General features: G+C 40.6%; 1 long non-coding RNA gene, 1 other non-coding gene and 1 pseudogene across 2 annotated transcripts; 2 read left to right on the top strand and 1 right to left on the bottom strand.

The window, feature by feature from the left end:
- Positions 1 to 45,663: 45,663 nt before the first annotated feature.
- LOC115487655 lies at positions 45,664 to 45,807 on the bottom strand. The gene has a single exon (XR_003949256.1). It is a non-coding gene; the product is annotated as a small nucleolar RNA SNORA48 (small nucleolar RNA).
- An 18,894-nt stretch (positions 45,808 to 64,701) lies between these two features.
- On the top strand, positions 64,702 to 131,566 carry Gm39615. The gene is made up of 3 exons (XR_865312.1): positions 64,702 to 64,815; positions 114,538 to 114,649; positions 131,149 to 131,566. It is a non-coding gene; the product is annotated as a predicted gene, 39615 (long non-coding RNA).
- On the top strand, positions 122,888 to 123,160 carry Gm46086 (annotated as a pseudogene).
- Positions 131,567 to 144,179: the final 12,613 nt, after the last annotated feature.

Genomic DNA, 144,179 nt, shown 5'->3' with positions numbered 1-144,179 from the left:
TTGAAAATGCTGTCTTTCTTCCACTGGATGGTTTTAGCTCCCTTGTCGAAGATCAAGTGACCATAGGTGTGTGGGTTCATTTCTGGGTCTTCAATTCTATTCCATTGGTCTACTTGTCTGTCTCTATACCAGTACCATGCAGTTTTTACTACAATTGCTCTGTAGTAAAGCTTCAGGTCAGGCATGGTGATTCCACCAGAGGTTCTTTTATCCTTGAGAAGAGTTTTTGCTATCCTAGGTTTTTTGTTATTCCAGATGAATTTGCAAATTGCTCCTTCTAATTCGTTGAAGAATTGAGTTGGAATTTTGATGGGGATTGCATTGAATCTGTAGATTGCTTTTGGCAAGATAGCCATTTTTACAATGTTGATCCTGCCAATCCATGAGTATAGGAGATCTTTCCATCTTCTGAGATCTTCTTTAATTTCTTTCTTCAGAGATTTGAAGTTTTTATCATACAGATCTTTCACTTCCTTAGTTAGAGTCACGCCGAGATATTTTATATTATTTGTGACTATTGAGAAGGGTGTTGTTTCCCTAATTTCTTTCTCAGCCTGTTTATTCTTTGTATAGAGAAAGGCCATTGACTTGTTTGAGTTTATTTTATATCCAGCTACTTCACCGAAGCTGTTTATCAGGTTTAGGAGTTCTCTGGTTGAATTTTTGGGGTCACTTATATATACTATCATATCATCTGCAAAAAGTGATATTTTGACTTCCTCTTTTCCAATTTGTATCCCCTTGATCTCCTTTTGTTGTCGAATTGCTCTGGCTAATACTTCAAGTACTATGTTGAAAAGGTAGGGAGAAAGTGGGCAGCCTTGTCTAGTCCCTGATTTTAGTGGGATTGCTTCCAGCTTCTCTCCATTTACTTTGATGTTGGCTACTGGTTTGCTGTAGATTGCTTTTATCATGGTTAGGTATGGGCCTTGAATTCCTGATCTTTCCAGAACTTTTATCACGAATGGGTGTTGGATCTTGTCAAATGCTTTTTCTGCATCTAACGAGATGATCATGTGGTTTTTGTCTTTGAGTTTGTTTATATAATGGATTACATTGATGGATTTTCGTATATTAAACCATCCCTGCACCCCTGGAATAAAACCTACTTGGTCAGGATGGATGATTGCTTTAATGTGTTCTTGGATTCGGTTAGCGAGAATTTTATTGAGGATTTTTGCATCGATATTCATAAGAGAAATTGGTCTGAAGTTCTCTATCTTTGTTGGATCTTTCTGTGGTTTAGGTATCAGAGTAATAGTGGCTTCATAAAATGAGTTGGGTAGAGTACCTTCTACTTCTATCTTGTGAAAAAGTTTGTGCAGAACTGGAATTAGATCTTCTTTGAAGGTCTGATAGAACTCTGCACTAAACCCGTCTGGTCCTGGGCTTTTTTTGGCTGGGAGACTATTTATAACTGCTTCTATTTCTTTAGGGGATATGGGACTGTTTAGAAGGTCAACTTGATCCTGATTCAACTTTGGTACCTGGTATCTGTCCAGAAATTTGTCCATTTCGTCCAGGTTTTCCAGTTTTGTTGAGTATAGCCTTTTGTAGAAGGATCTGATGGTGTTTTGGATTTCTTCAGGATCTGTTGTTATGTCTCCCTTTTCAGTTCTGATTTTGTTAATTAGGATTTTGTCCCTGTGCCCTCTAGTGAGTCTAGCTAAGGGTTTATCTATCTTGTTGATTTTCTCAAAGAACCAACTCCTCGTTTGGTTAATTCTTTGAATAGCTCTTCTTGTTTCCACTTGGTTGATTTCACCCCTGAGTTTGATTATTTCCTGCCGTCTACTCCTCTTGGGTGAATTTGCTTCCTTTTTTTCTAGAGCTTTTAGATGTGTTGTCAAGCTGCTAGTATGTGCTCTCTCCCGTTTCTTCTTGGAGGCACTCAGAGCTATGAGTTTCCCTCTTAGAAATGCTTTCATTGTGTCCCAAAGGTTTGGGTACGTTGTGGCTTCATTTTCATTAAACTCTAAAAAGTCTTTAATTTCTTTCTTTATTTTTTCCTTGACCAAGGTATCATTGAGAAGAGTGTTGTTCAGTTTCCACGTGAGTGTTGGCTTTCTGTTATTTTTTTTGTTATTGAAGATCAGCCTTAGTGCATGGTGATCTGATAGGATACATGGGACAATTTCAATATTTTTGAATCTGTTGAGGCCTGTTTTGTGACCTATTATGTGGTCAATTTTGGAGAAGGTACCATGAGGTGCTGAGAAGAAGGTATATCCTTTTGTTTTAGGATAAAATGTTCTGTAGATATCTGTCAGATCCATTTGTTTCATCACTTCTGTTAGTTTCAGTGTGTCCCTGTTTAGTTTCTGTTTCCATGATCTGTCCATTGGTGAAAGTGGTATGTTCAAGTCTCCCACTATTATTGTGTGAGGTGCAATGTGTGCTTTGAGCTTTACTAAAGTGTCTTTAATGAATGTGGCTGCCCTTGCATTTGGAGCATAGATATTCAGAATTGAGAGTTCCTCTTGGAGGATTTTACCGTTGATGAGAACGAAGTGCCCCTCCTTGTCTTTTTTGATGACTTTGGGTTGGAAGTCAATCTTATCAGATATTAGGATGGCTACTCCAGATTGTTTCTTCATACCATTTGCTTGGAAAATTGTTTTCCAGCCTTTCATTCTGAGGTAGTGTCTATCTTTTTCTCTGAGATGTGTTTCCTGTAAGCAGCAAAATGTTGGGTCTTGTTTGTGTAGCCAGTTTGTTAGTCTATGTCTTTTTATTGGGGAGTTGAGACCATTGATGTTAAGAGATATTAAGGAAAAGTAACTGTTGCTTCCTGTTATTTTTGTTGTTAAAGTTGGCATTCTGTTCTTGTGGCTGTATTCTTTTAGGTTTGTTGAGGGATTACCTTCCTGTTTTTTTCTAGGGCGTTGTTCCCGTTCTTGTATTGGTTTTTTTCTGTTGTTATCCTTTGAAGGGCTGGAGAGATAATGTGTGAATTTGGTTTTGTCGTGGAATACTTTGGTTTCTCCATCTATGGTAATTGAGAGTTTGGCTGGGTATAGTAGCCTGGGCTGGAATTTGTGTTCTCTTAGTGTCTGTATAACATCTGTCCAGGCTCTTCTGGCTTTCATAGTCTCTGGTGAAAAATCTGGTGTAATTCTGATAGGCTTGCCTTTATATGTTACTTGACCTTTTTCCCTTACTGCTTTTAGTATTCTATCTTTATTTAGTGCATTTGTTGTTCTGATTATTATGTGTCGGGAGGAATTTCTTTTCTGGTCCAGTCTATTTGGAGTTCTGTAGGCTTCTTGTATGTTCATAGGCATCTCTTTCTTTAGATTTGGGAAGTTTTCTTCAATAATTTTGTTGAAGATGTTTGCTGGTCCTTTGAGTTGAAAATCTTCATTCTCATCCACTCATATTATCCGTAGGTTTGGTCTTCTCATTGTGTCCTGGATTTCCTGGATATTTTGAGTTAGGATCTTTTTGCATTTTCCATTTTCTTTGATTGTTGTGCCGATGTTCTCTATGGAATCTTCTGCACCTGAGATTCTCTCTTCCATCTCTTGTATTCTGTTGCTGATGCTCAAATCTATGGTTCCAGATTTCTTTCCTAGGGTTTCTATCTCCAGTGTTGCCTCACTTTGAGTTTTCTTTACTGTGTCTACTTCCCTTTTTAGGTCTAGTATGGTTTTGTTCATTTCCATCACCTGTTTGTATGTTTTTTCCTCTTTTTCTGTAAGGACTTCTACCTGTTTGATTGTGTTTTCCTGTTTTTCTTTAAGGACTTGTAACTCTTTAGCAGTGTTCTCCTGTATTTCTTTAAGTGATTTATTAAAGTCCTTCTTGATGTCCTCTACCATCATCATGAGATATGCTTTTAAATCTAGGTCTAGGTTTTCGGGTGTGTTGGGGTGTCCTGGTCTGGACGAAGTGGGAGTGCTGGGTTCTGATGATGGTGAGTGGTCTTGGTTCCTGTTAGTAAGATTCCTACGTTTACCTTTCGCCATCTGGTAATCTCTGGAGTTAGTAGTTATAGTTGACTCTGTTTAGAGATTGTTCTTCTGGTGATTCTGTTACCGTCTATCAGCCTACCTGGGAGACAGATTCTCTCCTCTGAGTTTCAGTGCTCAGAGCACTCTCTGCTGGCAAGCTCTCTTACAGGGAAGGTGTGCGGAAGAAGAAGGCCCAAAACAGGGCCTTTCTCAGAAGCTGTGTTGCTTTGGCAGTTCCCAGAAGCTGTCAGCTTCTGTGGTGCAGACTCTCACCTGTGCAGACTAAATTCCTAAGTTCCAGGGAGTCCCGGAACCAAGATGGCGACCGCTGCTGCTGAGGCTGAGGCTGCCTCCCGAGCCAGGCAGACACCTGTCCTCTGGTCCAGACGGTGGCCGGCTGTCTGCGGCCCGCCAAGGGTGCTGCCTCAGCGGCTCTGTGCTTCCGCCTGTCCCAGAACCTGTCTGGTTCTCTGGCACACCCTCTCACCTGTTCAGACAAATTTCCTAAGTTCTGCTGAGTCCCGGAACCAGGATGGTGACCGCTGCTGCTGAGGCTGAGGCCGCCTCCCAAGCGAGGTGGACACCTGTCCTCTGGTCCGGACGGTGGCCGGCTGTCTGCGGCCCGCCAAGGGTGCTGCCTCAGCGGCTCTGTGCTTCCGCCTGTCTCAGAAGCTGTCCGGTTCTCTGGCACACCCTCTCACCTGTTCAGACTAATTTTCCCCTTCAATGTTTTTACTGCTTTGTTGAATTCTGTTTTTAAATCTGGCTTATACCGCATCACCTTTATCAGCTTTATGTTTGTTTTTTTCTCGGAGCATCCTGGTGTGTATTCTCCTTACATTAATTGAACTGTTTTGTGTTGTTTTTAAATTCCTGTGATCCTTTGATGTGTTTTATGATTGTTCCTTTACATTATTCACCATGGGGTTCAAATGGACACTGGGGTTGGACTGGAATACAGGCTGTGCTACCTTTCCAAAGCCTGGGGTTGGGGCTGGTACGTCCAGAGCTGTTCAGACTAGGCTGTGGACTTGGATGCGGGATCCAGGATCTTGGGATTGGGTTGAAGGGAAGGGAAAGGTCTCATAGACTCACTAAAATGAATTGAATCTCAGCCCAAGATGCACAGGCCCAGACTGAGCCTGGAAGTTGAATGTGGTGTGAGAGGGGTGAAGGGAGGTTGTGGGAGTAGGGTCTGTGTTGGTGCATAGGAGTGCTTCTTAGTCCAACTTGTGGGTTGGGAGTAGTGTGGGCAGGAATGGCCAGATTAGGCTGTAGCATTGGATCATGGTACTTGTACTAAATGTAGGGGTTGAGGATGGTACATGGACGAGAGGACCAAGGGGACCTACTTGGCAGAGCCCTACCTGGCAGAGCCTATGTGCAGAAATGCGTTGGGTGGAGAGATTCTTATTGTAATTCTCAGCTGTTAACCTTCTATACAGGTGAGGCTCCATCTCCCAAGTGTTAGAATTAGTGGCATGTATGGAGGTGTTTACATATTTATTTTAAATGATCAATATTAGTAGCTATAAGAAGCTGATGCTTCCCTCTGAAAGTAGTGATGGTTTAGAAAACCTGCATGATCAAGGAAGGAGACTTGATTGATTTCTTTCTCATTCTGGCCACTTCTTTGTATTATATAATTACTTGTTACTTTAGGGCTAACCCTCTGGGAAGTGGCTGCACTACCAGCCCCAACCTAGCTTCCCTTGAATCGTGGCTAAAAGACACATACACACAAACACACACACACACACACACACACACACAGTTGTTCCTTTTCCACTTGCCTTCTTGGTACAATTGCTGTACACTACTATCTTCTGCCTGGAAAAGCATGCCCTTGTCAATACTCTTTGCTCCATATCTCCCACCTGTCCTAAACTTCAGTGGCTAGTCCCATCTAGCCCCTACCAAACATCCATGACCTGGAGTAGTGGCCATAGGCCCCAGCTCCTTCCAAGACATCACATGGCTGCTTGTCCCATCCAGCAGGACTCAGTTATTTGTGGGTGCGAGGGGGACCTCAAACCTGGGAGAAAGTGGGATGGGAGAGAAAAAAGGAGTGGAGACCAAGTGAAACATTCCTATCAAGGTCTCAGTTTATTAGGCATAAACACCAGGTTTTAAAGCATACATCGAGGGGAATAGGAAGGGGTTGAGGGGGGAATTAACAAAGAACAAAGAACAAAGAAGTGGGCATCAGGGGACACGAGGGCTGAAGTCAGGCTCCAGGCGGCAAGCACTCTGAGTCCTATCTCTGGAACATAGATCCTCCTTAACACCCTTGGGTATCAGGCTGGGCTCAGCGCATAACTCATGTCCTTGGAAGTCATGGGAGTCAGGAAGAGATGAGGAAGAGGGGACTATAATTCAGGTTTTATAGCCTCTGGTGCCGGGAAGGGAACAGGGAGAAGGGAGTGACGACCTGCTCCTTAGCACAAGGCCATTTGACTTGTCAGGGTAGGAGACAGTGAAAAGCTCGCTTTCTCATGGTGTGGTCTCTAACAGCTGCTGGGTTCTTCTCCCACCAAAGCATGTCAAAACTCCTCCTCTCCTTTCCTTGTGTCTGCCTTAGTTGGTCCATGGCTTTCTTTACTGACAGATCAAGAACCAACTGGGAAAAGCATTCAAAACCACCCCTACAATTACACATAGTGAAATGATGGCACATGGGAAAAAGAGAGTTGTAAAATATTTTTTTCCCAATGACTTCCTTAACCATCGACTAAAAAGGCAGAGATGACTGTGCACAGTGAAAGAAGGTTGGCTGAATTTTCTGCCATGTCTTTCCTGGTAGGTAGGAAATGCAGCTATGTGAACTCTGTAGTACCAATTCCATAAAATTGGTGACCCTACCTTTAAACTGGCATTGTACAATATAAATGACCGATAGGGTTCACATTGCTAACTTAATATTTTAACTTTTCTTAGTTGACAGTGATATATAACAACTAAAATTTGGAGAAACTAGTAAAGAAACAAAAGTGGAGTTTTACACCTTTACTGGAAGCATCCCTAGATTTTGCACAGAAGAGCTCACATGTTTATTTTCTAGTTGACTGTAAGTACTATGGAGCTGGAACTGAAGGGAACCTATTGGTGCCTTCATAAGTCGTATCAGGAAACATCAAAAAATAACTAGCCTCTGGTCATGTAACTGGGAGTCTGTGGGTGAGTGAGAGGTAATGCAGGACCATGTAGGTAAGGGAGATATGCCTATGGCTTACATTCAACCTGTGGTTTACAGGTAGTGCTGGGGTGCATATTGGTCACATTAGTGTAGGTGGGAGAGTCTGCATCTACAGAGAGATGGAATTGCTTGAAGGAAGCCAGCTGGGGAAGACAGTGAGGTATTATGGTCATATAGCCCTATAATACATGGCGAGCACATACCCAGGAATAAAATGCTATCTCAGCCAGGAAGAGGAATGTCGATTAAAACTGGAACAATTATGAGGGTGCCTATGCCTTACCTACTCCCAAGTATTTATTTCAGCAGAACAAGGAGAGAAATGTCTCTTAAGTTTTTCCTTTTCTTTTTCTTGTTTTGTTTTTTTTTTTGAGACAGGGTTTCTCTGTGTAGCCCTGGCTGTCCTGGAACTCACTCTGTAGACCAGGCTGGCCTCAAACTCAGAAATTGCCACAGACCCTTTGGGTCCCTTTGTCTGCGTGGACAGGGTCTCTAGTCGCAGGTGGGCAAAGCGTCAGCGGTTGACAGACAGACCAACATGCGAGATTGTGTAGAATCTGAATGTAGTGTCACAAAGTGCACACCAATCTTACATAGTGCAGAAGACACAAGGGGTCAGAAGTCACAGCAGGCAAGGCACATTGAAGTTACCCGATACAAAACGAAGGAATGACTTTGAAAGGATTCACAGGAACCAGGTAGATGTTTACAGCAAAGATAAGGCAGTCTTACCCAAGGTCAGCTTAGTGACAGGTAAGGACACTCTAGTGCTATTCCTTTGAACCTTGTGAAGGCTAGCACCAGGGGGTTCTGCTCTTGGCAGGTCTCATGAATAATACAATATTACAACCCTCCTAATTCCTAGGCCTTGCTAAATTCTTATATGAGTGTAACTTTTAAGTATCTAGAAAATCTCCACTTGTCAGGAGAATCCACCAACTTGCTTCTGTTATGTAATATAGCCTGTAATAAAGATTTCTATTTCCATGGGATTTCCTGGCTCTATCATTCCCCAGTTTTGGTGAAAATTGCTACTGCCCTTGGTAGACCAGCTCTGAGCTACTGGCTCTGTCTTTTGTAATGCTTAATTAGTTACTGAATAGGTAAACTTCCTTACTGCATTCCTGCCAGATTTCAAGCTAGAATTTAAAGCTTGCAGGCTTCTTTGACCTTAGAACAATGGGGAGACTTAACTATAACAAAATTTAATCTTAAAAGGCATTTATAATAAAATATTAAAAGAGAGCTCATAGATCCATACACCAGACTAACGCGGGAATAGAGTATGAGTATATGGGTAAATAAAAACGCCAAAACTCCAAAAGGTGAGCTTCCTTAAAACTCTTTTTCTCATTGAGTGCTTACAGACTTTTTCAGTCTGTCAAGCTGATCCAACCAGAGGGCATGACAAGAAATACACCTGCTTCTGCCTCCCGAGTGCTGGGATTAAAGGCATATGCCACCACCACCCAGCTCTTAAGATTTTTCTAAGGGTTAACTGAGATGACACGTGAACAGAATAGCTATGCAGATGTTTATCATAGTAGGTACTCAATAAGTGCTTTCTTTTTTCTTTCTGTCAGCTATGGTCTGGCCTGAGCTCAGTGTGTCCCCTTTCCTTCTCCTAACCCCTATGCTAAAGCTCATAATTTGGCTCCATGTAAGCCATGGAGGGAGCATGTATGGCCCCTGGCTTTGATCACCAGCACTAAAACTAAGCCAGTCCCAAAGCAAACAACATTATAGATTGAAGACTTTACTTTGATCCAGATTAAAGATTGGCCATGTATGCGTCTCGTTAGTGTGGCTTGTGGGTGCCTATTTCTCTCTGTTTTATGTCACTTTTGTGGTATTTTTAATTTTTGAAATAATATTTTCTATTTTTACTTACATTCTTTTGACAGTTTCATAGATGTATATAATGTGCTGGTCATTTTCACCCCCATTTCCTTCTCTGATCCTCCTCCCACACCTGTGAAATCTGTTTCTTTGGGACACATAACATACCAAGTGACTACTGTCACTGAGAACATACCCACTCCCACTCCTCTCCTCTTCCACACCCAGCAACCATCTGGCATTTTCTATAATGGGAATTTCTTTAACAGACATCATAAGCAATGCCACTGAAACAACCTCTAATGTCTTTTAATTGTTCTATTAGAAAATTATTTAATGGGTAACTTTGGGGGAATTGGTGAAGCTTCCTGTTTTCACATTTGTCAATTCACAAAGCAAGAAGTGCTATTCCACGTCTTTATTGCTTGAGAGAGATGTTTGGAGATTTCCAGACAAGAGCTTTTTCATAAAAAGACTTGGAACTAAGCTCATTAGGGATACAGAACACAAATTCACAGTGAATCCTAATGAAACCCGGCTTAGGAAGATTTCCAGGCAAGGCAAGAATCCTTGTTAGTCATTAACTCTAAGTGAGAGCTAAGAAGGAAGACTTTAGAGAGATTATGGTGTGCAAGTGGCAGAAGGGGAAGAGGAAACAACAGGGGGATGACTCTGTGTGAGTTAGGAGTAGCGAGATCTAGGTAGTGACTAATTCCACTTAGAATGAGCAGAGAAAGCATTGAGCCTGGGAAGAAAATCATAACTCAATTCAACAGAAACCGGTAAGTAGAGACTTGCAAGTGTGTGTTCTGTGATAAAGTATGTTCAATTAGTGTTAAGACAGTGATTCCTAATAGAATTGCTTGAGCAAAGCCTATGGGGAAAGAAGTTGAGATATTGTGTCTTCTAGCATTGTAGTGGGCAGAGAGCAGATTCATGAATGAATCTTTATCTAGGATATCTGCTTTCTCCAGAAATCATATCTGTTTGGCAAAAGGGCATCTTATATGCTCCCATAAAGGATCAAAATAGTTGAGGGGGCTGGGGCTATTCCTTCGATAGTTCTGAGGGTCATACCAGGGCTGGGAATATTTATGTAGCCAATGTTGTGGAGTTCATGTGTATTTCAATTCCCTCTATTTCTTCCAATGGTTAATGCTATGACTTTTAAAATCACAGAAACATGATTTTTATTCAGCTGATTAAGATTGTTTCAGTTATAACCAAAATTAAGCAGAACTGGGTGTGGTGGTATTGAGAAGGCTAAGCTGATTCCATGACAGGCTTCAAATTGGCAGTCTAGGAGCCTAGGTCTAAATCTGGGTTTCCAAGAACTGGGTAATTCCAGGCCTGTCCAGGCCTCAGAAGCTGTCTGCCACCTGGCCTGAGGCAAGGACAATGGGTTAGCAGCAGTTTCCAGACCCATCCCCTCCCCTGACCTCGGCAAGCCAAATTTCCAGCCCCCACAGCCTGGTAATGGACTGTCCATAGAGATGGACCCAACAGATTAACATAGAGGCCACCAACCCCAGAATTCCCTAATGTGCTTTAAACGCAGACCACTTGAAGCTCAAGAAGAAGGAAGACCAAAGTGTGGATGCTTTGGTCCTTCTTAGAAAGGGGAACAAAATACTGACAGGAGCAAAAATGGAGACAAAGTATGGAGCAGAGACTGAAGGAAAGGCCATCCAGAGACTGCCCCATCTAGGAATCCATCCCATATACAGTCACCAAACACAGACACTATTGTGGATGCCAAGAAGTGCTTGCTGAAAGGAGCCTGATATAGCTGTCTCTTGAGAGGCTCTGCCAGTGCCTGACAAATACAGAGGAGGATGCTTTCAGCCATTGGACAGAGCACAGGGTCACCAATGAAGGAGTTAGAGAAAGGACTGAATTTGCTGAAGGGGTTTGCAACTTCATAGGAAGAACAACAATATCAACCAACCAGAACCATCCTTCCCCTCCCCTGTCCCCCCCCCCCCCCAGCTCCAAGGAATACACATGGAGAGACCCATGGCTCCAGCTGCATATGTAGCAGAGGATGGCCTTGCTACAATGGCTTGCTCCCAGGCTTCATTGGGTGGAGAGGTCCTTGGTCCTATGATGGCTAGATAGATGCCCCAGTATAGGGGAATTCGAGGGTGAGGAGGTGGGGTGGATGGATGGGGGTAGAGGAACATCCTCGTAGAAGCAGGGGGATGGGGATGGGGTAGAGTGTTTCTTGGAGGTGGGGACCGAGAAAGGGGATAACATTTGAAATATATTTTTGGCTGTGAGCCCAGCCTTTAATGGCTGAGCCATCTCTCCAGCCCACATTTGAAATATAAATAAAGAAAATATCTGATAAAAAATAATCAGGCTTGCAAGCTCACTTGGTTGTCTCTCTATTCTGGTAATGGGAGATCCCAGCATGCTGAACTTCTTTAGAATAAAACATTCTTTGCATTTATGTACTATTTGAGTCTTGGGTATCATGCTTCTGTGAATCAGGAACCCTTACAGTGTATGTATGTACGACCAGTTCTTGGGAGGTAGAAGAGGCAGGAGAATCAGGAATTCAAGGTCATTCTTGGATACATATTTTGTTTGAAGCTAACCTGGGCTACACAAGACCATATTTCAAAACAATATCCAACCAGCCAACTCCTCCAAACCTCCCAACCAAAAAAATCACCACCACCACCATCACCAACAAAAAACAAGCAAATAAGCAATTATCTAGGTATTAGAGTTCATGCCTATTCTTCTAGCATATAAGAGTACGAGGCAAAAGGATTTCTGTTAGTGTGAGGCCAAGTTTGTGCTATATAGTAAGTTTGAGTTAGCCTGGGATAGAGAGTGAGAGGCTAGCTCAAAGACAAACAAACAAACAAAAAGTCACCAAACAAACAAAAGACTGAATATGATTTGCTTCATTGTTCTCAAGCTATGCTGCTGATGGGGTAAACATGTTCATGCAACAAATTGAATTTATTGTCCCTGTAAATAGATGTTGATGGTGTTTTCTGAATTCAGTAAACCCCCAGGTAGCACAAGGATGGGCATAGTTGATCTCTACTTCCTTGCTAATTTAATTTCTGGCTTATCGATTGCTTCTTTTTAGTTTCCTCCTTTAAAAAAATCAACAATGACAACAACTTATTATCAGAGGAGGTGTCCAAAAGAATTTAAAGAGACATTACCAAATGGACCTAGAGAACATAAGGGACAAATATCCCACCCCATCCCCTTCCTCCTTTTGTGCTGTAGACTGAAGGGGAGGAGTTACTAAAGCTGCCGTGGGAGCTTCATAATTGAGCGGACATTTATTGCTAGCACGCCAACCCTTTGTGTCCATATTTGAGATAGTATGGATGATTGTGAAGCGTTTATGTTTTTGAAAGAACAAAACTAAATTTCCATCCAATTTTCCTGCTATTACAATACAAAGACACAGAACGAAGGCATTGTGATGGTTGAAGTAAGTGTGTATTGACGGTTCCACTGGCAAGGACCCAGTGTGATAAGGTCTGAGGGAGAAAGCTGAAGGAGCTATGGATGAACAGTTAAGTAAGTGGGAATATTAGTAAAGTGACAGAAGAAATTTATGGACTTGGAGTCAAAGCAGAGGTGTTGCAGGTTGGTGAACAAGATCCCAATGGATGACCATCTTACATATCCTGAAGTATGGTGGTGTTACATATCAGAACAATATGAATTGAGTAATGTAGGATTACAGAAATATCAACTGCTTTTATAGCATATTCAGTGTTTCTATGTTACAGGATGCCTAGAAATCTGAGATAAACTTTTAAGGGACAGTCTTTTGTTATCTTAAGGTTTGTGTAGACTCTGATAAAACTACCTGTTTTGTGATCTCACCCTTATGTTCTGAACCTCCAAAGCTTTGCAAAGCATTTAGAGCTGGACACAGTCTTAGCCAGGATGTTCCTCCATTTGACTCTGCACGCAAATGGTACCACAGAACATTTGCCTTACAGAATTAAATTATTAAAATGTATGCAATGCAAACTGGCTGTTGCTATGGTGAAACCAAGATGCTGACCTGATTTATAGCCATGCTAAAGAATTGAAGGTGTGGCAAGGTTGACAGTAACAGCAAAGAAAATGCTGAGCTCAGAGCATCCAAGAATGGGGGAGGATGCCTTTCCTATGGCTACACGTAGCATAATTTTTTTTTTATCTCTTGGGCAACAGGCAAATCTGGATCTTTTGTGTAGTCAGAGAGGGGGCCATGAGATAAAGGGTTGGAAATGCCTGCTTGTGAATGCACTTGAATTTGCACAGGACAGGACCACTTGTGCTTTCTGGCAGTGTAGCAACAATGCAGGAAGTGTGTGTGTACAGGATTTCCTCTCCACCTTTCCTTTTAGTCTCAAATCAGCCTCTATGAGATGGAGTTCAGCCCCAAGGCATGATTGCCTGTGCATTTCTTGTATAGATGTGAAAAATGGGAAAGAGGACTGCAAGGATACACACACACACACACACACACACACACACACACACACACACACATCATGTGTATGTATATCATGCACACACATAAACATGTATATATTTGCCATTTCTAACTATGAGCACTGGTTAAATGTGACAGACAGGTTTATCTGTTGGTAAGGTGAGTTACCTTATCTTAAAACAGATGAAACTTAGATGACTTATAGTCCAGGCTGTTTAATTCCACAAAAAATAAGCTTTGATCAACTTGAAATCAGAAGCAGGAAAATCTTCATGATTTCCAGACATTCTGCTATGAATATAGAAGAAATAATGAACATTTATTTATGGGAAAATTGGAAAACGGCCATGTGCTGTCAGTTATGTTTATAAAATGTGGAGTTGAGAGATGCATTGCATTGTAGTCATGGTTACCATCTCAGAGATGCATTGCATTGTAGTCATAGCTACCATCTGAGAGATGCATTACATTGTAGTCATGACTACCATCTGAGAGATGCACTGCATCGTGGTCCTGTCTACCATTTGACAAATCATCTATCAAGAACCTTCTTTCTGACCACTTTGTAGCGGAGTTCTTGAAGTGATAGGCTTGGCTAATTCCTTTCTGTGATACTCCCCTGCCCCATTTCATTTTTCTTTCTTTTTATTACTATTGTTGCACTGTGGATGACATTTATCTCATTTTTCTCATAGAAGAACATCAAGCTGTATTTATGTACCCTTATTTCTATTACAGTTAATAACTGAAGGCTTGTAGCAAACAAGAACTTATTCAGCATGAAATATGAGACAACCTATCATAATTATTGCAGCATGGAACATGCTGGTGACTGATGGAAAACAATGAGCATAAACTACAATGTACATAGATCAGATTTACAGAAAGTTGTGCTTTTTTTTTTTCTGAAAAATTCCATCACAGTATTGAATTTTTAAATGCAGATTACAGGTGAAAATTTTAACTTACTTTCCAAAGAAGTAAACAAGGCTAGCCACCTGCATTCTGTCTAACTTCACTATGATCCAGATAAATCTATGCCCACAGAGTCTTATTAGCTAACCAGGGTTGTCTCTGTACAGAGCACTTTCCAGTTGTGGAAGAATCAATAAACATGTAATATTGATTTCTTTTATAGTACATAGCATCTGGGTAGCGCAGATAGGGATATGAAAGAAATTGAAACATGGCTTGTCTTGATGCAAGTTAAAATTATTCTTTCTGCGAGACAACACCATGAAATTACCACTCCAGTGGGACCTTTATTTCTATGATTCAAAGCAGTGATTATGAATGATCTCAAACTATAGTGTGAAGACTGCAATTGGCATACAGCTTTATGGATGTGCAGTGTATGAAGAAAGGCTGAATTCACCATCTTGTGTGGTGTTGTGTTGGGAGAGAGGAGGTCCAGAGCAGGCACTGCAGGCAAGAGAAAGCTGCAAAAGTGAGCTAGGTCTCAGAACTCACTGCACTGACTCATTACAGACACAATTATACTGAGGATGAGCTGAGTCTGAGGTGGGAGAGAATGTAGGATGGAAAACACACTAAAGGGGACATTTCTCTGGCTGCAGTCATTGCATGAGATTTATGCTTTATGTGTTTTAGATTTTCTATCGTTTGTGCGTTTATTTTAATTCAGTGATATATATATATATATATATATATATATATATATATATATATATATGCTCGTTTCTGATATGTGCCACTTGCTGCATACACAGAACATTGTTCCTGAACTGTGGCTCACTGTTGTTAGGTAACACAATTTAAAAACATGTATCTCCTCTTCCTAAATGTCTGACAAAAATTTTTACTATAACAAGGATCATGTATTTTTGCATTCATTATTTCAAAAATGGTTGGGTAGAGACTTGCTATTGACATTAAAATGAAAGACAGTGATTTTTTGTTCTCAAAGGGATTTAAATAGTAATAGTAAAATATGGTAATTTTTTTAAAACCAGCGAATCACACTGAGATTAATTAATACAAATTTTTGGAGGGACTAAAGATGTCAAGAAAGCATGGTAGTTTGAGCTGAGGCTTAAAGGATAGAAGTGCCTTGGAGCACTTCAGTGAAGTGAGGTCTAGGGGGCTGGAGCAGGCTGTTTAAGAGCAAAGCCATGGGGCACAGTGACATACCACAGGGTGTGCACAGCTGCCAGTATCAGCAAAGTAGGGTAAGCAAAGGAAAATGAGACTTCAGATGAACAGCGGCTGAACAGAGGTCTTTGTGCAAAGGGGATTAGGTGATCTGTTGTGGTGATTCAGGTTGGTTAGGTAAGAGGTGATTGGCCTTGGTTAAACCTGTTATTCTGTAGCACATCGGAAGCTAGAGTGGATGAAGGACCTGGCTGAGCAGGGATATAGGACCTAGTTGAGCAGGGATATTGCAACAACATGAGGCAGATGAGCCAGGAGCAACAAGGATGGAAAGAAGGTGCAAAAAGATCTGGGACTAAAATGGACAGACCACAGCATGAGATAGAAGGAGGTTTGTGTGTTGGGGGGGGGGGCGAGGGGAGAGGACAGTGGCTCCTTCTGTCCTATTCACAGCTCAGCTTGTCCCAGTGGATATCCATCAGAACAATCAAGATAGAGAATCCGAGTCACTTCTGGGTACCTGGAGGAAACAAAATAGTTACATGTCGTTTTGCTTTTTCTTTTCTTAATTAATTTATTTTTTTATATGAATACACTGTAACCGTTTTCAGACACACACCAGAAGAGTGCATCAGATCCCATTACAGATGGTTGTGAGTCACCATGTGGCTGCTGGGAATTGAATTCAGGACCCCTGGAAGAGCAGTCAGTGCTCTTAACCACTGAGCCATCTCTCCAGCCCTATTCAATATCAATCAACAATAGAAGTGGGCAATAGCCTTCCTTTCCAGTCTGCGCCAGCACCGGGGCACTTTGGGTGAGGAGTCTGAGGACAACCCCAAGGTCCCCACTGGACCCTCCACAGGATCTTAAGACCTCTGGTGAGTGGAACACAACTTCTGCTCCAATCCAATTGCACGGGACCTGAGACTGCATTAATTAGGAAAGCAGAAAACCCAGCCTGACCAGGGTCACAAGTCCCTTCCAGTCCGCACCAGCACCAGGGCACCTTGGATGTGGAGTCTGCGGACACCACCAAGGTCCCCACAGGACTCTCCATGGGATCTTAGGACCTCTGGTGAGTGGACCACAACTTCTGCCAGGAGGCAGGTTCGAACACCAGATATCTGGGCACCTTCCCTGCAAGAGGAGAGCTTGCCTGCAGAGAGTACTCTGACCACTGAAACTAAGCAGAGATCTAGTCTCCCAGGTCTGCTGATAGAGGCTAACTTAATCACCTAAGGAACAAGCTCTAGCCAGAGACAACTATAACAACTAACTCCAGAGATTACCAGATGGCAAAAGGCAAATGTAAGAATCTTACTAACAGAAACCAAGACCACTCACCATCATCAGAATGCAGCACTCCCACCCCACCCAGTTCTGGGCACCCCAACCCACCCAAAAAGATAGTCCCGGATTTAAAAGCATATCTCATGATGATGGTAGAGGACATTAAGAAGGGCTTTAATAACTCACTTAAAGAAATACAGGAGGACACTGCTAAACAGGTACAAGACCTTAAAGAGGAAGCACAAAAATTCCTTAAAGAATTGCAGGAAAAAATGACCAAACAGGTAATGGTATTGAATAAAACCATCCAAGACCTAAAAAGGGAAGTAGACACAATAAAGAAAACCCAAAGTGAGGCAAAAATGGAGATAGAAACCCTAGGAATGAAATCTGGAACCATAGATGCGAGCATCAGCAACAGAATACAAGAGATGGAAGAGAGAATATCAGGTGCAGAAGATTCCATAGAGAACATCGGCACAACAATCAAAGAAAATACAAAACGCAAAAAGATCCTAACTCAAAACATTAAGGAAATCCAGGACACAATGAGAAGCCAAACCTACGGGTAATAGGAGTTGATGAGAATGAAGATTTTCAACCTAAAGGGCCAGCAAATATCTTCAACAAAATTATAGAAGAAAACTTCCCAAACCTGAAGAAAGACATGCCCATGAACATACAAGAAGCCTACAGAACACCAAATAGACTGGACCAGAAAAGAAATTTCCCCAGACACATAATAATCAAAACAACAAATGCACTAAATAAAGATAGAATATTAAAAGCAGTAAGGGAAAAAAGTCAAGTAACATATAAAGGCAGGCCTATCAGAATTACACCAGACTTTTCACCAGAGACTATGAAAGCCAGAAGAGCCTGGACAGATGTTATACAGACAATAAGAGAACACAAATGCCGGCCCAGGCTACTATACCCAGCCAAACTCTCAATTAGCATAGATGGAGAAACCAAAGTATTCCACGACAAAACCAAATTCACACATTATCTCTCCACGAATCCAGCCCTTCAAAGGATAATAACAGAAAAAAGCCAATACAAAGACGGAAACCACGCCCTAGAAAAAGCAAGAAAGTAATCCTTTAACAAATCAAAAACAAGACAGCCACAGAACAGAATGCCAACTCTAACAACAAAAATAATAGGAAGCAACAATTACTTTTCCTTAAAACAATTTTCCAAGCAAATGGTCTGAAGAAACAAGCTGGAGTAGCCATTCTAATATCGGATAAAATCGACTTCCAACCCAAAGTTATCAAAAAAGACAAGGAGGGACACTTCATACTCATCAAAGGTAAAATCCTCCAAGAGGAACTCTCAATTCTGAATATCTATTCTCCAAATGCAAGGGCAGCCACATTCATTAAAGACACTTTAGTAAAGCTCAAAGCACACATTGCACCTCACACAATAATAGTGGGAGAATCAACACACCACTTTCATCAAAGGACAGATCGTGGAAACAGAAACTAAACAGGGACACAGTGAAACTAACAGAAGTTATGAAACAAATGGACTTAACAGATATCTACAGAACATTTTATTCTAAAACAAAAGGATATACCTTCTTCTCAGCACCTCACGGGACCTTCTCCAAAGTTGACCATATAATTGGTCACAAAACAAGCCTCAACATATACAAAAATATTGAAATTGTCCCATACATCCTATCAGACCACCATGGACTAAGGCTGATCTTCAATAACAACATAAATAATGGAAGCCAACATTCACATGGAAAATGAACAACACTCTTCTCAATGATACCTTGGTCAAGGAAGGAATAAATAAAGAAATTAAAGACTTTTTAGAGTTTAATGAAAATGAAGCCACAACATACCCAAACTTATGGGACACAATGAAAGCATTTCTAAGAGGGAAATTCATAGCTCTGAGTGCCTCCAAGAAGAAACGGGAGAGAGCACATACTAGCAGCTTGACAACACACATAAAAGCTCTAGAAAAAAAGGAAGCAAATTCACCCAAGAGGAGTAGACGGCCGGAAATAATCAAACTCAGGGGTGAAATCAACCAAGTGGAAACAAGAACTATTCAATGAATCAACCAAACGAGGAGCTGGTTCTTTGAGAAAATCAACAAGATAGATAAACCCTTAGCCAGACTCACTAGAGGGCACAGGGACAGCATCCTAATTAAAAATCAGAAATGAAAAGGGAGACATAACAACAGATCCTGAAGAAATCCAAAACACCATCAGATCCTTCTACAAAAGGCTATACTCAACAAAACTGGAAAACCTTGACGAAATGGACAAATTTCTAGACAGATACCAGGTACCAATATTTATTCAGGATCAAGTTAACATTCTAAACAGTCCCATATCTCCTAATGAAATAGAAGCAGTCACTAATAATCTCCCAACCAAAAAAAGCCGAGGACCAGATGGGTTTATTGCATAGTTCTGTCAGACCTTCAAAGAAGATCTAATTCCAGTTCTGCACAAAAAATTTCACAAAATAGAAGTAGAAGCTACTCTATCCAACTCATTCTATGAAGCCACAATTACTCTGTTACATAAACCACAGAAAGATCCAACAAAGATAGAGTACTTCAGACCAATTTCCCTTATGAATATCGGTGCAAAAATACTCAATGAAATTCTCGCTAACTGAATCCAAGAACACATTAAAACAATCATCCATCCTGACCAAGTAGGTTTCATTCCAGGGATGCAGGGATGGTTTAATATATGGAAATCCATCAACATTATCCATTATATAAACAAACTCAAAGACAAAAACCACATGATCATCTCATTAGATGGGGAGAAGGCATTTGACAAAATCCAACACCCATTCATGATAAAAGTCTTGGAAAGATCAGGAATTCAAGGCCCATACCTAAATATGATAAAAGCAATCTACTGCAAACCAGTAGCCAACATCAAAGTAAATGGTGAGAAGCTTGAAGCAATCCCACTAAAATCAGGGACTAGACAAGGCTGCCCACTTTCTCCCTACCTGTTCAACATTGTACTTGAAGTCCTAGCCAGAGCAATTCGACAACAAAAGGAGATCAAGGGGATACAAATTGGAAAGGAAGAAGTCAAAATATCACTTTTTGCAGATGATATGATAGTATATATAAGTGACCCTAAAAATTCCACCAGAGAACTCCTAAACCTGATAAACAGCTTCGGTGAAGTAGCTGGATATAAAATTAACTCAAACAAGTAAATGACTCTTCTCTACACCAATAATAAACAGACTGAGAATGAAATTAGGGAAACAACACCCTTCTCAATAGTCACAAATAATATAAAATACCTTGGCGTGACTCTAACTAAGGAAGTGAAAGATCTGTATGATAATAAGCACTTCAAGTCTCTGAAGAAAGAAATTAAAGAAGATCTCAGAAGATGGAAAGATCTCCCATGCTCATGGATTGGCAGGATCAACATTGTAAAAATGGCTATCTTTCCAAAAGCAATCTACAGATTCAATGCAATCCCCACCAAAATTCGAACTCAATTCTTCAACGAATTACAAAGAACAATCTGCAAATTCATCTGGAATAACAAAAAACCTAGGATAGCAAAAACTCTTCTCAATGATAAAAGAAACTCTGGAGGAATCACCATGCCTGACCTAAAGCTGTACTACAGAGCAATTGTGATAAAAACTGCATGGTACTGGTATAACAACAGACAAGTAGACCAATGGAATAGAATTGAAGACTCAGAAATGAACCCACACACCTATGGTCACTTGATCTTTCACAAGGGAGCTAAAACCATCCAGTGGAAGAAAGACAGCATTTTCAACAAATGGTGCTGGCACAACTGGTGGTTATCATGTAGAAGAATTCGAATTGATCCATTCCTATTTCCTTGTAGTAATGTCAAATCTAAGAGGAACAAGGAACTCCACATAAAACCAGAGACACTGAAACTTATAGAGGAATAAGTGGGGAAAAGCCTCGAAGATATTTGCACAGGGGAAAAATTCCTGAATAGAACAGCGATGGTTTGTGCTCTAAGATTGATAATTGACAAATGGGACCTCAAAAAACTGCAAAGCTTCTGTAAGGCAAAAGACACAGTCAATAAGACAAAAAGGCCACCAACATATTGGGAAAGGATCTTTACCTTTCCTAAATCAGATAGGAGACTAATATTCAATATATATAAAGAACTCAAGAAGGTGGACTTCAGAAAATCAAATAACCCCATTAAAAAAATGGGATTCACAGCTAAACAAAGATTTCTCACCTGAGAAATACCGAATGGCTGTGATGCACCTGAAAAAATGTCCAGCATCCTTAATCATCCGGGAAATGCAAATCAAAACAACCCTGAGATTCCATCTCAAACCAGTCAGAATGGCTAAGGTTAAACAATTCAGGTGACAGCAGATGCTGGCAAGGATGTGGAGAAAGAGGAATACTCCTCCATTGTTGGTGGGATTGCAAGCTTGTACAACCACTCTGGGAATCAGTCTGGTGGTTCCTCAGAAAATGGGACATAGTACTACTGGAGGATCCAGCAATACCTCTCCTGGGCATATATCCAGAAGATGTTCCAACTGGTGAGAAGGACACATGCTCCACTATGTTCATAGCAGCCTTATTTATAATAGCCAGAAGCTGGAAAGAACCCAGATGCCCCTCAACAGAGGAGTGGGTACAAAAAATGTGGTACATTTACACAATGGAGTACTATTCAGCTGTTAAAAAGAATGAATTTATGAAATTCCCAGGCAAATGGTTGGTCCTGGAGGGCATCATCCTGAGTGAGGTAACCCAATCACAAAAGAACTCAAATGATATGTACTCACTGTTAAGTGGATATTAGCCCAGAAACTTAGAATACCCAAGATATAAGATACAATTTGTGAAACACATGAAACTCAAGAAGAACGAAGACCAAAGTGTTGACACTTTGCCCCTTCTTAGAATTGGGAACAAAAAACCCATGGTAGAAGTTACAGAGACAAAGTTTGGAGCTGAGACAAAAGGATGGACCATATAGAGACTGCCATATCCGGGGATCCATCCCATAATCAGCTTCCAAACGCTGACACCATTGTACACACTAGCAAGATTTTGCTGAAAAGATCCAGATATAGCTGTCTCTTGTGAGACTATGCCGGGGCCTAGCAAACACAGAATTGGATGCTCATAGTCAGCTATTGGATGGATCACAGGGCCCCCAATGGAGGAGCTAGAGAAAATAACCAAGGAGCTAAAGGGAACTGCAACCCTATAGGTGGAACAACAATATGAACTAACCAGTACCCCGGAACTCTTGTCTCTAGCTGCATATGTATCAAAAGATGGCCTAGTTGACCATCACTGGACAGAGAGGCCCATTGGACTTGCAAACTTTATATGCCCCAGTACAGGGGAACGCCAGGGTCAAAAAGTGGGAGTGGGTGGGTAGGGGAGTGTGGGGCAGGGTATGGGGGACTTTTGGGATAGCATTGGAAATGTAAATGAGGAAAATACCTAATTAAAAATATTTAAAAAAAAAAGAAGTGGGCAATAGTGTGTTCACCTGCAGACCACACTGAAACACATGGTACTGGCTAGTTTTGCGTGTCAACTTGACAGAACTTACAGGAAGGTGTGTTGTTTGAGGAAATTCCTCCATGAGATTCAGCTATAAGGCATTTTCTCAATTAGTGGTTGATGGATAAGGACCAACCCGTGGTGGGTGGTACCGTCCCTCAGCTGGTAGTCCTGGGTTTTATAAGAAAGTAGGCTTAGTTTGCCATGTGAAGCAAGGCAGTAATAAGCACCCTCCATGGCCTTTGCATCAGCTCTTGTCTACATGTTGTAGTTTGAGTTCATGTCCTGACTTCCTCCAGTGATAGAAGTGTAAACCAAATAAATTATTTTCCCTGGAGCCTTACTTTGTGGTCCAGGTGTTTCACTGAAGCAATATAAACCCTAACTAAGACACACATATAAGAAGTTTCTAAAAGAGCCTAATTATTAGGTATAGAATATAAGAGAGTATGGTGGAGGTATAGAAGGGCCAAAAGATAGTGAAGGAAGAAAATGCCCAGAAAGCACACAGAGAGTACTAAACTAGGTGTGATAGTTTGTATATGCTCAGCCCAGGGAGTGGTACTATTAGATGGTGTGACCCTGTTGAAGTAGGTGTGGCCTTGTTGGCATAAGTGTGTCAGTGTGGGTTGGTCCTTAACATCCTCATCCTAGCTGCCTGCAAGTCAGTATTCTGCTAGCAGCCTTCAAATGAAGATGTAGAACTCTCAGTTCCTCCTGCAACCTCCTGCCTGGTTGCTGCCATGTTTCTGCCTTGATGATAATGGACTGAACCTCTGAACCTGTAAGCCAGCCTCAATTAAATGTTGTCCTGGTAAGAGTTGCCTTGGTTATGCTGTCTGCTCACAGCAGTAAAACCCTATGACACTAGGTTAACATGGAAGTTGCGAGAGAGATTTTTCAGTTGCGTCTGGAGCTAGTGAGAATGAAGCTGGACAAAATCAGTTCCCGGGGAACCCAGGAAAGAATGTCAGCCTGGGGAATGAAGATAGAGTGCTTTTATTTTTAAATCAGAAATTAGCAGTTGTTTATTATACTTCGAGTTATTGTACCGAATGTGGCTTTGTGCATCTCTACACATGGAAAAGGTGAATGCAGACTGTATAACTGTAATTTCATCAGGAACAATATTCGGGTGAGCCCACAGTCACCCTGTCCAGCGGGGAGCATCTCAGCATGGAGACCCGCAGCTCTGTAAGATGCAGACTTGCATGGGGGACTTTTGGTATAGCATTGGAAATGTAAATGAGTTAAATACCTAATAAAAAATGGAAAAAAAAAAGATGCAGACTTGCTCCAGCCTCGGATGTGGAATCAACAGCTGCAAGCTGCACTGTGAATGCTAATCTCATTATGTCTTAAAGCAATGGGATTTTCTAATTAATAGATTTATGTTGCATAAGCTGGTGAATCATCTCTGTATCAGAGATGATTCACCATAACTGTACTCCTTAGTAGATTCCCACAAGGGGGTTCCTGGAGGTTTTCAAACATTGGTTTCAAAAGAAGCACTGGGGGTGCTTGATATGACCCATTTATTTTATCTATCTATCTATCTATCTATCTATCTATCTATCTATCTATCTATCTATCTATCTATCTATCTATCTATCTATCTATCTAGATTCAGAAAGACCTTGGGATTAGTGTTTTGTCAAGCTCTGTTACCTAATTCTGGTGTGGGTGTGAAGAGGCGTCACCTGGAGGAAGAGCTCCAAAGCTTTTCAATGTAGATGTTTCTCTTAACTGGTGTTCTTGCACCCTCAGGTGGTGCAGTGTGGAACTGTGTGACTTGGAGTTCTCATTTTCAATGACTAGAAAGTGGTGTTTCCCCAGGTCTACCCATGATCTAGCCATTACTTAAACACATTATAAACCTACAAATATGAGAACAGATTTTGTTTGTTTCGAGAACTTTAAGGTCCCAAGGAGTCATTCTGGCTGGAGCATTTTCACGGTTAAGTAGTTATTTTTTGCTCAGGGTACTCCTGGCCCCCACTACAAACCTTTAAGAATCTGTGAGATCTCTTGTAAAATAAGACAGACTCAGAGGCTGAGATGCTATTTGGATTTTGTATTGACTAGTTTTTTTGGGTATTGAGAAGGGCATAATAAATTAGGAAATGTGTGTGGCCAAATGGTCAGTGGTAGAGAATTCCTCCTCCTTCCTTCCCTGCCTCTGGTACTGTCTAGGAGTCTAACGACAGACACAGCACTAGAACTGGAGGCTCTCGGGAATGGCCACTTTGTGACCTGCCATGCAGCTACATTGCCAACTCACACGTCACACAATTATTTATTCTTATTGTGGTTCTTTTATTCACACCTGTCATATTCATTACGCTGCAGGTGCTGTGCTAAAGTGGGGACACCATGATGAATAGAACTGACTAGGTTTCTGTCTGTATTGGGCTTCCATTCAGATAGTGAATACAGATAAGGATATAAAAATCACCAAAGGAGCTGGGCTGTGGTGGCGCATGCCTTTAATCCCAGCGCTTGGGAGGCAGAGGCAGGTGCAGTTCTGAGTTCAAAGCTAGCCTGGTCTACAAAGTGAGTTCCAGGACAGCTAGAGCTATACAGAGAAACCCTGTCTTGAAAAAAAAATGGATATATATATATATATAGATAGATAGATAGATAGATAGATAGAATCACCAAAGGAATTATAAATCGAGGTAAGGGCAATGAAGGAAAGAAAAAGAAGTTGAGGTATCCAGTTTGAAGGAATGGGACAAGACATATTGTAGTACGGTGGCTGGGGTAAACTGCTCAAAGAAGATTCAAGTTACATGTAGATTGGAGTCCATTTTAAGTGATTTTCATGTACTGATTCTGTTAACAGTCTCAAATCTCTATCTATCTATCTATCTATCTATCTATCTATCTATCTATCTATCTATCTATCTATCTATCATCTATTTACACCCCAAATGCTGCCCCTTCCTGGTCCCCCTCACAGAGTCCCTCCTCCCTCCCCTGAGAGGGTGGGGTCCACCCTGTGTATCCCCCTATCGTGTCATCAAGTCTCTGCAGGATTAGGTCCATCCTCCCTCACTGGGGCCAGACTAGGCAGCTCTGTTGGGGAATGGATTTCACAGTCAGACTACAGCTTTATAGAGGCCCCCACCCGTGTCATTGATATCCACCCATAGAGTGAAGCAGAACCCATGGACAAATAGGTTCCATGGGGCTCGGGTCCAGCTAGGAGTGCCGGAAGTGTTACAGCTCTGAGAAGAGGAAGATTTGGGCAGCATATGTTAGTGCAGGTGGCACCTGATCTTGACACTCCATCTCTCCGATCCCTCCCCCACTCACCCAGTTTTTTTACCTTCCTCTGCCTCCTATGATTATTTTATTCCCCCTTCTAAATGAGATTCAAGCATCCTCACTTGGGCCTTCCTCCTTGTTTAGCTCATTTAGGTCTGTGGCGTATATCATGTATATCCTGTACTTTATGGCTAATATCCACTTATTGGTGAGAGCATACCATGCTTGTCCTTGTGGATCTGGGTCTCCTCACTCAGAATGATATTTTCTAGTTACATCCACTTCCCTGAAAAATTCATGGTGTCCTTATTTTTAATAACTAAATAGTATTCCATTGTGTAAATGAACCTCATTTTCTGTATCCATTCTTTGGTTGGGGGACATTTGGGTTGTTTCTAGTTTCTGGCTATTATGAATAAAGCTGTTATGAACATAGTGGAACATGTGGCCTCACCTTTACCATTAAGCTCCTCAAAGAATCCATTCATGCCAAATTGCCAGTTTCTATTGGTCCCAACCCTGTTTTGTCCCCCAGGCACAGCCACCCATCAAACCTGATCCTCCATCTTTTACAGAAATTTCTCATGTTTTTACCTCAGAAACTTCCTTTGCTCCCATAACTGATTCTCCCTGCTTTATTTAGACCAAGAATCTTATCCTTATCTTAGTGAATCAAACCTTTCTTACCCTCAATGCCACCTCCCCTAACCTTGTTGATGATTGCTGGCCGTGTTACCATTCCCAACCAACTTTTTATGAAGGCATTGCTGTTCCTGGCTGTTTTACCCCTACAAATAACTCCCATCATTGTTGCTGGCAACCTGGAGAGTAGAATGGTTTTTCTCTCTCTCAGGTCTCAGGATTAGGCCTCTGTGTGACTTTTAATACACCCTGTTCACAGTATACCCACCTTTGTAACATTACCCTTGTACCTGATATTAGTAGTCAGTATTTAGTTCCCCCAAATGATACCTGGTGGGTTTGCCTTGATGGCCTTACCCCCTCCCTGCCTTTCATCCAATGCCTTTTCTGCAAAAAATTCTGAGTTTTGCATTCTTGTACAATTGGTTCCCCGAATGATTTATTATCATTCATAGGAGTTTTTTCATTTGTGGGATCAGTCCACTGATTCCTCCCCTTCACTGGTTCGACCACAAAGAGAGCCCCTAACTGCCATCACCATTTTAGTCCTCCTAAGCCTTGGTGCCATGGACACTGGGACTGGCATCTCTTCATATGTGCTCTCTAAGTCTAGGGATCAAGAACTCAGTGTCACCATTGACAGAGACGACCAGCACCTACAACAAGGCACCGATGACAACCTCTCCTCTCGGATTCCCTCTCCTCCTTAGTCCTCTTACAAAATCACAAAGGATTTGATTCTTTTTACAGCAGGGAGGGCTGTGCACAGCTCTTAGGGAAGAATGTTGCTTTTATGTAAATAAGACAGGGATGGTTAAGGAGACCATGAAGAAAGTAAGATAAGGCCTAGAAAAAAGACAGACAGAGAGAGAGAGAGAGAGAGAGAGAGAGAGAGAGAGAGAGAGAGAGAGAGAGAGAGAGAGAAGAGAGCTGGTATAAAAATTGGTTTTCAACCTCTCTGTGGTTGTCAGCCCTACTTCCTTCCATTTTGGGACCATTAGTTGGGTTGTTTTTGCTTATTTCTTTTGGTCCTTGGGCCTTTAACAGACTTACCAACTTTGTGAAATGTCAGATAGATGATTTGGCAGCAAAACCTATCCAGGTGCATTATCATAAGTTAGCTATGGAAGATCAAGAGACTCAAGACAGGGTTGATATCTCATCCAGGGTGTTCCCAAAAGTCATTTACACCCAACCTAAGAAAGGGACTCCTTTCCCAGGACCAAGTAGAGAGGGGCCGCCCAGAATCCTCTCTGACTGGAGAACTAAGTTCTTGCTTGGGCTGTGAGACAAAGCACTGCAAAGGAATATGAAGCAAAAACTAAAAATATCTTTCTGGGTTCCCTGAGGGACAGGCCTGACTGTATAGGGGTTGATGTCCAAACTATCCCCCTCCAGGAAAAAGATATCAGGATGGGTCCATGCCTCACTGGACAACACCAGGAGGACCGGAGTCATTACAAGGTCCCCTTTAGTCACTGGTTGTCAGGCCTCTATCCCTGCCTTAGCAAAGAATAAAATCACCATGGTCCTTCTATACTAAAAGAAAGGGGGAGATGTTGGGAGTGACCTTGTTTGAATATTAACTGTCTTGTCAGCCCTAAGTGCTTACTTACAAAGTCTTGGCCTTAGTGGAAAAGTATTAGCTTAGTTGAGATTTCTGTGGGAAAAGTTGAGACCTCTGTGGGAAAGTACTACCCCCAGTTAAGAACAAATAGCTATAGATCTTGTGGACAGGTACCTAGCAACCCACTCTGTTCTGTTCCTCCTGCTGAACTTTTTACCTCGTTAATATCCTGCTTTTGGGAACAGGTGCATTCCCCCAGAAACAAAGCGATTCTATGTCATCCCCCTCCCCATATCCTGCTTCTATGGGTATAAAACCTGCCTGGGAAAAATAAAATTTGTCAGCTTGATCAGAATTTTTTGACTCTCTTTCTGTTCTTTGCGTTTCTTGTTCCCCCATTTTCTTCCAGGTGATTCCCCAGTCCTCATTCACCTTCCTGTGGGTCGGGACACTTTTTTTTTCTTTCCATTTTTTATTAGGTATTTAGCTCATTTACATTTCCAATGCTATACCAAAAGTCCCCCATACCCACCCACCCCCACTCCCCTACCCGCCCACTCCCCCTTTTTGGCCCTGGCGTTCCCCTGTTCTGGGGCATATAAAGTTTGTGTGTCCAATGGGCCTCTCTTTCCAGTGATGGCCGACTATGCCATCTTTTGATACATATGCAGCTAGAGTCAAGAGCTCCGGGGTACTGGTTAGTTCATAATGTTGATCCACCTATAGGGTTGCAGATCCCTTTAGCTCCTTGGGTACTTTCTCTAGCTCCTCTATTGGGAGCCCTGTGATCCATCCATTAGCTGACTGTGGGCATCCACTTCTGTGTTTGGTAGGCCCCGGCATAGTCTCACAAGAGACAGCTACATCTGGGTCCTTTCGATAAAATCTTGCTAGTGTATGCAATGGTGTCAGCGTTTGGATGCTGATTATGGGGTGGATCCCTGGATAAGGCAGTCTCTACATGGTCCATCCTTTCATCTCAGCTCCAAACTTTGTCTCTGTAACTCCTTACAAGGGTGTTTTGTTCCCACTTCTAAGGAGGGGCATAGTGTCCACACTTCAGTCTTCATTTTTCTTGAGTTTCATGTGTTTAGGAAATTGTATCTTATATCTTGGGTATCCTAGGTTTTGGGCTAATATCCACTTATCAGTGAGTACATATTGTGTGAGTTCCTTTGTGAATGTGTTACCTCACTCAGGATGATGCCCTCCAGGTCCATCCATTTGGCTAGGAATTTCATAAATTCATTCTTTTTAATAGCTGAGTAGTACTCCATTGTGTAGATGTACCACATTTTCTGTATCCATTCCTCTGTTGAGGGGCATCTGGGTTCTTTCCAGCTTCTGGCTATTATAAATAAGGCTGCTATGAACATAGTGGAGCATGTGTCCTTCTCACCAGTTGGGGCATCTTCTGGATATATGCCCAGGAGAGGTATTGCTGGATCCTCCGGTAGTACTATGTCCAATTTTCTGAGGAACCGCCAGACGGATTTCCAGAGTGGTTGTACAAGCCTGCAATCCCACCAACAATGGAGGAGTGTTCCTCTTTCTCCACATCCTCGCCAGCATCTGCTGTCACCTGAATTTTTGATCTTAGCCATTCTGACTGGTGTGAGGTGGAATCTCAGGGTTGTTTTGATTTGCATTTCCCTGATGATTAAGGATGTTGAACATTTTTTTCAGGTGCTTCTCTGCCATTCGGTATTCCTCAGGTGAGAATTCTTTGTTCAGTTCTGAGCCCCATTTTTTAATGGGGTTGTTTGATTTTCTGAAGTCCACCTTCTTGAGTTCTTTATATATGTTGGATATTAGTCCCCTATCTGATTTAGGATAGGTAAAGATCCTTTCCCAATCTGTTGGTGGTCTCTTTGTCTTATTGACGGTGTCTTTTGCCTTGCAGAAACTTTGGAGTTTCATTAGGTCCCATTTGTCAATTCTCGATCTTACAGCACAAGCCATTGCTGTTCTGTTCAGGAATTTTTCCCCTGTGCCCATATCTTCAAGGCTTTTCCCCACTTTCTCCTCTATAAGTTTCAGTGTCTCTGGTTTTATGTGAAGTTCTTTGATCCATGTAGATTTGACCTTAGTACAAGGAGATAAGTATGGATCGATTCGCATTCTTCTACATGATAACAACCAGTTGTGCCAGCACCATTTGTTGAAAATGCTGTCTTTCTTCCACTGGATGGTTTTAGCTCCCTTGTCGAAGATCAAGTGACCATAGGTGTGTGGGTTCATTTCTGGGTCTTCAATTCTATTCCATTTGTCTACTTGTCTGTCTCTATACCAGTACCATGCAGTTTTTACTACAATTGCTCTGTAGTAAAGCTTCAGGTCAGGCATGGTGATTCCACCAGAGGTTCTTTTATCCTTGAGAAGAGTTTTTGCTATCCTAGGTTTTTTGTTATTCCAGATGAATTTGCAAATTGCTCCTTCTAATTCGTTGAAGAATTGAGTTGGAATTTTGATGGGGATTGCATTGAATCTGTAGATTGCGTTTGGCAAGATAGCCATTTTTACAATGTTGATCCTGCCAATCCATGAGCATGGGAGATCTTTCCATCTTCTGAGATCTTCTTTAATTTCTTTCTTCAGAGACTTGAAGTTTTTATCATACAGATCTTTCACTTCCTTAGTTAGAGTCACGCCGAGATATTTTATATTATTTGTGACTATTGAGAAGGGTGTTGTTTCCCTAATTTCTTTCTCAGCCTGTTTATTCTTTGTGTAGAGAAAGGCCATTGACTTGTTTGAGTTAATTTTATATCCAGCTACTTCACCGAAGCTGTTTATCAGGTTTAGGAGTTCTCTGGTGGAATTTTCAGGGTCACTTATATATACTATCATATCATCTGCAAAAAGTGATATTTTGACTTCCTCCTTTCCAATTTGTATCCCCTTGATCTCCTTTTGTTGTCGAATTGCTCTGGCTAATACTTCAAGTACTATGTTGAAAAGGTAGGGAGAAAGTGGGCAGCCTTGTCTAGTCCCTGATTTTAGTGGGATTGCTTCCAGCTTCTCTCCGTTTACTTTGATGTTGGCTACTGGTTTGCTGTAGATTGCTTTTATCATGTGTAGGTATGGGCCTTGAATTCCTGATGTTTCCAAGACTTTTATCATGAATGGGTGTTGGATCTTGTCAAATGCTTTTTCTGCATCCAACGAATTGATCATGTGGTTTTTGTCTTTGAGTTTGTTTATATAGTGGATTACATTGATGGATTTTCGTATATTAAACCATCCCTGCATTCCTGGAATGAAACCTACTTGGTCAGGATGGATGATTGCTTTAATGTGTTCTTGGATTCGGTTAGCGAGAATTTTATTGAGGATTTTTGCATCGATATTCATAAGAGAAATTGGTCTGAAGTTCTCTATCTTTGTTGGATCTTTCTGTGGTTTAGGTATCAGAGTAATAGTGGCTTCATAAAATTAGTTGGGTAGAGTACTTTCTACTTCTATCTTGTGAAAAAGTTTGTGCAGAACTGGAATTAGATCTTCTTTGAAGGTCTGATAGAACTCTGCACTAAACCCGTCTGGTCCTGGGCTTTTTTTGGCTGGGAGACTATTTATAACTGCTTCTATTTCTTTAGGGGATATGGGACTGTTTAGAAGGTCAACTTGATCCTGATTCAACTTTGGTACCTGGTATCTGTCCAGAAATTTGTCCATTTCGTCCAGGTTTTCCAGTTTTGTTGAGTATAGCCTTTTGTAGAAGGATCTGATGGTGTTTTGGATTTCTTCAGGATCTGTTGTTATGTCTCCTTTTCAGTTCTGATTTTGTTAATTAGGATTTTGTCCCTGTGCCCTCTAGTGAGTCTAGCTAAGGGTTTATCTATCTTGTTGATTTTCTCAAAGAACCAACTCCTCGTTTGGTTAATTCTTTGAATAGTTCTTCTTGTTTCCACTTGGTTGATTTCACCCCTGAGTTTGATTATTTCCTGCCGTCTACTCCTCTTGGGTGAATTTGCTTCCTTTTTTTCTAGAGCTTTTAGATGTGTTGTCAAGCTGCTAGTATGTGCTCTCTCCCGTTTCTTCTTGGAGGCACTCAGAGCTATGAGTTTCCCTCTTAGAACTGCTTTCATTGTGTCCCAAAGGTTTGGGTACGTTGTGGCTTCACTTTCATTAAACTCTAAAAAGTCTTTAATTTGTTTCTTTATTCCTTCCTTGACCAAGGTATCATTGAGAAGAGTGTTGTTCAGTTTCCACGTGAGTGTTGGCTTTCTGTTATTTTTTTTGTTATTGAAGATCAGCCTTAGTGCATGGTGATCTGATAGGATACATGGGACAATTTCAATATTTTTGAATCTGTTGAGGCCTGTTTTGTGACCTATTATGTGGTCAATTTTGGAGAAGGTACCATGAGGTGCTGAGAAGAAGGTATATCCTTTTGTTTTAGGATAAAATGTTCTGTAGATATCTGTCAGATCCATTTGTTTCATCACTTTTGTTAGTTTCAGTGTGTCCCTGTTTAGTTTCTGTTTCCATGATCTGTCCATTGGTGAGAGTGGTGTGTTGAAGTCTCCCACTATTATTGTGTGAGGTGCAATGTGTGCTTTGAGCTTTACTAAAGTTTCTTTAATGAATGTGGCTGCCCTTGTAATTGGCTCGTAGATATTCAGAATTGAGAGTTCCTCTTGGAGGATTTTACCTTTGATGAGAACAAAGTGCCCCTCCTTGTCTTTTTTGATGACTTTGGGTTGGAAGTCAATCTTATCAGATATTAGGATGGCTACTCCAGGTTGTTTCTTCATACCATTTGCTTGGAAAATTGTTTTCCAGCCTTTTATTCTGAGGTAGTGTCTATCTTTTTCTCTGAGATGTGTCTCCTGTAAACAGCAAAATGTTGGGTCTTGTTTGTGTAGCCAGTTTGTTAGTCTATGTCTTTTTATTGGGGAGTTGAGACCATTGATGTTAAGAGATATTAAGGAAAAGTAATTGTTGCTTCCTGTTATTTTTGTTGTTAAAGTTGGCATTCTGTTCTTGTGGCTGTCTTCTTTTAGGTTTGTTGAGGGATTACCTTCTTGTTTTTTCTAGGGCATTGTTCCCGTTCTTGTATTGGTTTTTTTCTGTTATTAACCTTTGAAGGGCTGGATTCGTGGAGAGATAATGTGTGAATTTGGTTTTGTCGTGGAATACTTTGGTTTCTCCATCTATGGTAATTGAGAGTTTGGCTGGGTATAGTAGCCTGGGCTGCAATTTGTGTTCTCTTAGTGTCTGTATAACATCTGTCCAGGCTCTTCTGGCTTTCATAGTCTCTGGTGAAAAATCTGGTGTAATTCTGATAGGCTTGCCTTTGTATGTTACTTGATCTTTTTCCCTTACCGCTTTTAGTATTCTATCTTTATTTAGTGCATTTGTTGTTCTGATTATTATGTGTCAGGAGGAATTTCTTTTCTGGTCCAGTCTATTTGGAGTTCTGTAGGCTTCTTGTATGTTCATAGGCATCTCTTTCTTTAGATTTGGGAAGTTTTCTTCAATAATTTTGTTGAAGATGTTTGCTGGTCCTTTGAGTTGAAAATCTTCATTCTCATCCACTCATATTATCCGTAGGTTTGGTCTTCTCATTGTGTCCTGGATTTCCTGGATATTTTGAGTTAGGATCTTTTTGCATTTTCCATTTTCTTTGATTGTTGTGCCGATGTTCTCTATGGAATCTTCTGCACCTGAGATTCTCTCTTCCATCTCTTGTATTCTGTTGCTGATGCTCAAATCTATGGTTCCAGATTTCTTTCCTAGGGTTTCTATCTCCAGTGTTGCCTCACTTTGAGTTTTCTTTATTGTTTCTACTTCCCTTTTTAGGTCTAGTATGGTTTTGTTCATTTCCATCACCTGTTTGTATGTTTTTTCCTCTTTTTCTGTAAGGACTTCTACCTGTTTGATTGTGTTTTCCTGTTTTTCTTTAAGGACTTGTAACTCTTTAGCAGTGTTCTCCTGTATTTCTTTAAGTGATTTATTAAAGTCCTTCTTGATGTCCTCTACCATCATCATGAGATATGGTTTTAAATCTAGGTCTAGGTTTTCGGGTGTGTTGGGGTGCCCTGGACTGGGCGAAGTGGGAGTGCTGGGTTCTGATGATGGTGAGTGGTCTTGGTTCCTGTTAGTAGGATTCCTACGTTTACCTTTCGCCATCTGGTAATCTCTGGAGTTAGTAGTTATAGTTGACTCTGTTTAGAGATTGTTCTTCTGGTGATTCTGTTACCGTCTATCAGCCTACCTGGGAGACAGATTCTCTCCTCTGAGTTTCAGTGCTCAGAGCCCTCTCTGCTGGCAAGCTCTCTTACAGGGAAGGTGCGCAGATATCTTGTTTTTGGACCTCCTCCTGGTCGAAGAAGAAGGCCCAAAACAGGGCCTCTCTCAGAAGCTGTGTTGCTTTGGCAGTTCCCAGAAGCTGTCAGCTTCTGTGGTGCAGACTCTCACCTGTGCAGACTAAAATCCTAAGTTCTAGGGAGTCCTGGAACCAAGATGGTGACCGCTGCTCCTGAGGCTGAGGCCGTCTCCCGAGCCAGGCGGACACCTGTCCTCTGGTCCGGATGGTGGCCGGTTGTCTGCGGCCCGCCCAAGCTGCTGCCTCAGCGGCTCTGTGCTTCTGCCCGTCCCAGAAGCTGTCCGGTTCTCTGGCGCACCCTCTAACCTGTTCAGACTAATTTCCTAAGTTCTGCTGAGTCCTGGAACCAAGATGGCGACCGCTGCTGCTGAGGCTGAGGCTGCCTCCCAAGCCAGGTGGACACCTGTCCTCTGGTCCGGATGGTGGCCGGCTGTCTGCGGCCCGCCAAGGGTGCTGCCTCAGCGGCTCTGTGCTTCTGCCCGTCCCAGAAGCTGTCCGGTTCTCTGGAGCACCCTCTAACCTGTTCAGACTAATTTCCTAAGTTCTGCTGAGTCCCGGAACCCAGATGGCGACCGCTGCTGCTGAGGCTGAGGCCACCTCCCAAGCCAGGCGGACACCTGTCCTCTGGTCCGGATGGTGGCCCGGGACACTTTTTTATTACCCTGTAGTTCATCTTGAGATTAGGGATGGTGATTCCTCTAGAAGTGATTTTATTATTCAGGATTGTTTAAGCTATACTGTTTTTTTTTTTTTCTATATGAAGTTGAGACTTGCTCTTTCAAGGTGTGTAAAAAATTGTGTTGACATTTTGATTGGGATTGCATTGAATCCGAAGATTGCTTTTTGGTAAGATGGCTGTTTTCACTATGGTAATCCTACTGATCCATGAGCCTGGGAGATATTTCCATCTTCTGATATCTTCTTTAATTTCTTCCCTCAGGGACTTGAAGTTCTTGTCATACAGGACTTTCACTTGCTTGGTCAGAGTTGCAGAAGATATTTTATATAATGTGTAGGTATTTTAAAGGTTGCTGTTTCCCTAATTTCTTCGTTTTGTGGCTTGTTTATCATTTGTAGAAAAGAGGGATATTGATTTCTTTGAGTTAATATTATATCCAGCTACTTTGCTGAAGTTGTTTATCCTGTGTAGAAAGGCTCTGACAGAATTTGGGGATTATTTATGTATACTATCATACCATACCCTTGATTTCCTTTTGTTGTCTTATTGATTTAGCTAGATTTTCAAGTACTCTATTGAATAGATAGGGACAGAGTGGGCAGCCTTGTCTTGTCCCTGATTTTAGTGGGATTGCTTTAAATTTCTTTCCATTTAACTTGATGTTGGCTATTGACTTGCTGTATATTGCTTTTATTTTGTTTAGGTGTGTGCCTTGAATCCCTGATCTCTCCAAGCCTTTTGACATGAAAAGGTGTTGGATGTTGTGGTGGTTTGTGTAAGCTCAGACCCGAGAGTGGCACTACTAGAATGTGTGTGGCTCTGTTAGAGTAGGTATGGTCTTGTTGGAGTAGGTGTGTCACTGTGGATGTGGGCTTTAAGACCCTCATCCTAGCTGCCTGGAAGTCAGTTTTCCATTAGCAGCCTTCAGATGAAGATGTAGAACTCTTAGCTCTGCCTGCACCATGCCTTCCTGGCTGATGCTGTGCCCCTACATTGATGATAATGGATTGAAACTCTGAACATGTAAGTCAGCCCCAATCAACTGTTGCCCTTATAAGACTCGTCTTGGTCATGGTGTCTGTTCACAGCAGTAAAATCATAACTAAGACAGATTTGGTTGAAGGATTTTTTAGAATCGCATGAGTTGACCATGTGATTTTTTTTCTTTCTGTTTGTTTACCCAGTGGATTACATTGATGGATCTTCATACATTGAATTATCCCTGCACCTCTGGGATGAAGCTTACTTGATCATGGTTAATGGTGTTTCTGATGTGTTCTTTGATTTAGTTTGCAAGAATTTTATATTTTAGGAGGCACTTGGTACTATGAAATTTCTTCTTGGTGCTGCTTTTATTGTGTTAATAAGTTTGGGTATGTTGTGTATTCATTTTCATTGAAGTCTAGAAAGTCTTTAATTCCTTTCCAGACCAGGTTATCATTGAGTAGACTTGTTCAATTTCTTTCTTTCTTTCTTTCTTTCTTTCTTTCTTTCTTTCTTTCTTTCTTTCTTTCTTTCTTTCTTTCTTTCTTTCCTTCCTTCCTTCCTTCCTTCCTTCCTTCCTTCCTTCCTTCTCTCTCTCTCTCTCTTTATTTTTATTACGTATTTTCCTCAATTACATTTCCAATGCTATCCCAAAACTCCCCCATACCCTCCCCTCCACTTCTCTACCCAACATTCCCATTTTTTTTTTCTTGGCCCTGGAGTTCCCCTGTACCGGGGCATATACAGTTTGAATGTCCAAAGGGCCTCTCTTTCCAGTGATGGCCGACTAGGCCATCTTTTGATACATATGCAGCTAGAGTCAAGAGCTCCGGGGTACTGGTTAGTTCATAATGTTGTTCCGCCTATAGGGTTGCAGATCCCTTTAGTTCCTTGGGTACTTTCTCTAGCTCCTCTATTGGGAGCCCTGTGATCCATCCATTCGCTGACTGTGAGCATCCACTTCTGTGTTTACTAGGCCCCGGCATAGTCTCAAAGAGACATCTACATCTGGGTCCTTTCGATAAAATCTTGCTAGTGTATGCAATGGTTTCAGCATTTGGAAGCTGATTATGGGGTGGATCCCTGGATATGGCAGTCTCTAGATGGTCCATCCTTTTGTCTCAGCTCCAAACTTTGTCTCTGTAACTCCTTCCATGGGTGATTTGTTCCCACTTCTAAGGAGGGGCATAGTGTCTATACTTCAGTCTTCATTCTTCTTGAGTTTCATGTGTTTAGCAAATTGTATCTTATATCTTGGGTATCCTAGGTTTTGGGCTAATATCCACTTATCAGTGAGTACATATTGTGTGAGTTCCTTTGTGAATGTGTTACCTCACTCAGGATGATGCCCTCCAGGTCCATCCATTTGGCTAGGAATTTCATAAATTCATTCTTTTTAATAGCTGAGTAGTACTCCATTGTGTAGACATACCACATTTTCTGTATCCATTTCTCTGTTGAGGGGCATCGGGGTTCTTTCCAGCTTCTGGCTATTATAAATAAGGCTGCTATGAACATAGTGGAGCATGTGTCCTTCTTACCGGTTGGGGCATTTTCTGGATATATGCCCAGGAGAGGTATTGCTGGATCCTCCAGTAGTACTATGTCCAATTTTCTGAGGAACCGCCAGACTGATTTCCAGAGTGGTTGTACAAGCCTGCAATCCCACCAACAATGCAGGAGTGTTCCTCTTTCTCCACATCCTCGCCAGCATCTGCTGTCACCTGAATTTTTGATCTTAGCCATTCTGACTGGTGTGAGGTGGAATCTCAGGGTTGTTTTGATTTGCATTTCCCTGATGATTAAGGATGTTGAACATTTTTTCATATGCTTCTCTGCCATTCGGTATTCCTCAGGTGAGAATTCTTTGTTCAGTTCTGAGCCCCATTTTTTAATGGGGTTATTTGATTTTCTGAAGTCCACCTTCTTGAGTTCTTTATATATGTTGCATATTAGTCCCCTATCTGATTTAGGATAGGTAAAGATCCTTTCCCAATCTGTTGGTGGCCTTTTTGTCTTATTGACGGTGTCTTTTGCCTTGCAGAAGCTTTGGAGTTTCATGAGGTCCCATTTGTCAATTCTCGATCTTACAGCACAAGCCATTGCTGTTCTATTCAGGAATTTTTCCCCTGTGCCCATATTTTCAAGGATTTTCCCCACGTTCTCCTCTATAAGTTTCAGTGTCTCTGGTTTTATGTGAAGTTCCTTGATCCACTTAGATTTGACCTTAGTACAAGGAGATAAGTATGGATCAATTTGCATTCTTCTACATGATAACAACCAGTTGTGCCAGCACCAATTGTTGAAAATGCAGTCTTTCTTCCACTGGATGGTTTTAGCTCCCTTGTCGAAGATCAAGTGACCATAGGTGTGTGGGTTCATTTCTGGGTCTTCAATTCTATTCCATTGGTCTACTTGTCTGTCATTATACCAGTACCATGCAGTTTTTATCACAATTGCTCTGTAGTAAAGCTTTAAGTCAGGCATGGTGATTCCACCAGAGGTTCTTTTATCCTTGAGAAGAGTTTTTGCTATCCTAGGTTTTTTGTTATTCCAGATGAATTTGGAGATTCCTCTTTCTAATTCGTTGAAGATTTGAGGTGGAATTTTGATGGGGATTGCATTGAATCTGTAGATTGCTTTTGGCAAGATAGCCATTTTTACAATGTTGATCCTGCCAATCCATGAACATGGGAGATCTTTCCATCTTCTGAGATCTTCTTTAATTTCTTTCTTCAGAGACTTGAAGTTTTTATCATACAGATCTTTCACTTCCTTAGTTAGAGTCACGCCGAGATATTTTATATTATTTGTGACTATTGAGAAGGGTGTTGTTTCCCTAATTTCTTTCTCAGCCTGTTTATTCTTTTTGTAGAGAAAGGTCATTGACTTGTTTGAGTTAATTTTATATCCAGCTACTTCACCGAAGCTGTTTATCAGGTTTAGGAGTTTTCTGGTGGAATTTTTAGGGCACTTATATATACTATCATATCATCTGCAAAAAGTGATATTTTGACTTCCTCTTTTCCAATTTGTATCCCCTTGATCTCCTTTTGTTGTCGATTTGCTCTGGCTAATACTTCAAGTACTATGTTGAAAAGGTAGGGAGAAAGTGGCCAACCTTATTTAGTCCCTGATTTTAGTGGGATTGCTTCCAGCTTCTCTCCATTTACTTTGATGTTGGCTACTGGTTTGCTGTAGATAACTTTTATCATGTTTAGGTATGGGCCTTGAATTCCTGATCTTTCCAAGACTTTTATCATGAATGGGTGTTGGATCTTGTCAAATGCTTTTTCTGCATCTAACGAGATGATCATGTGGTTTTTGTCTTTGAGTTTGTTTATATAATGGACTACATTGATGGATTTTCGTATATTAAACCATCCCTGCATTCCTGGAATAAAACCTACTTGGTCAGGATGGATGATTGCTTTAATGTGTTCTGGGATTCCGTTAGCGAGAATTTTATTGAGAATTTTTGCATTGATATCCATAAGAGAAATTGTTCTGAAGTTCTCTATCTTTGTTGGATCTTTCTGTGGTTTAGGTATCAGAGTAATTGTGGCTTCATAAAATTAGTTGGGTAGAGTACTTTCTACTTCTATCTTGTGAAAAAGTTTGTGCAGAACTGGAATTAGATCTTCTTTGAAGGTCTGATAGAACTCTGCACTAAACCTGTCTGGTCCTGGGCTTTTTTTGGCTGGGAGACTATTAATAACTGCTTCTATTTCTTTAGGGGATATGGGACTGTTTAGATGGTCAACTTGATCCTGATTCAACTTTGGTACCTGGTATCTGTCCAGAAATTTGTCCATTTCATCAAGGTTTTCCAGTTTTGTTGAGTATATCCTTTTGCAGAAGGATCTGATGGTGTTTTGGATTTCTTCAAGATCTGTTGTTATGTCTCCCTTTTCATTTCTGATTTTGTTAATTAGGATTTTGTCCCTTTGCTCTTTAGTGAGTCTAGCTAAGGGTTTATCTATCTTGTTGATTTTCTCAAAGAACCAAGTCTTCGTTTGGTTAATTCTTTGAATAGTTCTTCTTGTTTCCACTTGGTTGATTTCACCCCTGAGTTTGATTATTTCCTGCCGTCTACTCCTCTTGGGTGAATTTGCTTCCTTTTTTTCTAGAGATTTCAGATGTGTTGTCAAGCTGCTAGTATGTACTCTCTCCCATTTCTTCTTGGAGGCACTCAGAGCTATGAGTTTCCCTCTTAGAAATGCTTTCATTGTGTCCCATATGTTTGGGTATGTTGTGGCTTAAATTTCATTAAACTCTTAAAAGTCTTTAATTTCTTTATTTATTCCTTCCTTGACCAAGGTATCATTGAGAAGAGTGTTGTTCAGTTTCCACGTGAATGTTGGCTTTCCATTATTTATGTTGTTATTGAAGATCAGCCTTAGGCCATGGTGTTCTGATAGGATGTATGGGACAATTTCAATATTTTTGTATCTGTTGAGGCCTGTTTTGTGACCAATTATATGGTCAATTTTGGAGAAGGTCCCGTGAGGTGCTGAGAAGAAGGCATATCCTTTTGTTTTAAGATAAAATGTTCTGTAGATATCTGTCAGGTCCATTTGTTTCATAACTTTTGTTAGTTTCACTGTGTCCCTGTTTAGTTTCTGTTTCCATGATCTGTCCATTGATGAAAGTGGTGTGTTGAAGTCTCCCACTATTATTGTGTGAGGTGCAATGTGTGCCTTGAGCTTTACTAAAGTGTCTTTAATGAATGTGGCTGCCCTTGCATTTGGAGAATAGATATTCAGAATTGAGAGTTCCTCTTGGAGGATTTTACCTTTGATGAGTATGAAGTGTCCCTCCTTGTCTTTTTTGATAACTTTGGGTTGGAAGTCAATTTTATCCGATATTAGAATGGCTACTCCAGCTTATTTCTTCAGACCATTTGCTTGGAAAATTGTTTTCCAGCCTTTCACTCTGAGGTAGTGTCTGTCTTTTTCCTTGTGATGGGTTTCCTGTAAGCAGCAGAATGTTGGGTCCTGTTTGTGTAGCCAGTCTGTTAGTCTATGTCTTTTTATTGGGGAATTGAGTCCATTGATACTAAGAGATATTAAGGAAAAGTAATTGTTGCTTCCTGTTATTTTTGTTGTTAGAGTTGGCATTCTGTTCTTGTGACTGTCTTCTTTTTGGTTTGTTGAGGGATTACTTTCTTGCTTGTTTTAGGGCGTGATTTCCATCCTTGTATTGCTTCTTTTCTGTTATTATCCTTTGAAGGGCTGGATTCGTGGAAAGATAATGTGTGTATTTGGTTTTGTCGTGGAATACTTTGGTTTCTCCATCTATGGTAATTGAGAGTTTGGCCGGGTATAGTAGCCTGGGCTGGCATTTGAGTTCTCTTAGTGTCTGTATAACATCTGTTCAGGCTCTTCTGGCTTTCATAATCTCTGGTGAAAAGTCTGGTGTAATTCTGACAGGCCTGCCTTTATATGTTACTTGACCTTTTTCCCTTACTGCTTTTAATATTCCATCTTTATTTAGTGCATTTGTTGTTCTGATTATTATGTGTCGGGAGGAATTTCTTTTCTGGTCCAGTCTACTTGGAGTTCTGTAGGCTTCTTGTATGATCATGGGCATCTCTTTCTTTATGTTTGGGAAGTTTTCTTCTATAATTTTGTTGAAGATATTTGCTGGCCATTTAAGTTGAAAATCTTCATTCTCATCAACTCCTGTTATCTGTAGGTTTGGTCTTCTCATTGTGTCCTGGATTTCCTGGATATTTTGAGTTAGGATCCTTTTACATTTTGTATTTTCTTTGATTGTTGTGCCGATGTTCTCTATGGAATCTTTTGCACCTGAGATTCTCTCTTCCATCTCTTGTATTCTGTTGCTGATCCTCGCACCTATCGTTCCAGCTCTCTTTCCTAGGGTTTCTATCTCCAGCATTGCCTCACTTTGGGTTTTCTTTATTGTGTCTTCTTCCCTTTTTTAGGTATAGTATGGTTTTGTTCATTTCCATCACCTGTTTTGATGTGTTTTCTTGTTTTTCTATAAGGTCTTCTACCAGTTTGGTTGTGTTTTCCTGTTTTTCTTTAAGGACTTGGAACTCTTTAGCAGTGTTCTCCTGTATTTCTTTAAGTGAGTTATGAAAGTCCTTCCTGATGTCCTCTACCATCATCATGAGAAACGTTTTTAAATCTGGGTCTAGATTTTCGGTTGTGTTGGGGTGCCCAGGACTAGGTGGGGTGGGCGTGCTGCGTTCTGATGATGGTAAGTGGTTTTGATTTCTGTTAGTAGGATTATTATGTTTGCCTTTTGCCATCTGGTAATCTCTGAATCTAGCTGTTATAGTTGTCTCTGGTTAGAGCTTGTTCCTCAGGTGACTCTGTTAGACTCTATAAGCAGACCTGGGAGGCTAGCTCTCTCCTTAGTTTCAGTGGGCAGAGTATTCTCTGCAGGCAAGCTCTCTTCTTGCAGGGAAGGTACCCAGATAATCTGGTGTTCGAACCTGCCTCCTGGCAGAAGTTGTGTTCCACTCACCAGAGGTCTTAGGATCCCGTGGGGAATCCTGTGTGGGCCCTTGTGTGTGTCGGGCAACTCCGCTGGCAAGGCACCCTGGTGCTCGAGTGGAGCGGAAGGGACTTGTGCCCCAGGTCATGCCCGGGTCCACTGCTTTCCTAGTTACCACAGTCTCAGGTTCTGAGCGATTGGATTGGGGCAGACGCTGTGTTCCACTCACCAGAGGTCTTAGGATCCCGTGGGGAATCCTTTGTGGGCCCTTGCGGGTGTCGGGCGACTCCGCTGGCAAGGCACCCTGGTGCTCGAGACTTGTTCAGTTTCTACGAGTATGTGGGCTTTCTGCTATTTCTGTTGTCTAAGTTCAGCCTTAGTCCATGGTGACCTGATAAGATGCAAGGGGTAATTTCCTTGTATCTGTTGAAGCTTGCTCTGTGCCTGATTTTACAGTCAGTTTTGGAGAAGGTTCCATGAGTTGCTGCGAAATAGCTATCTTCAACAGTTTCAATTCTACTAGTGAATGCATAGTTCTTGGACTCATTCAATGGTTTAAGGGAGATCCAGAGCCACCAGGGTACCAGATATGAAATTTCTAAGTGGTGGAGACTAGACTCAAGTTTACAATACAAGGAGTGCTGCCTCCTTTCTTGAAAATGCTGATAATCATTTAGTGTTAAGGCAGAAGTGTAGAAGGGCACAGTCAAGACTCTAGTGAGGGATGCAGTGAATCTAACATGGAAAAGAGCACTACAGAAGAGAGGCACAGAGACAGATGGTCAGCTGGCTGCATTCAGAGCTACAGTCAGGTCTGATCCTGATTGCTTCAGGAATATTGTTGGCTTGGGTTTCATTCTAAGAACAATGAGAAACCACAGATGCATTTCTGACAAGGCTCAGACTTGCCCTCAAACTTAAGAGAAAAAAAAAAGAGTGTGTCAAAAGTAGGACAGTTAGCATGGAGGTCAGTTAGGAGGGGATGTAGGTTTTGGTGTAGACGTAAATTAGGAGATAGTTACTGAATAAATTAGGACCAAAACAAAAGGACTGAAAACCTTGGGGTGTCTTATTTCCCCAGCACAACAAAGCAGCTGGTGGGTAGTTGACAGTTTTCTGGCATAATCATCTCAGACGAGAACACAGAGTTCAGGGATGGATGGTAAGCAATTAGCTATGTTGCAGACACAGATGAACCTTTTCTTGACCCAACACATCCAAACCTGACATCTACTTAGGAAAGCCAAATTTGATAGCTAAGTCAATTTCCCATCAAGTCAAGTGTTTTCTTATTTTTTTAAACAAGTTTTTTTTTCTTTTTTTGCTTCTTTGTAAGTTTACCTTATCTACCTCAGTTCTGTTCATTTCTTCATCCCTTCATAGCCACTCCTTACCCTTGCAACCTCCCTCAGCCCAGTAACACACGCGCGCATGCGCGCACACACACACACACACACACACACACATACACACACACACGCACACGTATGCACACACACACACACACACACACACACACACACACACACACACACCACACACATGAACAATCAGCAGAAATGAAGCATAGAGAACATCTCATCATGGCAACTGTAGTGTGTCACAGTGTATCCTACAATAGATCCCCCTGCCCACATATCTCCACTTGCAAATGTTCATTTTAATGAACCAGTGGTCTGGTTTGAGATCTCTGGCATCTGTGATACCATCAATATTGGGTCCTCATGGGGCGCCTGGTTATTCTGTTGTTCCCCTGTGTCATGGTGATCCTGCAGCTTTGGAACAGCCAGACTGTCCCTTTGGCAGATGGTATTGATTTTGAGGTGAGCCAACTTAGAGCTCTGGATCTGAGCGTGGGTAGTAGCTAAGCTGCTCAGCATGCCAACTCTCCCTTATCTGAACCATTTAGGCAAGCTCTCCAGCACTGCTCCAGCTAGGCTGCCCAATGCTGAATGGGCAGGAGGCAGGGTCAGCTCTCTTGCTCTTACACTCTCAGGGCAGGCTCAACAGTACCCATACCTCCAGAGTCTGCCCCGTCAAGGTGCGGGCCTACTTTCCTAAGTACTGCAGTCTGTGTGGGGTGGGGACAGCTCTCTGGGCTCTCATGACCCCAAGGCCAGTTCTCAAGACTTCCCTTAGTGAGAGACAAAAGAGTGGGGAGGACATCGTCTTGGCACCCATGTTATCTCATGGCAGTTGAGTGGCAGGGCCAGCTCTTATATGCTCTCATCCTTGGGGCTGGCTCACTTGTGCCCTCTCAACCAGGGTGAGCTCTACTATGCTGCCCAGGTAAGGCACAGGGCCTGCTCTCCTGAGTGCTGCAGCTGGTGAGGGGCAGAGCTAGTTCTCACAAGCTTGTGACTTTGTGGGCAGCTTTCCCAGCTACCTGAGGTAGTGAGGGGTGGGAGAGGGGTTGTCACCTTTGTGCCCTTGCCACCCCATGGTAATTGAGTGGCAGGGTCAGGTTTCCTGCACTCACAACCTCAGGGCCGACTCACCCATACATCCTGCCTCCAGGGGCAGCTTCTCTATGCTGCCTGGTGAGTTGCAGGGGCAGCTCTCCTGAGTGCTTCCACTGGGGACAAATCTCCAGAGGGTCACATCTAGTGAGGAGTTGAGCCCAGTTACACGCAGTTGTTGGAAACCCACGTGCTCCCTGGCAGCTGTCTCAGCCAGAGACGTCAACATGTTCTTTAGTGGTAAGAAGAGCCACAAGCATCAACACTGATCCCTGTTGCTGCTGGGAAGCCTCAGACTCAGATTCAGACATGACCCTCCATGGCAGCTCAGTCGGGGACTTCACCGTGGGTGGCAGGGCTGGCCACTCACAACAGGCTACTCCTCTCCACCCTCAAGTTTCCAGTTCCATTTCTCTTCATACTGCTCAAGCTGCCCCACTTCTCTTTCTCTCCCATCTGACCAGCACATACTTGCACACTGTGGTGGCTCCCGCTGCAGGCTGGCCACGAGGCTGACAGGTCCCTGGTTGTCTATGGCCCTCCTGTACAGTGCACCGGATGGCAGGTCTGTGACATGGTGGTCAGAAGGCATGTGCCTGTTTTCTTTCTCCTGTGCTGCTCTGTGTGGTGGTAGGTATGGTTCTGTGTATCTAAGGTCTATTTGTGCTGTGGGGCAGAGGGCATGGCTGTGTCTTCCATCCATGTTGTGTGGCTTGGTGACAAGTTGGTGTCTATGGCTTGCCTGTGCTGTGTGCTGGAGAGGGCAGGTCTATGGGTGGCATGGCGATCTGCTGGTCTCTGTATGTCTTCTTCCTTTTGTGCTCCACTGCTTGGATTTGATTTGATTTGATTTAGGTTTTATGAGTCCTAGGCATAAGACAGCTTTGCACTACAAGCCAGGCGTCAAGCTAGGATGAACAAAGGACTGCCATCTGCTCTGTCTCTGACTGATGTAAGAACACCATCACCATCAAGGTGTCCCTTTGCTCATTGCCAGGGGGTTAATTTCTTGTTCCTTTAATTTGTACTGCTTTTCTATAGATATTCAAAACATCCTCACGTCAAAATATTTTTGAAGATGCTGTTCTCCTGGAGAGTGTCCCCCTTTCTCTTTGTAGACAGAAACAAAGGCAATGTCAGTAAATTCATTTCCCTATCAACAGATCACCTCTTAGTCTCCATGTTTGCCTGTAGGAATTTTTGCTGTTGATTGCAAGTTAGCTGCAGTGTGAACTACAGACTGAGAAAGAGTCAAGGAACTGCCGCCTACCTTGGACCACAGGAGGTGCTGTAAGGAGACACAAGCCCTTTAAAATGCACAATTAGAGTGTCCCTGAAGACTCTCAAGTTTTCCTTAAAGAGTCTGGCAAGTTGCAGAAGCTCAAGGCCCAGCTAATCTTACTTCGTTCCTGTTCTCTTCTGTTTAAAATACCAAATTATTTTGCAGTGCTGAGCTGGTGGTTGCCAGCTGAAACTTCAAGTAGAATTAATAACCAGAGCTGATGTCTGGAATCCACAAGTAGGCCAGGACTGCAGCACATCCAAGGGCATCCACGCCGCTGAACCCGGATGAGTAATGCTAATAGCTGTGGAAAAATCCAGAGCAAACAGAAAAAACCCTTGTGTGTAACTGTGAAAAGAGGACTCTTGTCGCTACAGCATCTGGGGAGACTATTTACCTTCGCAGTAATTATACTTGAGTGGCCTTCAACTGAACAACTGAAGTGACTCAACAGAGAATTGCAAAAGGGGGAACAAAGGAAGTGTGGTGTTTTGAGGTCAATTGTGTAATCTTTTTACTTACATACCATTTTTTTTACATAATAAATAATTTACTTTAAAAGTGAACCCTTGAATTTTGAGACTTAGTTAAATAAATAGATTTTATAAATCACTGGCAGTCGAAGGATTTGATCCTGAGTTTTGTAAACAGGAGCGGGTTTCAACGTTGCGCTCATCTTTGGAACAAACTGTGCTGCTCTCTGAATACTTACATGAGCCAAAGCCACAGGCAGGGGCTAGGACATTTAAGAAAGGGACAAAGAATTTGTTATTTTTCAAACGATATTGTCAATGGTCAATGCTTGAAGCTAAAATGAGTATCTAAAAGAAGTGCCTACTCTTATTGGGCTGGGATGCCTGCTATTGATAGCGAGCACAAATCTGGAACACCTGAAATAGTAGGGAGATCACTATAGGCTGGAAAGGGTGAAAGATAGATCCAAGGAGTAATATTTTTAAAACAGAGTCTAACTGAAGAGCTCTGTATCCTCTTTTTCCACCCTGCTTCAAATCTTATACCCCTTTCCCTTTTTATTTTATATGTATGTATGCATATGTGTATATGCATATTTTAAAGGCTGAATCAACTTTTATTTGTTTACCTTAAAGGCTCACAATAAACAGGAAGGGGGATGGGACAGAGAAGGGGGAGAGAGAGAGAGAGAGAGAGAGAGAGAGAGAGAGAGAGAGAGAAAGAGAGAGAGAGAGGGAAACAGAGACAGAGAGAGACAGAGAGAGGAGAGACACACACAAAGAGACAGAGAGAGACAGACACACAGAGAGACAAGAGAATCAGAGAGAGACAGAAAGACAGACAGAATTGCAGAGAGACAGAGAGGGAGGCAGAGAGGTAGAGAGAGAAAGGCAGAGAGACAGAGAGATGTTGGGAACAAAAAAGGGGGCAGGGGAAGAGGGAGGAGGGAGGATAGCCCATGTCCGGCCAGAGTTTCTCTTATTCTCTGGGCAGGCAGATGTGGGAAGGCTTTCCACTCGGCCTCAGGTGGGCATCTAAGCCACTGACCCCACTCGACAGGGAGTGGACAAGGGGGCCCCGGGGTGACACCCTGTAGCCCCAGGGTTATGGGAGAGAGGGCTGAGGGAGAGATGTTCCCACGCAGGTGAGAGTAAGCACAGTGGGCCTTGATGAACAGAGACAGTCTATGGTTTTAGAGCTTTATTGTAGAAAGGCCGGGGAAAAGGATAGAAGGTAGAAAGAGAGAGAGAGACTGGCCATGGTCAAGAGGAGAGAAAGGGGAAAAGGAGAGAGAGAAGAAAGGCTAGAGTAAGAGGGAGAGAGTAAGAGAGAATGAGAGGGGAGTAAGAGAGTGAGGTGGGGCCAAGCAGCCCCTCTTATGGTGTGCTGTTATTTTTACTGTTGCTAGGTAACTGGGAGGAGTCTAGCCTGAAGGTCAGAAGCTTGGGGCATTGTCTATATGACTACTAGCCACACTTCTCCTGTGGGGGCTGTGGGGGCGGTAACTTCGACTTGAGCCAGGGTTCCAGGAGACATGGTCGAATGCCTGCTGTCCCATGTAGGTGGAAATTACCACCCATTGGGTTCTGCCGTGGTTCAAGATCTAGCCTTGACTGGAAACCAGCCCATCTGTGTATAGCCCAATGCTCAACAGAGAGATAGAAATACAGAGAAAGAGAGAGAAAGTCAAAGACAGACACAGAGTGAGAGAGAGAATTTCAGAAAGATAGAATCAGAGAGAGAGAGAGAGAGAGGGAGGGAGGGAGGGAGAGAGAGAGAGAGAGGGAGAGAGAGAGAGAGAGGGGGAGGGAGAGAGAGAGAGAAGAGAATCAGAGAGAGACACGCATAGAGACAGAGACACACACAGAGAGAGAGAGAGAGTAAGAGAGAGGGAGACAGAAAGGCAGAAAGAGAAAGACAGAAAGACACAGAGAGAGATGAGACAGAGAGATACTAGAGAATCAGAGAGAGACAGAGAGTATCAGAGAGAGAGAGAGAGAGAGAGAGAGAGAGAGACGAGAAAGAGGGAGGGAGAGAGAGGGGGAGAGGGAGAGAGAGAATGAGAATAGTCCTTTTATAGCAAGCCAGGCTCCTGGCTGTTGCTAGGTAACTGTTGGGCAGAGTCTAGAAGAAATGCTAACTCTTTGGGTTTGCTTTTGTTAACTACAGAAGGAAGAGGCATCTTGATTACCTGTTACTTCTTTCTCAAGAGATGCTGGATCTTCTGGGATGCTTTAAAGCTTTAAGAAATAGCCACAGTATCTAATGTTTACAGCCAAAGAGCTTTTTATGTCTGGCTATTAATGGGTATGCCGCAGTGACAGCTATCCTATTAGAGGCTGTATTCCTCTTTGTTTCCCATGACTATTAAGCTTTGACATTTGTCTAGAATAAGCTGAATATTTCAGTTGGTATTTTACTCTGGATTCATAAGGTGGTGAAATGTTTTTCAAACCTGTCAGAATGTGAGGAAGTGGTCCTGAGGCATACTAAGAGTTCTGTTACTTTTTAATCTAACTTGTAGCTTGTGTCCTACCTGGAGAAATACTCTTCCGATAGGTACTCTGCTTTCTGTAGTGCTGTTGGTAGAGGTTTCCAAGGGAAGTGAGACCTTCTGGAATTAAAAGAGAATACAAATACTGACAGTTTTACCATGCTTGGTACTGGAAACAGTGAAAATAAACTAGGTTCAGAGTCTTAGTCCTATAATCCTAGCTACTCAGGATTATATGAAGTGTGTGTGTGTGTGTGTGTGTGTGTGTGTGTGTGTGTGTGTATGTGTGTTAACAGCCAAGTTGGTTAACGTGGCAAGATCCTGTCTAGCCAAAACCTACCACCACTACTAATAAAAACAAAACAAAACAAAACAAAACAAAAAAAAAGAAAACCAAAAAATCCAAAATACCCTAAAACAGGCATGGGTTTTAGCTCAGTGGTAAAGAACTTGTCTTCTATACATACATGAGGCACTAGCTTTCATCACTAGTGCTGTAAAAAACCAAAACACATGTCCAATGATAACCAAAACAACAAAGAGAAACCCAACCTCCATCCTCAATGCAGTGGAAACAGGTTTAATTAAATTCTGATACTAAAGTAGAACTGATTTTAGTTTTGGTGGTTGTTTTTTATCTTCTTCTAACATTTCTTCCTGTTAAGATGTAAAGATAATGCTACTTAAAGGTTTTATTACATTCAGGTGAAGTTGACATCTGGAGTTTTCCAGTTAGAGTCTCTGCTAGATCTAACTAGAGACATCAAGATAAGAAAGCCTGTTTAGTGTGAGGAGGGTATTTATTTATTATTTTCAGTTGAGCTGCTGAGCAAAAGGTCACCCAGATAAGTGGAGGGGAAAGACTGTTTTAGGGAGGAGGAATTGCTTGTTCTAAAGTGTCAAGAGTGAAACAGCATATACTCAAGGGAGTCATGAAATCTGTCAACTTGGCACTAGCCAGAGTCATTGGAGATGGGGGAGCTTCAGTTGAGAAAATACCTTCATAAGATCAGGCTGTACGCAAGCATGTAGGACATGTTCTTAATTGGTGATTGGTGAGGTAGGGTCCAGCCCATTGTGATTGGGTCCAGTGCTGGGCTGGTGCTCCTATGTTCTATAAGAAAGCAGGCTGTTCAGGCCACAGGGAGCAAGCCAGTAAGCAGCACTTTTCCATGGCCTGTGCATCAGCTCCTGCCTTCAGGTTCCTGCCTTGTTTGAGTTCTTGCCCTGACTTTCTTCAATGGTGGACTATGATATGGAAGTGCAAATTAAATAAATACCTTTCTCCTCAACTTGCTTTTGTTCATAGTGTTTCAGCACAGCAACAGTGATGCTAAATGGGACACTAGTATAGTCTGTACTACATACTACAGATTTGTTCTTATTTCCATAGATACATTCTTACTTCATCAAGGAGACTTCTTTTGGAACAGATGGACACCATTACAGAAACCCACAGTCGAAGTTCAGAGTTGGATGTCCCAGTCCCAACTGAAAAATCTGTTAGGGTCCAGGTTTCTGTCTGTGCCCAGAGCTGATCCTGTGTCACAGTGCTTCATACCCAAATATCATTGGGAGGGAGCTGGTCTCCCAGGAGTGCTGACACACAGGCTTGCAGGAGAGACAAGTTGTAGTCAGAGAAAGCAAGACTAGCTAACACAATAGATAACACAATAGATAACCAATAGGCAGGAGGCAAGGGCAAGAACATAAGCAACAGAAACAAAGGCTATTTGGCATCATCAGAACCCAGTTCTCTCACCAAACAAACCAGAAAAGCAAGACTCTGATTTAAAATCACATCTTATGATGATGATAAAGGAGTTTAAGAAGGACATAAATAACTCCCTTAAAGAAATACAGGAGAATACAGGTAAACAGGTAGAAGACCTTACAGAGGAAACACAAAAATTCCTTAAAGAATTACAGGAAAACAACTAAACTAAACTAAACTAAACTAAACTAAACTAAACTAAACTAAACTAAACAAAACAAAACAAAACAAAACAAAACAAAACAAAACAAAACAGGTAAAGGAACTGAACAAACCATCCGGATCTAAAAATAGAAATAGAAACAAAAAAGAACTCACAAAGGGAGACAACCCTGGAGATAGAAAACCTAGGAAAGAGATCAGGAGTCATAGATGCAAGCATCACAAACAGAATACAAGAGATAGAAGAGAGAATCTCAGGTGCAGAAGATACCATAGAAAACATTGACACAACAGTCAAAGAAATGCAAAATGCAAAAGGCTCATAACCCAAAACATCCAGGAAATCCAGGACACAATGAGAAGACCAAACCTAAATATAATAGGTGTAGAAGAGAGTGAAGCATCCCAACTTAAAGGGCCAGTAACAAAATTATAGAAGAAAATTTCCCTAACCTAAAGAAAGAGATGCCTATGAACATACAAGAGGCCTAGAGAACTCCAAATAGGTTGGACCAGAAAAGAAATTCCTCCTGTTACATAATAGTCAAAACAGCAAATGCACAAAACAAAGAAAAAATACTGAAAGCAGTAAGGAAAAAAGGTACATATATATATAAAGGTAGACCTATCAGAATTACACCAGACTTCTCAGCAGAGACTATGAAAGCTACAAGATACTGGGCAGAACTCATACAGACCCTAAGAGAACACAGATGGCAGCCCAGGCTACTTAAAAAAAAGATTTATTTATTATTATAAATAAGTATACTTTAGCTGTCCTCAGACATACCAGAAGAGGGTGTCAGATCTCATTATGGGTGGTTGTGAGCCACTATGTGATTGCTGGGATTTGAACTTAGGGCCTTTGGAAGAGCAGTCAGTGCTCTGACTCGCTGAGCCATCTTGCCAGCCCAGACTACTATACCCAGCAGAACTCTCAATTACTATAGGTGGAGAAACCAAGATATTACAATACAAAAACAATTTTACACAATATCCAGCCTTACAAAGGATAATAGATGGAAAATGCCAACACAAGGAGGGAAACCATACATTAGAAAAAGCAAGAAAGTAATCCTCTTTCAACAAATACAAAAGAAGATAGCTACACAAACATAAAAATAACATAAAAAATAACGGGAAGCAACAATCACTCTTCCTTAATATCTCTTAACATTAATGGACTCAATTCCCCAATAAAAGACATAGACTAACAGACTGGATACTTAAACAGGACCCGACATTTTGCTGCATACAGGAAATGCACCTCAGTGTCAAAGACAGACACTACCTCGGAGTAAAGGGCTGGAAAACAATTTTCCAAGCAAATGGTTCCAAGAAACAAGCTGGAGTAGCCATTCTAATATTGAATAAAAGCAATTTTCAATAAAAAGTTATCAAAAAGGATAAGAAAGTGCACTTCATACTCATCAAAGGAAAAATCGATCAAGAATAACTCTCAATTCTGAACATGTATGCTCCAAATGCAAGGGCACCTACATTTATAAAAGAAACTTTACTAAAGCTCAAAGCACACATTGTACCTTACACAATAATAGTGGGAGACTTCAATACCCCACTCTCATCAATGGACAGATCATAGAAATAGAGACTAAACAAAGACACAGTGAAAATAACAGAAGTTTTGGACCAAATGGATTTAACAGATATCTATAGAACATTTCATCCTAAACCAAAAGTATATAACTTCTTCTCAGCACCTCATGGTACCTTTTCCAAAACTGACCATATAACCGGTCACAAAACAGGCCCCAACAGATACAAGAAGTTTGAAATAATCCCATGCATCCTATCAGATCACCATGGACTTAGGTTGGTCTTTAATAGCAACAAAAACAACAGAAAGCCCACATACACATGGAAGCTGAACAATGCCCTACTCAATAATAACTTGGTCAAGGAAGAAATAAAGAAAGAAATTAATGTCTTTTTAGAATTTAATGAAAATGAAGGCACAACATACCCAAACTTATGGGAAACAATGAAAGCAGTGCTAAGAGGAAAACTCAGCTCTAAGTGCCTTCAAAAAGAAAATGGAGAGAGCATACACCAACAGTTTAATAGCACACCTGAAAGCTCTAGAAAAAAAAGAAGCAAATACACCCAAGATGAGTAGACAGCAGGAAATAATCCAACTTATGGTTGAAATCAACCAAATAGAAACAAAAAGAAACAAAGAATCAACAAAACCTGGAACTGGTTCTTTGAGAAAATCAAGAAGATGAATAAACACTTAGCGAAACCAACCAGAGTGCACAGAGACAGTACCCAAATTCACAAAATCAGAAATGAAAAGGGAGACATAACAACAGAAACCAAGGAAACTAGAAAAATCATCAGATCCTAGTACAAAAGCCTATACTCAACACAACTGGAAAATCTGGATGAAACGGATAATTTTCTAGACAGATACCAAATACCAAAGTTAAAGCAGGACCAGACAAACCATCTAAACAGTCCTATAAACCCCACAGAAATAGAAGCAGTCATTGATAGTCTCCTAACCACAAAAACCCAGGACCAGATGGGTTTAGTGCAGAATTCTACCAGACCTTCAAAGAAAACCGAATACCAATACTCTTCAAACTATTCCACAAAATAGAGACAGAAGGAACCCTACCCAAATCATTCTATGAAGCCACAGTTATGCTGAGTATTCTCCCTTGGAGATGGAATGGTTTCTGACTAATCAGGAACTTGTCACAATTTCCTTTCATAGAGGACTTCATAAGAGATTTTTTTTCTACTTTTATCATGTTTAATGTTTCAAATAGATTTTTTTTTTATTGTGTGGCTACTCCCACATGTTCTGTGCCACAGTTGCCCTAGTATATTTTTCTTCTTTTCTTTTCTTTTCTTTTCTTTTCTTTTCTTTTCTTTTCTTTTCTTTTCTTTTCTTTTCCTCTCTTTTCTTTTCTTTGATATTTTCTTTATTTACATTTCAAATGCTATCCCAAAAGTTCACTATACCCTCCTCCTGCCCTGCTCCCCTACCCACTCACTCCCACTTCTTGGCCATGGCGTTCCCCTGTACTGGGGCATATGAAGTTTGCAAGACCTAGGGGCCTCTCTTCCCAATGATGGCTGATTAGGCCATCTTCTGCTACATATGCAGCTAGATACACCAAATAAATTTTAAAAAATGGTTGAGTGCATATTACTTTTAGCTTCAGAAGACATCATGTATATTTAAGAGACATTTAAAATTATAAATTATTTTGATGACTTACAAAAATGTCAATACTGAGTTGTATATTTTAAAATAAAATTTATTAGTTTAATAAAAAAGAAAAAAGAAACTAAAGTGAATTAAACTTAAAAAGATCTGTAACTGTAAAAAAATTGCAGGTAACTCATTGAACAGTATTGTATTCTCTGTGAACAAGTAGAAATGAAGTTCTTGTCATCATGCAGAGTTGGGAATTAAATCCAAACACAATTGTGTACCATCAAGAATAAATACACCTTTGCCAGCTGTGGTGGGATACTCCACTGGAGGCAGAGGCAAGTGGATCTCTGAGTTCAAGGCTACCCTGATCTACATAGTGATTGCTAGGATAGCCAGGGCTATCTAGAGAGTGCCTGTCTTTAAAAAAAATACCTGAAGCTGGAGACCTTTTTCTTTTGGTAACTTTGAGCCCAAGAATGTAACATGGTCTGTATGGGAACACCAGGACAGTAGAATTGACCAAAGATGGTACAGCCCTCCACTAGGAGGCTTCTGAATTCCTCCATAGCATTATGGTAGATCATATAAAAATGCACACTGAATCCAGATTAGCAGGAAGGACCCCATGGGCATCCCAGACTGTACCACTATTTAAACTCTTTAGTGAACAAAATCAATTATTTTTGTTTTACTCAGATAATCTGGAGAGCAAATATCATAATGGGACCTTTAAATATACCTTTCTGCCACACCCATTCCAGTAAAGTCTGTGTGGCAAGTCCAAAAGCTTGGCTGCAGTCCTGAGGCAAAAAGTTTCATGGAAACTGGTCTCCTGGAGCCTTGGTATCCTGTAGCACAGATGCTCCAGATATGTCCTTGCGATAGTCTGTGAAGAGTTTAAAGTGCTTTCCTTTAGTATTGTTTTATTATAGGTGTCCCCAAGGAATGATTTGACAAAAAGCTAAGTTAGATTAAACATTGCTTCCTGGCCTTCACCAGTATCCTAGGCATTGAGCTGACCCTGGGCTTGGAATTTCGTAAGAATGTTACTCATTCAGAAGAAATGCCTCCAGTGTTGATAGTTAGAAATCAGGTATTGCAGTTTTCCAGATAGGAGCTAGAAAACTCAGGGCTAGTTCAAAATAGCAAACTTAGAATTCTCATTACAGACATGAATGGGAGCCTACATTATATAACTATAGAAAGAAGGTGGGTTGTGGTTTAAAGAGGAACTAGAGTATTGTATTATCCATGAAAAGGTTAGCAGAACAGAACTTCTCTGTGCATGTTTTTCACTAGGCCCAGAGGAATAGCATAATTAGGTATTTATTAAGGGGCCCCTGGGGGTGGTTTTAACAATAGACTAGTATTGCACCTGGATGTATTAGCCCTTTCACCTGGCTCCTGTGAATAGCTGACTTTAGAGAGGGTTGATCTTATCTCAGTTGTAAACACTGCCTTTTTCCTGTTAACTTTTATGTATGCATTTTCTCTGTTTTGCGTAAAGAGCCATTATGCATCTCGATGTATCTTGGCTGATGTATAGCCTAACTTCCTTGTTTTTCTTCTGTATTATAAGTTTGATGCTCGGTTTAAGAAATTACACTCAGATTCAACAGTCCCTTGTGTTCGTGTCTGTTTGTCACCCTGCTGACTCCTTGTCCACCTGAGTACCGGGATCCTGATTCTTCTGCAGGTTGAGGTACTGACTGAGTCCGGTCCGCAGCACTGTACTCCATGCCTCCTCTGTGAAATTTTATGCACTTTCTTTTTTTTTTTTTTTTTTTTTTTTAAAGAAAAGGTTTATTTACCAATATACATAAGTACATAGATATATAGCTGTCTTCAGATACACCAGAAGAGGGCATCAGATCTCATTACGAGTGGTTGTAAGCTACCATGTGGTTGCTGGGATTTGAATTCAGGACCTTTGGAAGAGCAGTCAGTGCTCTTACCCACTGAGCCATCTCGCCAGCCCTCCAGGTACCATTTAAAAGTCTTATAATGTAATTGGATTCAAGGAAGCACTCATTATAAACCCAGAGAAGATCCCTAAGGCTGAGAAGAAGCTAGGCTATGTGGAGTTCATTCTTTTACCTTTCTTTTTTGAGACAAGATGCACTATGTGACCCTGAACAGTCTACAATTTATTCTTTGTTCTTGTTAGATTTGGATTTATGTACTTATGAATTAGAGGAAAGATTTTGTGTAGTATGTAAAGATTATCCTTGTATTACTCAAATACTGATCTCTATATTAGGCAGAGTTGAGTACAGTACTGATTTTGATATTGTTATTATATGAAGCATCACTTGTCTCAGTGTTTTGTAAACAGTCTTCTCCAGCACCTTCTGATTGGACAATGAAATGCTGATCATCCAATTAGCTGGGCCAGGGAAATAGGAAGGCTGGACTTCCAATGTCAGCAGAGTTCCTATGGAGAAGGAGGTAGGAGAAGGACCACAGGGGAAAGAAAGTAGAGAGACCATGTGGGAAGATGGAAAGATGGCAGCGAGGCAGAGGGTCCAGGAGGAGTTGTGATTAGCAGGTTGTCAAGGAATGCACCATGAGGACACACATGAAACAGATCAAACAGGGCAAGACTCAGATTGAAGGTAAAGGACCACATGGCTGAGAAACAGACAGTGTAGAGGGTTAGAATAGACGAATATCTCCCCAGCCTAGGCTTTTAGCTTATTAATAAACTTAATAGGTCCTTGTATCAATTACTTGGAGCTTACAGAAACAGATAAGGATTATATGTTTAAAATACAGTTTATGCACTTTCTTTACTTCATTTAAAGTTATAGCCATGAGTTAGGGATAAGAGGAAGAGAGGCAGCAGATCCTGGGATTTGAAGTGAACATTAATTTGTATCTGGGACAAAGCAGCAAAATCACTGACAATGTTTCAGACAGAGACATAGTAACAAGTATCTTGATATCAGCTGAGGCTATTTAAGAGTTGGGTGAGGGAAAACACGACATACTATTACTGGGCTACATTCTAGCTTCAGTGTATAGTTCCGTTGTATTATGCTTATAAAGCATATTAGCAAAATCTCCAACAACAACAACAACAACAACACCACCAACAACAACACAACTACAAACACCTTGTAAAATTCTGTTTTCTCATTTGGTAAAGTAAGTTTTTCTGGTCCTTGAGAAGTGGCGAGAAGTAAGACATCCTTTTTTTAAAAAGTAGAATTGAATTGTTTTCTCATCTCTTAAATTTGATTCACTGCATTTTATGTATAGAAGTGGCCAAGATGAGTGTTTGAGATGCAAGAAGCAGGAAGGGAGATGGCTCAGTCCTCAGGACACCTCTCAGCTCTGCAGTTGGGATTCTCCCAGAAGCCAGCTGGCTGCAGCAGCACAGGTGTCACACCACCATAGGAATGAATCTGCCAGCCCAGCCTTCCTCCTCATTCCTTCACTCCATAGGAAAACTTGAACCTATCATTTAACATATCTATTTTAGTTTATATGTCTGTAAAATGAGAAAGAAAGAACTCCCAGGACTGTTTGACGAGTGAAAAGGCTGCAAAGATGGAAACTGTCATTTTGGGAGTAAACAACAACTGTCAAATTGGGCTTGGAGCTCACTCAGCATGAAGACAATCATTGCTGGTATTATAAACCTAGCCATCTACCCAGGTCTAGTGAGTTTATAGATCCTACTATCTTTATTTACTAGACCACCATAGTTCCTAACTATATTTTAAATACTTAGCCTTATATCCACTGAAAAGAGTAACTCTCCCCTCTCTTCAAAGAAACTTCCCTTGGTGGCAGATGGAGGCCATTTCAGAAAACCATGACTGTCAAAATGGCACAAATCCACTGATTGTGGTGTACATAGTCCCAGTGGATACATTTACAGAGTAACTTTTGCACCCAGGTCTCGGGAAATACACCAAGAATCGGCAGAATAGTCATAAGAATTGGAGGACTAGGAAGTTGGCTGTGACTGTATGTCCTAGAAATGACAGGGGAGACAAGCTTGTGATACCTCCACTATGTAGTTACCTAAACAAAAACTGAGCTTGGGACAGCTTCAATGAACATGGGTTGGGGATATTTCATGGGATCTGACCTGTAGACAAAGAACTACCAGTGACCAAGGGATCTGGCAACAAGGGAAAAGAGTCTTATTCAGAGATGTGCCTTCTAAATGTGTATCCCTTATCAAGTGATCAGCCTTGAAATAATATACACACAAGCAGAACTTTAGAGACCAGGTAGGATATATGCATGCATGTATGTATGTATATATGTATGTATGTATATATGCATATATTTATATATGTGCTTATATGTATATATGTGTGTGTGACAATAAAAAAACAAGGTCATCAATTTCAGAAAACAGAGGGTGACATGGGAGGGATTGGAGGGAGGAAAGGGAAGAAAAGATATGATGTAGTTATTTTTAATTAAGTTAAAAAATTTAAAAAAATATTTTTATTCATTCATGTGTGTGTGTGTGTGTGTGTGTGTGTGTGCACATGTGTGGGGTGTATGAAGACGTCAGATAAGGGCATTACATCTCCTGGAGTTAGTGTTTCAGGTGGTTGTGAGCGACCCAGTATAGTTGTTGAGAACTACCTGGTCCTCTGGAAAAGCAGTAAGCACCTTTAACTGCTGATTCATCTCTTCAGCACCCAGAGCACTTTAAAAATATAGATTGCACTTTAAAAGGCCACTTGTGCTTTCTCTCACAGCTTGTAGTGAGTCCAAGTGCCCAATCATAGCAGAGAGCCCCCGTTCTCCAATCGTTTGTTTGGAATTATCTCGTTTGCATTGGTCTAGTAGCGCCAGATTCTTCATGTTTCTCAAACAACTTAGGGTGCCTGTTGGGAGCCGCCCTCACATTTGCCATTATAAGATGGCGCTGACAGCTGTGTTCTAAGTGGTAAACATAATCTGCACACGTGCAGGGGCAGTTTTCCCGCCATGTGTTCTGCCTTTCTCATGATGACAACTGGGCCAATGGGCTGCAGCCAATCAGGGAGTAATACGTCCTAGGCGGAGGATAATTCTCCTTAAAAGGGACGGGGTTTTGCCATTCTTTCTCTCTCTCTTGCTTTCTTGTTCTCTCTCTTGCTTTCTTGTTCTTTCTCTTGCTTTCTTGTTCTTGTTCTTTTTCTTGCTCTCTTGCTCTCTTGCGCTCTTGCTCTCTTGCTCCTGAAGATGTAAGCAATAAAGCTTTTGCCGCAGAAGATTCCGGTTTGTTGCGTTCTTCCTGGCCGGTCGCGAGAACGAGTGTAAGAGGTGCTCTGCTCTAGGGCTTCTGCTGCTGTTGTTCATGGCACCTAGAGCATTTCCTTCCAAAGTCACATGGTTTCTCCATCACTCCCTTCAAGACTGCTTACCTCCTCTTTAGAGGCTTCTTACAACAACCATGTTAAACAATCAATCCCCCTTTCCCCCATAGCTCTCTAGTTGTGGAATAGGCTTCATTTATAATGGCTTAATTCTCTATATGCTAATTACTAGTTTTTTTACTTTTAAGTTTTTCTTCTCCCCCCCTTAGATTGTAGACTATGTGAGGGTTGAGAGTTTGGATGACCTTCAAGACATATAGTACAGGGACTGATGCTTGGGGCAGGTGGGTGTGGGATACAATATTTATCAAGAAGTTGGATGAATATATGGAAAAGATTCAACATAATGTTTGGTACACAGTGATTTATGCTGTGTTATACCTTTGGAATATCTTAACTATTCTATTCTTACTTAACTTAGGGACTCTTCTTTAGTTATGAGGCTGCTTTTTGCTGTGTGATTAACTAGTGAGTCAAAATGAGATCTCTACATCATCATCAGAGCTAGTGTTACTTTCATCAAAAATACTGTTCCAGTTATTTGTCCCTAAAGATCAAGAATATTACTTTCAATAAAATTCTCGCTATCCGAATCCAAGAACACATTAAAACAATTATCCATCCTGACCAAGTAGGTTTTATTCCGGGAATGCAGGGATGGTTTAATATACGAAAATCCATCAACGTAATCCATTATATAAACAAACTCAAAGACAAAAACCACATGATCATCTTGTTAGATGTGGAGAAAGCATTTGACAAAATCCAACACCCATTCATGATAAAAGTCTTGGAAAGATCAGGAATTCAAGGCCCATACCTAAACATGATAAAAGCAATCTACAGTAAACCAGTAGCCAACATCAAAGTAAATGGTGAGAAGCTGGAAGCAATCCCACTAAAATCAGGGACTAGACAAGGCTGCCCACTTTCTCCCTACCTATTCAACATTGTACTTGAAGTCCTAGCCAGAGCAATTCGACAACAAAAGGAGATTAAGGGGATACAAATTGGAAAGGAAGAAGTCAAAATATCACTTTTTGCAGATGATATGATAGTATATATAAATGACCCTAAAAATTCCACCAGAGAACTCCCAAACCTGATAAACAGCTTCGGTGAAGTAGCTGGAAATAAAATTAACTCAAACAAGTCAATGGCTTTCCTCTACACAAAGGATAAACAGGCTGAGAAAGAAATTAGGGAAACAACACCCTTCTCAATAGTCACAAATAATATAAAATACCTTGGCGTGACTCTAACTAAGGAAGTGAAAGATCTGTATGATAAGAACTTCAAGTCTCTGAAGAAAGAAATTAAAAAAGATCTCAGAAGATAGAAAGATCTCCCATGCTCATGGATTGGCAGGATCAACATTGTAAAAATGGCTATGTTGCCAAAAGCAATCTACAGATTCAATGCAATCCCCATCAAAATTCCAACTCAACTCTTCAAAGAAATAGAAAGAGCAATCTGCAAATTTATCTGGAATAACAAAAAACCTAGGATAGCAAAAACTCTTCTCAAGAATAAAAGAACCTCTGGTGGAATCACCATGCCTGACCTAAAGCTTTACTACAGAGCAATTGTGATAAAAACTGCATGGTACTGGTATAGCGACAAACAAGTAGACCAATGGAATAGAATTGAAGGCCCAGAAATGAACCCACACACCTATGGTCACTTGATCTTTGACAAGGGAGCTAAAACTATCCAGTGGAAAAAAGACAGCATTTTCAACAAATGGTACTGCCACAACTGGTGGTTATCATGTAGAAGAATGCAAATTGATCCATTCCTATCTCTTTGTACTAAGGTCAAATCTAAGTGGATTAAGGAACACCACATAAAACCAGAGACAGTGAAACTTATAGAGGAGAAAGTGGGGAAAAGCTTTGAAGATATGGGCACAGGGGAAAAATTCCTGAACAGAACAGCAATGGCTTGTGCTGTAAGATCGAGAATTGACAAATGGGACCTCATGAAACTGCAAAGCTTCTGTAAGGCAAAAGACACCGTCAATAAGACAAAAAGGCCACCAACAGATTGGGAAAGGATCTTTACCTATCCTAAATCAGATAGGGGACTAATATCCAACATATATAAAGAACTCAAGAAGGTGGACTCCAGAAAATCAAATAACCCCATTAAAAATGGGGCTCAGAGCTAAACAAAGAATTCTCACCTGAGGAATACCGAATGGCTGAGAAGCACCTGAAAAAATGTTCAACATCCTTAATCATCAGGGAAATGCAAATCAAAACAACCCTGAGATTCCACCTCACACCAGTCAGAATGGCTAAGATCAAAAGTTCAGGTGACAGCAGAAGCTGGCGAGGATGTGGAGAAAGAGGAACACTCCTTCATTGCTGGTGGGATTGCAAGCTTGTACAACCACTCTGGAAATCAGTCTGGCGGTTCCTCAGAAAATTGGACATAGTACTACCAGAGGATCCAGCAATACCTCTCCTGGGCATATATCCAGAAGATGTTCCAACCGGTAAGAAGGGACACATGCTCCACTATGTTCATAGCAGCCTTACTTATAATAGCTAGAAGCTGGAAAGATCCCAGATGGCCCTCAACAGAGGAATGGATACAGAAAATGTGGTACATTTATACAATGGAGCACTACTCAGCTATTAAAAAGAATGAATTTATGAAATTCCTAGGCAAATGGATGAATCTGGAGGGCATTACCCTGAGTGAGGTAACCCAATCACAAAACAGCTCCCATTATATGTACTCACTGTTATGTGGATATTAGCCCAGAAACTTAGAATACCCAAGATATAAGTTACAATTTGCAAAACACATAAAACTCAAGAAGAACGAAGACCAAAGTGTGGACACTTTGCCCCGTCTTAGAATTGGGAACAAAACACCCATGGAAGGGGTTACAGAGACAAAGTTTGGAGCTGAGACAAAAGGATGGACCATCTAGAGACTGCCATATCCAGGGATCTGTCCCATAATCAGCCTCCAAACGCTGACACCATTGCACACACTAGCAAGATTTTGCTGAAAGGATCCTGATATAGCTGTCTCTTGTGAGACTATGCCGGGTCCTAGCAAACACAGAAGTGGATGCTCACAGTCAGCTATTGGATGGATCACAGGGCCCCCAATGGAGGAGCTAACGAAAATACCCAGGGAGCTAAAGGGACCTGCAACCCTATAGGTGGAACAACATTATGAACTAACCTGTACCCCGGAGCTCTTGACTCTAGCTGCATATGTATGAAAAGATGGCCTAGTTGGCCATCACTGGAAAGAGAGGCCCATTGGACTTGCAAAATTTATATGCCCCAGTACAGGGGAACACCAGGGCCAAAAAGGGGGAGTGGGTGGGTAGGGGAGTGGGGGGGGGAGTGTATGGGGTACTTTTGGGATAGCATTGGAAATGTAAATGAGGAAAATACCTAAAAAAAAAAGAATACTACTTTATTTCTGCCATACTAGAATCGTCTTTTTCAAGTGTAGGAAAGCATTCAAACACTTGGATAATTTATTACATACCAATGCTGAAAATCAAACAGGAGGCCTTGACCTCATCACACCAGATGCTTTTCATAATGAGTGTGTACAAATATAACTGGGATTTCATAAACTTTATTTTATAAAGAATAATTTCCATTTAGTATCTGACAGTCATAGTTCTACATCTGCGACTCCCAAATACTAACAGTCTCCCTTTGATGTTTTGTGACAGTCAATGTTGGCTTGTCCATGACAAACTATTGTTATGATATTTTCTCAATTCTAAGATTTCACAGCATGCGTTGGAAAACTGCTCCTTTAATTGATGGAGGAACATTTAAAAATATTAAGTATTTTCAGGGTGGTTTATCGTACCTAAGTGTATTTTTGAAATAAAGTTTATTAGAGCCAGGCGTGGTGATGCACGGCTTTAATCGCAGCACTTGGGAGGCAGAGGCAGGCAGATTTCTGAGTTCGAGGCCAGCCTGGTCTACAGTGTGAGTTCCAGGACAGCCAGGGCTATACAGAGAAACCCTGTCTTGAAAAACACAAACAAAAAAACAAAGAACAAAAAAACAAACGAAATAAAGTTTATTGCTGTACTTGTATACATACATGAGAGGTGAGAATACAGTGATCAATGTATCCTTGGGATCTGTTTTCTACAGAGGGTGCTGTACACAGTAACTGTAGTTGAGTGGACACCAGGGAGCACTGGGATAGCCAAAAATCCAATTTGGTTCTTCTCCTCTATTATGTATTTTAACGAAGTAAGCAGATGGTAGATGGATTTTTCTCCCTCTGGAAATGGCTGGTTTTGAAAGACTCCAGAATGCTAGTTTTCTAGGCACGGTTGTTGAGTACCATACCACGTCTTAAAATATACACTAAACTTTGCCAGGAAAATTAATCTACCCTGCAGCAGATGGATACATTTGTAAAAATACACAGCCACTGCTGGTGCCTCCAGCCTTCATCTGTAGATTCAAGTGTAAACATCTAGAATCTCTCTTTGTTCTTAGCTTCTTCTCAGTAATACAGAAGTAATTTCTTCTCACCACCCCTGCTCAATGCAATTAGGTTAGAGAGCCACATCACAATTGTTTTTATTGTTTGGTTTTTAACCGTTAACTAAGCTTCTTGGAGTGTGACTCCATGATGTTCGACTACGTCGTTTAGAGATAAAAGAAGTGTGGTTTTCCTTTAAAAGGGGTAAAATAAGCATTTCCTGAGCGATAGCTAAAAGTTACAGGTACTAGTGGTTTGCACAGAAGAAAATATACATGCTCTCCCCATCTGGACCAGGATAAAGGCACTCCATGCACGAACAAACCAAACTCTATCCAAATGGCTATGCAACATTTGGTTTATCCACCAGCAAAATATGAGTCTGTTTTCAATTCTTGCTTGTGGTGAGTCACTTAGGCATTTTACATAGATACTTAATTCTCACTAGCTTTATTTCTCTAATTCTCAGAGAAAAGTTGAGAATAAAAAAGACTTTTACCGTAAGGTAGGAAAACAGATGGCAACAAGGGAGATTATTAGTGCCAGCGAAGGAGGCAAGGCACAGAACACTCTGAAGCTGTGTGGGCTTTTTCCGAGGCACAATTCTTAGAAGCTACTGCCATCTTCTGGCTTTTCTAAGGAGGTGCGGAGGTGCTTTCATTCTAAATCACTTCGACATGCTGAGAGAGAGAGAGAGAGAGAGAGGGAGAGAGAGAGAGAGAGAGAGAGAGAGAGAGAAGACCATTCCTGCAGCATACAGATTCACAATGAAACATCTATATTACATTGTCATTTGTGACACAAGCTATGGATGTGGTAAGATCTCAGATTTGCTCACAATTCATGTTACATGACTTACATCGATTTACACTAGATCAAATGCCTGTAGCATATCGATTCCTGTTATAAAATCCTGTTATACGCATAAAAATACTACAGAATTGTATTTTGAGCAATCTTCTCATTCAATACTTTTGTTTAGCAATATGTTTCAGGTAATATATATATATTTCAGTCACTATATAACAATATGTAATATATAACATATAGCATAGCATATAACATATATCATATAATACATAATATATAATATAACTTGCAGGCTAAGGAAATGTTTCTTTTATTGTTTTAAACTATGATTTAAAAGATTAGTACTTGAAATGTAAGTTCCTTCAAAGTAATGAAAATCACAATTATCATACTTCTGCAGCTGTTAGGTGCTCCACCTAGACGACATTTTTCTGATACATTTCTGATGCATTTCTGATACATTTCTGATACATTTCTGATGCATTTCTGATGCATTTCTGATGCATTTCTGATACATTTCTGATACATTTCTGATGCATTTCTGATACATTTCTGATACATTTCTGATACATTTCTGATGCATTTCTGATACATTTCCTGAGATTGTGAAGGAAAGGCTTACTTTGGTTCATGAATTCAGAGGGTTGCAGTTTCATCATGGTGGAGTTTATAACAACGGGGGGGGGCATGCCATGCAATATAATATGATATGAATAATATAAGATAATATATCTAATCTAATCCGACCTCCAACCCAAACAATGCTACTCGCTGTTCCCATATGAATATTCCTTAATGTGTTTTGTGGCATCTCCTTCCCCTACATAAAGCTCTCCGCATGATGGCCATTTATCACCCCATTTATCTTGTTCTGATATGGACAAAATTTTGGTAATATATCTAAATTCTCACAGAAGTCCAAGAGTATGTGACAACTGTAAGATAATATGGAATTTCTTATTATTTTTGTCTTGTGACAAAACCAAATTTACTCTTAATACTATTTTAAATTTTAATTAATTTTTACATACATGGATGTTTTGCCTGCATGTATGTCTGTGTACCCTCTGTGTGTTTGATACCCTTGGAAGCCAGAAGAGGGCCAATCCTCTGTGATTGGAGTTACTCATTTTGAGTTCCTATGTGAGTGGTGGGAATTGAACCCAGGTCCTTTCGAAGAGTAATCAGTGTTATTAATCACTAAACCTGAGACTGCCAGACAATTCTGTCTCAACTTGCCACACACACACACACACACACACACACACACACACACACACACACACACACAATAAATTTAACACAAAAGGCTAATTATAAAGGATGAGCAGCGAAGAAGCAGAAGGATACCCAAACGTCTGAGCCTAGAGGACAAAAGCCTAACTAAGACTCAGAACCTCCGTGAGGATGCACCTTCTTACTGGGGCTGCTCAGAATGGGCACAGGGGTCCGGGAACTAGTAGGTGCTGCTGCCGCAGCTGTACAGGAGGGAAAACCAGCGCCCTAGCTTCTCTTTTTCCCCTATCGTTGTGTCTCAGGACATCTTCCTTGGGTAAGGACCATACAATTTGCACAGGTTGAGTTACGGATCGCAGGGCAAGCAACGGAAGCCTGATACTATCGATGATGGGGGCAGGTCTCGCCGTTGTGGTCTTATCCTCAGAAGTGTTGAAAAGGCCACTCTGCTGTTACACCTTTCTGCCTAGATGCTCTTTCCTTTCGTGTAGGAAAAACAGCTCTAAATTCTTCCTTCTGTGCTCTCCTTCCTCTTAGATAGCCTGGCAGCTGCGGGGAGGGGCGGGTCCATGACTGATGTAATGAGGAAGGAAAGCCTTTATTCCCTTAAGACTTGGCTCTGGTGGGTCTGCCATGTGGGACCTCCTCCATTAGCTCTTCTCATCTTTCCAATGGGTGCATGAGGTCATCCCCATGGCAGTGCGCATTCACGCGTGCGTGCGTGTGTGTGTGTGTACGTAGATGTGTATTCCCGTGAACGTGTACATGCATTTGTATGATAGGCCATATATATATATCAGTCTCATGGAGCACTGGGCAATGCTCCTTAGGAAAAAAATATTTTTAAATTCTTGAAGTTAAATATGTAAGATTATGAGATGAATCTACTTAATTGAAATATAATTAAGTTTAACACAAATTTTGTCATAAAAAGAAAACATATGCTTCTTTAATAATGCATTTAAATACAGTGTAGCAGCAGGTGTGATAATTACAACAATTTCAAACTGTGAGGAGCCGCAAAATATTTTAATGCAGTTTATAGCATTCATAATGAGATCTTACTTTTCTTGGTAACAAAATCACAGCTACTGATAATACTGTGGGTTTTTTCTTTTCCCTTCCTTCCTTCCTTCCTTCCTTCCTTCCTTCCTTCCTTCCTTCCTTCCTTCCTTCCTTCCTTCCCTCCCTCCCTCCCTCCCTCCCTTTTTCTTTCTACAACCCCTTCAATTTATAATGGAGGATTTACGTTTCTGCATTCACAGGTCACCAGTGACCCACCTGATTGTAGCAGCATTGTTTCCTTACTTGCAAGCTAATTCTTTTACCTTCAGTGTTTTCCTAGGCATCTTCTCTTCTCTGTGGCCTGTCTACACTGCCCAAGCTATCCTACCCTCCGGGCCCTGCCCACACTGCCCTGCACACTCTGCCTTCCTGCAACATTATCTCTGTGATACAGATTCTTAAAAATGCTGTCTCACCAGTTGAGAAGCCCTTGTGAGAGACCCATCAGTCTCTTTTTGCCAGCCAATTGCATCTATGCTTCAAATCTACGCCTTACAGAATGCTCAGATTCCAGGCTACCACACACCAGTGCTGATAGCTTTGGGTTGGGTATTGGCCACAAGGAACATCCTCAGCAAACAAGACTGTTTGAAATTATTCAGATGACCAGCAGAAGCCTTCGACATTGTAATAATTCCACATGTCTTGCAATAGGTACACCCTCTCTCCTACATTCAACTTTATGTGTGGTCTCCATTGCCTGTCTTCTTTCATTTGAAACTGTGACAGAAATTGTGCTTTGTATCTATCTAGGTGAGCTCTGGTGGAAATCACTCCGTTCTTCCACCAAAACAAACAAATAAACAGCAGCAACAGCAGCGGTAAGAGCAGTAACAACAAAACCCAAAACAACCTTAAGTCTTAACTATCCTCCCTGACATTCTTTCTATTCCTCCCTCCCTCCCTCTCTCTTATTGCTTTTGTTAGGTTGCATTTGCACTTCTGTCTTCTCGGCACTCACTAGACTCTCTCTGCATACACTGACATGGAAGGTTCATGAGAGTAGACTTTGCCATTTTTGTTCTCTGCTGAGTCTTAAGTGCTTAGAGTGTTGTCTGGGGTAGAAACACACTCTCTGTCCACCTTGTTTTTCTTCTTGTTCCTCCTGCTATTTGTCACTCTGGGTAATATTTTTAACCCAGTTTGTGTGGTTAAAATGTTACCTGACACAGGTGGCTGTGGATTACAATTCAGTAGGGAGGTTGCTAGGCATCTTGAAAGATTTTCTGGTTTTTGTGTCCAAAGCTCAGGGTCCTGGAAAGAGGGGCAAAATGTAAGCCCTCCTTAGGGATTGTCATAAAAATGTGTGCCCTTGGTTCATAGTAGTACTGTATGGGTGGTATAGTTTTCGAGTTTGTAAGGTATCCTGAAGGACAGCACCATGACCCTAAATGGTGGTCCAGGTAGTTCTGTCACAGTGTGTAATAGACATTTTGCTTTGGTATAAGGTTCACATTTTCAAAAAGATCTGTTTATTTTATGTAGAAGAATGTTTTGCCTGCCTGTATGCATGTGCACTGTTCAAATACCTGATATCCAGAGACACCAGAAGAGGGCACCAGATCCCATGGAATTGGATAGGTAATTGGCCTTGTGTGTGTTGGGACCTGAACCTGGGTCCTCTGAAAAAGCAGCAGGTGCTCCTAACTGCTGAGCCAGCTCTCTAAGCCCCAACATTCCTTTTATAGCATTAGGAAAGAAAGCAGGAACTTCTGAGGGATGCATTTCATAGGACCATGATTTGTCCTAATATATTGTTCCATAAAGTTGGTCTGTTGGTTAGAAGTTACACTGGGCCAGACACCATAACAGTTTATATTCCATCAACTATGTTCATTACTAGAAATGCCCCAAGAACCATTTTATTAGGAAATATTTATAAATTATGGTCACTGCTGCTCTGCCATTAATGCAACACTAGTGTTAGAATGCTGCCTTTTTTAAAATATTTTTTTATTACATATTTTCCTCAATTGCATTTCCAATGCTATCCCAAAAGTCCCCTGTCTTAGTCAGGGTTTCTATTCCTGCACAAACATCATGACCAAGAAGCAAGTTGGGGAGGAAAGGGTTTATTCGGCTTACATTTCCATACTGCTGTTGATCACCAAAGGATGCAGGACTGTAACTCAAGCAGGTCAGAAAGCAGGAGCTGATGCAGAGGCCATAGAAGGTTGTTCTTTACTGGCTTGCTCAGCCTGCTCTCTTATAGAACCCAAGACAACCAGCCCAGAGATGGTCCCACACACAAGGGGCCTTTCCCCCTTGATCACTAATTGAGAAAATGCCTTACAGTTGGATCTCATGGAGGCATTTCCTCAACTGAAGCTCCTTTCTCTGTGATAACTCCAGCTGTGTCAAGTTGACACAAAACTAGCCAATACATCCCCCATACCCTCCCCCCAACTCCCCTACCCACCCATACCCACTTTTTGGCCCTGGTGTTCCCCTGTACTGGGGCATATAAAGTTTGCGTGTCCAATGGGCCTCTCTTTCCAGTGATGGCCGACTAGGCCATCTTTTGATACATATGCAGCTAGAGTCAAGAGCTAAGGGGTAGAGGTTAGTTCATAATGTTGTTGCACCTACAGGGTTGCAGATCTCTTTACCTCCTTGGATACTTTCTCTAGCTCCTCCATTGGTCTACAGCCCACACTTTGGTCTTTATTCTTCTAGAGTTTCATGCGTTTAGCAAACTATATCTTATATCTTGGGTATCCTAAGTTTCTGGGCTAATATCCACTTATCAGTGAGTACATATTGTGTGAGTTCCTTTGTGATTGGGTTACCTCACTCAGGATGATGCCTTCCAGGTCCATCCATTTGCCTAGGAATTTCATAAATTCATTCTTTTTAATAGCTGAGTAGTACTCCATTGTGTAAATGTACCATATTTTCTGTATCCATTCCTCTGTTGAGGGGCATCTGGGTTCTTTCCAGCTTCTGGCTATTATAAATAAGGCTGCTATGAACATAGTGGAGCATGTGTCCTTCATACCGGTTGGGACATCTTCTTGATATATGCCCAGGAGAGGTATTGAGGGATCCTCCAGTACTACTATGTCCAATTTTCTGAGGAACCGCCAGACTGATTTCCAGAGTGGTTGTACAAGCCTGCAATCCCACCAACAATGGAGGAGTGTTCCTCTTTCTCCACATCCTCGCCATCATCTGCTGTCACCTGAGTTTTTGATCTTAGCCCTTCTGACTGGTGTGAGGTGGAATCTCAGGGTTGTTTTGATTTGCATTTCCCTGATGATTAAGGATGCTGAACATTTTTTTTTCAGGTGTTTCTCTGCCATTAGGTATTCCTCAGGTGAGAATTCTTTGTTCAGTTCTGAGCCCCATTTTTTAATGGGGTTATTTGATTTTCTGGAGTCCACCTTCTTGAGTTCTTTATATATATTGGATATTAGTCCCCTATCTGATTTAGGATAGGTAAAGATCCTTTCCCAATCTGTTGTTGGTCTTTTTGTCTTATTGACGGTATCTTTTGCCTTGCAGAAGCTTTGCAGTTTCATGAGGTCCCATTTGTCAATTCTCGATCTTACAGCACAAGCCATTGCTGTTCTGTTCAGGAATTTTTCCCCTATGCCCATATCCTCGAGGCTTTTCCCCACTTTCTCCTCTATAAGTTTCAGTGTCTCTGTTTTTATGTGAAGTTCCTTAATCCACTTAGATTTGACCTTAGTACAAGGAGATAGGAATGGATCCATTAGCATTCTTCTACATGATAACAACCAGTTGTGCCAGCACCATTTGTTGAAAATGCTGTCTTTCTTCCACTGGATGGTTTTAGCTCCCTTGTCGAAGACCAAGTGACCATAGGTGTGTGGGTTCATTTCTGGGTCTTCAATTATATTCCATTGGTCTACTTGTCTGTCACTATACCAGTACCATGCAGTTTTTATCACAATTGCTCTGTAGTAAAGCTTTAGGTCAGGGATGGTGATTCCACCAGAGGTTCTTTTATCCTTGAGAAGAGTTTTTGCTATCCTAGGTTTTTTGTTATTCCAGATGAATTTGCAGATTGCTCTTTCTATTTCTTTGAAGAATTAAGTTGTAATTTTGATGGGGATTGCATTAAATCTTAGATTGCTTTTGGCAAGATAGCCATTTTTACAATGTTGATCCTGCCAATCCATGAGCATGGGAGATCTTTGTATCTTCTGAGATCTTCTTTAATTTCTTTCTTCAGAGACTTGAAGTTCTTATTATACAGATCTTTCACTTCCTTAGTTAGAGTCATGACAAGATATTTTATATTATTTGTGACTTCTGATAATGGTGTTGTTTCCCTAATTTCTTTCTCAGCCTGTTTATTCTTTGTGTAGCGAAAGGCCATTGACTTGTTTGAGTTAATTTTATATCCTGCTACTTCACTGAAGCTATTTATCAGTTTTAGGACTTCTCTGGTGGAATTTTTAGGATCACATATATACTATCATATCATCTGAGTTTGATTATTTCCTGCTGTCTACTGCTCTTGGGTGAATTTTCTTCCTTATCTTCTAGAGCTTTTAGATGTGTTGTCAAGCTGCTAGTGTGTGCTCTCTCCAGTTTCTTCTTGGAGGCACACAAAAAAAGTCAAATGATATGTACTCACTGATAAGTGGATATTAGCCCAGAAATTGTAAAAATGGCTATCTTGCCCAGAAACTTAGTATCCCTGAGATATAAGATACAATTTGCAAAACACATGAAACTGATTAAGAAAGAAGACCAAAGTGTGGACACTTTGCCCCTTCTTAGAATTGGAAACAATCACCCATGGAAGGAGTTACAGAGACAAAGTTTGGAGCTGTGACAAAAGGATGGACCATCTAGAGACTGCCATATCCAGGGATCAATCCCATAATTAACCTTCAAACGATGACACCATTGCATACACTAGCAAGATTTTGCTGAAAGGACCCAGATATAGCTGTCTCTTGTGAGACTATGCCGGGTCCTAGCAAACACAGAAGTGGATGCTCACAGTCAGCTATTGGATGGATCACAGGACCCCCAATGGAGGAGCTAGAGAAAGTACCCAAGGAGCTAAAGGGAACTGCAATCCTATATGTGGAACAACAATATGAACTAAGCAGTACCCCGGAGCTCTTGTCTCTAGCTGCATATGCATAGTCGGCCGTCACTGGAAAGAGAGGCCCATTGGACACACAAACTTTAAATGCCCCAGTACAGGGGAACGCCAGGGCCAAAAAAATGGGAATGGGTGGGTAGGGAAGTGGGCGGGAGGGTATGGGGGACTTTTGGGATAGCATTGGAAATGTAATTGAGGAAAATACATAATAAATTAAAAAAAATTAAAAAAAAAAGAATGAGTTGGGTAGAGTACCTTCTACTTCTATTTTGTGGAATAGTTTGTGCAGAAATGGAATTATCTTCCTTAAAGGTCTGATAGAACTCTGCACTAAACCCATCTGGTCCTGGGCTTTTTTTGTCTAGAAGACTATTAATGAGTGCTTCTATTTCTTTAGGGGATATGGGACTGTTTAGATCGTTAACTTGATCCTGATTTAACTTTGGTACCTGTTATCTGTCTAGAAATTTGTCCATTTTGTCCAGGTCTTCCAGTTTTGTTGAGTATAGCCTTTTGTAGAAGGATCTGATGGTGTTTTGGATTTCTTCAGGATCTGTTATGTCTCCTTTTTCATTTCTGTTTTGTTAATTAGGATGCTGTCCAGGTGCCCTCTAGTGAGTCTAGCTAAGGGTTTATCTATCTTGTTGATTTTCTCACAGAACCAACTCCTCATTTGGTTAATTCTTTGAATAGTTCTTCTTGTTTCCACTTGGTTGATTTCGCCCCTGAGTTTGATTATTTCCTGCCGTCTACTCCTCTTGGGTGAATTTGCTTCCTTTTTTTTCTAGAGCATTTAGATGTGTGGTCAAGCTGCTAGTGTGTGCTCTCTCTAGTTTCTTTTTGGAGGCACTCAGAGCTATGAGTTTCCCTCTTAGAAATGCTTTAATTGTGTCCCATAGGTTTGGGTATGTTGTGGCTTCATTCTCATTAAACTCTAAAAAGTCTTTAATTTCTTTCTTTATTCCTTACTTGACCAAGGTATCATTGAGAAGAGTGTTGTTCAGTTTCCACGTGATCATGGCTTTCCATTATTTATGTTGTTATTGAAGATCAGTCTTAGGCCATGGTGGTCTGATAGGATGCATGGGACAATTTCAATATTTTTGTATCTGTTGAGGCCTGTTTTGTGACTAGTTATATGGTCAATTTTGGAGAAGGTCCCATGAGGTGCTGAGAAGAAGGTATATCCTTTTGTTTTAGGTTAAAATGTTCTGTAGATATCTGTTAAGCCCATTTGTTTCATAACTTCTGTTAGTTTCACTGTGTCCTGTTTAGTTTCTGTTTCCACGATCTGTCCACTGATGAAAGTGGTATGTTGAAGTCTCCCACTATTATTCTGTGAGGTGCAATGTGTGCTTTGAGCTTTACTAAAGTTTCTGTAATGAATGTGGCTGCCCTTGCATTTGGAGCATAGATATTCAGAATTGAGAGTTCCCCTTGGAGGATTTTACCTTTCTTTGATGAGTATGTAGTGTCCCTCCTTTTCTTTTTTGATAACTTTGGGTTGGAAGTCGATTTTATTTGATATCAGAATGGCTACTCCAGCTTGTTTCTTCAGACCATTTGCTTGGAAAATTGTTTTCCAGCCTCTGAGGTAGTGTCTGTCCTTTTCCCTGAGATGGGTTTCCTGTAAGCAGCAGAATGTTGGGTCCTGTTTGTGTAGCCAGTCTGTTAGTCTATGTCTTTTTATTGGGGAATTGAGTCCATTGATATTAAGAGATATTAAGGAAAAGTAATTGTTGCTTCCTATTATTTTTGTTTTTAGGGTTGGCATTCTGTTTTTGTGGCTGTCTTCTTTTTGGTTTGTTGAGGGATTACTTTCTTGCTTTTTCTAGTGCATGTTTTCCATCCTTGCATTGGGTTTTTTCTGTTATTATCCTTTGAAGGGCTGGATTCGTGGAAAGATAATGTGTGAATTAGGTTTTGTCGTGGAATACTTTGGTTTCTGCATCTACGGCAATTGAGAGTTTCTGGGTTTAGAAGCCTGGGCTGGCATTTGTGTTCTCTTAGTGTCTATATAACATCTGTCCAGGATCTTCTGGCTTTCATAGTCTCTAGTGAAAAGTCTGGTGTAATTCTAATAGGCCTGCCTTTATATGTTACTTGACCTTTCTCTCTTACTGCTTTTAATATTCTATCTTTATTTAGTACATTTGTTGTTCTGATTATTATGTGTCGGGAGGAATTTCTTTTCTGGTCCAGTCTATTTGGAGTTCTGTAGGCTTCTTGTATGTTCATGGGCATGTCATTCTTTAGGTTTGGGAAGTTTTCTTCTATAATTTTGTTGATATTTGCTGGCCCTTTAAGTTGAAAATCTTCATTCTCATCAACTCCTATTATCCGTAGGTTTGGTCTTCTCATTGTTTCCTGGATTTCCTGGATGTTTTTAGTTAGGATCTTTTTGCGTTTTGTATTTTCTTTGATTGTTGTGCAGATGTTCTCTATGGAACATCTGCACCTGGGATTCTCTCTTTCCTCTCTTGTATTCTATTGCTGATGCTGGCATCTATGTTTCCAGATTTCTTTCCTAGGGTTTCTATCTCCAGTGTTGCCTCACTTTGGGTTTTCTTTATTGTGCCTACTTCCCTTTTTATGTCTTGGATGGTTTTATTCAATTCTGTGGGGAGCCGCCCTCACATTCGCCGTTGCAAGATGGTGCTGACATCCTGTGTTCTAAGTGGTAAACAAATAATCTGCGCATGTGCCAAGAGTAGTTCACCCCATGTGCTCTGCCTTCCCCATGACGACAACTCGGCCGATGGGCTGCAGCCAATCAGGGAGTAATACGTCCTAGGCGGAGAATAATTCTCCTTAAAAGGGACGGGGTTTCGCCATTCTCTCTCTGGCTCTTGCTTCTTGCTCCTGAAGATGTAAGCAATAAAGCTCTTGCGCTCTTGCGCTCTTGCCCTCGCTCTTGCTCTCTTGCACTCTTGCTCCTGAAGATGTAAGCAATAAAGTTTTGCCGCAGAAGATTCCGGTTTGCTGCGTTCTTCCTGGCCGGTCGCGAGAACGCGTGTAAGAGTTGGTGCTGAAACCCGAGACGAGAAAACCCGGGATGAGAAATCCTGGGATGAGAAAACCCGGGACGGTTACCATCACCGGTGCAAGGAAGATCCCTCATTCCGGAACCAGAACTGCGGGTCACGGTCATAAAGGTTCCGGTAAAACAGACTGTTGAGAAGGATCCGGTGTGGATTCAGAACTCTTCAGCTGGGGAACGGTGGTAATGAAGTGTTCCCGTAACACAGACTGTTGAGAAGGATTCAACTGCGTGAATTCAGAACTCTTCAGCTGGGGAACAGGGTACCCATAAGTATAGCTTTACAAGGTAAGTCTGGTCTTGAACTTTCTAACGAAATTCAAGACAGTCTATCAGAAGTAAAGTGGGGAATAGCTTTACAAGGTACGCCTGGCCTTGAACTTTCTAACGAAATTCAAGACAGTCTATCAGAAGTAAAGTGGGAAATAGCTTTACAAGGTATGTTTGGCCTTGAACTTTCTCTAGTGTTAGGAGCCTTTTTGTTCCTTTTCACATGTTATCAAGCGGTTAAGGCAGGGCTGAAAATTCTGGATGAAATTCAGGGCAATCTATCAGAAGTAAAGCGGGGAGAGAGAGTAGGAGCAAAGAGGAAATATGGTTCACAAAATAAGTATACAGGCCTTTCCAAGGGTCTTGAACCTGAGGAAAAGTTTAGGTCAGGTAAGAATACCTGGGGAGAGATTGGAAGGAAGGAGAAGGAAAAAGAAAAGAAAAAAGATCAATCAGCGGAGGCTTCTAGGAGAAGGAGCCTATACTCATCACTAGATGAGCTCAAGGAGCCAGTTCTTAGTAGTTCTGAATCAGATGAAAAGGCTATTAGGGCCTGGAAGGCGCTCTCCCGAGCAGGTGAAGCCACTGGACAACTAACAAAGATCGTCCAGAGACCTCAGGAGTCATTCTCAGATTTTGTGGCCAGAATGACAGAGGCAGCAGAGCGTATTTTTGGAGATTCAGAGCAAGCCGCACCTCTGGTAGAATAGCTCATTTATGAGCAAGCCACGCAGGAATGCAGAGTGGCCATAGCCCCAAGAAAGAACAAAGGCTTACAAAACTGGCTTAGGGTTTGTCGGGAGCTTGGGGGACCTCTCATTATGCGTTACTTCCATTCAGTATGAGAAATTTACTAGGGCAGCTAATTTGTCAAAAAGTCTTTCTCAGTATATGTTACAGAATTGGACGGCTGAATTTGAACAGACCCTTCGGGAATTGAGACTTGCCATCATTCAGGTCAACTCCACGTGCTTGGACCTGTCCCTGACCAAAGAATTACCCAATTGGATCTCCTCAGCATTTTCCTTTTTTAAAGAATGGGTGGGATCGATATTATTTGGAGATACATTTTGCTGTGGATTAGTGTAGCTTCTCTGGTTGGTCTGTAAGCTTAAGGCCCAAACTAGGAGAGACAAGGTGGTTATTGCCCAGGCACTTGCAGCTCTAGAACATGGTGCTTCCCCTGATATATGGTTATCTATGCTTAAGCAATAGGTCGCTGGCCATTCAGCTCTTGCACCCCACGAGGCTAGTCTCATTGCACGGGATAGAGTGAGTGTGCTTCAGCAGCCCGAGAGAGTTGCACGGCTAAGCACTGCAGTAGAAGGGCTCTGCGACATATATGAGCCTATTCTAGGGAGACATGTCATCTTTCAAGAAGGTTGAGTGTCCAAGTGTCCTTCTCCCCAGGTAAAACGACACGGGACCAGACCAGGACCCCTCTAGGTGATGAGCCTGGGAGGAGGTTATGTGTACGGCTCCTTTACCTGCACACTGGGGATTTGACCTCTATCTCCACTCTCATTAATATGGGTGGCCTATTGCTCTTATTAAAAGAAAAGGGGGATCTGTGGGGAGCCGCCCTCACATTCGCCGTTGCAAGATGGCGCTGACATCCTGTGTTCTAAGTGGTAAACAAATAATCTGCGCATGTGCCAAGAGTAGTTCACCCCATGTGCTCTGCCTTCCCCGTGACGACAACTCGGCCGATGGGCTGCAGCCAATCAGGGAGTAATACGTCCTAGGCGGAGAATAATTCTCCTTAAAAGGGACGGGGTTTCGCCATTCTCTCTCTGGCTCTTGCTTCTTGCTCCTGAAGATGTAAGCAATAAAGCTCTTGCGCTCTTGCGCTCTTGCCCTCGCTCTTGCTCTCTTGCACTCTTGCTCCTGAAGATGTAAGCAATAAAGTTTTGCCGCAGAAGATTCCGGTTTGCTGCGTTCTTCCTGGCCGGTCGCGAGAACGCGTGTAAGAAATTCCATCACCTGTTTGGTTGTGTTTTTCTGCAATTCTTTAAGGAATTTTTGTGTTTCCTCTTTAAGGTCTTCTACCTGTTTTGCTGTGTTCTCCTGTATTTCTTTAAGTGAGTTATTAAAGTCCTTCTTGATGTCCTCTACCATCATCATGATATATGCTTTTAAATCCGGGTCTAGCTTTTGGGGTGTGTTGGGGTGCCCAGGACTAGGTGGCGTGGGAGTGCTGCGTTCTGATGATGGTGAGGGGTCTTGATTTCTGTTAGTAGGATTCTTACGTTTGCCTTTCGCTATCTGGTAATCTCTGAAGCTAGTTGTTATAGTTGTCTCTGGCTAGAGCTTGTTCCTCAGGTGATTAAGTTAGCCTCTATCAGCAGACCTTGGAGACTAGTTCTCTCCTTAGTTTCAGTGGTCAGAGTACTCTCTGCAGGCAAGCTCTCTTCTTGCAGGGAAGGTGCCCAGATATCTGGTGTTCGAACCTGCCTCTTGTGTTCCACTCACCAGAGGTCTTAGGATCTCGTGGGGGATCCCCAGTGGGTTCTTGCGGGTGTCCAGAGACTCTGTGGGCAAGGAACCCCGGTGCTGGAGTGGACTGGAAGGGACTTGTGCCCCTGATCAGGCTGGGTTAACTGCTTTCCTAGTTAATGCAGTCTCAGGTCTCGAGAAATTGGATTGGAGCAGACGCTGTGTTCCACTCACCAGAGGTCTTAAGATCCCGTGGGGGATCCTGTGTGGGTCCTTGCAGGTTTCTGGAGACTCCGCGGGCAAGGCACCCTGGTGCTGGAGTGGACCGGAAGGCTGATTGCTGCCTTTTAAGCTCAGGAAGTAAGTCAGAATCTAGGTTGCCTGTTATTGGGAAATGTGTCCTTAAATGCAGCTCTATTCATATCACTTAGATGGGCTCCAGACTACACTTTTTTTTTTTTTTTTAGTTTTTCAAGACAGGGTTTCTCTGTGTAGCACTGGCTGTTCTGGAACTCACTCTGTAGACCAGACTGGCCTCAAACTCAGAAATCCTCCTGTCTCTGCCTCCCAAGTGCTGGGATTAAATGTATGTGCCACCAACCTGCTAAATCTTCCACATTTCTGTCATCAAAAAATACATGTGATTCTTTTCTTGGATTTTTTTCTGATAACAGGTCTCATTGCTCTTTCTAAGTTCCCAACAGCTTGGAAAAGGTTGGTTGTTTGGTTTCACTTCAGTTTGGTTTCTCTCATTCTCAGGGAGCTTGAGGCTTTTGCCTTTAACACACTGGCTACCTGAGACCTTTCTGCTTATTTTTATTCATGTTTGTTTCAAGTTTATTTTATTTTGTCAGTTCTCAAGATCTCCTAGCCTGTCATATTACTCTTTAATCTGTCCTATCACAAATATGTTCCTCAAGTCCATGCTTTATCTATTTAGATATGATACCCTTTTCAATTCAAATTAGGGAAAATGTTTTCTGAACATTTCCTTTTATAGTTTATAATTTTTCTTTCGATTAAAGACCTTTGCCTCCACCCCTAGGTTGTATATGTGGCTTTGAAGATTTGGTTCTGAAGTGTTCATTTTTCTGTTATGTCGATATTTAATAATTCTGGATTTTTTGTTTGTTTGTTTCTAAGAACAATACAACTTCGTTTTGTCAGTTGGATGATCAGTTGTGCCATCTTTATTTATTATGACAAACATTCAGAATGGAATAAAGCACCAAATTTAATGTGAGCTGGAATCTCGGAGATCTTTTATTCCATTCTCTCTTAAGCCATAGACACCAATACTGTGCTGATCACATGATGGTGATGAGTGCTCTCTGACCTCTGGCATTGCAAGTTTTCTTGTTACATTTATTTTGTTATTGTACTTTTATGAGATATCATGTGCTGCCATGGTGCATATGGTTATACATCAAGTTCAAAGGACTTGACATTTTGTCTGATGCTTCCCATTTTATATTCAATAAAATGATACTTTATAGTATTTTTCATTTAAGAATATAGCCTGTTTTAAGCCATTTATATATTTTATTATCACCAAGGTTTTATATTTTTCTTCAAAGTTGTCTTGGACATTTTTTTATTAAATTTATTCTAAGCATTTTTATGACCACAACTTTAAGCAGAAACATTTCCAATTTTGGTTTTGAAGTGAGATTTGAAAGCGTTACAAGATGTTAAAATAGAAGTTGCATCAAGTCAGGTCATCGTGACCGTGATTCACAAAACTGGAGGCTGGAATTCAGCTGCTGTTTCTTGAATTCCTCACCCTCTCTGAGGCTACACAAGGTTTAGACAGCTTGGATGTCTCAGATAAAGGCAGAGGGATTTTTGCAACACAGCTTGGTGGTCTTAGCATCCTTCTGTGAAGTTACCAAGGAGGGAAATCCTTACTCTAGGAAACAACAGGGCCAAGGGAGTAAACCTATGAAGGCCAACTTGTCCCATGTTGGCACTGCAAAGACACTTACCTGGACTGACCACAGGTTGGACAGGTGATGAGATGCTGAACCAGTTCAGGCAGTGCAGCCAGGGATAAAATACCAAAAGCAGAAACTCTTTGTGCTTGTACAGCTGAGGTCCACGGGGAATACCAAACAAGGTCTTCCTCCCTCCCCCTCCCAGATGGATTCACTGAAGAATTCAATAGACTTTTAAGGAAGAAGTAAACAGTATTCCTTGTCAAATATTTACATAAAATAGAAAAAGGGAGGCATGCACCCAAACTCTTTTTGTGAAACCAGTATTATTCTGATATCAACATATAAAGACACAATAAAAAATTATAGGCAAAATTTCATAGATATAAAATTTCTCAATAAAACACTTGCAGATTGAATTCAGCAACACATATAAAACATTACTATGATCAAGTTGACTTTATTTGAGAGATGCTGGGGTGCTTCACCATATGCAAATAAAGATGTAATGCAGTTAATAAATGAACTGACTAAGAGATATCACACGCTCACTTTAGCAGATACAGAAAGGCTTTTTCCACTATAAATTTGGGCTTTTCTCATTTTGGACTATCATGAATAAAGTTCTTAAAAATGTTTATGTACACATTCTTATACAGAAAAACATTTTCATTTCTAATGTTTATATACCTCAGAGTAGAATTGATGGATCATGTTGTACAGTCTCACATTTCAAGGAGTTGCCGAAGTCTTTCTATATTGCTTATACCAACTTATAATTCTATGAGAAATGTATGAAATACCAACAAATGCTAGAACATGGAAAAACTTCGGAAGTGTTGTGCTATGTAAAAGAAACCACTTAACAAATATGACTTGGTTTCTATTAAGTACCCAGAGTAGGCAATTTTATAGAAACAGAAACATTAAGAGTTGCTTGGAGCTAAAATGTTAGGCTATTGGGGATGAAAACTGACAGGAAGAGATTTGTTTTCAGGGTGATGAGACTATGCTGCAGACAAGCAGGAGTGATGGCTAAGCTCAACTGTATGTTTGAAAAGGACAACTCAATAAAGCTATACAAACACCAGGGCAAGCTGGGAAAATCCTTTTAATCACAATGTGTGTGAGAGCAAACACGTTCTTCCCAACTACAAAGAGTTTAGACAGAAATACCAGGCATAGACAAGGCATGGAAGCAAATATTTAACAAAAATCTGATTGGCTGTGGTGAGCCTTGGCAGGGAAACCTTTATGTACAGCTAGAGTTGATTTATGTGTTGTGAATTAGGAAGATGTAAACAGCCGCTCAAGTAGATACTGAATTCAAGGGGAAATGGAGGCACACTACATACTTAAAATTCTCAGAGTAAACTAAAATGGACACTGCAATAGTTAATATTGATTGATAACTTGTTGTGGATAGCCTTGGGGCTAATTATATTTGATGTTAATTCCATTCTCCTGTGAGGGGTTGTGAACAAGGAATGAGTCAGCACTCAGGTGATTTCCTGTAAACCCGCTTCCCACTTTAATTTTTAAAATAAAGGAGAGCTGATGATTGGACAGATAAAAGGGAAGGTGGGGGAGAGAAGGAGAAAATGGAAGAGGGAGAGGACGCAGAGGAGGAAGAAGAAGAAAAGGCGAGCACAAACACATGGCCTGGAGAATCTGTAAGTTCTAAGGGGGTCTCATAGATGTGGAAGATGGCAGTGTAGTGGTTAATCTGCCCAAGCTAGGCACACATCAAGTATTCATATTAACTGTGTTGTGTTTTCATTGCCGGGGCATATTTGGGATGGAGAAATTTACCGCAATAATAACTTGACATAAGTTTTTAGAATCATGCAGGAAACAAAGATCTGGGCTTTTGTGTGAGGGAATTTGGGTTAATTGAGGTGGGTAAAATAATTCCATTGACCATGTGCTCAGACTGAATAAAAAGAAAAAAGTGTGATGCACAGCAGCGTTCCAAGGCCCTGCTTTCTGATTGTGTATTCGATTTGTCTCACCACCCCCTGCTTTGACTGCCATGCATTTTCTACCATGGTAGAATGTACCCTTGAACTATTAGCAAAATTAGCACTACCAGCAAAAATAAACCTTTATCCTAAGCTTTTCTTTCTTTTAGGTCTTTGGTCCCTGCAAGAGAATAAACTAATATAGAAAAGTAGTACTGAGAAATGAGCAATTAATCAATTGCTGAGATTAATCCGACCATGTGGTGCATAGGCCTTTTGAACTCAATTACAAGAGGTATTTGGAAGAGTTTGGATCCTGAGTCTAGATTTCTTTTCTTTTCTTTTTTTTTTTCCTATTTCTTTTTCTTTTTTTTAAAACAACTTTTTAAACAATTTCTGAAGGACCATTTTCAATAGATGGAGTGTGGGATGGGTTGTATATGCTCTGCTGAGGGAGTGGCACTATTTGGAGGTGTGGCCCTGTTGGAGTAGGTGTGTCACTGTGGTGTGGGTTCACACCCTAGCTCTCACCCTAGCTGCCTGGAAGTCAGTATTCTGCTAGAAGCCTTCAGATGAAGATGCAGAACTCTCAGCTCCTCCTGCACCATGCCTGCCTGGATGCTACCATGCTCCTGCTTTGATGATAATGGACTGAACCTCTGAACCTGTAAGCCAGCCCCAATTAAATGTTGTTCCTTATAAGTCTTGGTCATGGTGTCTGCTCACAGCAGTAAAACCATATCTAAGACAGAGAGCAAGTGGTATTGCGAAGATTCAGGCTTCTGCTCATTTCTGAAATTTTTTTTTCGATAAATTTTTTCAAAAATTCAAATTCAAAAAGTGTTTCAAAAGTAAACAAATATTTATAAAGTCTCATTTATTAATAATTTAAGAATATAATATATTATAATATGTTATATTATAGTAATTAATATTCCTGTTTCTGCAGAGATAACATCTGAGTCCTGAATGAAGGAATAAATTCTTCCTTTATTAATTAATTACTGCTAATGAATCCACTCTCTACATCTTTGCCTCTCAGGCGTGGAAGAGTGTCACTGGTTTGTTAGTGGCTTGTAAAGTTAAAGCTGTTCGTTGAAAGTCAGCATTTTACTGCCCGTTTTGATTTGCATCCACGACTAAACACCTGGCAGGGAACATCTGATCTTTTCCAGAGGGCAAGTCTAAATATTGCATCTAAAGATTCAGTCTCAAAATTGACATTTTGTAATTCTCTTTGCCATTGCAAAGTAGCCAAGGGTATTTCTGAATCTCATCTCTTTCATTCATATGTATTAAATCAACCTGAAATTGTTAAAATGGGACTCTGTCTGCCCCAAGTCTTTATGCTCTGGAGAAAGATGAGCTGTCACTGGAGTGAGATGCTGATACCTCTGCTTGCTGGAGTGCATCACTGTCACTCTCCAGGTAGATGGCTTAACACAGACCTCGTTGACAGCAAACAGCAAAGGAGGCTTCCTGGAAGGAAATCACACAGCTGCCCTGCTGAGTGAGCCCCCTAAGTACATGTCATGGATGCTTTCCTTCTTAAGGGCAGTGGGGGGTATGTCTACCCAAAGTAGCTGTATCCACTGAATTTTAAACGTGATTGTCTATGGAAGCTTCAAAATTGGAATGTTTAAGAGATAAGAATTTGAAAGGAGGTTTTGTTTGTGATTTCAAGATCCTTTTTCAGTACTATTTCTTGCCTCTGCTAAATCTTTCTCCTTTGTGACTTGTTATAATAAGTCGACATTTAAAAAAAAAAGAAATGCATCTTAGAATTTTGGATTTCGAGCTTCTGAATTTTGTTTACATACTGGTAGCAAAGCAGACAGGAAATCCTCAGAAGTCTTTCCACCCATATTATGCCTGCAAAGGAAGTGCATCTTTTTGCATCCTGTAAGGAAAAGACCCAAGGAGTCTTCTGCAGATACCAAATGGCTGCTGGTGGTGTTTAACACTTACTGTGCTTTTGGGAACAGGAAACATGAGAACACCTGTGTAGAATTGTGAAACCTGCAAATTCTTGGATGAATTAACTCAAGTCTAATTATAATTTGACTTCTAAAAACTCCAACAAAATTCTGTTTCTGTCGAAGAGGTTTCTGGAAGAACAAACTTAGAGGCGACTATGTCCCAAATGTGCTACTTGGTGAAAATGACCTGTTTCTAGAAGTACTCTTGGACACATGAAAGCAGAGAGCAGTACTGCTTCTCTTTGGCTCTTGGTTCCCTGGAGCAGACAGAAAGGTGATGCTGCAGCTGAGCTAACTCTTTACTTCCTGAACATCTGCCTTCTTTTAATTAATGCTGTACTGCTTAAAACATTATGTTTCTGGATTATTATCTTTCTCTAAGAATTTGCTTCTTTTTCTGGATTGGCCACAATCAATGGTGTTGTATTTTGAATTTTCCTATTAAGCAACGATGTGCCTGGAACTATCGATCGTTTTGAGTTTATGCAACCTTATCAAGATACAGGAAGTAACAGAGCTGGGGAAATGGATCATCGGGTAAAGGACTTACTGCACAAGCCTGAATGCATGAGTTCAGAGCTCATGTAAAGCCAGACCCAGGGCACAAGCCTCTGTCGTTACAGTGTGTCTGTGGAGAGATGGAGAATTATAGATGTGCCAGGGACCAGCTAGCTTGGCTTATGTGAAAGAAGACAAGAAGAGAAATCCTCTCTTAAACCAGATGGAACATGAAGATATACATGCAGAGCTGTCCTCTGACTTCCATGATTGTGATATGATACATGCATGTGCACACATGCACACCACACACACCCACAAACACACACATGCATACCACACATACTCATATATTTACACACACACACACACACACACACACACACATTAAAAACATAAGAAATACAACTTTCCTAGTTTACATTTAATGAGAGAAAATTTATATTAAATGACCATATTTTCTGGGCAGTGGTGGTGCACACCTTTAATCCCAGCACTTGGGAGGCAGAGGTAGGCAGATTTCTGAGTTTGAGGCCAGTCTGGTCTACAGAGTGAGTTCCAGGACAGCCAGGGCTACACAGAGAAACCCTGTCTTGAAAACCCAAAAAAGAAACACCAAAAAAAAAAAAAAAAGGACAATGTTTATAATGAATGATCATATTCATATGCTGCACTTTCAAGATATTTAACATATTAAAGATGATCAGTTGGTGAAGAGCTGATAATAAATTATTGGGAAAAAACCCCAAAGCAATAGATTCATGTATAATTAAGAATGTGTTAATTTTTATTTAATTATGAGACATAATTATGAACAACTTTCACCTTAGTTTAGGGATAAGATATTATTTGGTTGTTGGTATTTGGAGTTGCCTATCAGAAATGTGTAATTTTCAATAATTGGCCACAAGACACATTCAGATGCAATCCTAGACTTTTTGTGTTAAAATTATTATCAGGATTAGTTGAGGCAGTTAGTAGTCACTTTATTTTATCCATAGTTTCCCTAAAATTATAGCCAGAGTTCAATTAGCCTGAGTTTAAAAGTTGTTGTGTTTGGATCTGTGGGTGGTTTAAAATGACTTTAAATTCAAGACAGCAGGACTTGCATATGATGTTATGTTTCCTTCATGTAACCAATTGCATACATGCCTATGTGATTTGGCTTTATGACTTGCAGCATAATTTTAAGGCAGGCAAACATAGAGATTTGTTTTATAACTTGGGACTTGCACTGCAAAGGCATGTTCTTCTACAGCTAGCAACCTAGGAAGCCCACATGCATTGGGCTGCATATATTCCATTCTGTCTAATGGAATAAATGTCTTCCCCCTCTACCAACTATCAATAATTCCTCTTTTATGAACAGTTTCTAGTCAAATGTATTATAGAACATAGAAAAAAGGTATGGAAATAAGGAGGGCAATTCTGTAAATGAGCTACAAGGCAAACTGAGTATTTAGGGACAAACCTCTATTGACCATCTTATACTAATGCATAATCAGGCATATATATAATTACAATAAAAGGTAATGGGAAGGACCATATGCACAGTAGGGAAAAGTCTACAAAACCCATGGATGTCAATAAAAACAGTCAACCATTCAAATGATATTCCTTAGGTCTTATTGCTGAGCAAAACACATCTCATGGAGAAATTGAACTGGTGCCTAACTAGAGCCTTCTTCACCCCACTGCATTGCACTTATGGTACTGGAAGTTAGTCTGCATGCTACCAGAGCAGAAAGGTAAACACCAGTCCAGCTACAGACATTGTGATCTATAGCGGTGACCTACCTATGTGGTATACCAGTGTAGTAATGATGCAAGTGTTGTGGGAGTGACCAACCATTCTCTGATTAGATTTAAGGCCCACTATGTGAAATGGAACCTGTGCCTGATATTGCACAAGTGGCCAAGAACCTGAGACTAGTTAGGTCATTGACCTAAGGGAAAACCAAATACTACTACTGTTTTGCTAAAGAAAAATGGGAATTAAATGACTCCTAATGACATTCTCCTCTACCCATAGATCAGTGTCTCACTTGCCATTATCAGAGAAGGTTCCAGTTGCAGTCAGTGGTAACTAGCTTAAAGAGACACAGTTGGACAATGAGCAGAGAGTGGAACTTTAAAACAGTTAGTCCAGAATGGGATGAACCACACCCTTCCTCTCAGGGCTCAGGAAGCTATGCGGAAGAGGAGGCAGAAAGGTTGTAAGTGTTAGAAGGGCTGAATGCCTTCAAGAAAAGAATGTCTTTCAGACACAACAGCATGGACACACAGAAACTGTGACAACATGCACAGGACCCGTCCATATAGGTTCAAGCCAGATGAAGTCCCAGTGCTGACAGAGAAGTGGACATAGGCTCCCATCTCTAACCAAGTAGCTATATCTGATTGATATCCACCAGTGAATTAAAAATTAGTTTCCTCCAATGGAGTCTCACTGTGCATATTAGCTGCACTGAAGGGTATGCCCTGTGCCCAGCAGTAAATGGCCAACACATAATGAACTCAATAGTATTTGGTAGACTTTTTGTTTCATATGGATTTATTTGGGCATTTTTTTTTTTTGGCTTTGTGCTTTTACTTTGTTTCTTTCTTTTTTTCTGGTTTCTTTGCTTGTTTGTTTTTTAAAGAGAGAAAAAGAAATGTACGGAGTTGGGTGTATCTAGGAGGATACGGGAGGAAACTGATCAGAATATATTGGATGATAAAAGCATGCTTTTCTACCCACGTCCAAGCTCATGAAATAATCATTTCGACACTGAATTGTTTATGAACAAATGCCTAGGTCTAAAGCTTTGGCTCGGTCCCACTAGCTTGTCATTTAATTATCCCATTTATTCTTTTCTAAGTCCTGCCATGTGGTTGGTTACCTCTCCTGAGTTTCATAGTCTGTCTCCATCAGCATCTGTTGGGGTGAAATCTCCTCCCTATGCCTGACTCTATCCCACAATCTCTTCTTCTGCCAGAACTCCCACCTCCTATTTCCTGCCTCAGCCCATAGGCCATCATCTTTTTATTAAGAGGTGATGCTTCCATACACTGCACAAGAGATTTTCTCTATATTGTATGTGAAAATATTTTCAATAAAATACATATTAAAAACAAAATTAAACAAAATTTACACCTCTTAGAACCAGCCCCTCTTTCCTCTAGACTCCAGAAACCCATAAAATAACAGGGAACCTCATGACATACATTGGAAGCATATGAAATCTTTATTAGTGCTTTGCTTTTAAATAACAATATCTTCGTAATTTGCAACATGTGTGCACCTTGATTTCAATTATTTGAATAAGACACCAAGAACCTGAAAACATCAGTTCACACAGCATTCCCTGGTAAAAATTTGAAATAATTTTCTTTTACTCCTATGTAATCAATAGAACTAATGAAGAAAATTCCCCTCAGGTCATGCCTGAAATTGTGTGAATACATACATACATACATACATACATACATACATACATACATACATACATAAAAATTGCACCTTTGTTGTGTGTGGTTCTAACATCTTTTGCACATTGCCTTAGAGACACACATGTCTGTTCAAAATGTGCTGAAATAGAATAGGTTAAGAAACTCCATTGTTGGTTATACAAAGAGATTCTTATAATGAATGACTCACAGTTGAAGGTAAAGCATAAAAGAAAGCTAAATAACTAAAAGATTGTTTTTTTTTTCATAAGAGCAAGTTTAGGAACTAGCACATACACAGGAGCTAAGACTGAGGAGTAGGGTGCTAGGTGTGTGTGGGGTGAGTGACACTCCTGAGTTTGATCCTTAGAAACCATTCTAGCTCACCTCTACACGTTCTAGACCTGGTTCTTCTGGAGATCAACAGCTGAATAAATATGACATTTAGCAATAGTTAAAATGGATGGTTAAAAAACCATTAACAACCCCAAATCAACTCCTTATTATATTATGTATGCATCCACTTCTCCTGGAGTAGGAACTAAAGAGCATCAACATTCTCCCTTACAAAGAAACCAGATAGATAGTACTGGATGCTTTGAGCATCAGATTGTATACATAAAGATTCACATGGCCTCCATAGACTGCTCCACCTGGACATCCATCTCATATATAGTCACCAAACCAGGATACTCTTGCAGATGCCAGGAAGTGCTTGCTGATAGGAGCATGTACTGGCTAGTTTTGTGTCAACTTGACACAGCTGGAGTTATCACAGAGAAAGGAGCTTCGGTTGAGGAAATGCCTCCATGAGATCCAACTGTAAGGCATTTTCTCAATTAGTGATCAAGGGGGAAAGGCCCCTTGTGGGTGGTGCCATCTCTGGGCTGGTAGTTTTGGTTCTATAAGAGAGCAGGCTGAGCAAGCCAGGGGAGGCAAGCCAGTAAAGAACATCCCTCCATGGCCTCTGCATCAGCTCCTGCTTCCTGACCTGCTTGAGTTCCAGTCCTGACTTCCTTGGTGATGAACAGCAGTATGGAAGTGTAAGCTGAATAAACCCTTTCCTCCCCAACTGCTTCTTGGTCATGATGTTTGTGCAGGAATAGAAACCCTGACTAAGACAAATTGGTACCAGCAGAGTGGGGTATTCCTGTGACAACCTGACCATGTTTTGGGGAGGATTGTGGAAGGACATTGGAACTTTGGGCTTGAAGATCCATCCGTTGTTAAGAGCTCTGTTGGATGTTGTGTAGGAGCTTCTTGGAAGATAATGTTGAGAACACTGCAGAAGATGGAGGTCTGGTTTGTGAAATTTCAGAGGGAAAATTAAAGACTCTTTTCAGGGCCATTGCTGTTTTGATTGTGAAGATTCTGTGGTTCTGGTTAGCTGAGGCTGAAGATTCAGCTGTGATTAACAAGATACCAGAACTACCAAAGCAAAAACTTTGCATTACTGGGACTATTGATGCTGGTTAGCTGGAGCTAAGAAATTAGCGGTGATTAAGAAGAGATCAGCATCATTGAGGTGACATCTTCTGGGAAGTGTTTTCTGAAAGCACAAAGAGGCTGTGTTCCAGAGATGCCCAAGGTTGTACTCCTGCTGCAGCGGGACTTGGTAATATGTAAGGGTCACCCAGGTGGTACTGGTTTTGAAGGCATGAAGGGGTCACGCAAAGCAGCTGAGGCTCGGCACTGTGAGAGGCCATGGAAGGCCATTGGTGAAGGTGCAGCCTCAGTTGCAATGGAAGGCCCAGGACTGAAGGGGTCATGCAGTGTTTTGGAGATGCCAGTACCATGAGATGACCACCAAGAGCAGCAGCAGCAGTGGAGTACAGGCATCTGGAGCCTAGAGGATGACATGTGTGCTACAAAGGACAGGGCTGGAGAAGTGACCCAAGCCCTTGGAGAAGCCCAGAAGATCGTGAGTTGGATCCCAGACATTGGACGGTTGGAGATTGACTTTTGCTTTTGATTGTGGCTGTGCCCTGATATTTTCTCTCTTGAAGGAAGAAACTGTTTTAGTGGAGCCCACAGTTAAGAGACTTTTAATTGTAAAAAGACTTTGGATTTTAAAGAGATGGATATTTTAAAGAAATTGAAATTTTAAGAATATGTAAAGACTGTGGGACTTTTAAAGTTATTTAGATCTTGGGGATGAATAAGATTGTAAGGGTTGAGGCTTACTGTGATGTTTTTGTGTGTCAAGTTGACAAGGGGTCAATTGTACTGGCTAGTTTTGTGTCAACTTGACACAGCTGGAGTTATCACAGAGAAAGGAGCTTCGGTTGAGGAAATGCCTCCATGAGATCCAACTGTAAGGCATTTTCTCAATTAGTGATCAAGGGGGAAAGGCCCCTTGTGGGTGGTGCCATCTCTGGGCTGGTAGTTTTGGTTCTATAAGAGAGCAGGCTGAGCAAGCCAGGGGAGGCAAGCCAGTAAAGAACATCCCTCCATGGCCTCTGCATCAGCTCCTGCTTCCTGACCTGCTTGAGTTCCAGTCCTGACTTCCTTGGTGATGAACAGCAGTATGGAAGTGTAAGCTGAATAAACCCTTTCCTCCCCAACTGCTTCTTGGTCATGATGTTTGTGCAGGAATAGAAACCCTGACTAAGACAGAGCATGATATGGATGTCTCCTTCCAGAGCCTGACAAATATAGAGGGGGATGGTTGCAGCCGACCATTGGACTGAGCTCGGGTGTCCCTGATGGAGAAGTTGGAGAAGGGACTGAAGGAGATGAGGGGGTCCCATGAGGGGAAAAACAGTGTCAACCAGCCAGACCACCTAAGAGCTCCCTGGGACTGGACCACCAACCAAACAACACACATGGAGGGAACCAGGACTCTGGCCACATATGTGGCAGAGGATGGCCTTGTTGGATGTAAGTGGGAGGAGCGGCTCTTGGGCCTGAGGGGTTTCAATGCTCCATGTAGGAGTTGTTCCATTTGTAAATTCTCAGTGAGCTCTTGAGCCTTATCTTTACGCTGATGTACTTCATGTGGCCATACAATTTAATTACTATGTTGATTTCATAGCAGTCTTATTTCAGGTAACCTATCATTGACTGTAAATGGAGGCTCATTTAACACATCCTTTTTTGTTACCCAATAACCGTTTTTTCAATTTACCTCATAAGACAAATATTTTCTAAAGGTTAATGTTTGAGTAAATAAAATTAATATGTGACAAAATAGAGATATATAAAAATCAGAAAGTAGTCTAAAACATTATATCCAAGCATACTAGGAATTTTTTTCCATTTTTTATTAGGTATTTAGCTCATTTACATTTCCAATGCTATACCAAAAGTCCTCCATACCCACCCCCCCACACCCCTACCCACCCACTCCCCCTTTTTGGCCCTGGTGTTCCCCTGTACTGGGGCATATAAAGTTTGCAAGTACAATGGGCCTCTCTTTGCAGTGATGGCTGACTAGGCCATCTTTTGATACATATGCAGCTAGAGACAAGAGCTCCAGGGTACTGCTTAGTTCATATTGTTGTTCCACCTATAGGGTTGCAGTTCCCTTTAGTTCCTTGGGTGCTTTCTCTGGTTCCTCAATTGGGGGGCCTGTGGTCCATTCAATAGCTGACTGTGAGCATCAACTTCTGTGTTTGCTAGGCCCTGGCATAGACATAGAGACACCTATATCTGGGTCCTTTCAGCAAAATCTTGCTAGTGTATGCAATGGTGTCAGCGTTTGGAAGCTGATCATGGGATGGATCTCTGGATATGGCAATCACTAGATGGTCCATCCTTTCACTCAGGATGATGCCCTCCAGGTCCATCCATTTGGCTAGGAATTTCATAAATTCATTCTTTTTAATAGCTGAGTAGAAATCCATTGTGTAAATGTACCACATTTTCTGTATCCATTCCTCTGTTGAGGGGCATCTGGGTTCTTTCCAGCTTCTGGCTATTATAAATAAGACTGCTATGAACATAGTGGAGCATGTGTCCTTTTTACCAGTTGGGGCATCTTCTGGATATATGCCCAGAAGAGGTATTGCTGGATCTTCCGGTAGTACTATGTCCAATCTTCTGAGGAACCGCCAGACTGATTTCCAGAGTGGTTGTACAAGCTTGCAATCCCACCAACAATGGAGGAGTGTTCCTCTTTCTCCACATCCTCGCCAGCATCTGCTGTCAACTGTATTTTTGATCTTAGCCATTCTGACTGGTGTGAGGTGGAATCTCAGGGTTGTTTTGATTTGCATTTCCCTGATGATTAAGAATGTTGAACATTTTTTCAGGTGCTTCTCTGCCATTCAGTAATCCTCGGGTGAGAAACACTTGTTCAGTTCTGAGCCCCATTTTTTAATGGGTTATTTGATTTTATGGAGTCTATATTCTTGAGTTCTTTATATATATTGGATATTAGTCCCCTGTCTGATTTAGGATAGGTAAAGATCCTTTCCCAATCTGTTGGTGGTTTTTTTGTCTTATTGACTGTGTCTTTTGCCTTGCAAAAGCTTTGCAAATTTTATGAGGTCCCATTTATCCATTCTCGATCTTACAGCACAAGCCATTGCTGTTCTATTCAGGAATTTTTCCCCTGTACCCATATCTTCGAGGCTTTTCCCTACTTTCTCCTCTATAAGTTTCAGTGTCTCTGGTTTTATGTGAAGTTCCTTAATCCACTTAGATTTGACCTTAGTACAAGGAGATAGGAATGGATCAATTTGCAATCTTCTACATGATAACAGCCAGTTGTGCCACCACCATTGGTTGAAAATGCTGTTTTTCTTCCACTGGATGGTTTTAGCTCCCTTGTCAAAGATCAAGTGACCATAGGTGTGTGGGTTCATCTCTGGGTCTTCAATTCTGTTCCATTGGTCTACTTGTTTGTCGCTATACCAGTACCATGAAATTTTTTTCACAATTGCTCTGTAGTACATCTTTAGGTCAGGCATGGTGATTCCACAAGAGGTTCTTTTATCCTTGAGAAGACTTTTTGCTATCCTAGGTTTTTTGTTATTCCAGATGAATTTGCAAATTGCTCCTTCTAATTCGTTGAAGAATTGAGTTGGAATTTTGATGGGGATTGCATTGAATCTGTAGATTGCTTTTGGCAAGATAGCCATTTTTACAATGTTGATCCTGCCAATCCATGAGCATGGGAGATCTTTCCATCTTCTGAGATATTCTTTAATTTCTTTCTTCAGAGATTTGAAGTTTTTATCATATAGATCTTTCACTTCTTTAGTTAGAGTCACGCCAAGATATTTTATATTATTTGTGACTATTGAGAAGGGTGTTGTTTCCCTAATTTCTTTCTCAGCCTGTTTGTACTTTGTGTAGAGAAAGGCCATTGACTTGTTTGAGTTAATTTTATATCCAGCTACTTCACTGAAGCTGTTTATCAGGTTTAGGAGTTCTCTGGTGGAATTTTTAGGGTCACATATATATACTATCATATCATCTGCAAAAAGTGATATTTTGACTTCTTCCTTTCCAATTTGTATCCCCTTGATTTCCTTTTGTTGTCTAATTGCTCTGGCTAGGACTTCAAGTACAATGTTGAATAGGTAGGGAGAGAGTGGACAGCCTTGTCTAGTCCCTGATTTTAGTGGGATTGCTTCAAGCTTCTCACCATTTACTTTGATGCTGGCTACTGGTTTGCTGTAGATTACTTTTATCATGTTTAGGTATGGGCCTTGAATTCCTGATCTTTCCAAGACTTTTATCATGAATGGGTGTTGGATTTTGTCAAATGCTTTCTCAGCATCTAACAAGATGGTCATGTGGTTTTTGTCTTTGAGTTTGTTTATATACTGGATTACGTTGATGGATTTCCGTATATTGAACCATCCCTGCATCCCTGGGATAAAACTTACTTGGTCAGGAAGGATGATTGTTTTGATGTGTTCTTGGATTCGGTTAGCAAGAACTTTATTGAGGATTTTTGCATCAATATTCATAAGGGATATTGGTCTGAAGTTCTCTATTTTTGTGGGGTCTTTTTGTGGTTTAGGTATCAGAGAAATTGTGGCTTCATAGAATGAGTTGGGTAGAGTACCTTCTGTTTCTATTTTGTGGAATAGTTTGTGAAGAACTGGGATTAGATCTTCTTTGAAGGTCTGATAGAACTCTGCACTAAACCCATCTGGTCCTGGGATTTTTTTTGTTTGGGAGACTATTAATGACTGCTTCTATTTCTTTGGGGGATATCAGGCTGTTTAAATCATTAACCTGATCTTGATTCAACTTTGGTACCTGGTATCTGTCTAGAAACTTCTCCATTTCATCCAGGTTCTCCAGTTTTGTTGAGTATAGCCTTTTGTAGAAGGATCTGATGGTATTTTGGATTTCTTCAGGATCTGTTGTTATGTCTCCCTTTTCATTTCTGATTTTGTTAATTAGAATGCTTTCCCTCTGGCCTCTAGTGAGTCTCCCTAAGGGTTTGTCTATCTTGTTGATTTTCTCAAAGAACCAGCCCCTCGATTGGTTGATTCTCTGAATAGTTCTTGTTTCCACTTGGTTGATTTCGCCCCTGAGTTTGATTATTTCTTGCCATCTACTCCTCTTGGGTGAATTTGCTTCCTTTTGTTCTAGAGCTTTTAGGTGTGTTGTCAAGCTTCTAATGTATGCTCTCTCTAGTTTCTTTTTGGAGGCACTCAGAGCTATGAGTTTCCCCCTTAGAAATGCTTTCATTGTGTCCCATAAGTTTGGGTATGAAGTGGCTTCATTTTCGTTGAACTCTAAGAAGTCCTTAATTTCTTTCTTTATTCCTTCCTTGACCAAGGTATCATTGAGAAGAGTGTTGTTCAGTTTCCACGTGAATGTTGGCTTTCTATTATTTATTTTGTTATTGAAGATCAGCCTTAGTGCATGGTGATCTGATAGGATGTATAGGACAATTTCAATATTTTTGAATCTATTGAGGCCTGTTTTGTGACCTATTATGTGGTCAATTTTGGAGAAGGTACCATGAGGTGCTGAGAAGAAGGTATATCCTTTTGTTTTGGGATAAAATGTTCTGTAGATATCTGTCAGATCCATTTGTTTCATAACTTCTGTTAGTTTCACTGTGTCCCTGTTTAGTTTCAGTTTCCATGATCTGTCCCTTGGTGAAAGTGGTGTGTTGAAGTCTCCCACTATTATTGTGTGAGGTGCAATGTGTGCTTTGAGCTTTACTAAAGTTTCTTTTTTTTTCTTTCTTTCTTTTTCTTTTTTTTTCCATTTTTTATTAGGTATTTAGCTCATTTACATTTCCAATGCTATACCAAAAGTCCCCCTTACCCACCCACCCCCACTCCCCTACCCACCCACTCCCCCCCTTTGGCCCTGGCGTTCCCCTGTACCGGGGCACACAAAGTCTGCGTGTCCAATGGGCCTCTCTTTCCAGTGATGGCCGACTAGGCCATCTTTTGATACATATGCAGCTAGAGTCATTAAACTCTAAAAAGTCTTTAATTTCTTTCTTTATTCCTTCCTTGACCAAGGTATCATTGAGAAGAGTGTTATTCAGTTTCCACGTGAATGTTGGCTTTCCATTATTTATGTTGTTATTGAAGATCAGTCTTAGGCCATGGTGGTCTGATAGGATACATGGGACAATTTCAATATTTTTGTATCTGTTGAGGCCTGTTTTGCGACCAATTAAATGGTCAATTTTGGAGAAGGTACCATGAAGTGCTGAGAAGAAGGTATATCCTTTTGTTTTAGGATAAAATGTTCTGTAGATATCTGTCAGGTCCATTTGTTTCATAACTTCTGTTAGTTTCACTGTGTCCCTGTTAAGTTTCTGTTTCCACGATCTGTCTATTGATGAAAGTGGTGTGTTGAAGTCTCCCACTATTATTGTGTGAGGTGCAATGTGTGCTTTGAGCTTTACTAAAGTGTCTTTAATGAATGTGGCTGCCCTTGCATTTGGAGCGTAGATATTCAGAATTGAGAGTTCCTCTTGGAGGATTTTACCTTTGATGAGTATGAAGTGTCCCTCCTTGTCTTTTTTGATAACTTTGGGTTGGAAGTCGATTTTATCCGATATTAGAATGGCTACTCCAGCCTGTTTCTTCAGGCCATTTGCTTGGAAAATTTTTTTCCATCCTTTCACTCTGAGGTAGTGTCTGTCTTTTTCCCTGAGATGGGTTTCCTGTAAGCAGCAGAATGTTGGGTCCTGTTTGTGTAGCCAGTCTGTTAGTCTATGTCTTTTTATTGGGGAATTGAGTTCATTGATATTAAGAGATATTAAGGAAAAGTAATTGTTGCTTCCTATTATTTTTGTTGTTAGAGTTGGCATTCTGTTCTTGTGGCTGTCTTCTTTTTGGTTTGTTGATGGATTACTTTCTTGTTTGTTCTAGGGCGTGATTTCTGTCCTTGTATTGCTTCTTTTCTGTTATTATCCTTTGAAGGGCTGGATTCGTGTAAAGATATTGTGTGAATTTGGTTTTGTCGTGGAATACTTTGGTTTCTCCATTTATGGTAATTGAGAGTTTGGCCAGGTATATTAGCCTGGGCTGGCATTTGTGTTCTCTTAGTGTCTGTATAACATCTGTACAGGCTCTTCTGGCTTTCATAGTCTCTGGTGAAAAGTCTGGTGTAATTCTGATAGGCCTTCCTTTATATGTTACTTGACCTTTCCCCCTTACTGCTTTTAATATTCTATCTTTATTTAGTGCATTTGTTGTTCTGATTATTATGTGTCGGGAGGAATTTCTTTTCTGGTCCAGTCTAATTTGGAGTTCTGTAGGCTTCTTGTATGATCATGGGCATCTCTTTCTTTATGTTTGGGAAGTTTTCTTCTATTATTTTGTTGAAGATATTAGCTGGCCCTTTAAGTTGAAAATCTTCATTCTCATCAATTCCTATTATCCGTAGGTTTGGTCTTCTCATTGTGTCCTGGATTACCTGGATGTTTTGAGTTAGGGTCCTTTTGCATTTTGTATTTTCTTTGACTGTTGTGTCGATGTTCTCTATGGAATTTTCTGCACCTGAGATTCTCTCTTCCATTTCTTGTATTCTGTTGCTGATGCTCGCATCTATGGTTCCAGATCTCTTTCCTAGGGTTTCTATCTCCAGCGTTGCCTCGCTTTGGGTTTTCTTTATTGTGTCTACTTCCCTTTTTAGTTCTAGTATGGTTTTGTTTATTTCCATTACCTGTTTGGATGTGTTTTCCTGTTTTTCTTTAAGGACTTCTACCTGTTTGGTTGTGTTTTCCTGCTTTTCTTTAAGGGCCTGTAACTCTTTAGCAGTGCTCTCCTGTTCTTACACGCGTTCTCGCAACCGGCCAGGAAAGACGCAACAAACCGGAATCTTCTGCGGCAAAGCTTTATTGCTTACATCTTCAGGAGCCAGAGAGCAAGAGAGCAAGAGCAAGAAAGCAAGAAAAAGAACAAGAACAAGAAAGCAAGAGAAAGAACAAGAACAAGAAAGCAAGAGAGAGAAAACAAGAAAAGCAGAGAGAATAGCAAAACCCCGTCCCTTTTAAGGAGAATTATCCTCCGCCTAGGACGTATTACTCCCTGATTGGCTGCAGCCCATCGGCCCAGTTGTCATCACGAGAAAGGCAGAACACATGGCGGGAAAACTGCCCCTGCACGTGTGCAGATTATGTTTACCACTTAGAACACAGCTGTCAGCGCCATCTTATAATGGCAAATGTGAGGGCGGCTCCCCACATCCTGTAATTCTTTAAGTGACTTATGAAAGTCTTTCTTGATGTCCTCTATCATCATCATGAGAAATGTTTTTAAATCTGGGTCTAGATTTTCGGTTGTGTTGGGGTGCCCAGGACTAGGTGGGGTGGGAGTGCTGCGTTCTGATGATGGTGAGTGGTCTTGATTTCTGTTAGTAGGATTCTTACGTTTGCCTTTCGCCATCTGTTAATCTCTGAAGCTAGCTGTTATAGTTGTCTCTGTTAAGAGCTTGTTCTACAGGTGACTCTGTTAGCCTCTATAAGCAGACCTGGGAGGGTAGCTCTCTCTTTAGTTTGAGTGGGCAGAGTATTCTCTGCAGGCAAGCTCTCTTCTTGCAGGGAGGGTACCCAGATATCTGGTGTTCGAACCAGACTTCTGGCAGGAGTTGTGTTCCACTCACTAGAGGTGTTAGGATCCCGTGGGGAATCCTGTGTGGGCCCTTGCGGGTGTTGGGCGCCTCCACTGACAAGGTACCTCGGGGCTCAAGTAGAGCAGAAGGGGCTTTTGCCCCAGGTCAGGCCGGGTAGTCTGCTTCCCTATTTACCGCAGTCTCAGGTTCCGTGCGATTGGATTGGGGCAGGGGCTGTGTTCCACTCACCAGAGGTCTTAGGATCCCGTGGGGAATCCTGTGTGGGCCCTTGCGGGTGTCAGGCGCCTCCGCTGGCCCTTAGACTAGTTTAAATGGGATCATTAAGATATGAGCTGGTGGAAATGAGCTATAGCTATTGGCCTAAGCATTTATTCATACATAAGAGTCTCAGAGTTAAGCCACAGCAGCAGCGGTCGCCATCTTGGTCCGGGACCCACCGAACTTAGGAAATTAGTCTGAACAGGTGAGAGGGTGCGCCAGAGAACCTGACAGCTTCTGGAACAGGCGGAAGCACAGAGGCGCTGAGGCAGCACCCTGTGTGGGCCGGGGACAGCCGGCCACCTTCCGGACCAGAGGACAGGTGCCCACCCGGCTGGGGAGGCGGCCTAAGCCACAGCAGCAGCGGTCGCCATCTTGGTCCGGGACCCGCCGAACTTAGGAAATTAGTCTGAACAGGTGAGAGGGTGCGCCAGAGAACCTGACAGCTTCTGGAACAGGCAGAAGCACAGAGGCGCTGAGGCAGCACCCTGTGTGGGCCGGGGACAGCCGGCCACCTTCCGGACCAGAGGACAGGTGCCCACCCGGCTGGGGAGGCGACCTAAGCCACAGCAGCAGCGGTCGCCATTTTGGTCCCGGGACTCCAAGGAACTTAGGAATTTAGTCTGCTTAGGTGAGAGTCTGTACCACCTGGGAACTGCCAAAGCAACACAGTGTCTGAGAAAGGTCCTGTTTTGGGCCTTCTTCTTCGGCCAGGAGGAGGTCCAAATACAAGATATCTGCGCACCTTCCCTGTAAGAGAGCTTGCCAGCAGAGAGTGCTCTGAGCACTGAAACTCAGAGGAGAGAATCTGTCTCCCAGGTCTGCTGATAGACGGTAACAGAATCACCAGAAGAACAATCTCTAAACAGAGTCAACTATAACTACTAACTCCAGAGATTACCAGATGGCGAAAGGTAAACGGAGGAATCTTACTAACAGGAACCAAGACCACTCACCATCACCAGAACCCAGCACACCCACTTCGCCCAGTCCAGGGAACCCCAACACACCTGAGAACCTAGACCTAGATTTAAAAGCATATCTCATGATGATGGTAGAGGACATCAAGAAGGACTTTAATAAATCACTTAAAGAAATACAGGAGAACACTGCTAAAGAGTTACAAGTCCTTAAAGAAAAACAGGAAAACACAATCAAACAGGTAGAAGTCCTTACAGAAAAAGAGGAAAAAACATACAAACAGGTGATGGAAATGAACAAAACCATACTAGACCTAAAAAGGGAAGTAGACACAATAAAGAAAACTCAAAGCGAGGCAACACTAGAGATAGAAACCCTAGGAAAGAAATCTGGAACCATAGATTTGAGCATCAGCAACAGAATACAAGAGATGGAAGAGAGAATCTCAGGTGCAGAAGATTCCATAGAGAACATCGGCACAACAATCAAAGAAAATGGAAAATGCAAAAAGATCCTAACTCAAAATATCCAGGAAATCCAGGACACAATAAGAAGACCAAACGTACGGATAATAGGAGTGGATGAGAATGAAGATTTTCAACTCAAAGGTCCAGCAAACATCTTCAACAAAATTATTGAAGAAAACTTCCCAAATCTAAAGAATGAGATGCATATGAACATACAAGAAGCCTACAGAACTCCAAATAGACTGGACCAGAAAAGAAATTCCTCCCGACACATAATAATCAGAACATCAAATGCACTAAATAAAGATAGAATACTAAAAGCAGTAAGGGAAAAAGGTCAAGTAACATATAAAGGCAAGCCTATCAGAATTACACCAGATTTTTCACCAGAGACTATGAAAGCCAGAAGAGCCTGGACAGATGTTATACAGACACTAAGAGAACACAAACTGCAGCCCAGGCTACTATACCCAGCCAAACTCTCAATTATCATAGAGGGAGAAACCAAAGTATTCCACGACAAAACCAAATTCACGCATTATCTCTCCACGAATCCAGCCCTTCAAAGGATAATAACAGAAAAAAACCAATACAAGAACGGGAACAACGCCCTAGAAAAAACAAGAAGGTAATCCCTCAACAAACCTAAAAGAAGACAGCCACAAGAACAGAATGCCACCTTTAACAACTAAAATAACAGGAAGCAACAATTACTTTTCCTTAATATCTCTTAACATCAATGGTCTCAACTCGCCAATAAAAAGACATAGACTAACAAACTGGCTACACAAACAAGACCCAACATTTTGCTGCTTACAGGAAACTCATCTCAGAGAAAAAGATAGACACTACCTCAGAATGAAAGGCTGGAAAACAATTTTCCAAGCAAATGGTATGAAGAAACAAGCAGGAGTAGCCATCCTAATATCTGATAAGATTGACTTCCAACCCAAAGTCATCAAAAAAGACAAGGAGGGACACTTCATTCTCATCAAAGGTAAAATCCTCCAAGAGGAACTCTCAATTCTGAATATCTATGCTCCAAATACAAGAGCAGCCACATTCACTAAAGAAACTTTAGTAAAGCTCAAAGCACACATTGCGCCTCACACAATAATAGTGGGAGACTTCAACACACCACTTTCACCAATGGACAGATCATGGAAACAGAAACTAAACAGGGACACACTGAAACTAACAGAAGTGATGAAACAAATGGATCTGACAGATATCTACAGAACATTTTACCCTAAAACAAAAGGATATACCTTCTTCTCAGCACCTCATGGTACCTTCTCCAAAATTGACCACATAATAGGTCACAAATCAGGCCTCAACAGATTCAAAAATATTGAAATTGTCCCATGTATCCTATCAGATCACCATGCACTAAGGCTGATCTTCAATAACAAAATAAATAACAGAAAGCCAACATTCACATGGAAACTGAACAACACTCTTCTCGATGATACCTTGGTCAAGGAAGGAATAAAGAAAGAAATTAAAGACTTTTTAGAGTTTAATGAAAATGAAGCCACAACGTACCCAAACCTTTGGGACACAATGAAAGCATTTCTAAGAGGGAAACTCATAGCTATGAGTGCCTTCAAGAAAAAACGGGAGAGAGCACATACTAGCAGCTTGACAACACATCTAAAAGCTCTAGAAAAAAAGGAAGCAAATTCACCCAAGAGGAGTAGACGGCAGGAAATAATCAAACTCAGGGGTGAAATCAACCAAGTGGAAACAAGAAGAACTATTCAAAGAATTAACCAAACGAGGAGTTGGTTCTTTGAGAAAATCAACAAGATAGATAAACCCTTAGCTAGACTCACTAAAGGGCACAGGGACAAAATCCTAATTAACAAAATCAGAAATGAAAAGGGAGACATAACAACAGATCCTGAAGAAATCCAAAACACCATCAGATCCTTCTACAAAAGGCTATACTCAACAAAACTGGAAAACCTGGACGAAATGGACAAATTTCTGGACAGATACCAGGTACCAAAGTTGAATCAGGATCAAGTTGACCTTCTAAACAGTCCCATATCCCCTAAAGAAATAGAAGCAGTTATTAATAGTCTCCCAGCCAAAAAAAGCCCAGGACCAGACGGGTTTAGTGCAGAGTTCTATCAGACCTTCAAAGAAGATCTAACTCCAGTTCTGCACAAACTTTTTCACAAGATAGAAGTAGAAGGTATTCTACCCAACTCATTTTATGAAGCCACTATTACTCTGATACCTAAACCACAGAAAGATCCAACAAAGATAGAGAACTTCAGACCAATTTCTCTTATGAACATCGATGCAAAAATCCTTAATAAAATTCTCGCTAACCGAATCCAAGAACACATTAAAGCAATCATCCATCCTGACCAAGTAGGTTTTATTCCAGGGATGCAGGGATGGTTTAATATACGAAAATCCATCAATGTAATCCATTATATAAACAAACTCAAAGACAAAAACCACATGATCATCTCGTTAGATGCAGAAAAAGCATTTGACAAGATCCAACACCCATTCATGATAAAAGTTCTGGAAAGATCAGGAATTCAAGGCCAATACCTAAACATGATAAAAGCAATCTACAGCAAACCAGTAGCCAACATCAAAGTAAATGGAGAGAAGCTGGAAGCAATCCCACTAAAATCAGGGACTAGACAAGGCTGCCCACTTTCTCCCTACCTTTTCAACATAGTACTTGAAGTATTAGCCAGAGCAATTCGACAACAAAAGGAGATCAAGGGGATACAAATTGGAAAAGAGGAAGTCAAAATATCACTTTTTGCAGATGATATGATAGTATATATAAGTGACCCTAAAAATTCCAACAGAGAACTCCTAAACCTGATAAACAGCTTCGGTGAAGTAGCTGGATATAAAATTAACTCAAACAAGTCAATGGCCTTTCTCTACACAAAGAATAAACAGGCTGAGAAAGAAATTAGGGAAACAACACCCTTCTCAATAGCCACAAATAATATAAAATATCTCGGCGTGACTCTAACGAAGGAAGTGAAAGATCTGTATGATAAAAACTTCAAGTCCCTGAAGAAAGAAATTAAAGAAGATCTCAGAAGATGGAAAGATCTCCCATGCTCATGGATTGGCAGGACCAACATTGTAAAAATGGCTATCTTGCCAAAAGCAATCTACAGATTCAATGCAATCCCCATTAAAATTCCAACTCAATTCTTCAACGAATTAGAAGGAGCAATTTGCAAATTCATCTGGAATAACAAAAAACCGAGGATAGCAAAAACTCTTCTCAAGGATAAAAGAACCTCTGGTGGAATCACCATGCCTGACCTAAAGCTTTACTACAGAGCAATTGTGATAAAAACTGCATGGTACTGGTATAGAGACAGACAAGTGGACCAATGGAATAGAATTGAAGACCCAGAAATGAACCCACACACCTATGGTCACTTGATCTTCGACAAGGGAGCCAAAACCATCCAGTGGAAGAAAGACAGCATTTTCAACAATTGGTGCTGGCACAACTGGTTGTTATCATGTAGAAGAATGCGAATCGATCCATACTTATCTCCTTGTACTAAGGTCAAATCTAAGTGGATCAAGGAACTTCACATAAAACCAGAGACACTGAAACTTATAGAGGAGAAAGTGGGGAAAAGCCTTGAAGATATGGGCACAGGGGAAAAATTCCTGAACAGAACAGCAATGGCTTGTGCTGTAAGATCGAGAATTGACAAATGGGACCTAATGAAACTCCAAAGTTTCTGCAAGGCAAAAGACACTGTCTATAAGACAAAAAGACCACCAACAGACTGGGAAAGGATCTTTACCTATCCTAAATCAGATAGGGGACTAATATCCAACATATATAAAGAACTCAAGAAGGTGGACCTCAGAAAATCAAATAACCCCCTTAAAAAATGGGGCTCAGAACTGAACAAAGAATTCTCACCTGAGGAATACCGAATGGCAGAGAAGCACCTGAAAAAATGTTCAACATCCTTAATCATCAGGGAAATGCAAATCAAAACAACCCTGAGATTCCACCTCACACCAGTGAGAATGGCTAAGATCAAAAATTCAGGTGACAGCAGATGCTGGCGAGGATGTGGAGAAAGAGGAACACTCCTCCATTGTTGGTGGGATTGCAGGCTTGTACAACCACTCTGGAAATCAGTCTGGCGGTTCCTCAGAAAATTGGACATAGTACTACCGGAGGATCCAGCAATACCTCTCCTGGGCATATATCCAGAAGAAGCCCCAACTGGTAAGAAGGACACATGCTCCACTATGTTCATAGCAGCCTTATTTATAATAGCCAGAAACTGGAAAGAACCCAGATGCCCCTCAACAGAGGAATGGATACAGAAAATGTGGTACATCTACACAATGGAGTACTACTCAGCTATTAAAAAGAATGAATTTATGAAATTCCTAGCCAAATGGATGGACCTGGAGAGCATCATCCTGAGTGAGGTAACACAATCACAAAGGAACTCACACAATATGTACTCAATGATAAGTGGATACTAGCCCAAAACCTAGGATACCCACGATATAAGATACAATTTCCTAAACACATGAAACTCAAGAAAAATGAAGACTGAAGTGTGGACACTATGCCCCTCCTTAGAAGTGGGAACAAAACACCCATGGAAGGAGTTACAGAAACAAAGTTTGGAGCTGAGATGAAAGGATGGACCATGTAGAGACTGCCATATCCAGGGATCCACCCCATAATCAGCATCCAAACGCTGACACCATTGCATATACTAGCAAGATTTTATCGAAAGGACCCAGATGTAGCTGTCTCTTGTGAGACTATGCCGGGGCCTAGCAAACACAGAAGTGGATGCTCACAGTCAGCTAATGGATGGATCACAGGGCTCCCAATGGAGGAGCTAGAGAAAGTACCCAAGGAGCTAAAGGGATCTTCAACCCTATAGGTGGAACAACATTATGAACTAACCAGTACCCCTGAGCTCTTGACTCTAGCTGCATATGTATCAAAAGATGGCCTAGTCGGCCATCACTGGAAAGAGAGGCCCATTGGACACGCAGACTTTGTGTGCCCCGGTACAGGGGAACGCCAGGGCCAAAGGGGGGGAGTGGGTGGGTAGGGGAGTGGGGGTGGGTGGGTAAGGGGGACTTTTGGTATAGCATTGGAAATGTAAATGAGCTAAATACCTAATAAAAAATGGAAAAAAAAAAAAAAAAAAAAAAAAAAAAAAAAAAAAAAAAAAAAAAAAGAGTCTCAGAGTTGTTATTTCAGTGAACTTGGGCTCAGGTAGAGCTCAAAGCTGCAACTGAAGCAGAGGCCATGGAGGGGGAGGGTGTTGCAAAGCCCTCTCAACCTACTTTCTTATAGAACCCAGGACCATCTGACCAGGTTTGGCACCATCAACATTGGGCTGACATTCTCACATTAATCATTATTCAAAAAAAATGCCTGACAGACTTGTCTAGAGGCCTATCTTAAGGAGCCATTTTCTCAGTTGAGAGGCTGCTCTTTTCCCAAATAACTCAAAGAAACCTAACCAACAGGGATGAGATGACTGATTGTCACATAAGGCACAACAAAGATAACCTGAGTAGAGTACATACTACCACAGAGTAGCTTGACAAGCAAACACTATGGGCAGTGTCTCAGGTCCCCGTTGACTTCATGCCTAACAGTCAATACATCCCTTTGTCTCTTCCCAAAATACTGGCTTCGTGGTTTTTCTAGTGGCATAGATTCACTAAAGCACTTCTCAATTCTCTGTGTCTGTGGGGAGTGTTTTTCATGCGCAGCAAATGTCACATTTGTGCCCTCTCCATTGCTCGGTGGCTGTAAGGCACATCATATTAATGTTCTCAAACCAGCCAAGCATAACCGAGTAGGTGTGGTGGAGTCTGACAGGATTCATTTCTTGCCTCAAAATGAGTCTTTGTGGAAGGGTCTGATCTGACAGACTTGTAAAGGAAAAGCCCCCGGTGAGCTTCAGGCTAAACTACAGAGGTTTATATTTCTACCCATGGCTTACAAAATCCATTTGCCATATGTACATTCAGGAGAGACCATTTCCTATAGTCTATCCATTTAGAAGACATTTTTAATAATCTAGAAATGTCCGTGTTAGAAGGCAGGCCTCTGAGGGGTTGCTAAACAATGACAGAGTGCTGTCGTGAGTGAAAAGAGCATTCAGAATTCTGAGATGAGTTTTCTTCTTGTGGTACTCTCCTGACGGAAAGACCTGAATGTGAATGGTCTTTATCGTCTATCTAAAGGCAGACAATAACAGATGTGTAGCTCCCTAGGAAATAAGATGAGAAAATCCACACAATTATTTGATTATTTAATATGATCATTAGACACTGGCTCTTCAGGATAGTTTAAGGGAAGACCTAAGTTTACTTTATAAAAATTACTAGTCCCGCTTGAAAAACTACAGCTTTTTTTTTCTTTTTAAATTTTCTGCTTTCTCAGTGTATTTGTTTTAAAATCACAGAACTGACACATTTCTTGGGTTAAAAATATGTTTTATAAACTTAGGATTTTTTAAAAGCCCCTGACCCTGAAATAAGGTAAAGGTGATAGCATGGAATTCTTTTGTCTCAGTTTGGGTTTAGCCATATGAACAAAACAAACAAAAGAATTAAGAAAACTTACCAGGATATATAGTTTTGTGAACTCTTGTAGCAGTTGGAGTGTGGTGAATATCAACCAACCAGATCCCCCCCACACCCCAGAGCTTCCAGGGACTAAACCACCAACCAAAGAGTACACATAGAGCAATCTATGGCTCCAGCCACATATGTAGCAGAGGATAGCCTTATCTGGCATCAATGGGAGTGGAGGCCCTTGGTCCTGTGAGGGCTCAATGCCCCAGTGTAGGGGAATGCTAGGGTGGTGAGGTGAGGGTGTGTGGGAGAGCACCCTCATAGAAGCAGTGGGAGGGAGGATGGGATAGAGAATTTGTGGAGGGGAAACCGGGAAAGGGGATAACAGTTGCAATGTAAATAAAGAAAATATCCAATAAAAATTTAAAAAAATCATCATATATGAGAAGAGTAGAGGTTTGGGCAAAGTATATGACTCCTTGCTGTCTGTAAGCATTTCCCTGGTAGATTTATAGTCAAGAGAATCTCTGTCTCTTTGTACCTATATATTTTTGTCCATTTTAGCTTTATCTTCTCTTTTCAAGGTTGCCTCCTGATACAAGATTGCTTCTGAGATTCAAATAATTGCATCTCTATCCTTGGGTTCAGGAAGGGACTAGTCAGGGTCATACTGCTTTTACAGCACTTTCTCAGGTGTTAATATAATACCCCAGAAGTTCTGTGACATTGGGTTATGTGAGTTTAAACCCATGGTTAAACTCTGCTTTATGGAAGGGAGAGGCATTTTGGCTAGGTGCATATGTGCACCAAATAAAAGCTGAAGTGAATTAATCAAAAGAAGATAACAGTTGCCAGAATCCAAGCAGGGGTTGCTACAACTTACCTAATTTCCCCCAACACACTATTTTCTTAAATTATTTATGATCTTTTGATGTATGTATGAGAATTAATGCATTTTATATCTGTGTATGGGTGGTATGCATATAAAGTTTATAGAATTGCATAAAATGAAAAGGCAATATTGATCATTGGTAGGATTTACAATGTCTTAAGAGAATGGCTGTTATCATTAATTATAAACATCTCAGTAATCTGTCAGTATAATGAAAGACTATGACCTAAAATATTTTTCACATATGTATGCACAAGCATATACAAGTACATATAATGTATACACACATTCATACATACATTTGCTCACATGACTCATTTGTTCATAAATGTCAGTGTTAGTCATCCAAATTGGAATGGTAAACATTCCTCCACTGAGAATATTATCTGAATAGGTGAGTGGAGACAGTAATTAAATATGCCAATGGATTAGATAGAAGTTCATCCAAGTTACTTTTTAAAACATGCTAGTGTACACTGAGCTGTGTATTTAAGTGTTACCCTCTTGTAGGTGGGAGCCTCACCTTTTCTCTTTGCAGATTCTGAAATAAGTGGTCAAAGTAAGAGGTAGGAGATGCCTTTCCCTGAGCTAAAGGAAGAATCTATTTAGTTCTTAAAGAAGGAAAAATTCAGCCTTCTCCAAGGCTGCTACAACTAGGAGCAAGAGTGGCTGGTTGTTTTTCCTAGGCACTTTCTCTTGCAGTCACAGTGACCTCTGTCGCTTTGCTCTCCTCTGAGATTGGACTTGATCCTTAACGTTTTTCTGTACTGGAAGCTGGAATATAAAGATTTAACACAGTGGGGAATGACACATACTGAGACGTTTTGAACACCAGGGCAATCAAACAGCTTTTGGGTTGAAGAGAGGAATCTGATTCGTGTTGGAATGGATGGCACCCAGTTATGAGCTTACATGACAGAAAATTACAAGCTCTTGAAATATGCCACCATGAAATGCCAGCCTGACATTTACAGGTATGATGTCCTTAAGCAATCTAGTGATTATCTGTGTTTCCAGAGTGATGCTTTCCTCTCTGGTTTTATAATACCCTGGTGTGTCTTTGATCACGATTCAGTGCATTGCTAATTTAGAAAACATATCAAAAGCAAATTAATTTTGATTTCCATGGACATCTGAAGAGTTTTCTCCTTTGCTGGAATGGAGAGTCCAGTCTTTTCCAGTAGTAGCAAGAGTAGCAATTCCATGTGGGGGGTTAAACACAATTCTGACCACACTACGAAACAAAAGCATATCTTCTCTATGTCCAGTAGTGTCTGAAGCATTGTACACATATTATCTCATGAGGCCTAGTGAGGCATATTGTATTATTAGAGTCAATGAGGAGGAAGTACCATGAGGTAAGAGCCTATGATCAGTGGAATGGGAACTTTATTCCTGTGGTTAGTGTGTGACACTGCCCTCCTCAAGGGCCATGTTTATTTGCAAATCTAGGTCAGGAGATAAGGTAAGTTGTTAAAGAAAGATTTAAGGAAAGGGCATTCAAGTATAGGAGAGAAAATAAATCACTCCCTCTTGTCTTTAGAATGATGCAATTTAGAAAGCAGAAAGAAATCATCCTTGTATTGAGCTCAGAAGTAGAAAGTGTCCATCTGGGAAACAGATGTTGGATCACAACATTCTTTTCAAAGGAAGGAGCTGCAAGTTTCCATCTGCAATGTTTGCTGGTCTTAACTTTAGATGTCACTGCCACTATTGTCCCAGGATGAATTCCCTAGTGGAAATATTAATAAGGCAGGCATTGTTCATCTAAGAATAGGATGATAAATACAGGCATAATTTGAAGAGAAAGGGAAATGTGTTAGACAGAGCCATGATGAAGTGAGAGTATCTGAGTTTTCTTCTCCAGTGTTATGCAACAGGCATTGTTACAGATCCTCCTTTGTGTCTCTTCTGATGTGGAGTAGCTAGGCAACAGCTAGGTGGGGTGGTTGATTTGTTCTTTGCTTTTTCATTCGAATATGTGCATGTTCAGTATGTTCTGGACAAGTCTGTAGAGGGCAGAGGAGTAAATGACTGCATTGAGGTCAGGTGGGTGTGCAGCTGGTAGATGAAAGAGAGCACTGAAGCATGTTTCATACCACAATGGCACAAGAAGGAGCAGATGCAGGAGTGGGCACTTTTGTTGGTTTAATGGTAATTAATATGCTAAGTTCTTCTTCCTTGGCCTCACCTGGGATGCCAGTGAAAGCCAACAGTCTCACTAGTCTTGTATAGTAACATAAATATGTGGGGGTAATTAATATCTAATGGGCAACTCTCGGTCAAGAAGACCATGGGCCAGTGGTAGAGGGCATTTTTTCTGGACTCAGTGTTAGGATCTAATATGGTTTTCTCTCTCCTGCCAGAACCTAAGGACTGGTATCCTGCAGGCCATCACAGGACTTACTTACTTCCCTTTAAACTCTTGTATTATACTTTTGTCTTAGACAATCTATAGACCTCCGTTTCTAACCAACCAGTCTTGGAGCTTGATGTCTCCGCTGAGTTTGTGCAGTCCTCTGTCTGCATGTCTAGCAGATACCTATCTCTTCATGTGTACAAAGCCAAACTCTACCTCCCAGTAACCTCTGATGATATTGTTTTTCTTCTAGAAAATTCATTACACCTCATTTTACCTCATAGCACATCATCTATCCTGTAGTTCAAGCAAAGCAAAAATGGATGCTGTTCTCCGCTTCACCCTTTCCATGCCTTTCCTAGAAATTCAGTGAACTTCTGAATTTCCAGGAGAGAGTACAAATTCACCTGATTCCTTTTATCTTTCTTACTGGAGCATAGTTGGAGTTCATTAAGAAAATGTTTTACTACAGGAGAGAGAAGGGTAAGGGACAATGAAGCCAGAAAAGGGGGCTTAAGAAAGGGCAGCTTTAAACTTTATATGCCCCAGTACAGGGGAACGCCAGGGCTAAAAAGGGGGAGTGGGTGGGTAGGGGAGTGGGGGGGGTGGGTATGGGGGACTTTTGGGATAGCATTGGAAATGTAAATGAGCTAAATACCTAATAAAAATGGGAAAAAAAGAAAGGGCAGCTTTATGAAAACAAGCTAGATGTCCCTCAACTGAAGAGTAGATACAAAAAATGTACATTTACACATTTACCGCTCAGCTGTTAAAAATGACTTTATGAAATTTGTGAGCAAATGGTTGGAACTAGAAAAAAAAATCATTGTGTGTGATGTAACCCAGACTCAGAAAGACAAACATGGTATGTACTAACTTATAAGGGAATATTAGCTGTTAAGTAAAGGATAATCATGCTACAATCTATAGACACAGAGAGGCTAAGTAACAAGAAGGGCTCTAGGGGGCATGTATAGATCTTTCTGGGAAGGGGAAAATGAATAGACTTCAAGGTAGACTTGGGGCAGTGGGGATAGGAACAAGAGGGACTCGGTGAGGGAGGGTGAGATGGAAGGAGGAAAGACAACTGGTATGGGGGCATTGGGAAGCAATATGGAAAAGCAGTGCCATGGAAACTTCTTGGAACCTATGAGCGTGACCCTAGTGAGGACTTGTAGTAATGGAGGATACAGAGCCTGAAATGGCTGTCTTGTGTAACCAGGAAAAGCTTCCAGTGGTGGGAACTAGACATGAACCCAGTCACAAAACTTTTGATGCATACCCTGTCCTACCTGTAAGACGTTCTGGGGTAACGATGGCACAGAATCAGACACAACTGCCCCCCCTCCCCCAAAAAAAGTCAGTAAAATGACTTGCATACTCATAGATTTCATAGATTGGTGCCTAGCCTAATCACCATCAAAGAGGCTTTTCTTGGCAGTTGATGGAAGCAAACATACAGTCCCACAGTCAAACATTAGGAGCCCTGTAGAAGAAGGGGAGGAAGGATTGTAGGAACCAGAGGGGTTGAGGACAACAGGAGAACACAGTCCACAGAACCAATTAAGCAAGGCTCACAGGGGCTCACAGAGCCTGAAGTGGCTATCCCGCAGCCTGCATGGGTGTGCACTCTGCCCTTGCATACATGCTGTGGTGGTTTAGTTTTTAAGATTTTTACTGAACTCCTAACAGTGAGAGCAGAGGTGTCTCTTACTCTTTGGACCCTTTTCCTCTTACTGGGTTCCCTCATCCAGTCTTGATACGAGGGCTTATGCCTAATCTTATTGCATACTGTTATGCCATATGCAGTTGAAATTTCTTGGAGGTCTGCTCTTCCCTGAAAGGAACTGGAGGGACAGTAGACCTGGGGAAGAGGGGAGGTGGAGGGGGGGACTGAGAGGAGTAGATGGAAGGGAGGCTGCAGTTGGGATGTATTGTGTGAATTTTAACAAAAGATAGTTTTATGTATTCAAGGCAAGGAGAATGAAGAATTATTTTGTTGTTTTGTTTTTCTCTGAGCCTCAGAAATGAGGACTGAACTGAGGGTCTCGCCTTTTGCTAGGCAAGCACTCTATCACTGAATGCTCCCAATGGCATGTTGTTGAAAAATTCTTAGGAAAGACTCGCCTCATCCAGTTATTTCTTCCTCCACAGCCATCACCTTTACCAGAAGCATATTCATCTTTCATCAGATATATGGTAATTTTCTAAATTCTGTTCTCTCGGCTGCAGTAACAGTGGTGTAAACACAACAGACTTTCTTGAGTCCTTCAGTTACTCTTTAGAGGCCCCTAGTGGCTCCCAAAGACATCTTGCTATATGTGTTTTATAAAACATGCCCATATTTCCAAGTCTATTATTATCTAGGTATTGTGAGAACATACTCTATATTCTTCTTTGCTAAAGACTTTATCATTATTATTGTTATTATTTATTATTATTCTTAAATCTTTTCTTACAGTCCAGTCATTATCCCCTTCTGGCTCACCCTCCGACTGTTCTTCATCCCATTTCTCCTACCCCCCTCCATCCATCCTTAATTTCTTCTGTTGAGATACGGTGGTCCTCAGGTGGGAAGTCTTTGGTAGTTGATTAGGAGAATAAACCCTAAGGAGTAACATTAGCCCCCTAATGAAGAAGACCCCAGAGAGCTAGCTGCTTATGAAAGATAAACCTATCGTCATCAGAGCTGAATCTGCAGGCACTGCCTCCTGCACTTTCCACTGGTCAAGCCATTGAGAAGTTTCTGTCGTTCATAAGCCACACAAGACTGTGATGCTCAGATGCCTACACGCAACGCTCAGCGGCTTTTCAGTCTTCCAAATACTCATCTTCTGTATTTCCTTGGACTCTTCCAGGTCTTGAAACTCCCCCTGCAAAGTCCCTTCCCTTTGCTCACTGTTGCATGTTCCTTACTCTTTAGGTTCCAACACAAATAACTTCCCTTCTGAGACCTGAGACCTTGACCACTCCTTTCAAACAATGGCATTTTCTCTAGTTTATATTTGTCATTTACTCTTTCATAATTTTCCTCAGAAGTTTAAAATCATGTCTGAAACAATGTTTTTGGTTCATTTATTTCAATAATGGGGTACACTCCGTGAGGTCAGGATTCTTGCAATGCTTGTAAAGCGCCATGCTTCTACTGCTTTTTCATTATTATTATTATTTATTATTATTATTATTGTTAAATCTTTTCTTACAGTCCAGTCATTATCCCCCTCCTGGCCGACCCTCCAACTGTTCTTCATCCCATTCCTCCTAACCCCCCTCCATCCACCAGACCTCCCCACTCCTTGGGGCCTCAAGTCTTTCAAGAGTTTCTAATGCTTTTTTTTTTTCCATTTTTTTTAGGTATTTAGCTCATTTACATTTCCAATGCTATACCAAAAGTCCCCCATACCCAACCCCACCCCCACTCCCCTACCCACCCACTCCCCCTTTTTGGCCCTGGCGTTCCCCTGTACTGGGGCATATAAAGTTTGCAAGTCCAATGGGCCTCTCTTTGCAGTGATGGCCGACTAGGCCATCTTTTGATACATATGCAGCTAGAGACAAGAGCTCCGGGGTACTGCTTAGTTCATATTGTTGTTCCACCTATAGGGTTGCTGGATGTGGAAACTTTGCAGGACATCGTCATCTTGAAAAGTCCTCTGCACACACACTTGCAGGGGAGTCTTCTTACTCGCATCCAGGGAAACAAGCCTAAGAAACTGCGTTTTCTTTCCACAATCCATAAAGACGCTGTGTCTTTAGATACCTAACAGGAGCAGGCGGTGAGGTAAACAACTGAGTTTCTTTGTGTGAATACCTGGAGATGGTCTCATAAATCTTCATTTCTTATTCCAGACCATCGATTTTATCTTTCAAGAAGAAAGCAAAACCGATGAGTCATCTCTTAGTAATCAAATTTATGGCAGCCAATTGCATTTTTCAATAGCTTTTATCTAATTGGGACGAGGATGTCTAAGAAACATAAAGCTTTTATGGGGAAGGACGAGACTTTAATTCATGCCACCTCATGATTCTCTGTCTGTTCATCAAAGTGACACCACTGACTTCTAATACAACCGTGCCACACAGACAATGGCATTTTTAGGATGATACTTTAGGCTTTCACCCTTTAACTCATTCTCTTCTTAGTTACGCATCAAATCCCTTACCTCAATTCTTTTCAAAGACAAATACACTCAAAACATTAGCACCTGTCACAGATTCTTCCTTATTCTATTTTCAACTTTATTATCTATTTAATTAACTGATTCCTTTTCATTATTATTGGATATTTTATTTATTTACATTTCAAATCTACTTATTTTTTAATTGAAATTTTTTTCATAAAATATATTCTGATCATGCTTTCTCCCCCTCTACTCCTCCCAGATCATCCCTGTCTACCCAACTCTTCTCTCCTCTTTTCTTCCTTCCTTCCTTCCTTCCTTCCTTCCTTCCTTCCTTCCTTCCTTCCTTCCTTCTTTCTTTTTGTCTTTCTTTCAAAACAAATACACACACACACACACACACACACACACACACACACACACCAACCCCCCAAACAAATAGGGAAACCAAAGTATACAAGCAAAGGACCAGTGAGGCATGTGTGTGTGTTGTTTTGTATGTTTTAGTCTTTTTAAAATTCATATTTTGTTTGCTGTTTGTTCACTTGAGTGTGTGTGTGTGTGTGAGAGAGAGAGAGAGAGAGAGAGAGAGAGAGAGAGAGAGAGAGAGAGGAATATGGAGTTGGGTGGGTGAAGGGTTGGATGGATCTGTGAGGAATTCAGAAATTCAGGAGGGGAACAATGATTAGAATATATTGTATAAAATTTTTTCAATAAAATAAAAAGATATATAAAAATGCTCCATCAAACAAAATATAAAACATCTACAAAAATACCATTGAGGTTGTTTTGTGTATCCCAGTTACTCCTGGGCCTGAACTTACATGAAGTGTTGTTTTATACCCGGTGAGACTCAATTGAAACAAATCTAATTCTTCCTTTGTAAGCTAGCTTCAACTTTATATTTGTCACATTGGGATACAGTTCCTGGCTTTTAAATGTGCCATTCTGGGATTGCTGTGTTTGTTTAATTTTATATGACTGAGGTAATGCTGTGTGCTCAAGTCGGTAGGATTTTTCTAAAAATTTGTACCAAAAGCCACTACTACTGTTACCTAGGGAAGAAGTTTGTTTTCAACTTTTATGATAAATATTAGATGAAACAGGGCATTGAATTGATACTTTTTGAAAGATAAATTTTTATTATGTTTTATTTGTGCATGTCACCTGTGTGCAGCTTCCATTGAGGCAGGAAGGTGCCATTGAATCTTCAGGAGTTGGAGTTGCAGTCATTTGAGAGTCACCTTATGTGATTGTTGAGATGTGATCTCAGATCATCTGGAAGAGCAGTAAGTACTCTGAACCTCATTATGAACTACTTTTGTTACTTTTGAGTCTATCTGCAGATGCTGAGTTCTGAAAATCAAAGTTAACATTAAGTTATTAGTTTTCTTCTTAAAGTAACAGTATATTACATATCTTGTTAGTTTTCTTCAATTTAGCCTTTCTACATTCTCATCATAAATAAAACCATAATGGCTCTATCAAGTGATGCTTTTCTTCCCTTTTCTGATTCTTGTGCTATAACTTTTGAGTATTTCTGATTTGAGCACTTTACATTGAAGGCAGATTAAGGGCATTGTAAATAGTCTGAAGCCATGGATGCTATTTTTGGATATCTATTTTTATTTTGATTCATCTCATCTCTTGCTTCACTCTGGGTGCCTTTTCAGGCCGTCATTAAATATGTGTGCTGCTGCCTCAATAAAGTGCTTCAGATGTCTATTAGGAAAAGTCATCTTAGGCTCAAAGCTCAGAGGAGAATTTTAAGCTGCTGATAGCTCTCTATATTGAGGGCAATGTCCTCTAAGAGCGGAACTTGTGGCAATTCTGAAAAAAGGCACAGTGGGGAGCTCTAATGACTATATAACTCTCTGACTTAAAATATGGCTTGGTGGCCCCAGGCTGCGAGAGTCTATGAAAGCAGAACTTAGGAAAAATTCTCCTCTCACCTGCCAGGGAGGCACTCTCAGGAGGGGGAATTGCCTTCGAGTCAGCTATTTCTGCCTTCTCTGCATCTACTCCCCCCTTTAAAGTAACAGTGGCTTCAGCTCTATGTGTGGACCTGAACTTGGAGATGTGAAGCCAGCTTTGCCTGGGAGGAGCAGACATTACTCTTGTAGTCACTTCGAGTGGGACAGGGCTGATGTGTGGACAGGTCAGGCTGAGTGACATGGGAGTACAACATCTACTATAACTCTCAGGATATATATTGCAGCTTAGTCTTTCTATATGTTCATCATAAATAAAACATAGTTCCTCTGCCAAGTGATGTTTTTCTACCCTCTTTTGATTCTTGTGCTATAACTTTTGAGTATTTCTGATTTGAGTATATATATATATATATGTGTGTGTGTGTGTGTGTGTGTGTGTGTGTGTGTGTGTGTGTATTTATATACATATATGCATGTGAGTATGGGACTTATAAAATGGAAAGTGTTAAGGTCATCTGCCAATCAGAGGAGTAAGCCTAGCTAAGGGTGCATAATAGTAACTTGTAAGGGTGTAGAAGCAACTGGGAGGGAGAAATAACTGAAGAAATTATGTGGTTAGCCATTTAGCCATCATCCTGCAGTTGTGTGAGCTAATATATTTGTCAACCTTTTTCTTCTAGTGGCTTTTGAAGCAGGTCCTTTCCTTGTGGATCAAAGTCCTTTGAATTTGTGTTATGATTCTAATGCTAATAAATATTAATATCATGACTAATTTTTAGTAGTTTTGGCAGTGCTGGCAATTGAACTTAGGACCTTGAACTTATTAGGTAAATGCTATAATGTCATCTCCAGGCCCCTTTTAAGTCTTAAATAGAGTTTGTGCTGAGATATTTGCTTCTCATTGCATAATTTTCATGCAATAGTGAAGATCTTTCTTCTGTCTGGTCTTTTTTGTTGTTACCTTATATTACAAATTGGTTATGAAATGTCTCTTACAAAGGTTTATGTGTTGACAGATTAGCCCCCCAGCAAGTGAAGCCATCAAGAGGCAATTGGATTACCAGGGTACTTACTTTATCAATGGCTCATCCATAGATAAAATGGGCTCTCAGTAGGGTGGGCCTGGTCAGAGGAAGTAGGTTACTGTGCTGTGACTTGAAGGGTCTGCCTTGTCTCTGGTTCCTTTCCATTTGTATTGTTGATTGGGCTGCTGTGGGCAGAGCTGTTTTCTCTGTACTCTCACAATCATGGCCTTTTAACTTGCCTCAGACCCAAAGCAATGGCACCATCAAACCAAGGGCCACTACACCATAGAGCCAAAATAAAGCCTTTCCTTTGTTCAAGTTGCTTTTATCATATGCTTTATCCCATCAGGGAACAGACTGAAACAGTTAGAATACATGTTTGAATATATGGTTGTCTAGGCTATTTTTCTTCCTTCTTATATTTTTATTTATTTTTTAACATGCTTGTAGGCTCTCCAGGATACAAGCCTGAAGCACAACCAAAATTAGAAAGAAGCCAGCATAATAATTCTCTATCTGGTTGAAAATTTGTTCATGCTAAGAGAATTTACCATTAGATGTTTTCATCTGTGTATTCTCTTATTTTCTTATATATTTTAATCATACTATAATAAAAATAATTTATGTGTAGGAAAGAATAATTTCTTCCATATAATGGGTAATAATCTTGGAAATGTGAAAGGATTTGCTTTTTAAAAATTTTCAATATTTAAAACTAATTCTTCCTTAGTTTTTAGTTTAGCGAGATGAATTATGGATAGCAGGTAAAGCTGACATTGATGGTTTTAAGGTTCTCAGACACTCAAATTTTATCTATAAGAACTCAAATGATATGTACTCACTGATAAGTGTATATTAGCCCAGAAACTTAGAATACCCAAGATACAATCTGCAAAACACATGAAACTGAAGAAGAACCAAGACCAAAATGTGGACACTTTGCCCCTTCTTAGAATTGGGAACAAAACACCCATGGAAGGAGTTACAGAGACAAAGTTTGGAGCTGAGACGAAAGGATGGACCATCTAGAGACTGCCATACCCGGGGATTCATCCCATAATCAGCCTCCAAACGCTGACACCATTGCATACACTAGCAAGATTTTGCTGAAAGGACCCAGATATAGCTGTCTCTTGTGAGGCTATGCTGGGGCCTGGCAAACACAGAAGTGGATGCTCACAGTCAGCTATTGGATGGATCACAGGACCCCCAATGGAGGAGCTAGAGAAAGTACCCAAGGAGCTAAAGGGATCTGCAATCCTATAGGTGGAACAACAATATGAACTAACCAGTACCCCCTGGAGCTCGTGTCTCTAGCTGCATATGAATCAGAAGATGGCCTAGTTGGCCATCATTGGAAAGAGAGGCCCATCGGTCTTGCAAATTTTATATGCCTCAGTACAGGGGAATGCCAGGGCCAAGAAGTGGGAGTGGGGGGGGTAGGGGAGTGGGGGAGAGGGTATGGGGGACTTTTGGGATAGCATTGGAAATGTAATTGAAGAAAATACCTTAAAAAAAGACAATTCAGTAAACGAGTAATATTCACCACAAAATTCATGGACACTTCATAGTATTTTCTGCCTAGTAGATATATAACTTCATAGGTTTTAAAAATTGGCAAAAAGCCAATGGTAAAAGCTGCTGGTATGTAAGTAGATACTGTGTAGGAGTCTTGATAGCTGGCTGGGTTATGGAAGAGATATACTAAGTTTTTAAAAGCATGACTGCACAAACAAGCTGGGCAGGTTTGATGAATAGACATGGCAAAATGAATGGGGAAAATCCCGCAAGACCTCAACCCCACTCAAAGAACTACAGGCAAGTAAAAAGTGCTAAGAATGAGAGTAATAGTCTACTCCAAGGAAGAACATACCAACTGGTTACCCCAAACCATGTGGTCAGCCATGAAAACATGTATACAACATTCTATAGATGGAGCAGGTTATACTTAGGAGTATGCATGTATACATATACATACATACATCTGTGTGCCACAGTAATCTTTGAAAAAAGGCCACTACTTTGAATGAGACAAGGAGTGGTATATGGGAGGGTTTCCAAGGTAGAAAGGGAAGGAAGAAATGTTGTAATTATAATTTCAAAACATTAAAAATATGCTAATGGAGAATACCTCATAAACAGAAGTCAAACCAATCTAGGATTGGTTCAGGATTGAACACCACAATCCTGTAGACTTTAAGAGATTTAAAATGCAGGAGAAATGCCTCAGTGTTTAATGCAAAGCCCTGAGTTGTATGAAATGATGCTCCACTGCTGCATCAAATCCCTCTTCCTCCTGTTGCTTTCATCAAGCACCGGAGTCGGTTATGTAGATTCACACACAAGTGACTGACTGTGCATCTGAACACCAGCAGGCACTAGGTAAAGTTGAGAAGGAAGTAGAATTCTAGAGGGAGCTGTCGAAGGGGAAGTCACCTTCTGTGGCACACCAATGGCATGGGCACAGCCCTTCTGTTGGGGGTTTGACATTGTACTAACCCTTGTTGCAGGGTGACTCTTCCACACTTGAGATTTTGCCAGGTGACGCCACTTCTATCCTTCCCTTTAAATTGCAATTGTTGTTCATTCCCAAATACTCCTCAGAGTGTCGTATATATCATGGATGGAGTTTTTCGATTCATTTATTCTTTCATTCATTCACTTTACATCCTGACTGCTGCCCCCTACCCCCTCTTGCTCCCCTCACACAGTCCCCCCATCCCCAACCCCCCTCTTCTCTGAGAGGGTGGGGTTCTCAGTCTAGAACATCAAGTCTCTGCAGGGCTACGCACATCCTCTCCAACTGAGGCCAGCCAAGGCACCCCTGTTGGGGAATGGATTCCATAGACAGGAAACAGCTTTTAAGGACAGCTCTTGCTCCAGTTGCTGGGGGACCCATAGGAAGACCTTGTTGCACATCTGCTATATATGTAACAGGGGCCTCTGTCCAGTCCATGTATGCTCTTTGGTTGGTGGTTCAGTCTTTAAGAGTCCCCAAGGGTCCAGGTTATTTGACTCTATTGGTCTTCCTGTGGGGTTCCTATATCCCCCAGGGCTCCCAACCCTTCCTTCAACTCTTCCATAAGACTCTCCAACTCCATCCAATGTCCAATATTTGGCAGTAGGTCTCTGCATCTGGTTCAGTCACCTGCTGGGTAAAGCCTCTCAGAGGACAATTATGTTAGGCTCCCATCTGCAAGCAAAGCACAGTATCATTAATAGTGTCAGGGATTGGTGCTTGCCCTTGGGATGGGTCTCATGTTGAGCCAATTTTTGGTTAGCCATTCTCAGTCTCTGTTCCATCTTTGTTCCTGCATTTCTTGTAGACAAGACTAATTTTGGTTTGAGAGTTTAGTGGGTGGGTTTCTGTCCTTATCTCTCCACCCGGGGTTCAGCCTGGCTACAGGAGGTGGCCTCTTTTAGGTTTCCATAATACCACTGCTAGGAGTCTCAGGTAGTCACTCCAATAGAGTCCTGAGAACCTCCTCCATTCCAGGTCTTTGGTCCTAGAAATACTACCCATGCCCAATGCGACAAGGTACCGATTTCCATTCATTCTCATGGTTCTCTGGCCTTTTCTCCTGTCTCTTCCCATATTTGATCCTGAAAGCCCCATTCCTCTCCACATATCCTCCCCATCAGGTCGTTTCCCTCCATCTGCCTGCTATGACTATTTTATTCCCCCTTCTAAGTGAGATTCATAACTCCTTGCTTTTCTTTATTTCTTGTTTAGCTTCCCTGGGTTTGTAGAGTGTTGTGTGGGTATCCTGTACTTTTTGGTTGATATCCACATATATGTGTGTACATATCATGCATGTCCTTTTGGGGCTGAGTTACCCCACTCAGGATGATATTCTCTATTTATATCCATTTGCCTGCAAAATTCATGATGTCCTTGTTTTTAACAGCTGAGTAATATCCCATTGTGCAAATAAGCAACATTTTAGGTATCCATTCTTCATTTTAGGGGCATCTGGATTGTTTCCAGTTTCTGGCTATTATGAATAAAGTTGCTGTGAACATACTGGAGTATGTCCTCCTGGTATGTTAGAGCATCTTTGGGTATATACACAGAAGTGGTATAGCTAGATCTTCAGGTAGAACTATTCCCAATTTTCTGAGAAATCACCAGATTGATTTCTAGAATAGTTGTACTAGTTTTCAATTCCACCACCAGTGGAGGAGTGTTCTCCTTGCTCTACAATCTCACCATCATGTGCTGTCACTTGAGTTTTTGATCTTAGCCATTTTAATGGGTGAAAGATAGAATCTCAAGGTCCTTTTGATTTGTATTTACTTGATGACTAAGGATGTTGAACATTTCTTTAAGTATTTCTTGGCCATTCGTGATTCCTCTGTTTAGAGTTTTCTGTTTAGCTCTGTGCCCCATTTTAAAATTAGGTTGTTTGGTTTGTTGATTTCTAACATTTTTTGTTCTTTATATATTTTGAGTATTAGCCTTCTGTTAGATAAAGGGTTGGTGAAGATCTTTTTCCCAATCTGTAGGTTGTTGTTTTGTCCTATTGACAGTGCTGTTTGTCTTAAAGAAGCATGAGGTCCTATTTATCAGTGGTTGATCTTAGAGCCTGAACCATTGGTGTTTTTTTCAGGAAATTGTCTTCTATGCCAATGAGTTCAAGCTAGTGCCCACTTTGTCATCTATTAGAATTAGTGCATCTGGTTTTATGTTGGGGTCTTTGATCCACTTGGACTTGAGTTGTGTGCAAGGTGATAAATATGGGTCTATTTGCATTCTTCTACATGCACACCATCAGTTAGATCAGCACCATTTGTTGAAGATACTTTCTTTTTTACATTGTATAGTTTTGGCCTACATAAAGTTGTTAAGCATGCTTTTATCCTGCCATTAGGCACATAGAGGCAGATTAAACATAGGGTGTCAAAGACTGAAGTCATGAAGAGTCTGGACCCACCTGAGAGATGAGTGTTCTGAAGAGCTACCTAGCTTGGCAGTAGACATACGATTATCTATACTTGCCTTATAGTCTTTTAAGTAACATAAGAATGTTTTTGAAAGTAAATTAATCTCAGCTAAGAATTTTCTAAAGAAACTTTCAATAACTTTTATTTTCCATTATTATTCAAATATTTATTTTTTAGTTTTTATTTTTCTTATTGGGTATTTTCTTTATTTACATTTCAAATGTTATTCCCTTTCCTGGTTTTCTCCCAGAAACCACCTAACCCATCCCCCTCTGCTTCTATGAGGGTGTTCTCCCACCCACTCACTCACTCCTGCCTCCCCATCCAGACATTCCCCTTCACTGGGGGGCATTGAGCCTTCATAGGACCAAGGGCCTCTCCTCCCATTGATGCCAGACAAGGCCATTCTCTAATGCAGCTGGAGCCATGGGTCCCTCCACATATACTCTTTGGTTGGTGGTTTAGTCCCTGGAAGCTCTAGGGGGTTTCTGGTTGGCTGATATTGTTGTTATTCCTATGTGGTTGCAAACACTTTCAAATATTTCTAATGGTTACTTTTTAAAACTAAATTTATTTACCCCCTATACAACACAATATCAGCCCTTCCTCTCCTCCTAGTATAACCTCACTTAAATCCTCGTCTGATTCTCCCTTCCTGTTCTCTTTTGAGAAGGGGAAGCCCCATTCTGGGTTTTGAGCCCCCAATCCCCCTTCCCCCCTATGCATGTCAATCTGCTGTGGGACTAGGCACATCCTCTCCCACTGAGGCCAGACAAGGCTGTCCATTTAGGGACATGAGATCCATAGGCAAACAGGTAGGCTCAGGGACAGCTCCTGCTCCAGTTGTTTGGACCCCATGAAGATCAGAGATAGTTTCAAGATTATGTTTCTTTTAAGACTGTGGAACACCTGAATTTAAACATTTCTCCTATGTTTGTCTTGACATCTCATCAGGAAATCCAATTTATTAAAAAACTACCAAGTCTACTGTCATCTCTGTCACTTAAGGCACTTGGGTATCTTTCTATATCTTACAACAGAGTGAATTTTTCCCCAGTAAAAAGAATGTTTAAATTTGTTAGACTTTAGGACCATAAGTTGACTTTGTCAACAGTGATTGAAGCAACACCACCCCTATGATAGTTTGTATATGCTCAGCCCATGGAGTGGAACTATTAGAAAGTGTGGCCTTGTTGGAGTAGGTGTGTCACTATGGGCTTATACCCTTATCATAGATAGCTTCTTGGAAGCCAGTATTCTGCTTCAGCATTCAGTATTCAGCAGCCTTCAGATGAACTCTCAGCTCTTTCAGCACCATGCCTGCCTGGATGCTGTCATGTTCTTGCTTTGATGATGATGGACTGAACCTCTGAACATGTGAGCCAGCCTCAATTAAATATTGTCCTTATAGGAGTTGCCTTGGTCATGGTGTCTGTTCACAGCAGTAAAACCCTAACTAAGACAACCCCCTTCTACCTTGTCTACTTAACTACAACATTGCTGTGAATTTATTTGGTGCTGTTTTGTATAAACAATTATGTGGATATGTCTTCACATAAATACTTACTTTTTTTTTATTCAAGAAAGTATAAAATGTTATCCTTTGGGTTGCGGAGGCCTCAGGATGGCTTGGACCATGGAACCTCTGGCAAGGAAGATCTTTAAAGGAGTTTTAGCAGCTGAGCTTGTGGGTGTTGCTGGAGCTCACTTTTTGTTTAAAAAGATGAACTCCAGCCAAGATTTCAGACAAACAATGAGCAAGAAATTTCCCTTCATTTTGGAAGTTTATTACAAATCCATTGAACAGTCTGGAATGTATGGAGTTCGAGAGAAAGATCAGGAAAAATGGTTGACTAGCAAAAACTAAGGATTTGGTCCCTGATCAATGTTTATCTTTACAAGAAACCAACAGTATCGCCTCAGGCTTAATATTCCACAGCTGACTTGGATGGAGTTTGTAATATGTGAAACAAAATATAAATTGTAATTCATGTCTTATTCTTTGGACTTGAAAAGCTGATTATGTTTATTGTTTTATTAGTAAACTTTTATTTATGCTACTGAAAATAAAATGTCTATAAAAATCTAAAAAAATATTATCCTTCACAAGAACTACTAACTAACTAAATAGAAACTGCTTTACAAATTTCCCTTTAAGTAAGTGGTGAAACTTTTTAAAGTTCTTATTTTGGAGAATTTCAAACATGGGCACTGTATCTACATCACTCTAGCCCTTTCCTCTTCATCTTTGACTCCTCTCTCCCCTTCCCACACTCACAATCTAATCTGTAAGTATTATTGTCTCACACACACACACTGAGTCCATTTAGGTTTGCTCAAATTTACTTGAGTCCAAGACTGACCAGTTGGCACTGAACAACCTATGTAAGTATCCCACAGGGCAACTGGTTCACTTTCTCTCAATAAGCAATTACTCAGCCACCACTGACTTCCGGTACCTCTTCACTTGGGGTGGTGGTGGCGGTGGTAGTGGTGGAAATAACATTTAAAATGTTCCTTTATTTTATGTTTACGAGCATTTTGCCTGCATGTATATATATATGCAATGCATGTTTGCAGTGCCTATGGATCCAGAGGGCATGTCTGATCACACACAGTTGTGAGCCACCATGGGAACACTGAGAACCAAACCTCTGTAAGGGGAACAGCTGCTCTTAATCATGGAGCCACCTGTTTATCAGGAAAAGTTGGTGAACCCACCTGGAAATACTCCTCTGCAGTTTGTTTCCATGGAGTCTCCCGACAGCCTATGCACACAGGTATTCTTTCTGGCCCTCTGCATTTCTAATCTAGAAGGACTGAGTGAGGTTTGAAATTTAACATCTTAAAAAAAACCTTAGAGGTTTCCCTCATGTAGTCTACCCAGAACTAAAGTCACGGACCCAAGATATTTTTTTTCCCCTAGTGTAAAAATGTGACATATTAGCTGCCATTATGTTACGGCACTATGCAAGCACATTTTGAATTCCTCTCATGTGGGAATCTTTTACTTTTAATCAACATATTATTTTTTAAAAAAAAAAAAACCTATCAATGTAGGGCTAGCAAGAGGATTCAGTAGGTAAAGACACTTGCAGAGCAAGCGTGGTGATCCGAGTTTGATCCCTAGAGACCATAAAACAGTGAAAGGAAGTGACTGAGCCCACCAAAGTGTCCTGTGATTTCCATGTGCATACTGCTCTCCCATCACACACACAATTAATAAAGAAGATTTAAAAATCATATCTATAAAGGAAGGCACAAGTATTAGAGCCTTTTTATTTTCCCAGTGGAAGGTAAGGCGGTATACATGTCCATTACAATTAACCACAAAGGAGACTTATTTGAAAAAAACTACCATTTATCTAAACAGAAAGAGATATCTGTATATTTGACACTGTAATTGCTACCGGATATTTGATTGCAAGTGGACAATATGTTTAGAGAATCAAGTTATTAAGTTTCTCTGGGTATTACAATTATATTTAGAAAAAATTAGCCAGTTAAAAAAAAAAGGTGCTAAGCTTAAAAGGTTGCTCACTGTTTATGCTATACACCCAAATGCCCGAAAGGCTATTAGAACTAAAATCATTTCTGCATGTATTAGCTTAAAAAAATAAATAATTGTTCCTACACTTTTTGTATCTAGCACATCATTAGCGCGTTTCAAAGTCAGCCACCCACTGCGTTAAGAGAGGGGGATTCTCAGCAGGAAAGTGTGCAGATGAATCCTTGTGAATACATCTACAAATATTTCTTAAAAAATAAGGTTGCTGTTGATGGAATCAACTCATCTCTAGGTACAGGCTCTTCTATTTATAGCACCCCATCCAGGGCTTAGAAGGGAAGCGGACAAGATCAGTAGCTCCTTTGCTTCCAGTGGTACCTCAGTCTGTTTTCCCCGTATCTGGTAATTACAGGGCCTCCATCCCCTCCCCACAGAATCTTCCTTCTGATTCCTGAGCTCCTGTCAAAGGAGATGTCAGCTGCCTGGAAAGATTCAAAGCACTAGCATGGCAGACCATTCTTTTGTTTCCCACCCCCTGCTGTCTAAATGGTTGCTGCATCTTAGGGAATGCAGACCATGATGGCTGATACTTTTCACTGTTTCTTGCTGAAAGTTATCCAAGCATAAAAATAAAAAGAAAGAGAACGGGAAGACGAAATACCTTAAGTTAGCCTAGAAAGCGAACTCAGAGAAACCTTGTCTGCATTAACACACTGTGAACAGACAGGCCTGAAAAAAAGTTCTACTGAAGGATTTGTGGTTGTTATATGAAGCGATTCAACTGCACAATCTAACCAAGAGGCAAAAGCAATAACAAGAGCAACAATAACAGTTATGGGACATACGCGATAGAGCTGTGAAAGGGGAAATAATACACAAAACTGGAAATCCATAAGCAAAATAAATTATATCTCTTTTTATTCTGTGATCTGCTCAATTTTGTGAATGTTTCATGGAGAAAAATTATAATTCCACTGGCCTCTCTCCTTCCCTCCCTCCCTCTCTCTTCCTTCATTCCCCCCCCCCTCTATTTTAAAGTTAAGATTTACTTTATGAAAAAGCTTTCATTGGTGAGAAAAATCCGATTAGAATTTTCATCCCACATGGGTGTCCTCTCCCGGCCAACATGCCTTCTTTTACTTTTGCCTTCAGTTCTTATAAAACAGCCTCAAAAACATTGCTTCCAAGAAAGGAATTTTAGAAAAACGTCAAAGTCCAAAGGCTGAGCTAGCTGGGTAGAAAGTACAATACCTAAAGAGACTGAAAGCGATCTGTATGTCTGTCTGGTCTAAACACGCCACGCGCATGCTAGGAACAGAAACGGGCAGATACGGAACACATAATTGGCTGAGGTTGACTCAGTCAGTGGTGGGCCAAGAGCAAAATGGTGGAGTTTGGTACAAAGAATCGTGGGGCTTGGGAAGAACAGCACGGATGGAATTGATAGGGGGAAAAACAATCAATGCGCTGTTTGATGGAATGACTCTGTCCTTTCGGCGTTTAAATTGGCCTCTTCCTAATTAAAAAATATCTCAGGGTCTGAAGATTAGATTTTGTGTTCAAACAGCAATTTCATAATGGATTTTTATCACCGTGCTAAGTGCAGAATTAGCCGTTTTGAGTCTCTTGCACGGCAAGGGCACTTTGGTCAGGATTTAATATAGCAGAATCAGTAAGAGCCTTGCTTATGGAGTGCCAGAGCGCCCGGATAATTTCTTGTAAAGATAATGTGCTACTCGGAGGCTATTTAGGGCTGGAAGAGGTGGTATAAGATCTTAAAATGAGATTTTAACTGTTATTAAGAAGGAACAAGATTCTCTAAAAACATTTAGGTTAGGAAAGTACCTTCCGTCATTCCCTGGCCTTTGGCACTGCTCTGAGACATCCGGTTTTTACCTGGTCTTTACTCCAGTGCACTCACCTGTTGCCAGGAAAGAGAAACTAAGCATGTAATGTAGATGGTTGCTCTCTATGAGCATTAAGAGCTATTTACAAACTGCTGTGGGTGAAATCGTAATCCTTCAAACACAAGGAATAGGAAATAGCAACTCTCTAGAAAAGTACCCAAATCCACCACATTCTTTGTGACTATTGCCGCAGTCTCGTGTTAAATTTGCAGTAAAAATAATACGTTTTTGCAATTTCTGAATTATTTCACAGTTTCCTGCCCAATTTTAGGTGTGGGGAAAAGTAAAATAATAATAATAATAATAATAATAATAATAATAATAATAGCTTTTACCTCTAAACCCACTAATTCAGCAGGCTTGCCTTTAAAGGACAGCTGTGTCTGTCATTGAGAACACTGTAGACAACATTTAGAGTTATTCCAAATCCTCTTATAGAGAGCCAACAGTTAGGTGATTATTAATTAACTATTTAGTTAATTAATGTGTGTGTGCATGCACACACAATGCATAGCATTCATGTGAAGGTCAGAGAACAGCTTGAAGGAGTTGCTTCTCCCACAAGAGGGCTCTGTTGTTCTCTGTCTTTCTGAGTCATTCTCTATTTTTCTTTCTGACCCTGGAGCTAGGCCTTGAAAACACATAGTCTTTGTCAACAGGGAAGTTGCTATACTTTGTAATAAGGATGGACTTGGAGGAACACTGAAGAAGGAAGGAAAGGGTCTCTGGCCTGTCCTTGACGCTCCTCCCTTTCTTCTTCTTCTTGTTGAGTTAATAAGGACTTTCAAGGTGTTTACCTTCTTGGGTAATCCTTGTGTGGGTCCAGCACCTGTGTGAGCATCGGTCTTCCCAGTACAGTCGCATGTATTCGGTGGATGGATTCCCGAGGAGGTTCAGTTGCTTCAGTTCGCATTTCTCCAGTGAGTCCTGCTGCCAAAAGGGTAGTTTGAAATGTTTCATCTGTATACTGGGGAGAAGAATGCCAGCAAGTTCAGGGCCATATCTGAGAATGAGCCGCTGCTTTTTAAATGTGGTTTCTGGGGATCAAACTAAGATTTTTTTTTTTGGCTAGCGAGGTCGCCACTTTAGCAGCGAGCTATCGTTTTAGTGCCCTGGATAAGTACTTTTAATCTTCTAAGTGTCAATGTCATGTATGAGATCGGTATGAACTGGTTATTTTTCCCAAGGACAACTTGGTTAGCACCTTGATACGAAACTATCTCCACAGAGCAGAGCTCAGTGACTCCAAACCATGCAGCTCAGTTTTATGCATTTGTTGACAATAATTCATTAAAAACAAATCATCTAGAGTGAGGGCCAGAATGCACACTAAGAATAAACTGGGGGCATTTCTCAACAAACCAGGGGCATGGTCACTTTTCCACTGGGGTCACAGTTTTCCCTACAGGACAGATTTACCGTGTCTTTTTAAATATAAAGAGATCTTATCTTCAAGTAGAAAGTACATCGCTCTATCTCTTCTATAATTTGGAAACATTCCACTAGCGGTCATTTTTAGGTGTGTTTAGGGTGCAATCTTAATGTCATATTTGTGTTAAGCTGGTAAAACTGAGACACAAATCGTGGAGAACTGGAAACAGCGTTTCTGAAAAACATAACTACTGCTAATAAATCACTGCCTCCTGCCTTTGACACAATGTGCTTCCTCTCCCTACTACCTTTTTCATCCTGAAAGGGCTAATTTGAGTTTCAAATATAGGAGGTTGAAAGCAGCTTCAGGCTTTTTCAATTAAAAGTTTTAGTTTTTAACTTTCTCACTGGAAGAAAAGTAAGTCTTTTCTTGAACGTTGCTTGACACTACCCCTAAATGGATGTCGTCATTTCTCTGAAAACCACACACAGCGGCTGGTCCTCATCAAGTGTTTTTGCTGGAGGCAAGGGTCTCAGCTCTGTGACCTTATGGATGGGAAAGGACAGTTTTAAAAAAAACATTTATACCTGGTTAACACCTTTTTAGACACTCTATTAGATGTGACACTTTTCCTTTACGTTAAATGGATACAAGAAAAAAAAATCAGCCTGCTGATTTCAATTAGTTTCTATCCCCTCAATTTTGTTTCTTCTCAATTGCTCCATCAGATGGGCCAGATAAGATTTCGTTATTCAGGGGATCATTTTAAGCTTCTTTTTACTGCAGTTTGTTATTCTTAAAGCTCCAGTGATTCACTATAAAATGCATCTCCATCTGCAGGAAGCAATTCCTAAATTGCTTTACTCAACAAATCCAAAACTGCTATGCTCACTATAGCACAGAAATAGAAGTGCTTTGGAAAGGGATTACCTTTTGGGCTTGGAAAACCTGAGACAAGATACAGCACTGAGCCATCAGGCAGATCTCTGAATGCCAGAGTCAACTTTTTATTTTTGTATTCTTTTTTTTTCTTTTATTTCTTTGTAAGAGTCATTTGTTTTACTTCATGGATTTGAAGTTATTTTCTGGTTAAAATGTACTTTTTGATTATATATACATATATATGTGTATATATGTATATATAATCAAATATATATGTGTGTGTATATATATATGTATATATAATCAAAAAGTACATTTTAACCAGAAATATATATGTATGTGTGTGTGTGTATATATATATATATATATGTATATATATATATATGTGTGTGTGTGTGTGTGTGTGTATGCATACCCACACATACACATGCATGCTATGAACTGCAGTCTTTTTAGTTCAAACCGAGAATTTTATAAGCAGCTTAAAATTGTCTTTTAATGGACACATTTAAATATGGTTTGCTTAGACTGTGTTAAATGGTAAGTAGAATTAAATTTTGAATTCATTTCCTATAAACTTAATTCCTTGTCACCCCCAGACACATATATGCAAAATACTCATCTTCAGCTTAGAGACATTATTTCTACAAGATATATAGAATTTACTTGTTAGTTCAGTTGTTCTTTTAAAATCTTCATTAAATGGTAAAATGTGCAGGAGCCTATTGGGTTATCTTTGTTGTTTTAAAGTATACTTCAAGGGGAAAATGTGAGCAAGGAAAAGGAGTTGTTTGATGGTTTAATCACACATGGGAAGGCAGTGTTATCCTTGGGAATTAGTGAAGGTTGACTCTTCTACAGGAGTTTAACAGGCAAGACACAATTTATCTTAACACTGTCAGCAGTTTTCTTAACCCGATTTAGCCTTTTGCACTAGAAAGAAGAAACACACCAGGACTTTTAATTGAAAAGAACCTACAGCTACTTTCAACTTGTGATAGCTAAGATCGAATTATCTCTTCCTAAAAGGAACACAAAAAAGGCCCAATAACCTAGAAATTGTTCAAGAGTTGTTTATACTCTGAAGTGTTGTTAGTCAATGCCCCCCTCCATGGGAACCATTAAGTAGGTAGGTTACAGCATATACAGCAGACTATTTAAAGGAAACTTGTTACAAATAATTTTGCTCAAATCTTCAGTAATTGTCTTCATATAACTAGTTCTTGTAGGGCCTTCTAGAGGCATCATGGGGTCAAGGTACCTGACACTAGTCTGATGACTTGAGTTTCATCCCCAGGACCCACTGGGTAAGAAGAGAATTGACTTTCAAATATTTCTCAGAGATGCATCATTTGCTGAATGTAGAGCTGGCTCATTGTATTGTGCTGTGCTGAAATTCCCATGAGATGTTCCATAACCTCCATGGGGAGCAAAGGGGATGGTTCGCCATTGATTCTGCTGTACCCATGCCAGAGCCAGTCTGCTTTTTATCTCCATTCCTTTATCCACTCTCTTACTAAGGAAACATTTACTGGACTTCTTCCCTTGAGACAGAAACTGACCCAGCATAAAATGTGCTACAAAAGAGCACAGCCAAAGTTCTGTTTTAAGTGGGAAGGACTTTTGGGAACTAATAACTAAGTGGAATTGAAATGCAAAAGTGAAGTGAGGTGTGAACATTTCAAGCAAGGGCAACATACATGAAGAGCAAAATGAGAGGGGATCTGGTATAATCTAGGTTTAAGGTTCACCTTTTAATTTTCAGGGGAGTGCTTCTTGCAGACTAAGTCATAGGTGTCTCAAAGGTTCTATCAGAATAAGATCCCCGCCACAGGGATGCTAAGAACTCTCAAACTCACTGCCTCCGCTCTTCCTGTCCTACTATCACCCTATTCCACCCAGGGCTGGCTTCTTGGCATCACTGCCAATAAATTGCTAGAGCCCAAACCCATGCTACAACCGCTGCTTTGGGATATAGTGAACTATTTCATGCCTGCTTTCCATTTAGACCCTTTGTGCTTTGCCTGGAAGCCTTTTCTTCTGCATGGCTTTGCTTAGCTCAAACCTTCTCATCACTAAATACCAGCCTTCATCCGGCTCTCGAGAAGAGCCTTCCCACTAATCCATTGGTATTCTGGCCTGCTTATCCTTCATTACTGTCCTCTGTAAGAATGTTAACCAGCCACTTTTGAGCTAATCCTCTCACTTCTTCCTAGAATGGAAGCTGCAGAAGAACAGGACCCCCACCCTGCTGTGAAGAGCTGTGTGCTCAGGATTTGGATGCAACAAATGGCAGGAATTATTGCCCAACGATTATGTAATAAAGGAATAAGTTAAAGTGATGGGTCTTAATAAAAAATAATAAGAGAATAATAATGGTAGAATACTTTCTTTAAAATGTTGCAAATATGAAAGAAATTAACGTGAGATTTTCACCACAAGCCTGACTAAATAGAGATTAACACTGAGACAGGGAATGTAGCTTTCAAGGAAGGCCAGGAGCTCACTGGGCCCAATGAGTTGTCTATCTCAGTCACAGTGTGGTTACATGGGTTTATACTCACGCAAAAATTCACAGAATACTTGAGATCAATGAGCTTTCCTGTATTTAATTTTTAACTTAACTATTTTCTTAAAAAAAATAAAGACTTGATCTAGTTTGTATTAAATTTCAATAACTTTGTGAGTTGTAAGAATAAAAAGACTTATTCCAAATTTGATTGCCTATTGAATCTTATTTTTGAAATATTACCTAAGGATTATTTTGAATACATGTTTGCACTAAAGTTAGAAAACATGCCTTATTATAAAATAAGAATTAGTTGATATTGTGAAAATTATTGGAGAGGCATGGTTTTTCCTTCCTGAGTATATGTAATTGCTAAATAAGACTTTTGTTCGTGGGGATTAGATATTAATTTGAAATACTATATCAATCCTCACGGCAATAGTTATTCTGCTGAGACACACTACCCCAGCTATATGAAACATTTCCAGCTTTATTGGATTTGTACTTGCCTGTTCTTACTATTTGGGTATCATGCTAAATTACATGATCAAATTAGCACCTAATTTAAGTAGAGTTTCTAAATAGGAATCTAGTATCTTGTAATATCTTAATCAGGGACTGTATGTTTTATAAGGAGTAATTAAGCCTTTTTGTGCTGCAGTGGTAGTAATCTTATTCCATTAGATCCTGAAAGTTTAGGATTAATTCAACAGTGTTAGAAGAAATCTCAATTCTGGCCAAGCAGGCTGCTATTTCTGTGCATAATTTGAGAAGCTGGATGCTCTCCAGTCTAGAAATATATGCTGATTGTTTATAGCTTTCCATACGAATCTGTCTTCAGTGCTTGAAACATCTGAGGAGGGAAATTAAAAATTCTCCTTGTACATCAAGTACTGCTTCATTACCATCTTCTTGTTGTTTTTTTCTAGAAGAAAATTTTTTTTGATACATTGATGCCATTTATGTATTTATCCATGTATTCAAAGAAATAGTTCCAAGGTCCAGGGGATGCAATGTAGCTCAGAGGTAGACAACTTGCCTAGTATGTGAAAGATTTTGGGTTCAATTCCTAGCATCCTGACATGAGTTAGGCTGGCCTTTAGGGTAGGAAGACACAGAAACTATGTTGCTACCTTGCCAAGATATTAGTATAAAATAGAAGGTCTTAAAATTAGTTTTATATCAGAATGCCTATGGATAATTCAGGCCAGTTAAAGAAAGTTAGGGAATAGGAAGTGACATTTGCCTACAATCTTAAGATGGTGGTAATATATTTTTCATGGCTGGGCTTCTACTCATCCACCATGTTTCTGTCACAGGAGGCTAAACTTTTAGGTTGAATAGGTCTCTTCAACTTTTTTATAGGTTTTCTTTAGAAAGTCTTTGGTTAATTTCATACGTGATTACAGTGTCTTATCCACTCCTGTTTTTCCTTATAACTTTTCTAAGATTCTCCTACATTCCTCTTCCAATGTTGTCATCCCTTCTTATTCTTTCTTTTCTTCCTCTTTTCCTCTTCTCTTCTTCCTCTTCCTCCTCCTCTTCTTTTTCTTCAAACAATAACCCCTGAGTCTAACTGATGCTGCTTTTTTTTGTACACTGGTATTGGGCAAAACCCACTGGAACATGGGAAACTACCCCAGAATACAAACTCTCCTGTTAAAAGTAGCTATCAACTACCAGTACCTTCACAGTAAGCTGCAAGACCCTTTTTGCTCTGTGCTGAAATATTGACTAGCTTGGTTTTGCGTAGGTCTTATGCCAACAACCACATCTGCTATGAGTTCATGAGCACAATTACCTTGTTATGTTTAAAAGATATTATTTTGCAGCAATTATTTCTGACATTTGATTCTTACAGTCTTCTCACCCCTACTTCTTCAGTGTTCCCTGAGCCTTGGAGGTGCGGGCATGTGATAGCCCATTAAGTGGTTGAACATTCTCTAATCACTTATACTCTGTATTTTGACCAGTTGTGATTCTCCCTATATAGGAACTTTCTTGATGAAGGATGAAAGTAGGATATAAGGATAATTATTTAGAAGGTTTGATACTATCATTTTCTTTACTAGTAATATGAGTAGAACCTATAACCACCAAAGCCATGGTTTTTTGTCCAGTTTTACAGTACCAGGATACTCTCTTGTGGAATGGGCCTAATGTCCAGTTGGAAAGCTCTTGGCACTGCTCATGGCATTCACTCCACTCTTGCACAAACAGGCATATCTTGTTGGGCTAGTCATTATTGCACACGCATAGGCACACACATACACACACACACACACACACACACACACACACACAAACATACACTCATGCACACATGCACACTTAGGCAAAGGAACTGAATATATATTTCTCCAAAGAAGATATGTAAGTGGCCAGCTAACCTAGCAAAGGTATTTAATATCATTAATCAATATGGAAATGCCAATTAACAGTACAATGAATATAATTTCATATAATTTACAGCTGGGTAATAATGCTGTTTGATTTTCTTCCCCGGGAACTTCAGAACACCCTCTGGTACTGTGTGAGGTAGTCATCAGGATGTGTTTTTATTTGAGCACCAGATTTATTTCTCCATGTTTTGTGATCAAAATGTGTAGTCTCTTCAGCAGTAGGGTCTTACTATCATGTTCTGGGGAGTCACCAGTCAGAACAGCAATAGTCCATATTGTTTTTATGGTCTTTAGAACCCTCTGTGATGAACAACTCAACAGGGCTTTCTCCACACTTGGTACTGGGTTGTTTTGTTTGGGAACCTATGTTTCCTGAGAGGAACATTATCCCTCCATGTAGGAAAACCCTAGTTAAACTCATGCATGCATAGATGCATACATACATGTAATTTTAGGAAGCATGGAACAGTAGGTTTCCATATTGCTTTTTCAAGCATCCTTACTGTTATTTATTCTTCCTCCATCCCCTGGGCTACCTTGTCCTTCTACTTCCCTCCCAACTCAATCCTTTTTCCATTCTTCACTTTTCTCCAGGGATGTTCTTTGTATGTTATCTTACCTGCCTCCCTTAGTTCTATTTACAGACCCCTTTCCCATGGCCTCTTGTTTAATGACTTTTGTAGGTATTTCAAGTCAAACACAAATCTAAAGATTTGTACCTAGGAACCGCATATGAAAGAAAACGTGTGGTATTTGCATTTTTGGACCTGGTTTACCATGGTCAGTATAATATGTTCCAGTATCATTCATTCAGTTGCAAACTTGAGTGTTCTTTCCAGCTGAATGGAATTCAGCTGTTTATATATACCACATTTTTATTATTTGTTATTTAGTTAGTGGATATATAGTCTGACTCCATCTCCTAGCTCCTGTGACTAGAACAACAATTAATATGGGAGAGTAAGTTATTTCTGTAGCATGATATAAAGCTCTTCAATTGTATACTCTGTAGTGCTATAGTTGGGTCATATGATACAACTATTTCCAGCTTTCTCGTGACCCTCCACATTGATTTCTACTGTAGCTGCATCAGTTTCTCTTTGTAAAAGAAAATGTGAATAAAAACTCCCCTTCCCTAAATACATTCCAGCATCTGTTATTATTATTATTATTATTATTATTATTATTATTATTATTATTATTAGTATTAGTATTATTATTATTATGTTAAACTTCACCATTCTAATTAAAGTAAGATAAAAAAATTTCAAAGTAAGTAGCTTTAACTTGCATTTTCTTGATTGCTAAATTTATTGGACATTTTAATAATTATTTTAGTGCCTTATGTATTTCTTTTTTGCGTCTATAATTGCTTTTCATTTTATTTTTTAAAAAATTAAATTACATATTATTTGGACTTTATTGAAACTTAAAAATTTTGTGCACAAAAGGACACTATCAACAAGCAAGGAGAAAGATCATAGAATGGAAAAAATGTCTGAAAATATTTTATCTGATAAGGAATTGCTATCTACAACATGTAAAAAACCCAAGTGGTTAAAAATTAAGCAAAGGAGAAGCTGGAGTTCGGGAATACTCTTATACTTCAGAGTTGGGGAGGCAGAGGTAGGCTTCCTGGACAGTCAGCCTAGGCTACTTGGTGACTTCTAGGCTAGAGTACTTATGTTAAAAATGTGCACACGCACACGCACACGCACACATACACTCATGCACACATGCACACTTAGGCAAAGGAACTGAATATATATTTCTCCAAAGAAGATACGTAAAGTAGCCAGAAAACCTAGCAAAGGTATTTAATATCATTAATCAATATGGAAATGCCACTTAACAGTACAATGAATATCACTTTGTATGAATTAAGATGGCTATTATTTTATAAAACACCCTTCAGAAAATAACAAGTGCTGGTGAAGATGGGGAGAACTTAGAAACTACAGGCAGTGCAGATGCTATGGAAAGTAATACAAAGACTTTTCAAAACACTGGAAATAGAATCACTGGGCCAATAAGGCTGCTCAGTGCATAAAGGGATTTTCAGTGCAAGCTTGGCAACCGGAGTTTGATTCCTGGAACCCATTATGTTGGAAGGTGAGAACTGACATCACAAAGCCGTCTTCCTTTTGACACATACATACAAGTAGTGGCCTGCACTTCCATGCACATCATGGACTAATAATAATGATAACAAATAAATATTTAAAATATACTAATCTATAATTACTATATAGTAACTCAAGAGTTCAGTGTCATCATTAGTTATGAGTGTGAGTCCAGCCTGAGCTACATAAGACTTCTTCTCACTACCTGGTGGTGGCATACACCTTTAACCTCAGCAGTCAGAAAGCAAAGGCAGGTAGATCTCTGAATTCAAGGCCAGAGTGACATCTGGTCTATAGAGGGAGTTCCAGGATGGCCAGGGTTACACAAAGAAACCCTGTATTAAATTCCCCCTTGGGAAAAATAAGACTCATTAAAAAAAAAAAAAGAGCAACAAAAGAAAGAAAAAAGTTGGGACGTATAACATTAGTGGAACGTGAAGATACACAAAGTGAAGTAAATAGGTCACAAAAGGGCAGATGCAGTGTGATTCCTTACATATAGGATTTCTGGAATAACCAGGTTTAGTGGTTATGGAAATACAGTGGTTGCTAAAGGTGGAAGGGAGTAGAAAGCACAGGTCCTCCCTCCAAGATCCCAAGTCAGGGTTGTTCTATGCCACTCACAGAGGAAATACCAAGTGTGAAGGTAAATCTTCGTTGTCAGTTGGAATGGATTTAGAATCCCCTAAAGGACACACTCTTGGGTATGTCTGTGAGTGTTTTTACAGAGGTTAAACTAATGAAGAATGATCCGCCCTGAATGTGAGAGGCACAATTCCATGGCTGGGAACCTTGACTTACTAAAAGGGGGGAAACAGAGCATGCATTGAGCAGCAGTGCTCACCTCGGCTTCCTAATGAGGAATCAACAAGCTGCCTGGTGCCACTCCCACTGTTGAGCCTTGTCTACAATGATGGGCTGTATCTTCTCAAACAGGGAGCAAACAGTCCCCTCTTTTTTTGTTTGTTTGTTTGTTTGTTTGTTTGTTTTTTTCCATGATGTTTGTAGAACTGAAAGAAAGATGAAATTTCAAGACCTGTAAGTCATATAAAGTGCTCAGAAATTGCTGGTTGTTTGTGAGCCTAGAGGCTGCCTGGGGCTGAGAACAAAGAAGAACAAACCCGGCATGCACCGTCATTAAAGCATTCCTGGGAATAGCTTGATTATAAAGATAAAGAGGAATGTGAGGACATAACAGGGCTTTCTGAACTGAGTCAACAACCATTTGGCCCGGCACCTCCCTCTGCCCATTGCCCTTTGACGAAGTTTAAAGTCATAAATTAACCAGATACTCTGCTAGCATTGATAAACATCCAACTCACAGAACCCTGACCTGCACGTATTCTTTTGCTGACATGTAATCTTTCTGCTGATGTTTGAATAAGCCAATAGTGTGTCACTATGCTGAATTCCCCACCCCTAAGTCCTTTACCCCATAAAACCCCCTAGCTTTCGAGCCTTGGGGTCGAATCCACTGTCTCCTGCATGAGATACGTTTCAACTCAGAGCTCCGAGCTCCGCCATTAAACTACCTCGTGTGTTTGCAGCAAGAAGGATTCTTGTGTTTCTTTGAGTGTGCTCTCTCTCCCGAAACTAGAGTGGGAGTTCCCAAAAGGGGTCTTACAGAACATGATTTTAATATTTTCAACTGTTGACATTCAACAAACAGAATAGTTATTTTAAGATACTTTATTGTTATGTCCTTTTCATTTCTGATTTTGTTAATTTGGATACTGTCTTTGTGCCCTCTGGTTAGTCTGGCTAAGGGTTTATCCATCTTGTTGATTTTCTCAAAGAACCAGCTCCTGGTTTTGTTGATTCTTTGTATAGTTCTTTTTGTTTCTATTTGGTTTGGTTATTTCTTGCCATCTACTTCTCTTGAGTGTATTTGCTTCTTTTTGTTCTAGAGCTTTCAGCTGCTAGTGCTGTCAAACTGCTAGTGTAAGCTCTCTTCAGTTTCATTGTGGAGGTACTTAGAGCTTTGAGTTTTCCTCCTACCACTGCTTTCATTGTGTCCCATAAGTTTGGGTATGGTGTGCCTTCATTTTCATTAAATTCTAGAAAGTATTTCTTTCTTTATTTCTTCCTTGACCAAGTTATTGAGTAGAGCATTGTTTAGTTTCCATGTGTATATGTGCTTTCCATCGTTTTTGTTGGTATTTAATACCAGCCTTAGTCCATGGTGCTCTGATAGGGTGCATGGGATTATTTAAATCTTATTGTATCTTTTGAGGCCTGTTTTGTGACCAATTATATGGCCAGTTTTGGAGAAGGTACCATGAGGTGCTGAGAAGAAGGTATATTCTTTTCCTTTAGGATGAAATGTTCTATAAATATCTTTTTGGTTCATAACTTCTGTTAGTTTCACTGTGTCTCTGTTTAGTTTCTGTTTCCATGATCTGTCTGTCCTGTATTTCTTGTTTTAAGAACTTCTTGTTTAAAGTTAAAGAGCAGTATTTTGGTTGGACTTTTTTTGTTTGTTTGTTTGTTTTGTTTTTTGGTGCTTTTTTTTCTTGAATACTTGTGTATTTTCTTCAACTCTGTCAGCTTCCTCTTCTCTTGATTGACTGTATCCTTTGCATACAGAAGCTTTTTAGTCTCACCAGGTCCCATTTTTCAACTGTTGCCTATAATTCCTAAGTGAATGGAGCCTTGCTCAGAAAGTCTTTACCCATGGCTATATGTCTTCAAAAATTTTAGATGTAAGTATCAGTCACAGCTGTACCTTGAGGAGAATATTCTTTGATGAATATACATAATGGTATATAGTTTATGTCAAAAATATTTGTTGACCAATTAATGAACTAATAATGACTCTTTAGCTGTTCAAGCTCATTCTGGCTTGAGCAGCTTACATGGGGTAGGTTTTGGTCTATAAAGCAACTTGAATGCTGTCATCAGGTATCAAGGTAAACAGAGAAACCCGATTGTCAGTATTTCTTGTCATCCTAAAGGAACTATGATTTTAATATTGAATACTGAACAACAGGAAGATATCTGTTATTTACTGTCTGGGGTACCACCAGGATTGTCTTAAACCCGTTTTGTTCAAAATCGAGCATTTGTGCATTCAAGGAACATTCCATTTCCTTCTGAGTACATATTACAGAGTTAAAACTGATACATTTTATGAGTGTGTTTGAAGAAGTGACATCTGCAAAACAAAGCAAACCCAACATAAAATCAGGTTGAAATTCAGAGTGACTTAGTTTTTACAGAATATATGAGAAGAGGAAAAACTATGTGTGTATGGTTTTTCAGTAAACAGAAAAGATATCATTTCTTTAGATCATTTTTTAAGCATCTAGAAGAGTCCGGAAGGAAGCAATGTTAGGCTAGTTTCAGCACAGCATATTTTCAAATGATAAACTCTTTAGGGGATTTGCTAATAACATTATAACAAAATGATGAGGTACTAAAGGGGTTATCTTCTTTATGTCTCATAGCACTTGAATCTATGCACTGACCTTTTATTCTGACTGCTACCTTAACTGTGCCCATCACAAATTGTTTTGGGAGATGGCTATAAATTATGAAAGGTTGGAAATGTCCCCAAAAGTGTTAAATCACAAGCTTTAATACTGAGTGTTGACATTTTTCAAAAGTGCAAAAAAAAAAAAAAAAAAAAAAAAGTGCAGTAGCCAGACTTTCTGAGTATAGAATATCACCACGGAGAGAAACTTTGCCTCAGAGAATTAAATGTGAGGACAGAGAGTGAAGCAACTTTTATGCTTGGTGCAAAAGGTTGTTTTCTGACTCTTTGCTAATGGGAGGTAATTAAGTACTTAATTGCTCTTATTCTCCTTCAAATCAGACATTGGCAGGGCAGGTAGGTCAGGACACTGTCTGGCTCATTTATTACAATGAGAAACAAACAGCTGACCTAGAAATAGATCGACAGATGAAGGACCCACAAGAGAGACAGCATCTGCAGCCATAAACACCAGTGAGATATTAATATCAACTCCAAATATGTAAATGCACCTTTTTCTAAGTCTAGTTTCATAGTTTTGTGTTAAGCATGAATATGAGATTAGACCCAGAGAGAACCTTACACAAAGGAGAAATTAGCGGTATTTTTTGTTAGCTTTTGAAAATAGACCACGGCCATTGTTCATAAATATTTGATGACCATCCCTTCTAAAAGTTAGAAAACATCTTTTCTCAAAATTTCAGCTATTTCCTTTTGCGTCAGTTGTTAAGTCAGCCCAAAGCACACGAAGATGCTGCAGTTTGAGTTGTATCTTATTCTCTTTTCTTGTGGGTTACAGGAGGAAATCGGGCACAGTTATCAAATCAACACTTTATATTTTAGGTGACATAAATATCATTGAACACCTGCTTTAAGAACCATGAATAAAGTCATCATAGCTCGTTAGTAAGATTCATCAAATTCCACAGAGTGACTGGAGATCCTTTTCTGACATGGAATGAATACAAAGAATCTTAATCTGTAAACAAACGATTTTTTAACAATTCCTACTACCATATATATAAGAAAGTTTTCGCAAGAACTTGTAATAAAATAAAGGCAGTAACTTAATTGCAGACCGAGTGGACCTGACTAGTCCTTACAGTTCTACACATCCTCATGGGCCAGAGTCATCAGAGACGATTTTCAATTGAGAAAATGCTTCCATAAGACTGGGTTGCATGCAGACCTGTAGGGCATTTTCTTAATTAGTGATTGGTGGGGAAGAACCCATACAACTATTGGTGGTACTATCCCTGGGATGGTAGCCCTGGGTTCTATAAGAAAGAAGGCTGAGCAAGCAATGAATAGTACTTTCTCCTCCATGGCCTCTGCATCAGCTCTTGCTGCTGGGTTCCTGCCCTACTTGAGTTCCTGTCTTGACTTTCTTCAATGATGAGCAGCAATGTAGAAATGTAAGCTCCCCAAGTTGCTTTAATCATGATGTTTTATCGAAGCAGTAGTAACCCTAACTAGGACAATTGCATTTTATCTTTTCTGATCTCAGTAAGATTTTACTCCCCATCTACATGACAACTATTAATAAAATGTACTCTACCCAACTTAGTGCTTAACTGTGTAAATAGCCTCCTCCACTATCGTAGCCCTTAAAAACCCATCTTCCACTAACCTAAACCAAGCCCTTAACACTTCCTTCAGTGATGTTTTGAGCCGTGTGTCATCCATAGTACCTGCACAACTCTGCTTAGTGTTCCCACTAACCTTTGTTTCTGTTTAGCATACCCTGCCTTAAAAACCTTCCTTGTCTTTACATTAGTCTTCAATAATATTTAAAATCTGTTGTCACAAATTTATGGTTCAATTAAATTTCTTTGTATCTAAGAGTTTCCACATATATAACTATTCAGGACATTTCTCCTGAGTACCAATGTTTATGACTATTTGTATGTATGCATATATGTATGTACAGTATGTTTGCATATATGTACTTTTATTCCTCTCATATATTACATCCTGACTTAATTTTCTCCTCCCTCTTCTCCCCTTATTATCTCCACTCCTCCCTTACTGAGATCCGTACCTCCTCTACCTCCCCTCTGAAAAGAACCAGCCTCTCAGAGACACCAACCACACACATCATAACAAGCTACAGTATGACCAGACATATACCATTTCATCAAGGCTGGATGATGCAACACAGTAGGAGGGAAAGAGTCATAGAAGCAGGCAAAAGAATCATACAGCCCCTGTTTCCACTGTTAGGAATCCCATTAAAAACACCAAGCTTCTCAGCCATAGCATAAGGCAAAGGACCTAGGTCAGAACCCTACAGGCTCCCCATGGCTGTGAGCCCCTAGGTCTTAACAACTGTACTTTATGTGTACTGTAGTATTCACGGATCATTTGTTTACAACTCAGGATTCCTTATGTGTTCCTTCATTGTCACATACTGCTCTCGAATCACTTCATACATCTAACTCTTATGTAGTAAATACACATATTTTCTTGCTTATCTTTTAATAGATTTTATTATTAGGACAATTTTAGGTTCATAAAAAAGTTGAGGGGAAAGTACAGACATAGCTCCTATCTCCACATTCTTGGATGCATTACCATCAATGTCCCACACTAGTGTACTTGTTAGAGTCAACGAATCTACAGCCATACATCTTTGTCTCTCAATGTTCATGGTTTACATTATAGTTCACATATGGTATTATATATTTTGAAAAATATATAGTAGCATGTATCCACCATGTGATGTCATTCCACATGTTGGACATTTCCAGGATGCCACAAAGTTAGAGCTATGAATGTAATGTTAAGTGAGTGGTCTTGTTCACTTAGTGAACTTAAGTTCAATCCACAAAATAACAGTTTGTAGTTCCTGGAAATTATGAATTTTACCATGTCTTCAAGCAATTTGCTTAAGCTACCCATCTTGAGATGGGAATGCTCATTTAGAATTATTAGGGTGGAAATTGTCACTAAAAGCATTCTTATAGGAAGAAAATAGATTATGATGGCTTGTCGTATTTTTATTTGTGGCTCATTACAATAAAGTAGTTTTTATTTCTAAGAAAAGGGGAACACTGTTATCATGGAGGCAGCAATTGGAGAAATATACTTAATAAGCCAAATAATTATGGAAGCTATCATACAAAGGAGAAACAAGGTATGGATTCTTTCTGGGAGCTTCCAAAGCAAATATAACTATGATATATCACCAATTTCAGTTTAGTAAAACTTATTTTGGACTTGTGTCATCTAGGACTTTTAAAGTCACCAAGTCTATAGCAATTAGTTATAGTCACCATAAGAAAGAAATTCAAAGCCCTACGGTTTGAGCATTAGGTCCAGTGGTACAGATACATTTGCACTTGGGACATTGGCCTTGACCTGTTTATATGATACCTTGGCTGGGTATGAAAGGATGTGCTTTAGAATATGGCATTCTTGTACATCCCAGTGATCAACATGGAGCCAGCAGAGGTTGTGGAAGCAGGAAGCTGTGAAAACTGGAAGTATGTGAGATGTCACTCATGGAATTAGAAAGGAGTTTGAGTTGTGATGGTGGTAATGCCACCATAAAGGAGAGGCTTGAGCTTAAGAGAATTTTCTGCAATGAAGCTGAAAATGCATGGTAATTTTAGAGCCATAGAGCCATGTCCAGTAATGTCACATCATGAGTGTTTGGGTTTTCTTTTCTGAACCAGAGCATTTCTCTATAAACATTTGTTTAACACTAATGTTACTCTTTTCAAAGCAGGCTTCTTTTTTTATTGGATATTTTACTTATTTACATTTCAAGTGTTATACTCTCCCCCAGTTTTCCCTCTGCAACCCCCCTATATCATTCTCCCTCCCTCTGCTTCTATGACAGTGCTCCCCCATGCACCTATCCACTCCCACCTTACCACCATGGCATTCCCCTACACTGGGGCATCTCCTTCCATTAATGCCAGATAAAGCCATCCTCTGTTATATGGAAACTTGGATTCTATGTAGTCTTCTCTTTGCTTTTTCTTTTTTGAGATAGGGTCTTACAGTGATATGAGACTAGTATCAACATAACTGTGATCTTTCTGCATTCAGCTCACTGCCATGATAGGCATGGACCAACAAACTTGGACTTTTCACCGATTTTAAAAGCTTTTTCATAAATTCATTCTTTTTAATAGCTGAGTAGTACTCCACTGTGTAAATGTACCACATTTTCTGTATCCATTCCTCTCTTGAGGGGCATCTGGGTTCTTTCCAGCTTCTGGCTATTATAACTAAGGCTGCTAAAAACATAGTGGAGCATGTGTCCTTCTTACTAGTTGGAACATCTTCTGGATATATGCCCAGGAGAGGTATTTCGGGATCCTCTGGTAGTACTATGTCCAATTTTCTGAGGAACCACCAGACTGATTTCCAGAGTGGTTGTACAAGCTTGCAGTCCCACCAACAATGGAGGAGTGTTCCTCTTTCTCCACATCCTTGCCAGCATCTACTGTCACCTGAATTTTTTATCTTAGCCATTCTGACTGGTATGAGGTGGAATCTCAGGGTTGTTTTGATTTGCATTTCCCTGATGATTAAAGATGTTGAACATTTTTTTCAGGTGCTTCTCTGCCATTAAGTATTCCTCAGTTGAGAATTCTTTGTTCAGCTCTGACCCCATTTTTTAATGGGGTTATTTGATTTTCTGGAGTCCACCTTCTTGAGTTCTTTATATATATTGGATATTAGTCCCCTATCTGATTTAGGATAGGTAAAGATCCTTTCCCAATCTGTT

This window comes from Mus musculus, chromosome 1 (assembly GCF_000001635.26).
Source record: "Mus musculus strain C57BL/6J chromosome 1, GRCm38.p6 C57BL/6J".
NCBI lineage: Eukaryota > Metazoa > Chordata > Mammalia > Rodentia > Muridae > Mus > Mus musculus.
The sequence above is the reverse complement of the archived record's forward strand: the minus strand, read 5'-3'. Positions and strand labels throughout refer to the sequence as shown.